Source organism: Oncorhynchus tshawytscha, linkage group LG25 (genome assembly GCF_018296145.1).
Source record: "Oncorhynchus tshawytscha isolate Ot180627B linkage group LG25, Otsh_v2.0, whole genome shotgun sequence".
NCBI classification, from domain to species: domain Eukaryota; kingdom Metazoa; phylum Chordata; class Actinopteri; order Salmoniformes; family Salmonidae; genus Oncorhynchus; species Oncorhynchus tshawytscha.
The window spans coordinates 17,797,106-17,941,284 of record NC_056453.1 but is presented as its reverse complement, the minus strand read 5'-3'; the positions used below and the strand labels follow the sequence as shown (position 1 = coordinate 17,941,284).

The following is a 144,179-nucleotide window of genomic DNA, read 5'->3' as shown; positions in this document are numbered from 1 at the left end:
TGGTAGAGTGGCCAGACTGAAGCCACTCCTCAGTAAAAGGCACATGACAGCCCGCTTGGAGTTTGTCAAAAGTCACCTAAAGGACGCTCAGACCATGAGGAACAAGGTTCTCTGGTCTGATTAAACCAAGATTGAAGTCTTTAGGCCTGCATGCCAAGCGACACGTCTGGAGGAAACCTGGCACCATCTCTATGGTGAAGCATGGTGGTGGCAGCATCATGCTGTGGGGATGTTTTTCAGCAGCAGGAACTTGGAGTCAGGAACGAGGGAAAGGTGAACGGAGCAAACTACAGAGAGATCCAAGATGAAAACCTGCTCCAGAGCGCTCAGGACTTCAGACTGGGGAAAAGTTTCACCTTCCAAAAGGTCAACGACACTAAGCACACAGCCAAGACAACGCAGGAGTGGCTTCAGGACATATCTCTGAATGTCCTTGAGTGGCCCAATGGCCATAAACAAAGACCTTTCTGCTGAAACTCGTCAGTCTATTCTTGTTCTGAGAAATGAAGGCTACTCCATGCGAGAAATTGCCAAGAAACTGAAGATCTCGTACTCCCTTCACAGAACAGCGCATACTGGCTCTAACCAGAATAGAAAGAGTGGGAGGCCCCGGTGCACAACTGAGTGAGAGGACAAGTACATTTGAGTGTCTCGTTTGAAAAACAGATGCGTCACAAGTCCTCAACAGGCAGCTTCATTAAATAGTACCCGCATACACCAGTCTCAACGTCAACATTGAAGAGGAGACTCGGGATGTTGGCCTTCTGAAGAAAGTCTTTGTTTCTGGCCATTTTGAGCCTGTAATCGAACCCACAAATCCTGATTCTCCAGATACTCAACTAGTCTAAAGAAGGACAGTTTTATTGCTTCTTTTTTAAGTACAACAGTTTTCACCTGTGCTAACATAATTCATTTAAATGGGTTTTCTAATGATCAATTAGCCTTTTAAAATGATAAACTTGGATTAGCTAACACAACGTGCCATTGGAACACAGGAGTGATGGTTGCTGATAATGGGCCTCTGTACGCATATGTAGATATTCCATAAAAAATCAGCCGTTGCCATCTACATCTACAGCATCTACAGCAAGTAGCCTAGTGGTTAGAGCATTGGACTAGTAACCGGAAGGTTGCAAGATCGAATACCCGAACTGACAAGGTAAAAATATGTCGTTCTGCCCCTTAACAAGGCAGTTAACCCACTGTTCCTAGGCTGTAATTTAAAATAAGAATTTATTCTTAACTGACTTGCCTAGTTAAATACAGGTAAAATATATGATTTGACCTGGCTAGCCAGCTAACTTAACGCTAACAAGCTAGAAACTAACCAAAACATTGTTTAGAAAGGTTATTTTAGTTGCGTGGTTTGCTAGATTGACATATACTAAATTCATCTTTAAACGGATGGGTTTATTGGTGTTAAAATACACCAGTTATGCTATTTTGGACCACCGGGCTGCTAATGTCATGCAGCCTGTCGTTTTTGTGATTATTCTGTACAGCACTTTGAGATATCAGCTGATGTACGAATTGTATATAAATACATTTGATTTGATTTGATTATTATTTTTCATAACAACAACGACAAGTTTGATGTCAGACGACAATAGAATGTTCATGATGTCACCGTGACAACTGTCTACAGACATGTCGATAGACGTAGTATAAACCAGCCTTTAGTCTTGAAATCGTTGGTTGTTTAGTACACTATCATACTCACTCTGTTTAGCAGATGGCCTCACATGTGAATCCTTAAAGGGATGGTTGGGGCTAAGGCTTAAGAAGGTGCTATCGATGCTGAATGTGTGTAGACAAAGTTTTACCAAAGCATTCAAGGGCCATTTTCTCAAAAGTTGTATTAAAAGTTTTTCAACTTCCAAAGCAGAATTACAATCCCATTGTTCCTCAACTGTAGTGTATGAAATATAATTTTCTAGCTCTGAGTCGCTACTTTTATCCAATGCAAAAAATACAATTTCAAATGTTGCTAAGACCGAATCGAGCCATTTCGGTCACATACGGAGACTGTTTAGTGCCAGAAATAAAGGGTTAAATACATGTGTAAAAAAATTACAAATGCTTCCTGATCTTTCTTATATCTCTCAGATATAGGACAGACACATCAGAATAAACTTCCTTTCAATTTTTTTTTTGTGGGGGGACTATCTGTTGTTTCATGTAATGAATCTGTTATTCAATGTGTTTGTATGGGCTTATAGCAGTAAGGCCAAAAATAATTAGCCTTTTTTGTTAAAACGAAAAACCACTAAAACACAGAATTTCAAGTGTAAAATATATTTTATTTGTACAGTGTCTTTGTTACAACTATTAAACAAAAATGTTTGATGAAACACAGTAAAAGCTTACTTGTATAATGACAAAATAAATAAAAACTTCCAAACTGCAAGACATGCATGCATGCGGTCAATGAAGAAAATATCAGAAAATATCAGTAGTCTAAACATCAGTACAGCCGCCAACCCAACCGTGCTTGTGAATAGTGCAAATCAGCCAAAAGCATTTTAATGAATGTAAGTGTCGATATGACAGTGGTCTACTATTGTCAGTTATTGGACACATTATTTGCAGTGGTGTGTATTCATGGATGCCAAGGGAAGTCAGGCTTCCCCCAAAAAATGACCAATAAAAAATAAAAAATAAAATAATAAAATAATTGATCATTTTGTCTCTCTGTTTCATAAAATGTCATCAATTCGCAGGAGGCTGGGGATGTATCTCACTGGAGAAGGCATCCAAGCGAACAAAACAGCGCCACTCTGTCTCTGTATGTGTAGCCCATCTATGCTGTCTGGTCAAAAATAGTATGACATTGTTGCCGCAAGTAGAATTGAATGCAAGGGAAGCCATCGAGCATTTAGCCTCCCTTAGTTTTTATATTTTTAAATAATATCCAATCAGCATTGAGCTAAACTGAGTGAGCTAAGCTATGAATGGTCCTGGCGCACCCAAAAAAAGCCTGGTTGGATTTGGCTTCAGACCATTCACATTGCATTAGAAGCCATACGTCATTGACAGACAACTGAAAGAGGAGGATGATATTGGCGTTATCTACAAGTAGGGTGAGTTAACTTTTTTTTCCCTCTTGCGCGCACACACACACACACACACACACACACACACACACACACACACACACACACACACACACACACACAGACCATATTTAACTTACATTGATTGGACTGAATCGTTTTTAGTATCTTTTAGTTGTCACTGTATATTAGACTAAGATACAATTTATGCTTGAGCTGAAAATGTGGTCGGAGGCTCCATATTGAGGGCAGTGACAACCAGTGTGTCTTGCGATGGGTATACAGAGATGAGGCTGCTATCCTCCTGGATATGTAATCCTGGGAGGAAACAAAATTGGTCACGTTACAAGCTACCACCGGCGACACTGTGATAGAGCTGCCAGAGGAAGTGCTTTGATACACCAACTGTGCACTGGTCATTCATACCGGCTTTAGCTGCTGAGGCTCACGAGTAGTTTAACTGCCCGTGGTTTATGTGTAAAATGCGCCCTGTCAATCCGGGGGAAAAAAATGGTGCACCAGTAATATGGGTCAAATCTTTTGAACTGCTAGAAATGCCATTTTCATGAATCTGCGCTCATTTTGTTCTCTGTGGCATTCAGAGACCGCAGCAAAGCCTATTATATCACAACAATTATTATCTGGGGGATTTTGTTCTAGGTCACAAAGCAAGATATTTGTGAGCAATTTAGAGCAGACTCAAATGGCTTGTGCTAGATAACTAGCTAGCTAGATAGCAAATGTTAGCCAGCTAGCTAGCTAGGATAGCTAAGAAAACATGCAGTAATTCAATGTTGGCTAGCAATAAAGTTACTTATAAATAAGTCAGGGTACCTTCCCAACAGCTGCTAAAAATCAGCATCAGCTTCAAGAAGATATTTACTAAAATAGTCTGAGTTAAAAAATACAGTTATTTTTTGTATATTTACTGTATTTTCACTGCAATCAGTAGCCGGGAAATGTTTAACAGTGTAACGAATAACCCTCAGTGTAATGAAGAATCCTCCGCAGATGGTTATTCAAAGAACCAATATAAAAAGCCCAATAAAGGGTTCCCCTACAGGGACAAAATTAAAAACAAAAAAGGGTTTGCTTACAGGGACAAAATTAAGAACACTTTTTGGTACTAACTAGCACTTTTTTTGAGATTGTAGAAGGTGGCGATGTAGGGATTCAATGTCTCTTTTTGACTTTCTCTCTGTCATGGTTTTTGTCCTCACTCACTGTCACTGTTTCCCCCCCCCTCTCTCTCTCGCTCTCTCGCTCTCTCTCTCTCTCTCTCTCTCTCTCTCTCTCTGTCATTTTCAAATTGTATTTATTTCATATTTGCATTTGTTCACACGGTTTCTTCTTTGTCTCTACTCCTCTGTCCCTCTCATACCCCACCTCCTCCTCTCCCCTAACACTCTCCATCCTCATGCATCTCGTCTCCCCTTCTTCCTTCTCGCTTGAAGGATTTATCTAGCGATCCAGGAAATCTTTCCTGGATTGCACCCTACTTTGATTTCTTTATTTTTCATTCTGTAAAAATGTTACATTAATTTCCAGTCTCTCCTTTCTGCCCCTTAACCCTGACTTATAGAAAGACAATCATTTAGTTGCACTTTGCATTTGGTAGCGCTGCTGAGACAACATTAGGGTAACCACTTAATTGCTCCGACCCCTGTCTGTCTCCATTTAACTCTCTGCGTTCACCTTTCAACACTGCTTTAATTCCTTAGATGAGTATTGGAACTATTTTGCTGTCGATAAACAGTTAGTGCGACAGCCAGCGTGAGTGAATAGTATGACAACACAACCTTTCCTCTCACCCACTGTGGTCCTGTGTGGCTCAGTTGGTAAATGGGGCCAGCCATTTGAATGTAGTACAGATGTAGGCTTTTCATCACATCACACATTTTACACTTTGAAATGTCAGACTTGATTTCGCGAAACAAAAAAGGCATCAACCCCTACAAAAATGTCCATTAATTATAATCAATATAATATAATCCTGTTGCTGCAGGATTACATTCCTGCTGTAGCAAACTGGCTCAAATGGAGGTCTTATATCTGTATGTGCACTCACTGATGTAATTTAGGATAACAGTGTATGCTAATTGGCATGCATTATTATTATTATTATATTACCCTCTCTTTCCTTGCTTTAGCCCAGCTGGCTTGGGTTATAATATATATATATTTTTTAAATGATACATTTATCTGGATGGCTGTTGCCTTTCTCCATGTACTACGAGCTGTTCACACGACCAGTCCATGTATTAAGACAAAATATATTCTTAAACCAGACTTGGTACGTTGTCAAAGATAATAAAAGTCATTTTGTAAAATAACGGCTTATTCTTTCCAAAATAAATGCTACATGTCAATGCTGTCTACATTAAATAAATCTAATAGAGATCATGAAGGATTTTGGCTTTTACTAAGCTACTTAAGGCCTGGGGCTATGACAATGAATCAATAAAACAAATCAATCCATGCTTATGTACCCAACACATTATTTGGAGAAAAAAGGAACATGTCTAAAAGACAACATTTGAGAGTAAATTACGGAGCCAACGACAACTTTGTCGAAAGGAAATCCTTTAGAAGCACAGTATGTTAATTCATCAACTCATAAAATAACAAAATTCTTCTCTTTCTGCAGCTTGTCAGTTCAATTTGAGTTCCTCCCAACAGGACATTTAAAGGACATCTCAAAGCTGTGAATGATACAATAATTAAGGGTACAGAGAAAGATGCAAAATGGAACTGTTATTTCTGTGACCCTCTTGTCGTTCCCCTGGATGGAGTCTGTTTGTTTGTGTTGGACATACTTTGCATTCGGAAAGTATTCAGACCCTTTGACTTTTTCCACATTTTGCTACGTTACAACCTTTATTCTAATTATTATTATTATTTTTTATCTCCCCCATCAATCTACACACAATACCCCATAATGACAAAGCAAAAACAAAAAATACATTTTTGCAAATGTATGAAAAAACCCCAACTGAAATATAACATTTACTCATATATTCAGACCCTTTACTTAGTACTTTGTTGAAGCACCTTTGGCAGCAATTACAGGCTTGAGTCATCTTGGGTAAAAGCTTGGCATACCTGTATTTGGGGAGTTTCTCCAATTCTTCTCTGCAGATCCTCTCAAGCTCTGTCAGGTTGAATGGGGAGTTTTACTGCACAGTTATTTTCAGGTCTCTCCAGAGATGTTAGGTTCAAGTCCAGGTTCTGGCTGGGCCACTCAGGGACATTGAGACTTGTCCTGAAGCCACTCCTGCGTTGTCATGGCAGTATGCTGAAGGTCATTGTCCTGTTGGAGGGTAAACCTTTGCCCCAGTCTGAGGTCCTGAGTGCTCTGGAGCAGGTTTTCATCTATGTATTTTACTCCATTTATCTTTCCCTCGTTCCTGACTTGTCTCCCAGTCCCTGCAGCTGAATTTTTTTTCCCACAGCATGAAGTTGCCACCACCATGCTTCACTGTAGGGATGGTGCCAGGTTACCTCCAGATGTGAAGCTTGGCGTTCAGGCCAAAGAGTTCAATATTGGTTTCATCAGACTAGAGAATCGTATTTCTCATGCTCTGAGAGTCCTTTAGGTGCATTTGGCAAACTCCAAGCGGGCTATCATGTGCCTTTTACTAAGGAGTTGCTTCTGTCTGGCCATTCTACCATAAAGGCCTGCTTGGTGGAGTACTGCAGAGATGGTTCTCTTTCTGGATGGTTTTCCCATGTTCACAGAGGAACTCTGTCAGAGAGATCGGGTTCTTGATCACCTCCCCGACCAAGGCCCTTCTCCCGCGATTGCTCAGTTATATACTTGTCAATAAGGTATTTCTGTTTACATTTTTAATAATTGCGCAAAAATGTATACAAACCTGTTTTCACTTTCTTATGATTGGGTACTGTATGTAGATTCATGAGGGGACATTTTTATGTTATCCAGTTTCGAATAAAACTGTAACATAACCAAATGTGGAAAAGGGGTCTTAAAGGGACAATGGTTTTAATACTTTCCAAATGCACTGTAAAAAGATCAGAGTGGAGTAAAAGACATACAGAGGGCGAAGAGGGGTAAGGAAGGGTAAGGACAAGAGGAGAGGGAGTGAAGAAAGGTGGAAAGGCAGACAAATGGGACAAGGTTAGAAGGTGGGAAGCTAATCCAAACTCCACACTAAACCAGACCAGAACTCAGGCCTTCTCTGTCCTAGCAGCACTGCGTATCTGGGAAAAGGTCTACATTAAGCAGAAAGGGTTATGATCTAGTGTCCATGTGTCTATGTCCAGCTGTGAAAGTCACCAGGAGGTCATCGACGGGTCAACCAATGTCTTTTTGCACCTCCTGGAGCTTCCTTAGATTCCGGATTCCCGGGAGAGAGAGTGACAAAGAGAGAGAAATTGGGATAGAAAGAGCGAGAGAGACCACTTAAAGGCAGACTCAGCATTATGGGACGGCAGGTAGCCTAGTGGTCAGAGCTTTGGGACAGTAACCAAAATGTTTCTGGATCGAATCCCCGAGCTGACAAGGTAAACATCTGTTGTTTTGTTCCTGAACAAGGCAGTTAGCCCACTGTTCCCTGGTAGACTGTCATTGTAAATAAGAATTTATTCTTAACTGACTTGCCTAGTTACATATAAATACATTATGTCATAGATGCAGAAAGTAAACTGCATTTTGGGTTAGAGGCTCAACTTGAGGCTCAACTTCTCTTCTGTTTTGGTACCGTGGCTAAAATGCTGTAACAGCATGAAGCGAACTAGTGCAGATACTGTGTGCGCCTGTGTGAGAGCAAAGTCTAGCATATATGTAGTGCCACTCAGAGTAGTACAGGTCACTTTGTCTGTACACCCCAGTCTGGTCCAACCTGGAATCAGAGGTAGACCTAACATAGTAAATGTAAATCTGTCTCCCTCTATTTACATTTTAGTCATTTAGCAGACACTTTTATCCAGAGCGACTTACAGGAGCAGATAGGTTTATGTGCCTTGCTCAAGGGTACATCGGCAGATGTTGCGCCTAGTTGGCTCGGGGATTTGAACCAGCAACTTTCCAGTTACTGGCCCAACACTCTTAACCACTAGGCTACCGGACAAATATTTAATATGATATCTTACGTTTTGTATGATATGTGGCTAACGTAAGCTGGGTAACTAGGTGGCTAACGCTAACAATAGCTAGGTGGCTAACGTTAGTTAGGCTAGGGGTTAGTGGTTAAGGTTAGGAGTTAGGTTAAAGGAAAAGGTTAGAGTTGGCTAAAATGATAAGTAGTTGCAAAGTAGCTAAAAAGTATTAAGTTGTTGCAAAGTAGCTAATTAGCTAAAATGCTAAAGTTGTCCATGATGAGATTCGAGATACGTTAACTACCGTATGTTACCTCTAGTCTATGGCTGTCTTATTAGGCTGTCTGGTCAGGGATAATCCACTGAGACCAACTCACTCCAAGAGTGGGAACCAGGGGGTGGACACACAGGCAGTTTCAGCAGGCAAACTTGAGGAGGAAGTGAGCTTTTAGAGTAATTTCCTGTGGATTGATGTAGGTTATTGTAGCTTAATATGGGTTATTGTAGCTTAATATGGGTTATTTTAACTGGTCTACCTCGATTGTGAGTACACAGATGACAGAGTGCACAGGTAACAGAGTACCAAGTAGGCTACTTTATGATTGCACTGCAACTTTATCGTGTTATGTCTGCAGAAGAAGGAAAATAGCTGGACTGTGAGTTATTCTCAGGTACTGGACTGGACTCCGGCTCTATGTCTCCCTGTTCTCTGTTATTCTATAATAGGGGTTGTGATGTACGCTACTTTCTTTGTATGGTAATTAATTGCCATTCATTTTCCCTACTTTTCTCTCAGAACATATCACACACCTTTTTGTTCTGATATTACTGTATTATTTCAATCCTCTCCATTGATGTATGGGATTAGAGAAACCTTTTTTTCACCACAGACCAGAGCAAACGCATAAATATTTTCATGGTCCGTGGTGGGGTGAGTTGGGGGGAGGGGGGTACTGTTTGAATTCGGGAACAGCACGTGACAAGGCGTGCATGACCCAAACGAGTGATCATATATTGCACAGCTCTACATACACTGTCACTTCTTTTCATCTGGCATGCACACTTAATTGCTATCTAGCAAGAACACTTCACTCTGAAGAATACCGAAACCATTTCAACTCACCATTCTTGAATTGCTAGGATGTGTTCCTGATGCAAGGGCTTTTGTTATTACATCCACAACACATGCTGATTGGCTGGACTGGACCCGCATCCTGACAGTAGCCACCTAAACTTTTAAATTACAGTGCAAGAGTGCCATTGTAGTTACAGAAACAAGCTTACATGGACATGATATGCAATAATAACAGTAATTCTAGCACATTGACTAATAACTATTTACATGATAAGTTTGAACAGAAGTGAAGTGAGTAAATAACCTATGATCAAATAAGTAGGCTATGTGAACAACAACAGTGCCCCTCTCCTGCTGTCTGAGAACACCCCCCTCCCCCCCAAAGGGAACTTGGAGAAATGAAAAGATTATCTTTATTTGTGCTTCATTTCTGGTTTAGAGAGCCAATAGCCCCAAACCCCTGCAAACAAACACTGTCTGCTACGATGAAGATGGTAAAGGATCCTAAATGGGACCTCTCCTAAATATATGTTTTGAATGGTGTCCCATTCATTATTCTTTATCTGTGTGGACCAGCACCTGTATGGACCTGTTATAATTGATTTATTATGCAGTGAGTATGGACTTCCTATCTACACATCCAGAGTGAATGTTTCAAATGTGGCAGTGGGGATATCAGATAAACTCATTAAAAGTTTTATGAGGCGTTTTGTGCAAACATGTGAGATCTTCTAAACTCACTTATTTTTGCTCCTTTTTGTGAAACTGTGACTATAAGGGCACAAGGCAAGACCCAAATGCAGACACAGGAGGCAGATGTTTATTATAACAAAGGGAGTAGGCAAAGGCAGGTCGGGGACAGGTGAGAGTTCATAAACAAGGTCAGAGTCCAAACAGTGCCAGACGATAGGTTGTCTTGAGGTCAGGCCAGGCAGGGGTCAGAGACCAGATCCGAGCCCAAAAACGGGGATAGGCAGGCTGGTAGTCAGAACAGGCAGAGTGGTCAGGCAGGCGGGTTCGGAGTCAGGACAGGCAGAGTGGTCAGGCAGGCGGATTCGGAGTCAGGACAGGCAGAGTGGTCAGGCAGGCGGGTTCGGAGTCAGGACAGGCAGAGTGGTCAGGCAGGCGGGTTCGGAGTCAGGACAGGCAGAGTGGTCAGGCAGGCGGGTTCGGAGTCAGGACAGGCAGAGTGGTCAGGCAGGCGGGTTCGGAGTCAGGACAGGCAGAGTGGTCAGGCAGGCGGGTTCGGAGTCAGGACAGGCAGAGTGGTCAGGCAGGCAGGTTCGGAGTCAGGACAGGCAAGGGTCGAAACCAGGAGGACTAGAAACAAACAGAGACTTGGAAAAATAGGAGCAAGGAAAAACGCTGGTTGACTTGACAAACAAGACAAACTGACACAGAGAGACAGGAAACACAGGGATATATACACTGGGGATAATAAGCGACACCTAGAGGAGGTGGAGACAACCACAAGGGCAGGTGAATCAGATCAGGGTGTGACAGTGACAGTGAAAAATACAATTAAAATCTATCTGTATTTCATCAACAACATAATTTGCATGACATGTTCTATAATTGGCAGGCAGAAACATACCTGACCTTTTACACAATCGTAGCTTAATTTTCCATGAATTATTCAGTTATAGTACCTAATGACCACATACGTTATTCAGCCCTAATCAATGGTAGATGTTAAAACAATGTATCTGTGAAGTGAGTGTATTTGGGTCTCATTGAGTAAGACGTGTTCTGCCCTGGCATGTGCTTGAGTAGAAAGATTGTTTCTCGCTCTATAAATCTCCCAACCAGTTGACATTTAAGAAAGACCAAAGACTTCTCGGGAGATTCGTAACAGCTTATCTTTGAAATAAATCTGCTACAAGACATAAGGCACCAAGAGTCAGTTGGGGAAAAAATTATGCCCATTTCTCAAAGTAATGGATCAGGATCCTAATGTTGGTGGTCATTAAGTACACTGTCAGTGACATTTTGCCAGTAAACTACATATGAAAGTTCACCAATCTAGCTTGTGATGTTGTTGGTCTATGTTTCCGTCCAAAAACATTTGTTGGCATGATGACATAAGTGTAATGGTATTCAGCACATGACCCGGACCTCTAAGCATTTGATTAGCAGGTTAGAATCAAAAGTCACGATAGTGTGTGTGTATTATCCAGACAACAATGTGATAATAGATTCAACATTTAGAGTGTGCTCATGGATAATGCAAAGCTGTAATCGGTGCTTAGACCCAACCTGCTTTTCCTCACAAGCACCTAATCACTCACAGGGCGGTATACATCCTGCCCCATGTCACCTTCAATAGGAATCTAACACAGATGAGAGTTTAAGCAAATTAATGTAACTGAGCCAATTGGCTTTTACCATTGCTGCTCTCTGTCAGATGGCTACTCTCATTCTGCAGTTTGGACATTTCAGATTATAAAACAAGAGGATAGAGTTGGTTCAGGGTTTGAGCTAGTCCATTAGAGTAAGCAATTCAGCAAAAGCAATTCAGAGTGTACCGGTTGCCAAGCTTTGTAAAACAAGGGAATTAAGCAAAGAAATCAACCATAACTTTTCAAACACACCTGCTACCTAGCTCGTGTTCTAACACAGAATAAGAATGTGTAACATTGGTTTTCAAATGATGTTGTAAAGAGTTTGGATAGAAGGAAGCACAGTCCGCCCTCTTTACTGACCTATCAAATGCTTTTGTCACTGTTGACCACTCGTTACTAAGTTTGTCAAAAATAGGCATGGATCAGGCATCATGTGAGTGTTTTAAAGATTACCTGACAGACAGGACACGGTGTGTATTTTCTGATGGTGTTAAGTCGGGTTTCCAAAGATATTGCGAAGGGTGTCTAGCAAGGGTTAATTTGTGACGCAAGGGTCGATGTCGCTTGTCACTACTTCACAGAAGATGCATTTGAATGTTTAAAAAAAGTCAATCAAAATGTGAAATTTCATGTGCCTTAATATAAAGCGTGTATGCCACCTGTAAATACAAATTAAATTGTTAAATTACGAGCATTGTTGGTTTAGCCATGGAAAAAGGAATTTTCCCGCTAGCCATGATTGGCTGAGATAATGGATGGGCTGGATATGCCGAGAGACGAGTTTGGAATCGTCTGCCACGTAGCAGCTTCTGTCTATAACATGAGCTGCTCAGTATGTGTAGGTAATCCTTTCTAATACAGCTTTTCAAAAATATATCACAAAGAACTGCAAAAGTGTTGCTAATGCTCTTCACCTTCTGGGCAACTGAGTTTTGAAATCAGTAGAATGTCCAGTGGAAGTAGGGTATGATAGCTAAGGAGATTCTGGCGTTTGATTGCAAATATGCTGAGGTAATCGAAAAGAGAACACAAAGAAGGCTGTTGTATAAAATACCTATCTCTGGATTACATCTTCAAAAAAGTACAACCATGGCATCCGTGACAGACAGGGAGAAGTTTTCATCCATGTATACTGGTAATAGAGTCTAGCTAGCGACATTTTCAAATATTTTGTCAGAAAGTTATTTTCATTGCAAGTTATGTGTACTGTTAGCTAGCTAACTAACATTACATGTATGATCTGTGTAGTAATATTATTCATATCTCATTGAAAGTCATAGCCTCATGTTAGCTAGCTAGCTAATGATAACCTAGATGGCTAGATTTAACTATCTGTAGATTCATGCAGGGAAGTAACGTTATGAGTTGGGATTGTGGTTCATTGTTAAGCTAGATAGCTAGCTACATGTCTAAACAAAAGTCTCCACTATGCAAGTAACCATTTCACTGTACCGTTCACACCGTCTGTAGCTTCTGCAAGCAACAAATACACTTTGATTTGATTTGATATAGTGTGTGTTTACTAGAGACGATAATGTGAAGAATAACATGACCTGTACCAGAGTCAAAATTAGGATATAATGTTAGGCCAATGAAACAGTGTCCAAGTAAAAAAATGATCCGGTAGAATGCCCTGCTTTTATTCGTCACACTCACAACCATAAGCTATTTTCTGTGATTGAATAGATTTTCCCCTCATCAATCTACACAAAATACACTATAACGACGAAGCAAAAACTGCAAAGCTATTTTCAGGTCTCTCCAGAGGTGTTTGATCAGGTTCAAAACTGGTTTCTGGCTGAGCCACTCAAGGACATTCAGAGACTTGTCTCGAAGCCAGTCCTGCATTGTCTTGGCTGTGTGCTTAGGGTCATTGCCCTGTGGAAGGTGAACCATTGCCTCAGTCTAAGGTCCTGATCACTCTGGAGCAGGTTTTTATTAACCATCTCTCTGTACTTTGCTACGTTCAGCTTTGCCTCAATCCTGACTAGTCTCCCAGTCCCTGCAGCTGAAAAATATCCCCACTGCATGATTCTGCCACCACCATGCTTCACCATAGGGATGTTGCCAGGTTTCCTCCAGACGTGACGCTTGGCACTCAGGCCAACGAGTTCAATCTTGGTTTCATCAGACCATAGCAATCTTGTTTCTCATGGTCATAGAGTCCTCTGGGTGCCTTTTGGCAAAATCCAAGCAGGCTTTTATGTGCCTTTTACTGAGGAGTGGCTTCTGTCTGGCCACTCTACCACAAATGCCTGATTGGTGGTGCTACAGAGATGGTTGTCCTTCTGGAATGTTATCCCATCCCCACAGAGGAACTCTGGAGCTCTGTCAGAGTGACCATCGGGTTCTTGGTCATCTCCCTGACCAAGGCCTTTCTCCCGTGAATGCTCCGTTTGGCCAGGCGGCGAGCTCTAGTAAGAGTCTTGGTGGTTTCAAACTTCTTCCATTAAGAATGATGGAGGCCACTGTGGTCTTGGGGATATTCAATGCTTCAGAAATTTTTTGGTTCCCTTCCCCAGATCTGTGCCTCGACACAATCCTGTCTCGGAGCTCTACCACTAATTCCTACAATCTCATAGCTTGGATGGCTGTTACGGCTTTCTTCCGTCGAAGGAGAAGCGGACCAAAATGCAGCGTGGTGGTTACTCATGTTCTTTAATGTAAAAATGAACGATACATGAAATAACTTAAATCTACAAAACAACAAACGGAACGTGAAAACCTATACAGCCTATTTTTTAAATATTTTTTATAAAAAATAATTTACTATCTTCAATACCATTCATTCTTTACAATTCACAATTTTCATACACACTCAAATAATGGTATTTTAATATAACTAATTTCACTAAACAAAAACCCCAAACAAAACCTCAGGGGAGCATCTTCCCTCCCCGTCACCCTACAAACTACCTTTCCCTATCTCCCCGTTCCTAATCTATCCCCTTGCAAGTCTAAATGACACCCAGCCCTAAACCCCCCTTCCACCTCTCCCGAGCAGCATGCTGCCCCCACTTCCTCTCCTCCCTCTTCATCCTCCCCCTCAAATCTCCTTCCACCCTCCTCACTATCCCTTCCACCCCCCAATCTCTCCCTGTCTTCACCATGTTCTGCCTGGCTTCCCACAGCCCCCGTTTAAAGAGACTCATGAGAAGCCAGAGCAGAAACCTGTCCCTATCCGTCCCTCTCCCTACACCTCTCTCTAACCTGGCCCACGTCAATACAAAATCCCCCCTTACCAAACCTAACAACACCCATGCCCTAGCCCATACTACTCCGGCAAAGGCACAGTCCCAAAAGACATGTCGCACAGTCTCCTCCCTGCCACAACAGGATCTTGGACAGGTGGGGGATTGCACCAAACTATACCGGTACATGATAGAACGTACCGGCAAGCACTTATGGAGGCTCAACCAATTCAGGTCCTTGAGCCTGTTGCCCAGACCCCGCGCCTGCACTCCCTCCCAGACCACTTCTGAGATGCCCACTACAGGCGCCGGACTCCCTGCCTTTCTGACCTCCTCGTACAGGTGCCTGTGATCTAAACCTACTCGGGCAACTTCAACCTCAGGGTGCGCACGCAGCCACTTGGCCGCATGAACAAAGTGCCACGGCAGCTGTTCCACCCGAGGACCCGTGTTAGACCACACCATTACGCTTCTCGCCTGATACGAGAAGAACACCCGCAGGAGGTAACCGGACGGGTGTATCACTGGATGAGCAAGCTCTGTTAACAAGAAAGAAACAAAAATTGCGTCCAGCTCGAGGGGGAAATGTGATACCCCCTACCTCCCTCCCCAATGGGACAGATCATGCGTGCCCTGGCGACCCACTCGCACCTGCCACTCCACATGAACTGAAACACAAGCCTCACTAGAGGCCTCCTCAGACAAGCCGGCAATGGGTAGATGTACGCCAAATACAAAAGAGACGGCAACACATCCACCTTTAGGACCAGGACATTGCCCATAAAAGACAAATACCTAGCCTTCCACATTGCTAGCTTCCTCTGTACCACTGCGATACGCATGTTCCAGTTTAGCGTCGCTGAGCCGGAGGTCTCAAAATGGACCCCGAGAATCCTCAGGGCCCCCTCACAGATAGATAACCCCCCAGGCACATCCGTTCTACCGCGCCATCTTCCGAAAAACTTGACGGAAGACTTTGCATGTTCAGAACTGCTCCCGACGCTCGGGTGAAATCCCCAAAGATGGCAAGGGACCTTGTCAGGCACGAGTCCTTGCACAGCAGCAAGGAAGTGTCATCGGCGTACTGCGTCATCTTAACACGCAGCCCACCACTTCCAGGGATCAACAAGCCTTCCACCCCTGTGTCTGCCCTAATGGCAGCCCCCAGAGGCTCCATGTACAGAACGAAGAGGAGAGCCGAGAGTGGGCACCCCTGCCTGACCCCAGACGAGAGGTCAAAAACGTCACCCAAGTGACTATTTACACTAACTCGGCACCCCGCTCCGACATATAATGTACGAATCCATCCTATGAACTTCTCCCCAAATCCTAATCGACCTAACACTCTGAATAAAAAGGATCTATTCACGCGATCAAAGGCTTTCGCCTGATCTAGCGCTGCTACCATAAAAGGCAGTCCTCTATCTTCAACCCAAGCGATGGAGTCCCTGATTAACTGTAGGTTCCATCTAATAGAGCGGCCCTCTACCCCGCACGTCTGATCCTCATGGATGACGTAGGGAAGGGCTGTGCGCAACCGGTCTGCTAAAACCTTTGCAAGTAGCTTGTAATCTACACACAGCATGGTCAATGGCCGCCAGTTGCCAAGGTCTGTTACTTCCCCCTTCTTATATAAAAGTGACAGCACACCAACAGCCACTGAGAGGAAGCTCAGGCAGGTAGTTGGCTCTGGCAGATCCTGGCTAGCTGGTGGTTCTGGCAGATCCTGGCTGACTGGCGGTTCCGGCAGATCCTGGTTGACTGGCGGATCCTGACTGAATGGTGGATCCTGGCTGAATGGCGGATCTGGAAGATCCTGGCTGACTGGCGGCTCCTGGCTGACTGGCGGATCTGGAATATCCTGGCTGACTGGCGGCTCTAGCTGCTCTGGCTGCTCCATGCAGACTGGCAGCTCTGGCTGCTCCATGTAGACTGGCAGCTCTGGCTGCTCCATGCAGACTGGCAGCTCTGGCTGCTCCATGCAGACTGGCAGCTCTGGCTGCTCCATGCAGACTGGCAGCTCTGGCTGCTCCATGCAGACTGGCAGCTCTGGCTGCTCCATGCAGACTGGCAGCTCTGGCTGCGCTGAACAGGCAGGAGACTCCGGCAGTGCTGGAGAGGAAGGCTCTGGCAGCGCTAAACAGGCGGGAGACTCCAGCAGTGCTGGAGAGGAGGAAGGCTCTGATAGCGCTAGACAGGCGGGAGACTCCGGCAGCGCTGGAGAGGAGGAAGGCTCTGGCAGCGCTAAACAGGCGGGAGACTCCGACAGTGCTGGAGAGGAGGAAGGCTCTGGCAGCGCTAAACAGGCGGGAGACTCCGACAGCGCTAAACAGGCGGGAGACTCCGACAGCTCCGAGGCGCACTGAACCGAGGCGCACTGAAGGCCTGGTGCGTGGTGCTGGCACTGGTGGTACTGGGCCGAGGACATGCACAGGAAGCCTGGTGCGGGGAGCTGCCACCGGAGGACTGGTGTGTGGAGGTGGCACTGGATAGACCGGGCCGTGCAGGCGCACTGGAGCTCTTAAGCACTGAGCCTGCCCAACCTTATCTGGCTCGATGCCCACTCTAGCCCGGCCAATACGAAGAGCTGGTATGTACCGCACCGGGCTATGCACCCGCACTGGAGACACCGTGCGCTCCATAGCATAACACGGTGCCTGCCCGGTCTCTTTAGCCCCCCGGTAAGCACAGGAAGTTAGCGCAGGTCTCCTACCTGGCGTAGCCATACTCCCTGTGAGCCCCCCCCCAATACATTTTTGGGGCTGACTCTCGGGCTTCCATCCGCGTCGCCGTGCTGCCTCTTCATACCAGCGCCTCTCCGCTTTCGCCGCCTCCAGTTCTTCTTTGAGGCGCCGATATTCTCCAGGCTGTGCCCAGGGTCCTTTTCCGTCCAATATCTCCTCCCAAGTCCAGAAGTCCTGTGATCGCTGCTCCTCACGATAAACAGGGGAGTTGGCTCAGGTCTGAACCCTGACTCTGCCACACTCTCCCTGAGCCCCCCCCCAAGACATTTTTGGGGCTGACTCTCGGGCTTTCTTGCCAACCGTGTTCCCTCGTATCGCCGGCACCTATCTCCGGCTGCCTCTGCTCTCCTAAGTGACTCCACCTGTTCCCATGGGAGGCGATCTCTTCCAGCCAGTATCTCCTCCCAAGTGTAACAACCCTTGCCATCCAAAACGTCTTCCCATGTCCATTCCTCTTTTCGCTGCTGTTGCTGTCGCTGCCTGTCACCACGCCGCTTGGTCCTGTGGTGGGTGATTCTGTTACGGCTTTCTTCCGTCGAAGGAGAAGCGGACCAAAATGCAGCGTGGTGGTTACTCATGTTCTTTAATGTAAAAATGAACGATACATGAAATAACTTAAATCTACAAAACAACAAACGGAACGTGAAAACCTATACAGCCTATCTGGTGACAACTAACACAAAGACAGGAACAATCACCCACAAACACACAGTGAAACCCGGGCTACCTAAATATGGTTCCCAATCAGAGACAACGATAATCACCTGACTCTGATTGAGAACCGCCTCAGGCAGCCATAGACTTTCCTAGACAACCCTACTCAGCCACAATCCCAATACCTACTAAAACCACAATACAAAAACACACCACAAAATAAACCCATGTCACACCCTGGCCTGACCAAATAAATAAAGAAAACACAAAATACTAAGACCAAGGCGTCCGACAACAACGTCTGCTGCTGGAACTAGATCAGAGGCATTGCTATGAGTGCGGCAACCCGGGAGGAGTCCATACCCTCCGCATCCCCCAGCTCTGGGGTAACCCGGATGGTGAGTTATGTCACCTCCTGTTGGGCACACACCGAGATGGCACCTCCAGTGGTTCCTGTACGAATCAATGGCATCGACACCAGCGCTCTGCTGGTCTCCGGCAGCATGGTGACCCTGGCCCAACCGCAGTGGCTCACACGAGAGGGGAAAGACCAACTGGGGACAAGGAGGTGGCATGTGTACACGGGTACACGAAGAGGTACACAACCGTGCCGGTGCGGATAACCACACCAAGGGTGGAGTGCCAGATGCACGTGGGGGCTGTTCCTAACCTGCCCATGCCCTTTCTCCTTGGTAGAGATTGCTCCATCTTCGAGGAACTGTGAAGGAGGGACCTGGGGAGGCGTGCACACGAGGTAGGAAGGAGAGGAAAATAAAGGCTCCCCTTTATGGAGATGGAGGCACCAGACGGATTGCCCAACACGGGAATCCTCACAGGCTAGTTCCATCCGACCCAGTTAGAAGACCCCAACCTCCAGAACGCTAGGGGCCAGGTGATCGTGTTGGATGGCGTGCTGTTACCTGGGGTAAGTGAGTGACACTACCCCCACTTCGCCATCAAGCATAATTTATTGTATCAGGTAGCAAAGCACAATGGGGAGACGAAAGACTTGTTCCTCATACCCACCCAGTATGTTAGGACTGTCTTGCAGCTCGCCCACACCCAACTGCTTGGGGCAAACCTGGGGATGGAGAAACCAGGGTGCGGATCAGGAATCGGTTCTACCCGGCCCAGAGTCAAGAGTGCCGTGGAGGACTACTGTCGTACCTGCCCGGAGTGCCAGATCACCGTGCTGAGGGCACACTATAGAAACCCTTTGGTTCCCTTGCCCATTACAGTGGTGCCGTTTTGAGCGGGTGGTGATTGGTCTGGTGGGTCCATTGGTGAAGACCACGAGGGGACACCAATACAGTTGAAGTCAGAAGTTTACATACACTTAGGTTGGAGTCATTAAAACTTGTTTTTCAACCACTCCACACATTTCTTGTTAAACTATAGTTTGGGAAGTCGGTTACGACATCTACTTTGTGCATGACACAAGTCATTTTTCAACAATTGTTTTACAAACAGATTATTTCACTTAGAATTCACTGTATAACAATTCCAGTGGGTCAGAAGGTTACATACACTAAGTTTACTGTGCCTTTAAACATCTTGGAAAATTCCAGAAAATGATGTCATGCCTTTAGAAGCTTCTGATAGGCGGTGGTGGAGGTGTATATATTTCAAGGCCTACCTTAAAACTCAGGGCCTTTTTGCTTGACATCATGGGAAAGTCAAAAGAAATCAGCCAAGACCTCAGAAAAAATATTGTAGCCTCCACAAGTCCAGTTCATCCTTGGGAGCAATTTCCAAACACCTGAAGGTATCGCATTCATCTGTACAAACAATAGTACGCAAGTATAAACACCATGGGACCACGCAGCCGTCATACTGCTCAGGAAGGAGACGCGTTCTGTCTCCTAGAGATAAATGTACTTTGGTGCGAAAAGTGCAAATTAATCCCAGAACAACAGCTAGAGACCTTGTGTAGATTCTGGAGGAAACAGGTACAACAGTATCTATATCCACAGTAAAACGAGTCCTATATCGACATAACCTGAAAGGCCACTCAGCAAGGAAAAAGCCACTGCTCCAAAACCGCCATAAAAAAGCCAGACTACGGTTTGCAACTGCACATGGGGACAAAGATCGTACTTTTTGGAAAAATGTCCTCTGGTCTGATGAAAAAAAATAGAACTGTTTGGCCATTGTTATGTTTGGAGGAAAAAGAGGGAGGCTAGCAAGCCGAAGAACACCATCCCAACTGTGAAGCACGGGGGTGGCAGCATCATGTTGTGGAGGTGCTTTGCTGCAGGAGGGACTGGTGCACTTCACAAAATAGATGGCATCTTGAGGGAGGAGAATTATGTGGATATATTGAAGCAACATCTCAAGATGTCAGGAAGTTAAAGCTTGGTCGCAAATGGGTCTTCCAAATGGACAATGATCCCAAGCATACTTCCAAAGTTGTGGCAAAATGGCTTAAGGACATCAAAGTCAAGGTATTGGAGTGGCCATCACAAAGCCCTGACCTCAATCCCATAGAAAATGTGTGGGCAAAACTGAAAAAGCGTGTTCGAGCAAGGAGGCCTACAAACCTGACTCAGTTACACCAGCTCTGTCAGGAGGAATGGGCCAGAAATCACTCAACTTATTGTGGGAAGCTTGTGGAAGGCTACCCAAAACGTTTGACCCAAGTTAAACAATTTAAAGGCAGTGCTACCAAATACTAATTGAGTGTATGTAAACTTCTGACCCACTGGGAATGTGATGAAAGAAATAAAAGCTGAAAGAAATCATTCTCTCTACTATTATTCTGAGATTCCAAATTCTTAAAATACAGTGGTGATCCTATCTGACCTAAGACAGGGAATGTTTACTAGTATTAAACGTCAGGAATTGTGAAAAACTGAGTTTAAATGTATTTGGTTAAGGTGTATTCTCTCTCTCTCACACACACACACACACACACACACACACACACACACACACACACACACACACACACACACACACACACACACACATACAGAGCTAATGCTAGCCAGAGCGAGATAAGCTAAAATCTAATGAGGGAATATAAGATAAACCCTCTTAACTTGTCAAGCTAATTGTGTCCCGATTCAGGAAACTAGGTGTATGTCGCAAGTCCCGATTTCACAGGAGAGCCATTTGAATGTAAAAAAAATTGAATGAATTATAGGTGAAATAATCTGTCTGTAAACAAGTGTTGGAAAAATGACTTGTGTCATGCACAAAGTAGATGTCGTAACCAACTTCCCAAAACTTGAAAAACGAGTTTTAATGACTCCAACCTAAGTGTGTGTAAACTTTCAACTTCAACTGTACATATTTGCAGAAATCCATTCAGATGTATTTTGTGGCTTTTGGCGAATGTGTTCAAATGATCAAAGGTCGCGCTGTTGCTACTGTGTGAAAAAATAACTCTGCACAAGGTCTGTGCAGACTTCGGTCCAGGACAAGACAGATATTTTTAAGAGGTTTTATTTTCTGCAGTGTCTATTAATTGTCAGAACGTCATTTTCCCACTCTATATTTCTATAGAATTTTCTCAAATGCCTTAGTATACGTCATTCCCAAACATTCTATGAATTTATGAAAATGTGAAAATGACCATATCTAAGTACTCGCAAAACTTTTTTGTCATATTCTTCCTGGGAGTGTATATGAACAGGTTTTCATGTTGCTAAAACGCTGCCAGTTACTGTTTAAATTAAACACATGAAACGTTAAAAGACAGAGAGAGCAAGTGAGAGAGAGAGAGAGAGAGAGAGAGAGAGAGGAAAATGGAGGTAAAGAAAGTTAGAAAGAGTAATTGTTTCTTACCTTGAAATTCTATTCCAGTTAAGAGCTGTTACTTCTCCACATTCTATATTCCACATTCTTCATTTCACAGTGCGTTTTCTGTCTATGAAAAGGACACAAATTGCTCCAGCAGGAGTTATCTAACGCCTCTATAATTTATTCAGGTTCGAACGGCGATAACAGCATAATCAGCTAATTCAATAGTACCTGACTCTTCATTCACCATCACTTTCTTAGAATTTTAGCTGATAAATCTCCCTCAACGCTGTATGATAACGAGGTAAATATACCAGGAAACCAGTAAGCTACAAACAATGACCTTGACTGTTTTTCCTCCTATAAATTCTCCCAATTTTTGCTATATTTTTTAAAACCCCAACTCTGCGCGCTGAAATGTTTTTAGAGTGGCAGGGGAATTGGCACTCTTCTGCCGCAGCAAATGACCTCTGATGGCTGCTCTGCCGCGACTGGTGGGATTGAAAAACCAGGACCTTTTTAAATTTAACGCTGGCATTGGGTATGGAAAGGTAAATAGAGAATGAAGAGTCAGAAAGTACAGTTCGGGTAAAGTAGCAAAACCTCAAGCCCTCCTTCACACCCATCCCGAATCCCAACAGAACAGACCAGGCAGGAGATGGTGAGTTCATAATTGGGGGACACATTCAGCAGACATCCCTGACACATTAGGATAAAGGAATAGTTGTTTAGGAATGATCATTGTTTTTGGAACGGGGCTGTGTGAGTGTGTGTGTGCGTGTGGACTGACTGTGAGTCGACACACACCTGGAGAATCACTCAGCGTCCATCAGTGTCTCTGACCCAGAGCCAGGAAGCACCTACACTTGAGAGTGTGTGTGTGTGTGTGTGTGTGTGTGTGTGTGTGTGTGTGTGTGTGTGTGTGTGTGTGTGTGTGTGTGTGCGTGCGTGTGCGCACGTGTGCGCACGTGGACCTAGAAGCACACCTACAGGACTGGAGCACAGCGCAGGAATAAAGATACACGGTCTGTTGGTCTTTTATGACTTTATTACGGTAAGATGATGTCCAGTTTATGAACTCCGATCATATAAAAGAGCTTAGTCAGGATGGAGAGGAGTTTAGAGGGTCTGTGCTCTTGGGAATACACAGTGGCATCATTTCTGTTTTAGTGGCAGATGTTAAGTGTATGCCAGGGTGGTCATATGTCTCTTCTAAAAGTTTTGGCAAAAAAAGGAAACTTGAAACTTTAATTTCACTTTATGATTTTGATTCCAGTTTATGAATGAGGTTAGAGAAGTCTATAAGGGCTATTAGCATTGGACTCCTCTTCTTACTACATTGGACCTGTGAGTCACTCGACAGTCACAGATAGCACCATACCAGCTCTTCTAAATGCCACAGTAAGTACTTTAGAACGAGGCCACTGCCAAGAGGCCCTACTTATGGTGTTAAATGTCCCCAAACCTCTGCCAAAAGAGAAGAACAATTTCTTCTGCTTTTTTCCTGACCAATTTAAGACTGTTGGAGCATGAGTCTGCTGATTTAAAGCCGACAGACAAACATTCACTGTTTGTCTTTGTACCTCGCTGCAAATTTATTCTGATACACCTCTCATCCATCTTGTGAGTCTGTCCGACGTTGTTTTATTTGTTGTCATTGGACTACTTGTGTTAAAAAGGCCATGAAGAGGAACGACAATTCCCTCTGTTTTCGTTGTTGCACACATCCGTAGCCAAGGTAACAGAATACCCCTCGGAACCCCTGGAATGAGAATTAGAGGGTTCATTCATAGAACCTTCTAGAATGACTGAACGGTCTACGCTCAGTTCCTGGAGAAGTACAGACATTATGAATAAGGACAGTTATCCAGACTATATTATGTTTGGGCAGTCTTTCGTGTGAGTTTGTGTGTATGTGTGTGGCTGTGTGTCTGTGTCTGTGTGTGTGTGTCTATCTTCTCTTCTGGTTAAGTCATCTCTGTCCCGGCTCTAGGCCAAATTATCAGGCTGTGTGAGCTGCATGTTGTTATGTGTATTCAGACTACTGTTCAGCCAAATGGACACATATCCTCTCCAACAGACAAAACAATGATAATTTAGGGGTCGATTCAGACTTAGGACATTTACGCCTTTTCCGACGCACTTCACAGTATTTGGTATTCAGACTTACCTTATTCAGTTGTCTAATTCAGTCTGCAGGTGTGGCAACCTTGGAATTTTAATTTAATGGGGTTTTCAGTACATTTATCTTAAGTCATCCCTTTTAAAAGGGTGTACCTTTTAGTTAGAATTTTGTCAACACTCAGTAGAATATATCGACAGAACGGGTTCAGAATGTTAGGGATCAATGAAAGAAAGCGAACTAAATGTATGCATATTCGTCTCCGTTTCAGCATCAATTGGTAGATTTAAAAATACTCAGATCTTATAGATTATTTAGGTTGAGGAAAGTATTTCTGAATCATAAAATGCAGGTTTGGAGAACCTTTACGTACGAAAGGAAGAGAACTGCGGTTTGATTAATTCTGAAAATTGCCACATTCAGTTCTTCGACAAATGGTAATGTTGGAAGATTAGTGTGCATAGAATTATAGTAGGGAGAATAGTGTACAATAGTAGGCCATACCCTCATCTTTTGCCTGCAATAACAATGGAACTGTAAAATGACAAGGCCAAATATTGTGCCATGCATTCAAACTGTTAAGACTTGGTCTGAGCTCCGCTCCATAATGTTTTAATTAGGTTACATGTCTTATTTTTTTAAAACATTATCAACAGCTACTAATGATCCTCAGTAACAACCACACGGCTGTGACAGGATTTACAGAGGAAGCAAACTAAACAAAGTAATTAAATGGAATGATAATGTAGGATATACCAACCGAAGGGAACTAACAGTAAATTGGTAGTTGAATATGTGTGTTTTTTAAACCTACTGTTGGCCGATACTGATAGTGGCTAATAATTAACATGATAGAAATAGGAAACAGAGAAGGTTGTGGTAGCCTGTAATTAAGACATCTGAGAATTGAATAGAAATGCTGCATATTTGCACTGCATTTCATAAAATGTGTGAAAGTGTGATATGTTCATATGCTTCCTTTTATTGCCATATGACATACTGTATGTGCTCATGTTTTACTAGGCAGTTAGTCTGTTTTGTCTGTCAGCGAGATAAATAAATAATTAAACAAACATCAGCCTCTAAAGAATAATTCTGGAAAACAAAGTTATCCTCTGTCAAGTTAAATATTGGAGCAAGGATCTAAGATATAACATAACACAGTAAAATTAAATTTGGCCACTGTGTGGATGTTGCTCTTCAGTCCCCATAATAAGAGTCCCCTTGATTCCTCCTGGCTACCCCAACCCCGGCCAACAGCTCCGCACCACCCGCAGCTATTTGCCCAAGCCTCCCCAGCTTCTCCTTCAGTCAAATCCAGATAGCAGATGTTCTAAAAGAGCTGCAAAACCTGGACTCATACAAATCAGCTGGGCTGGACAATCTAGACCCTCTCTAAAATTATCCTCCACCATTGTTGCAACCCCTATAATCAGTCTGCTCAACCTCTCTTCCGTATCGTCCGAGATCCCTAAAGATTGAAAAGCTGCCACGGTCATCTCCCTCTTCAAAGGGGGTGACACTCTAGACCCAAACTGTTACAGAGCTATATCCATCCTGCCCTGCCTTTCTAAAGTCTTCGGAAGAAAAGTTAATAAACAGATCACTGACCATTTCGAATCCCACCGTACCATCTCCGCTGTGCATTCCGGTTTCTGAGCTGGTCATGGACACACCTCAGCCACGCTCAAGGTACTACACGATATCATAACCGCCATCGATAAAAAACAGTACTGTGCAGCCGTCTTCATCGACCTGGCGAAGGCTTTCGACTCTGTCAATCACCACATTCTTTTCGGCAGACTCAACAGCCTTGGTTTCTCAAATGACTGCCTAGCCTGGTTCACCAACTACTTCTCAGATAGAGTTCAGTGTGTCAAATCGGAGGGTGTGTTGTCCGGACCTCTGGCAGTTGCTATGGGGGTGCCACAGGGTTCAATTCTCGGGCCGACTCCTTTCTCTGTATATGTCAACGATGTCGCTCTTGTTGCGGGTGATTCTCTGATCCACCTCTACGCAGACGACACCATTCTGTATACATCTGGCTGTTCTTTGGACACTGTTAACAACCTCCAAAAGAGCTTCAATGCCATACAACACTCCTTCCTTGACGTCCAACTGCTAGTAAAACTAAATGCATGCTTTTCAAACGATCGCTGCCCGCCCGACTAGCATCTCTACTCTGGACGGTCATGACTTAGAATATGTGGACAACTACACATACCTAGGTGTCTGGCTAGACTGTAAACTCTCCTTCCAGACTCATATTAAACATATCTAATCCAAAATTAAATCTAGAATCAGCTTCCTATTTTGCAACAAAGCATCCTTCACTCACGCCGCCAAACATACCCTCGTAAAACTGACTATCCTACCGATCCTCGACTTCGGCGATGTCATTTACAAAATAGCCTCCAACATTCTACTCAGCAAAACATATACAGTCTATCACAGTGCCATCCGTTTTGTTACCAAAGCCCTATATACCACCCACTGCTGCGACCTGTATGCTCTCGTCAGCTGGCCCTCGCTACATATTCGGAGCCAGGCCCACTGGCTCCAGGTCATCTATAAGTCTTTGCTATGTAAAGCTCCGCCTTATCTCAGCTCACTGGTCATGATAACAACACCCACCCGTAGCAAGCGCTACAGCAGGTATATCTTACTGGTCATCCCCAAGGCCAACACCTCCTTTGGCTGCCTTTCCTTACAGTTCTCTGCTGCCAATGCCTGGAATGAATTGCAAAAATCACTGAAGTTGGAGACTTATATCTCCCTCACTAACTTTAAACATAAGCTATATGAGCAGCTAACCGATTGCTGCAGCTGTACACAGCCCATCTGTAAATAGCCCATCCAATCTACAGTACCTACCTTATCCCCATATTGTTTTATTTACTTTTTTGCTCTTTTGCACACCAGTATTTCTACTTGTACATCATCATCTGCACATCTATCACTTGTGTTAATTTTCTAAATTGTCATTTCTTTGCTACTATGGCCTATTTATTGCCTTACCTCCTCATGCCATTTGCTCACACTGTATATAGACTTTTTTAATGTGTTATTGACTGTATGTTTGTTTATTCCATGTGTAACTCTGTGTTGTTGTTTGTGTCGCACTGCTTTGCTTTATCTTGGCTAGGTTGCAGTTGTAAATGAGAACTTGTTCTCAACTGGCCTACCTGGTTAAATAAAGGTGAAAGACCCCTAACAAAGCCCTGGGCTTCTATTGGTCTCTTAACTGGTCTTAAAGTGCTGAAGTTACTAATGTCCTGTGGAGACAGAGATAGACAGCCAGAGAGAGTGTGAGTACTGCTACTGAAGTGGAACCATTATCTCTGATAGGAAGACGAGTACTACTGCTTAGGTTTAAGAGCTGTCACTAGTGCTACTGACAAAAGCTTGAAACGAACAGCTCTTATCCAGAGCGACTTACGTAAGTGCATACATTGTGACTCGTTTCAGGAAACTAAGTGTATGCCGCGGGTCACTACTTCACAGGAGCGCCATTTGAACATAAACTTGTTTTTTTTAACAAAATGCGTTTTTTGACATAAATGCCTTTGTGGAACATATGAACTTTCATGTGCCTTTAACCAGTGAAAGTGCAGGGCGCCAAATTCAAAACAACAAAAATCTCATTATTAAAATTCCTCAAGCATACAATTATTTTACACCATTTTAAAGATAAACATCTCTTTAATCCAGCCACAGTGTCTGATTTCAAAAAGGCTTTACAGCGAAAGCACCATAAACGATTATGTTAGATCACCACCAAGTCACAGAAAAACACAGCCATTTTTCCAGCCAAAGAGAGGAGTCACAAAAAGCACAAATAGAGATAAAATGAATCACTAACCTTTGATGATCTTCATCAGATGACACTCATAGGACTTCATGTTACACAATACATGTATGATTTGTTCGATAAAGTGCATATTTATATAAAAAAATCTCATTTTACATTGGCGCATTATGTTCAGTAGTTCTAAAACATGCAGTGATTTTGCAGAGAGCCAGATCAATTTACAGAAATACTCATCATAAATGTTGATGAAAATACAAGTGTTATACATATAATTAGACATATACTTCTCCTAAATGCAACCGCTGTGTCAGATTTTTTTAAAACTTTACGGGAAAAAGCAAACCATGCAATAATCTGAGTACAGCGTTCAGACAACAAAGCAGCCAAAAAGATATCTGCCATATTGTGTAGTCAACATTAGTCAGAAATAGCATTGTAAATAGTCCCTTACCTTTGATGATCTTCATCAGAATGCACTCCCAGGAATCCCAGTTCCACACTAAATGTTTGATTTGTTCGATAAAGTTCATCATTTATGTCCAAATAGCTTCTTTTGTTAGGGCGTTTGGTAAACAAATCCAAACACGCTTGCAGGTCCAGCCGAACATCGGACGAAAAGTTCAAAACGTTATATTACAGGTCGAGGAAACTTGTCAAACTAAGTATAGAATCAATCTTTAGGATGTTTTTATCATAAATCTTCAATAATGTTCCAACCGGAGAATTCCTATGTCTGTAGAAAAGCAATGGAACGAGAGTTAACTCTCTCGTGACCACATGTCACGAGCCTGTGAGACTCTGCCAGACACCTGGCTCAATCCCCTCTCATTCAGCCCCCTTTCATAGTAGAAGCCTCAAACAAAGTTCTAAAGACTGTTGACATCTAGTGGAAGCCTCAGGATGTGCAATATGACCCCATTTACACTGTATATTGGAATGGCAAAGAGTTGAAAAACTACAAACCTCAGATTTCCCACTTCCTGGTTGGAGTTTTCTCAGGTTTTCACCTGCCATATGAGTTCTGTTATACTCACAGACATCATTCAAACAGTTTTAGAAACTTCAGAGTGTTTTCTATCCAATACTACTATTAATATGCATATATTAGCATCTGGGACAGAGTAGCAGGCAGTTTACTTTGGGAACCTTATTCCTCCAAGCTACTCAATACTGCCCCCTGTCACCAAGAAGTTAATAACAAACTTGTATGCCATCTGTAAATATGAATAAAATGGTTAAATTATGAGCCTAGTTGGTTTAGCCAAAGAAAAGGTCAGCAACCTTTTCCTCTAGCCATGATTGGCTGAGATAAAGAGTGGGCTGGACATGCCGAAAGATGAGTTCAGATTGGTCTGCCATGTAGCATGCTTCTGTCTATTTGAGCTGGTCAGTATGTCTAGGTAATCCAGTCTAACGTGTATTTTTTTTAAATATATCGCGTAGTACAACTGCATAAGTGTTGTTCTCCACTTTCTGGAGGACCGAGTTTTGAAATCAGTGGAATTAGAGTATGATAGCTAAGGACACCGGTCTCCAGATTACATCTTCAAACTAAAGGGCAGCCATGGCATCCAACAGGAGACGCATCCATCCATGAATGATTTATCTGGGAAAGATAGTCTAGCTAGCTCCATTTTCCGAATTTACACGTTTCTAATTTTGACAGAAAGTCATTTTCATTTCAAGTTAAAGTGTACTGTTAGCTAGCTAGCTAGCTGGCTCGCTAGCTAACATGACATGTATTATCTTATTCTTATCTCAGAGCCATTTGCTTTGCTAGTTATAGCCTAATGATAGCTAGCTAACATTGAACCTGGTTGGTTAGCTACCTGCAGATTATTGCAGGGTAGTAACATTATGAGTTGGGATTATGGTTCTTTCTTTTACCTAGCTAGCTAGCTACAAGTCTAATCAAAATACTCCACTATGCAAGTAACCATTTCAATAGAATGTCACTGCGACAACTGTTGATAGACGTTGCTGGTATATTCGCTCTGGCTATCTACTCCAATTTTAGACCACCCTCGTCTGAGTGTGCCATTTACGAATGCTCAACACCTGTTGAATATGGCCGGTGTCAGTAAACGTTGGCAAAAAAGTGTAAATTGTTGCCAGCAGCACAGTTGCAGTCACCAATGCTTTGGATAACATAAAAACAGCCTAACCAGCTCTGCTAGGGGGAGTAAAATGGTCAGTGAGCTGATCTCTCATTTACCACCTTTTCTGTTTAGTCATCAAAATCTTTCAACTTTGAAAATGTATATTTGTTATATAATTATGATTATATAACTCCAGGTTAATTAATCTGACTAACGACCCTTTAAATCTCTGCTTGGCCCATTTGAACCCGAAATACAAAAGGAGGAAAACTCGGAGGAGTTAAACAGAGTTCTTTTTAATAAGTGCTCATATTGTAGATGGACACAGCGCAGCGCTGGCGGTTGTCTTAAATAAAGTATGGCAGGAACTGAGGCAACACGTTTACACCAGCAAAGCAAACTGACTAAACCCAACAATAGGAACAAGAAAACAATCCGCATTTGATCAGGGTGTGTGTGTGTTTGTGGCCCTGGTCCTGTCCCGGACCCAAAACTAAGCTGTTTACATTTCCAATCTTCAAAATGGGGAGCGACTCAAAAGTGAATATCCCATCTTCGAGTATTTGCCACCACAAAAGAGGTGTGTGTGTACATTTGTGTGTGTGTGTACGTTTGTGTGTGTGTACGTGTGTGCGTGTGCGTGTGTGTGTACGTTTGTGTGTGTGTGTGTGTGTGTGTGTGTGTGTATGTTTGTGTGTGTGTTTGGGTGTGATCAAGGGAGCAAATCGGAGCCAAAGAGCGCAATATAGCTACGTTGTTTGTGTTAGCCAGAAGGAAATATAGAAACATCTTGGTTCCCGATATGACAAAAACATTAAAAGAAAAGCTTTCTTTTTTACAACCAAATCAAGATTTTTGATGTGAATGGCATGTTATAGAAGGGTGCAGTCACATTGTTTTTGTGATTTCACTAGTTTAAAAAAAAAATCAAATCAAATCAAATAGTACATGGACACACCTGGCCTGCACACCTGCGTACTGGAAATGTCTCGAGTCACACAAACTGTAACTTTTTTTGTGAATTCACTTTCAGTTTTTGAGAAACTTACCCAAAACCGGGAATCAAAAAACATTAACAAAGGCAATTTATTTTTATTTTTATATCCTTTTAGAAACAGCAAAACTCTCAGTATAGTGATGCAGGTCTTTAAATGTGGCATACATAAAAGTGTGTCATTCTGAAATGTATCCGCAAAAGTTCGGAATAACATAATTTCATGTGTACAACATTAAAAACAAGTGAAATCATAAAAAAAGGTGTCTGGAACATATAACCTGCCATTTCCATCAGAAATAGAGATTTGGTTGTAAAAAAAAAAAAAAAAAGGAAACTTCTCCTTTTAACATGTTAAGCAGTAGACTGGAGCAGGGTCTGCTAGAGTCGTTATCAGTCTCCAGGCACAGATGTCTGCCCTGTGAAAAGCCAAGTGCATCTCCCTGGAGGTGTGTGTTAGAGCTCTGCTACCCCACCTGAGCCCGATGGGTCCTGACATTCCACATCATGTTAGGGATGGGTAGGGCCTGTTTTGTCGCCAATAACTAAGGTACAGGTGGGGCACGGGTATCACTACATTGATCACCTGCTCTGCTGCGCGGTGTGGTCATATCTTACTGAGATCATAACATGATGTCAGAAGTGCTTTCACAGAAAATTTAGATTGACAAAAAGTAGCTAGCTGACAGCTAACTGCTCTCTAATGTCTGGTAATTGAGCAGAGCAGGCCAAACAAAAGGTTTCTCTTAGATAATACAGCCAAAAAAGAAAAATGGTCTATATCGTAAGAATTCATGAAAACAAAAATGTGTTTTTTGGTCTTAATTTAAGGTTAGTAGTGTGGTTAACGTTAGAGTTAAGTTTTTGGGTTAGGTTTAAAATAAGATTTAAGAAAATAAATGCTAAAAAATAGGCTGGTTTATGACTTTGTGACTGTGGAGACGTTGCTATGGAAATATATGCACGCAGAGTGAGCTGTGCGCAGGGAGTGGGTGACACATAGAGAGGAGTAGCTAATGGATTTACGTAATAATGGAGGAAGTTATTTCTGCCTTACATTTGGCAGAAGCGATTGGGCCCGTGCAGGGCTCGTGTGTGTGTGTGTGTGTGTGTGTGTGTGTGTGTGTGTGTGTGTGTGTGTACGTACAAGTGCCATGGGTAAATGTGATTTTGTCTGCCTGACATGCAAAGGAGTTTGGATAGTTGCGTAAACAATAGCATTTTTGCAAAGACATTACAATTACAACATCAACAACAATCGCGACGACTGAGAAATGTACAGCGTCCATATATTTCATTTGCCAACAAATGTATCTTGTTCGGGTAAATGTCTTTTAAAAGCAGAATTCTACCCTTGTCTTGATTTGAAACAAATGACTTCTGTAACACTTGGCCTGATAGCTTTTGTAATCAGATACGGTATATTCATAAAGCATATGTCAGCCCTTTCACAGTCCTTAGGCTCGGACACATCTTGTTGAATTGTTCATTCACTGACATTATATTAGAATGGTCCGTTTCAGTCTCCTGGTGTGATTGGGTCTTTGAAGAAGAGAGTATTGTGTTAACCAAACGGTTGAAGGCTTATAGTAAAGAGTCTCTTTTCTTTGTTTGTTCATTAATAACTTGTTTGCTCCCTCTGTATTTAGTAATTGACAACATTGTTGATTGATGAAAACTTGCATACATGAGCCCGACCACAGTCACAAACACACACACACACACACACACACACACACACACACACACACACACACACACACACACACACACACACACACACACACACACACACACACACACACACACACACACACACACACACACACACACACACACACACACACACAACATTGTTAAAACTTTTCTGGTTGAACAGAACAAAAGCAGAAAATATGAATTTCATTGTCTCCCTCAACATGAAACATGTACAACCGTGCACAGAAGAAAAACAGGATGTCATTGAAACTGAATCAACTTCGATATAGAATATTGTCCTCGTTTTGTTCTATGAATGACTGAATTTAAAAAAAATTATGTGAACTCAAAAGAGCAGGAAATCCCAACACTACATAGAAATGGACTTAAACACTTGTGGCCTAAAGTTTTCAAATTATGTGACAGATTGAACAGGGTTTCTGATGAAGCGCCGCAAGGGATCAATGGAAAGTGAGAATGTCTGACACTTCCCAAAATGTCTGTCTGAAACAGTCATCCACAGGAAGTCGGTGCGTGACACACACAACCTAAACAGGATACTGAGAACTTAGTGTGTTTTATAAACAAGAGTAAAGAAACAAGGGACAATATTCAAATCAGATCAGCAGTAACCCGTGGTGAACCACAAACACATAACTTATCATTGCTTTTTGTTTAAGCGGTGTAACTGGTTTGGAGCTGTCAAATCCACAAGCGGCTCCCAGCGATATAATTATCACAGGGAGTAGAAATCCTGTGCAGCTGTTTTACAAGTTCAAACACCGGAATGTGTGATGTAATCTACACCTTGATTAGGCTGATTAAAACGTATTATTTTGTTTAATGATTTTCAATTAGTGTCATTATTTCTATATGGCCTACACTTTTTTTGTTCTGAATTGAATCTTGGCCAAGAGCTGCCAGCTCTATGGTTCCTGTGTGTGTTGAAGTCACTGCCGTCGCTCAGGGGAGGCTGGTTTGGAGGGTAAATTAAGATTGTTATCGCTTTACATTAGTCCAAGAAGCATCCAGATTCATCTTGCCTCTTCCGATAAAAGAACGAGTGAGGTCTGCTGAGTGCACTGCACTTTCTTCCTTCCCTCCTTATCCCCCTCCTTCACCGCATCGTCTTCCTCTTTCTAGTTCCATGATGACGAGTTTAAGCAGTAGGATCTGCTATGTCCACTCCTTTCTCGTTCTCCTTTTCCCTCCTGTCCCCTCTGAACCTGGGAGTGAAACAGAGGACAAAGGACCATTAATACAGTGGCTGTAAATCTGAGTGGCAAGACAGGTCTCTCCAGAGCTTCTAGAGAAATGCCAAAGCATAGAGGTGGCACAGCAAACCTTGTTCATCTCCCTGTACACAAACTCAACCCCCCCCCCACATACACACACACTCAAGCAAATAGCACCGGCTTCATCTGTACATCAACGCCTCTATCTCTGCTATTGTTTGCACCTACACATCTGCCATATGTATTCTCTAGTTGTTCCTAACAGCTTTGTTAACACACAGAACTGGATAGTGGTTATCTGGCACAGTGTGTGTTTGGAGGTGATGGACACAGCCTATGTGTGGAGGATCAGACCTTCTGTTAGCCTGCCCAGATGGAGGTGCACACACAAACACACACACAGAGGGTTTGATCTCAGTGTAATAATGTTAACATGGGCAGGAGGGCAAAGCTGACACACTAACAATGCCCAGATGACCTAAGGGTAGATGGATGGTGATTGATTATAGTTACTATGCCCTTGCAGAGTTTTAGTACCGTAGTGCACTTGACTTTTAAATACTTTAAAAGGTTCCCATTACCATTAAGAACTTACAGATTGTTCTTCAAACAGTCACTATTTACAGCCAGCATTTTTTTTATTTTTACTTCTGAGTCAATGGAATATCATGAGCACTGCTGCATGGAGGAGAAGACGAGGTCATTATGGCAAGAGAAATATACACGTTTACAGTGTGTGTGTGTGTGTGTGTGTGTGTGTGTGTGTGTGTGTGTGTGTGTGTGTGTGTGTGTGTGTGTGTGTGTGTGTGTGTGTGTGTGTGTGTGTGTGTGTGTGTGTGTGTGTGCATGTTTGTGTACATGTGCAGTACTCCTGTTTAACAAGTGTCCGGACAAAACTGTTTCCACATGCAGATGAGTTTACAGGAGTTCCTAACTGGAACAACTAACACCACCCAGTCCCCTAAATGAGAGACTTTCCCCTATCGTTACAGAAGAGACACACAAACACATAGAGAAAGCGAGAGCTTAGCATGGGTTTTACAGAGGGCCTTGTAAAGAGTCTTATTTTCCACACGGTTTGTGCCGTCGCTGTTGGCATGAGAAGTGCTGAGAGGAGCTCTCTATAAAATGTATGCTCTCACTGTGGCTGTATCTCACTAATACACATCAGCCCAGCAGGCTGCGTTTACACAGGCATTCCAAATCTGATCTTTTGACAAATTTTTGGCTGATGGTCAAAAGACACATTTGTGGAAAATGATCAGAATTAGGCTGCCTGTGTAAACGCAGCCTCTGACACACCTTACTTTACTAATCAATGGCTTGATGATCAGTTGATTCGTTGAATCAGGTGTGATTGTGCTGGGATGGAACTCATTCTACACACCCGTGAGACAAAGAGAGGACATCACTTTTGACTCTTCAGAGAAAGATTGGAAATGGAAGCTAGAATAGATTGAGCTGTCAATTGCTATATTATTGGTGGAGAGTTCCACTTTCTTTTCCCATCTGTCCCTCTCGCTACCATGGTATAATCAGAGCAAATGAGGATCAGAGAGGTGGCATTCACACCCCCAACTTTCCCTGCCATACGGCGGCACTACCCATCCCTGCTGCTCACAGATTACCTGCACCGTCTTCATTGTCATTCTAATAATCACTGTCTCTATTCTGATACAATGCTGTCTCTCTCTTATGACAGCATTCTCTGTTTATTCTAATCCGAGCTACCCATTCCGTTAGAGTCTAGAGCAGTTTTTGTGTTGCGATCCACCAAGAGCTTTCAGAGTTTCCCTTTGACCTGAAAAAACATAAACAGTGTTTGTGGTTATAATTTCTTTCCATGACCCATGAAAGAATCCCTCACAACTCACACTGTACCAGGGAGTCCCGATCATCCCACACACAGTAGCTTCATATCAGCTGTAAGAAGGGCTAGTCTTTCACTGGACCTCAACAGCTGGGCAGAAACACCAAGGGGTCGCTAAATGTCATTTCTGCAAGCCATGACACCCACCACCTCAGATTGTTCTGAAATCTTTTTGGTATTTATAAACATATAAGATTAGCACATTATTTTGTGTAAAATATCATTTTATTTCTGAGAAATTAAGCTAATTGATTGCACCCAAATTGGCCATTTCAATGTATGGCATTCATAGTATTCAACAAATATAGTACCTAACATCCGATTTGGACCTAACTTTTTTCTAACAATGAGTAAGACATGAGGAATCCAAAGAAATTGTTAAAAGACACCCACGGACCCCCCACACCCCACGCCAAACCCAACTCACACTGTACCAGGGAGTCCCAATCTCACACACACACAGTAGCTTCATATCAGCTGTAAGGGCTAGTCTTTCTCTAGATCGCAACAGCTGGGCATAAGCACCAATGGAAATGAGAAATGCTTTGTCCTATAAGTATATTCAGGAAATGTATCCAGGAAATGTTGGTCTTTGCATTAGCATTATACATACTCCTGTTGTCTTTTAAAGGTTATGGATGTGGTTATAATTGCCAAGCTGTATTCATTTCCTGAGTTGGAGAAAGACCTTTAACCATTAGGCTCATGCACACAAGTAAACAGACAAAATAAGCACAGAGAGAGAGTCTGACAAATTTGTTCCAGCCACCAAGCAGAAGCACCCAGCCAGTGTATCCAATGTCTAATGCTTCTGAGTTAGGAGTTAGGCCTCAGCACTGAGAAGTGCTTGGTCATGCACAGACATTCCGACATGACGTAATGGTGGAACACTGACTTGAAATTAGAATGTCTGATGTCTCATTTGTGATTCATTCCAGTCTAATTCTATGGTTAGACCCAAGGACTGTATGGTTGGAGAAAAATGAGGAAATATAGAGTGTTGAGACATGGTCATCCATGGTGTTCAGCTCTCTCAGCAGCTCTGGGGAGGTGTGATTTCGGAGTTCTTCTGTGCTTATCCCTGCTTAGGACTAAATACCCTCTAGCGGGAAGTTAAAAACCCTCTCTAGGGGGATATTAAAAACCCTCTCTAGGGGGAAATATTTATTTGCAGAGGGACACGTGTGTGTGTGTGTGTGTGCGTGCGTGCGTGTGTGTGTGTGCACTGTAAATGCATTTTTTCTCAAATACTAATAGCAAGTTGAACTCTAAGTCAATAAAAAGTTGTTATTACTTAAAATGTTTGTGGTACTGACTCAAAACTAAATGAGAAGTCACACCAACAGTTTTTTAAAGATATAACAACACATTTTTAAAAAATCCCAGCATGCTCTGCTGCAGGTCTAATTTTTTTAATTGTTTTTAATATACGTTTTTTTTTTGCATGCATAGTACATTGAGTGATTAATATTATGCTACACAAAGATAAATAACATACACTTTTTCTGAACTAATCCAATCATTTAGTTATAATATTTGCACCCATTACTGAAATGCTTATTCCAGTTTAGATGAATCAGGTAGTCTCCTCCAGCTGTTCCTAACCCTGGCAATCATTATAAAATGCAGGTTGCGGGTGAATACAAATTTAAACTGTTGGATATCCTGATGACTCACTGCTTCCAGAAAATTTCCATCAGGGAGGCTGGGACTATGGATGTACAGTGTGGTCTGAAATGATTGACACTGTTGATAAAGATGAGCAAGAAAATACTGTGCTTTTTCGAGGCTCAAAAAACGGGGAAATTATATTATTTAATACTTATACAATTGCTCAGAGAAAGACGTTTTACATAACAAGCAAACATTTGTTTTCAATAAAACATAGGGCTAAACTATTTTGATACCCCTGTTTTTAATTCATTACCTCACCTTGCAAGGATAACGACACTTTACCTTTTTCTAAATGGTTTATGAGTTTGAGAACACATTGGGAGGGATCTTAAATCATTCCTCCATGCAGAATCCTAAAGATCCTTCATCTGCGCTTATGGACAAACCACAGGATTTCAAAGGGTGTCAAGTCCAGAGACTGAAATGGCCACATTGCAAGATGTTGATTTGGTGGCCAAATAACATCTTATTTGTCGATTTTGATGTGTGGTTATTGTCTTGCTGGAAGACCCACTTGGGGACAAGTTTCAGCCTTCTGGCAAAGGCAACAAGGTTTTTGGTAAAAATATCCTGGTACTGGGTAATGTTCATGATGCCATTGACCTTAAGGACCCCAGGACCAGTGGAAGCAATATAGCCCATAACATCAAAGACCCACCACCATATTATACGGTAGATATGGGGTTCTATTCTGCTCATGCATTCTCAATTTGACTCCAAACCCACCACTGGTGTGCATGTCCAAAGAGGTTTATTTTTCTTGTCATCTGGCCTAAGCACTAGTTCCAATCCAAGTACCAATGCCTTTTAGCAAACTCCAGGCGTTTACATTTCTTGGATGACATGGAAATATAGTTCGTTGGCCATGCACACCAATGGTGGGTTTGGCGTCGAAATGAGAACGCAGAATGCAATGCATTAGAATAAAATAATATAATGTCCCTATTGTTTTGCATACAATATAGCTTTGTATTTGTATTTTTATTATGTATTTTTTTATAAATTTTTTTACATTTTTGCTCATCTTCATTAAGGGTGTCAATAATATCATAACCCACTATATCTCAATAGTCTCACCCACCTAGTAGGTGTCCACCACACTCTGTCATTTTTCAGATCAGTAAAGATGGAGATGAGAAGTGGGAAGGAATGCACTTGACTACTTAGATGCCTCCTTTTAGACATATTTCATCTGGAGTTCTTCTGACGGTCCCCAGTATAAGAAGTCATACACCTGAGTATTAGACAGAGCACGTTAGCAGAGCTGTACAAATCAGATGGATTATACTATTGAGGTTTACATTTACTGGAGGAATTACAATGTTTGTTACTCTTCTTATTGTTCTGTATCTCACACTGTCTGCATAACTGCTCTTCAATGGTTTGTATCACAATCCGGCCATGATTGGGAGTCCCATAGGGCAGCGCACAATTGGCCCAGCGTCATCCAGGTGTGGACGGGGTCGGCCGTCATTGTAAATAAGAATTTGTTCTTAACCGACTTGCCTAGATAAATAAAAGTTAAATAAAAATACAAAATTCAACTAGAGGTGTGCCGAGTAGTCAGACAAAATGAGTATCATAACAGATATGGGCAATTTTCTGGATACAATTATGATCTGAGTATTTTTGTAATCATCCGTGATGTGAAAACTAAACATCTTTCTCATGTCAGTCAGTCAAGTAAGGTGCTACAGTGCTACACTGTCTAAGTAACTCAACTGGCTAGTTTGCTTGTCTGTAAAGGAAAGGGTGGGCTGCAGGTTGATCCGGCTGCTCTAATTGGGTAGAATGAAGCTGTAATTCTCTGTCCACTCACTTCATAAATTCACCTGATCACTTTCACTTTTCTGCTTCAATTAAGAAGGAAAGAAATTCCTCATATGTGCTTTTAACAAGGCACACATGTTAATTGAAATGCATTCCAGGTGACTACCTCATGAAGCTGGTTGAGAGAATGCCAAGCGTGTGCAAAGCTGTTATCAAGGCAAAGGGTGTCTACTTTGAAGAATCTCAAATATAAAATATATTTTGATTTGTTTAACACTTTTTTGGTTACTACAAGACTCCATATGTGTTATTTCAGAGTTTTGATGTCTAAACTATTATTCTACAATGTAGAAAATAGTAAAAATAAAGAAATACCCTTGAATGAGTAGGCGTGTCCAAACTTTTGACTGGTATATATGGGGAATTGGAAAGATTGGAAGTGATTGGGGGATTGGAAGTGATGCAGACAATTACATCGATGGACGCTGCAATATATTTTCAATATTAAAGCTGATCTAACCCTTAAAAAAAATTACTTGTGATGATGTGAACAAATAGCTCTGTTTGCTGGAAGAGGAAACCTCACCCTGTGTGTGTGTGTGTGTGTGTGTGTGTGTGTGTGTGTGTGTGTGTGTGTGTGTGTGTGTGTGTGTGTGTGTGTGTGTGTGTGTGTGTGTGTGTGTGACCTAGGCCTGCTGAGAGAAAGTGGCAGATCATGAAAGGGAAGGAAGCAGTGTTTATGTATTTTTGTCTCTCTCCTTCTCTTTAGGAATTATTCTGTGTTTCATCTTGTTCAGAGCTAGGTCACAGTCTGGGTAACGATGTGAGCAGGATCATAGAAGTACGGATAGAGAGGAACAACTAAGGTGTGTGTGTGCTAGCGTTCCTGTGGGAGTGTGTGTGTGGCTCTTGTATCGGCCTCCACAGCCAAATGAAGTGGCACGGGCACCATAAGGGCAAAACTTTGGTACAGAGAAACATATGCTGAACAAAAATATAAATGCAACATGCAACAATTTCCACGATTTTACTGAGTTACAGTTCATATAAGGAAAAAAGTCAATTGAAATGAATATATCAGGCCCTAGTTATGGATTTCACATGACTGGTCAAGGTCTCAGCCATGGGGAGCAAGGCTGAGGCAATCAGATTCGTTTTTCCCCACAAAAGGGCTTTATTACAGACAGAAATACTCCTCAGTTTCATCAGCTGTCTGGTGTCTTTCGATCCTGCAGGTGAAGAAACCAGTTGTGCAGGTCTTGAGGTAGCATGGTTACACGTGGTCTGCCGTTGTGATGTTATGTTTGCAGTGTTCTGTTTTGTGCAAATCCAATGAAACACATAATTAGGTACAGCTCTCCAAATTTTCAAGCATAGCCGTGGCTGCATCATGTTATGGGTATGATTGTTAAGGACTGGGGAGTCCTTAATGATTTGCACAGGCAAAATCCTAGAGGAAAACCTGGTTCAGTCTGTTTTCCACCAGACACTGGGAAATAAATTCAGGACAATAAGCTAAAACATAAGGCCCAATCTACATCGGAGTTGCTTACCAAGAAGACAGTGAATGTTCCTGAGTGGCCGAGTTACAGTTTTGACTTACATCTGCTAGAAGAGCTACAGTATGGCAAGACTTAAAAATGGTTGTCTAGCAATGATCAAAAATCAATTTGACAGAGCTTAAAGAATTGTGAAGAGAATAATGGGCAAATTTTGCACAATCCAGGTGTGGAAAGCACCAGAAATAATCACAAATGTAATTGCTGCCAATGGTGATTCTAACATGTATTGACTCAGGGCTTTAAGTACTTATCTAATCAATATATATTAGTGTTTTATTTGTCATTTGTTGCTTTACAAATGTTATAATTTTTCTTCCTCTTTGACATTACAGAGTATTCTGTGTAGATCGTTTACAAAAACAAGAACATTTAACCAATTTTAATCTCACTTTGTAACACAACAAAATGTGGAAAAAGTCAAGGGATGTGAATAGTTTCTGATTGCACTGTATGTGTTCTCCTAGTAAGAAACTGTCTGGAAAAAGCTGACTTTCATGTTCAATCTTGCATTCTGAATTCCTGTGTTTAAGATGCAAACACTTATTAGCACATCTAAATGCATCATGTTTCAGTTTTAAACACTGACGTGTAGGTTATAAATGTATCACATGGTTTCATGTTTCATGGTTTGACAGTGTAGCATTTTAGAGACACCCTGTACCTCTGAACACAGATGGTACGAAGGATTCGCATCCCAGCACAGGCAGATGTGAGACACACACACACACACACACACACACACACACACACACACACACACACACACACACACACACACACACACACACACACACACACACACACACACACACACACACACACACACACACAAAGAATATAGCACGGACGGCAGTCTATGACCAGCTGAGGCCTGTGCTAACTACCCCAAGATAAATTCACTAACGCCACGTTTCCCTGGTTGGTGCTAAACACATAGCAGCATGACATAGCAATCCATCACAAACTGCTCTGTGTATGTGGGTGTGTGTGCATGTGTGCATGTCTGAGTTTGTGTGTCTGCTTTAGCAGGTCCAATAGAGTCCATAACTGCAGAACACACAGGTCGTAAAGGGATCCCCGAGCGCAAGAAATAAGGCTTTACGAATACACACACACACTCACAGACACTCACAGAGGAAATAAGGCCTTCTGTGCCTCATGGCTTCTTTGGCAGCATAGTCTGGAGAGCTTACTGTCTGTCTGTCTTAGCTGTGTCCTACTACTACTTAGTCACATGTGGTCAGTGGGCTGTAGCATGTGCTGGCATGAGATTCACTGAAGCTGTTTTCACTCCGATTGTCTTTTTTTAAAACATATTTTTAACAGCCAGTCTCCCTCCTCTTCTTTAATTCAGTTTAATGGTTGTTCTCTCTCTCCTCTCTTCTCTACATCCATTTAACAGCCTCTCTCTCTCTCTCTCTCTCTCTCTCTCTCTCTCTGATTCCTGTCTGGTTAGGTCAGGTTATCTGTTCTCATTTTATAAGCCTGCTCTCCATTACCCTGCTGAGCCTGTAAGTATGCATGTATATATAAGTGCGTGTATGTGCATACTCATACTAGCACTCCACACACCTGCAGACCACAGATTTATCACTCTTCTCTCCCTGTGGCCTCCTTTCTCTAAGGTGGAAACATTTTTCAGTTCAGTTCATTACAAGGACTAAACCCCTGAACAGTGTGATTTTATGACCCAGATTAATCACACCCAGACTAAAACAGTCTACATTGCAACACGCTTTGGATTCCTAACGGAGACATCAGCAGACTATATAACGAGCAGATTATAAAAACAAAATACTGTATAGTGATTACATCTGCCATTGATCATCATTTACAGCCCAAAGTGTTGCTAATACATCTCTGCCTACATCTATCTGGACACCATGCTGACATGTGGAAGAGTTTTTCATACCACGAAGATTATATCCTCCAGGATTTGTCCTCAGACTATGTGTATTTTAATGATCGCTCTTGCCTTTTCCCCCTAATATTACTACTTTCTCGCCCAGCACACGCGAGCTGTGGGTTTTAACGTAGTCTCTAACTCTCCATAGCGTGCAAGTCACAACAGAATCGCACCATGCAACATAACAACTGGCAATGGGAAATGGAAATATGGGTCTGGGTTTGTGTGATAAACATGAAGCAACATGCACGCAACAGTGATCAAGAGCTATTGGATCTATTGGTTTGCTTTATCTCTCTCGGCTGTCTAATACAATTACTGCTAAGTTGTTCATTCAATTTACAACAACCTCCATCAATAACAACTTACAGGCTGTTAGCTCTGGCTTTTGTGAGTGCCATTCATACAACATAAATTCTTCTGAGCAGCAGTCCATGCTTCCACTGTGATCTGTCAAACACGTCCTTCCCCATTCATTAAATTCTAAATCAATTTGACTAAACACATTTCTGCTTGACTGAATTAAAGTCTATTTGACTCAATTCATTTCAGTAGGGCTTCAATCTCGTTTCAGAGCTGGTCATGGATTCACCTCAGCCACGCTCAAAGTCCTAAATGATATCATAACCGCCATCGATAAGAGACAATACTGAGCAGCCGTATTCATTGACCTGGCCAAGGCTTTCGACACTGTCAATCACCACATTCTTATCGGCAGACTCAACAGCCTTAGTTTCTCAAATGACTGCCTCGCCTGGTTCACCAACTACTTCTCTGATAGAGTTCAGTGTGTCAAATCGGAGGGCCTGTTGTCCGGACCTCTGGCAGTCTCTATGGAGGTGCCACAGGGTTTAATTCTCGGGCCGACTCTCTTCTCTGTATACATCAATAATGTCACTCTTGCTGCGGGTGATTCTCTGATCCACCTCTACACAGACGACACCATTTTGTATACTTCTGGCCCTTCTTTGGACACTGTGTTAACTAACCTCCAGACGAGCTTCAATGCCATACAACTCTCCTTCCGTGGCCTCCAACTGCTCTTAAATGCAAGTAAAACTAAATGCATGCTCTTCAACTGATCGCTGCCCGCATCTGCCCACCCGTCCAGCATCACTACTCTGGACGGTTCTGACTTAGAATATGTGGACAACTAGGTGTCTGGTTAGACTGTAAACTCTCCAGACTCACATTAAGCATCTCCAATCCAAAATGTAATCTTGAATCGGTTTCCTATTTCACAACAAAGCACCCTTCACTCATGCTGCCAAACATACCCTCGTAAAACTGACTATCCTACCGATCCTCGATTTCGGCAATGTCATTTCCAAAATAGCCCCAACACTCAACAAACTGGTGCCATCACAGTGCCATAGGTTTTGTAACCAAAGCCCCATATACCACCCACCACTGCGACCTGTGCGCTCTCGTTGGCTGGCCTTCGCTTCATACTCGTCGCCAAACCCACTGGCTCCAGGTCATTTTTTTATTCTTTTATTTCACCTTTATTTAACCAGGTAGGCTAGTTGAGAACAAGTTCTCATTTGCAACTGCGACCTGGCCAAGATAAAGCACAGCAGTGTGAACAGACAACACAGAGTTACACATGGAGTAAACAATTAACAAGTCAATAACACAGTAGAAAACAAGTCTTTGCTGTGTAAAGCCCCACCTTATCTCAGCTCACTGGTCACCATAGCAGCACCCACCCGTAGCACACGTTCCAGTAGGTATATTTCCCTGGTCACCCCCAAAGCCAATTCCTCCTCTGGCCGCCTTTCCTTCCAGTTCTCTGCGGCCAGTTCTCCTTCCAGTTCTCTACTTTTTCTACTGTTTTATTGACTGTATGTTTGTTTATTCCATGTGTAATTCTGTGTTGTTGTATGTGTTGAACTGCTTTGCTTTATCTTGGCCAGGTCGCAATTGTAAATGAGAACTTGTTCTCAACTGGCCTACCTGGTTAAATAAAGGTGAAATAATATATTTTTTAAAGGAATCAATAGCTGCATTGTGTACCAGTGGAATTGTGCAGCACATGTAGGCAGGGTAGGCAGTGAATACTCTGTGATATTCTAATAAAAATATATATTATGTTAAGCCAAATAAAAAAAATATTATTTGACACATTTTCATATTGTCTGTTTTTTTCTGAAAGATTCAGGTGAATAAAACTGCACACAAAAAAAGGCGCCAGGGCATTCATGCCTTTCTTTCCATCCATACGAAGCCATACGAATCCATTAAAATCTTTAAAATGCACAACCTTTCCTGTCTCCAGGCATGGTCAGCATAGCAAAAATACTGTTTTTCCTACAGTAACTTGAAGTAGTTTGAGCCGATTTCATATTTTGCACATGCGTATTGCCTAAACATTTTCTGTGGGTAATTGCCTGGGATAAGCTGTGCACATTTGGGCATGTAGGCATCCCTTGAACTAAACAATGCTAGCTTGCTAGCAAAAACAACCTGATAAATGGACACCACTGTACTGCACCTCAAACAATTTTCCCAAGTTAAAATAATCATGTAATAAGCTGTTTGGGGGATTCGAAGAGTGAAACGTGAACTTTATTTTTTTTAAAATCTTCCCATGTACATTTCTTAACTTTCTCCATCCCACCCTCCCATGTACATACAACTATTCCACCTCTGGAATGTCAACTATAATGACAGACAGAGGCAGGATACAGCGTAGAAGATGGGATTTTATTCATGACAGGCAAGTCAACCACCATCTCCCTCACTGCTAGCTGTCGGGCAGGTGAACATTGAGTGATGGACTGTCCACTTGTCTGAAAAGTCATTACCAATTAATACTTTTTTACCCAGACTTTTCGCATCTCGGGCATTTCATTTTGCTTCGTGGACGCAGTTGGATTGGGGCTTCTCCCGCCACTCAATGTGGGCCCAAGCCTTATGTTCCATGGTGTTTACATGCACCGCGCATTGGAAGAATTACAAATCCATTGTGAATGTCTATGGAGTTTTCATTGTGAATTATTCAGATGAAATGTGTCCATATTTTGGTATTTTAGTGCCACCTTTCAGTTATAACTGTAAATGCAAAATAGGTCTATGGCTGAGCTGAGTTGATCAGTGTTTCAATTTGTAGAATTATTTGAAATATGCAGTTATCCGAGGCTATTGCTTGTCTATCTTGGCTACGTTGGTATTTACATTTGGTGAAAACATTTTTGGTCAATTTCGGTTTATAGCCTATGTCACTTTGGTTGTTGGAGCTATCTATTGTATGGTGCGGCAGGGTAGCCTAGTGGTTAGAGTGTTGGACTAGTAACCGGAAGGTTGCAAGTTCAAATCCCTGAGCTGACAAGGTACAAATCTGTCATTCTGCCCCTGAACAGGCAGTTAACCCACTGTTCCTAGGCTGTCATTGAAAATAAGAATTTGTTCTTAACTGACTTGCCTAGTTAAATAAAGGTAAAATTAAATGGTGAACTTGGGCTTCATCAAGGTTTATTTGTGAGTAAATCTGGCTTTGATAATGGCCAGTATTTACCTAACCACCGACCTCACCGTGCAGTGTCATCGCTCTCCCTGATCTATTGTGTCACTCTGTCCACACTGTAATGACACTGAGTGAACGGCTTTAACCCTGTGAGATCCCTGGTTGCAAAAATGCAACAGGTCCTAAACTCACATCCAACACTACACAGTTCATCTCCTTAGACCCAGATGTATTTATTAGTAGCATTTGTTGTGTGTCCTGTCTTCTCTATAATTTAGTGACATGAAGAAAAAATTAACCGAGAAACAAACATTCTGAGCCAGAAATAGAGGTATTTTTGTCAGTGAAGGCAAAAACGCATTTGCAAAAATGCTCTATGCCTCTCATCCCTCTGTAAGGTGTGTGTGTGTGTGTGTGTGTGTGTGAGAGAGAGAGAGAGAGAGAGAGAGAGAGAAAGAGCAGCAAAGTGCTTTCACTACATGCAGTACAATCATCAACACTCCCTTCATATCTCTCTCTCTCTTTTAGTGACGTTGGTTGAGAAGTGGCTTTTCCTAATGGGCCAAAGCTGCCAGACAAGCCCTTGAACACACACACACACACACTCTTCTCTACATCAGATATCCCTCTCACTGGGGTTTCAATGGCTCTACTCTAACCAGTTTTTTGCCCTTTTGGCTGAAAAGAATACAGACTTACTAGGGGTTTACATTTTTTTAAACATTTTTTTTATGACACTGTTATTGTTTTCATTATTTTACTTCATTAATGACCTTCAGGTCAAACGTGTTATTCATTTATTTCTGAAGTTATGGGAAAAACAAGAAAGTGGCTTAGTCTAACTGGATTAACTACCAAGGTGGGACCGTGAGTCGAACTGGCTTAACTACTGAGGTGGGACTGTGAGTCTGGGCCTGTTTCAGACTGCGAGGTCAGTCTGAAAAAGTCAGTCTGATGCTTGACTTGTTTATTTGTACCGACGACTAAAGTGACTTTCACAGGAATGGCTTGGCTGTGACTCCTTAGTGTCAAACTTCAGGTAGGCTTGGCTGTGACTCCTTCAGGTGGGACATCAAACGTTTGGGCCAGACTTTTTGACATGAAATGGACGGAGAGGGAGATGGTTTTGGAGTTTAATTATGAGATCCAATAATTCTTCTGGGTTTTCATTAAGCCTGAACAATTGTGCCTCATCAAAAGCACTCGATCAAAATCAACCCCAGCCAGAGAGAGTTGTTATTTATTGAGATTAGTCTATTTATTGAGTAATTTCATTTGTGTATCCCCAGAACGAGCCTTCGCTCCACTCAACTTAAGTTCCCAAATAAACTAATTACCTTGCCTAAAACAACACCAACAGATGGAGGGCAACAGTAAAACTTTAGCGGTGGAAAAGTTTGCGAAATGCTCGTAAGATGTGGAGCCAGCAACAGCCAGGTTTGGTTTCCAGACCATCCGAGGCAAATACCAGAGATGGTTCGGCAACACTTTATTAGGAGATGCTGCGAAGAGACAGTGTCATATCATTAAACACTGTTTGACTGTCGTCCAAGGCAAGAGAAGAAAGCAGAACACAATTGGAAGTAGTAAGTTAGGAGTAAGTGCGGCTAGCGGCTACTCAACAGATGTCCATGTAATCGTTTCCAGCTTAAGGCCTAGATTCAATCAGCAGACATCCGCATAGTAGATGTTTTGGGGGTACCGGGGGTGGGACGGCATTGAAGCCATCAAATCGGTGAGCAACTGCTCTTGTGATCATTGTCACAAAGCCACATCCGCCCCACTCCCGTTAGATGATCAGAACGAGAAAGTGTAGGCTATTTCGAAATAATTACTCTCAAATTGAAAAATTGGTCAACTTAATAATGAGGATTTCTATCATCCTAATGCAGGTGTAGATTACATCTCACGTTCCACTGTTTGAACTTGTAAACAAGGCTGCATGGGATTTACTCCGTGCAGCCAATGGAAATATCCGCTTTAGGTATAATGCCAGGAGCCACTTGTGGATTTGGCACCTCTTAATACAGTTCAACCTCAGACACAGTCAAAACACTCTCTATGAGGATGTTGGCTAAGCGGATCGGTTTGAATCGAAACTTAAATGTGTTTTGTAGTTGTGGAGAATAGGCCCTTTTATCTGCCCTAATTGTAATGATCTAATGACCAGTCACTGGATCACAGAACAGTAATATGACATCACCTGCTGGCAGAGGTTTAAAGTCATTCATTACAGTTACTCTCATTACATTACTGTAATTGAGTAGCTTTTCCAAGTACTTTTTTTGGTATTCTTCAAAGTCAGTAATTTTACTTCTACTTGATAAAATGTAATTAACATAACAGTACTTCTACTTGAGTAGGATATTCCAGTAGTCTTTCCACCAGTGCTGAGTGAGTGAAAGGTATTTTTTGTGTGAGGGAGAGAGGGCGGAAGGGAGGGGGGTGGAGGGAGGGAGGGTGTAAGGACTGATGCTGGAGAAGAGAAGCAGGTACAGGGAGTTGACATTTAATTAGGAACGGACATGCAACAGGACAGGAACAGCGTCAGAAATGGTAACACAAAGACAGACGACAATCTATGCTGAAGCGGGGAATGGAGCTGGGGAACAGACAGATGTCGGTGAAGTAATAAACCCGGTGATACAGTCCAGGTGAGTCCAGTGAATCGCTGACCTGCGTGACAAGGGAAGGCAGGTGTGCGCAATGATGGTGGCAGGAGGGCGTAACGCAGAGCAGCCTGGCGCCCTCTCGCTCCAGGGGGGAAGAGTGGGAGCAGATGTGACAGAGGGAGTATAAATGGGTGAATGTCAGCCGGTCCCGTGGACAAGTAACAGACTTTATTGTTATGCACTTCTTTGTGTAGCTTTTTTATTTATCAATTCATTTTGATTCCTTTGAATGTTTAATAAAAAAAAAACATGTTATTAGTATATTTCACAAATCATATACAGATGTGCCTTGTTGCAACTTATAAAATAAAGGAACTTAGTTCCTACTGTACATTCATTTCCTCTCTTCCTTTCAATGTAATGCTATTTAATGCAATATTTTCATTTCAAAAGCAACTCAGAGTAAAAGTAATTAAGTACTTTTTAAATGAGCTACTTTTACTTGAGTCGTTTTTTCAGTACTCTTTCCACCGCTGCCCGCTGGCCAAGAGCTTGGTGAGAACATGTTCATAGATACAACACTGCTGAGTGAAGGGGGGGTAGGATGAGATTGACCCTATTCCGCTCAGGCATTTCCAAACCATGCATCAACTCTGTTTTCTGAACTTCTGTACTATTAGCTATTTTCCCAAATGTATTGCTTATCTGTCCTTGCAAATGAAAGCTACAAGTAATTGTCTGAAATACCACCACTCTCACATCACGAAGGTTATGCTTGGCCTTCAAATATGCCTTACTAAGTATTCAGTGTAATTTTGTAATAACTGCGCTGCAATATACAGGTGACAACCATGTGTGCATCTGTGTGATGTGTTATTGCGGTGTATTCCGCCTCCTCATTAATTCACATAGAATTAGCCCATTTCAGTGTTGCGGACAATTTACGTAGGAGGCATTACTGAGCAGGACAAACTTCTCTCTTCAACCAGAGCAGAACAAACTTCTCTCTTCAACCAGAGCCCAAGCACAAACGTTTTCCTCCCTGGCACATTTTCCAGCTGCCCTCACTTCGCCTTCACTACTAATAATAACTTTGGACATGTGTGCATTTCTATCAAAGTAAGTGCCTTGTCATTGTCATTATAGTTTCTGTATATTGTGTTGTCATTTCTACTGTAGGACACCGTATGTATGTATGTATGTATGTATGTATGTATGTATGTATGTATGTATGTATGTATGTATGTATGTATGTATGTATGTATGGATGGATGGATGGATGGATGGATGGATGTATGGATGGATGGATGGATGTATGTATGTATGTATGTATGTATGTATGTATGTATGTATGTATGTATGTATGTATGTATGTATGTATGTATGTATGTATGTATGTATGTATGTATGTATGGATTGCTGGATGGATGGATGGATGGATGGATGTATGTATGTATGTATGTATGTATGGATGGATGGATGGATGTATGGATGGATGGATGTATGTATGTATGTATGTATGTATGTATGTATGTATGTATGTATGTATGTATGTATGTATGTATGTATGTATGTATGTATGTATGTATGTATGGATGTATGTATGTATGTATGTATGTATGTATGTATGTATGTATGTATGGATGGATGGATGGATGGATGTATGGATGGATGTATGGATGGATGTATGGATGTATGTAATGTACAGTTTACATACACTTAGGTTGAAGTCATTAACTTATTTTTCAACGTCTCCACAAATTTCTTGTTAACAAACTATAGTTTTGGCAAGTCGGTAAGGACATCTACTTTATGCGTGACACAAGTCATTTTTCCAACAATTGTTTACAGACAGATTATTTCACTTAAAATGCACTGTATGACAATTCCAGTGGGTCAGAAGTTTACATACACTAAGGCTAACTGACATAATTTGAGTCAATTGGAGGTCTACCTGTGGATGTATTTCAAGGCCTACTATTATCTACTATTATTCTGATAATTCACATTCTTAAAATAAAGTGGTGATCCTAACTGACCTAAGACAGTGAATTTTTACAAGGATTAAATGTCAGGAGTTTTGAAAAACTGCGTTAAATGTATTTGGCTAAGGTATATGTAAACTTCCGACTTCATGTATGGAGCATAATGGACTTACTGTTTTATTCACGTTTACAAGCACTGGTGACAAGTCTTGTATTCTGATTCTTGCATTGTAATGGACATACAGTGGGGCAAAAAAGTATTTAGTCAGCCACCAATTGTGCAAGTTCTCCAACTTAAAAAGATGAGAGGCCTGTAATTTTCATCATAGGTACACTTCAACTATGACAGACAAAATGAGAAAAAAACTATTGAAAATCACATTGTAGGATTTTTTTAATGAATTTATTTGCAAATTATGGTGGAAAATAAGTATTTGGTCAATAACAAAAGTTTATCTCAATACTTTGTTAAATACCCTTTGTTGGCAATGACAGAAGTCAAACGTTTTCTGTAAGTCTTCACAAGGTTTTCACACACTGTTGCTGGTATTTTGGCCCATTCCTCCATGCATATCTCCTCTAGAGCAGTGATGTTTTGGGGCTGTTGCTGGGCAACACGGACTTTCAACTTCCTCCAAAGATTTTCTATGGGGTTGAGATCTGGAGACTGGCTAGGCCACTCCAGGATCTTGAAATGCTTCTTACGAAGCCACTCCTTTTTTTTAATCGGGTGGTGTGTTTTGGATCATTATCATGCTGAAAGACCCAGCCACGTTTCATCTTCAATGCCCTTGCTGATGGAAGGAGGTTTTCACTCAAAATCTCACGATACATGGCCCCATTCATTCTTTCCTTTACACGGATCAGTCGTCCTGGTCCCTTTGCAGAAAAACAGCCCCAAAGCTTGATGTTTCCACCCCCATGCTTCACAGTAGGTATGGTGTTCTTTGGATGCAACTCAGCATTCTTTGTCCTCCAAACACGACGAGTTGAGTTTTTACCAAAAAGTTATATTTTGGTTTCATCTGACTATATGACATTCTCCCAATCTTCTTCTGGATCATCCAAATGCTCTCTAGCAAACTTCAGACGGGCCTGGACGTACTGACTTAAGCAGGGGGACTCGTTTGGCACTGCAGGATTTGAGTCCCTGGCGGCGTAGTGTGTTACTGATGGTAGGCTTTGTTACTTTGGTCCCAGCTCTCTGCAGGTCATTCACTAGGTCCCCCTGTGTGGTTCTGGGATTTTTGCTCACCATTCTTGTGATCATTTTGACCCCATGGGGTGAGATCTTGCGTGGAGCCCCAGATCGAGGGAGATTATCAGTGGTCTTGTATGTCTTCCATTTCCTAATAATTGCTCCCACAGTTGATTTCTTCAAACCAAGCTGCTTACCTATTGCAGATTCAGTCTTCCCAGCCTGGTGCAGGTCAACAATTTTGTTTCTGGTGTCCTTTGACAGCTCTCTGGTCTTGGCCATAGTGGAGTTTGGAGTGTGACTGTTTGACGTTGTGGACAGGTGTCTTTTATACTGATAACAAGTTCAACAGGTGCCATTAATACAGGTAACGAGTGGAGGACAGAGGAGCCTCTTAAAGAAGAAGTTACGGGTCTGTGAGAGCCAGAAATCTTGCTTGTTTGTAGGTGACCAAATACTTATTTTCTACCATAATTTGCAAATAAATTCATAAAAATCCTACAATGTGATTTTCTGGATTTGTTTTTCTCATTTTGTCTGTCATAGTTGAAGTGTACCTATGATGAAAATTACAGGCCTCTCTCATCTTTTTAAGTGGGAGAACTTGCACAATTGGTGGCTGACTAAATTATTTTTTGCCCCACTGTATATGATGTGTGTAAAAATACTTTTTGAAAGTTGTATTGGTTATGATGAGCTAATGCTGAGCAAATTACCAGCTATGTGTGGCGTCATGTTTGTTGACATCATACAATGCATTCCGGTTGTCACGTAAGCGTCTGTCAGAACAAAGATGTTATAACAAAACGAGGTGAAGGGATGGCTCACTCGTCTTTCCAGTAAACTTCTGGAAGTGAATGATGGTAGATGACACACCCCCTTCAACATGCATACTGCAAACAGGCCCAACTCATCTTGTAACCTCTTATTTTTGGTTGCCGGGGAAAAAACAAACATGTCGGTGCTCACAAGCTACCCAATGTCGGATTACTTTATATTTTAGAAAGTGTTCTACTCAATTATTTCGATCACTAGTGAGGTCACCCATGATGTGATGAATTATAAATCATAATTGCTATTAGCTCATTCATACAATGGTTTCTGTCATTCAAGAGTTAGCTAAATATGATCCCTTGTGTTAAGTCACTCTTTCCTCAGTTAGCGCTATAACTAATGTAGCCTACATTTTCTGGTTTGGATGATAATTGTGTTATGCTGTCACTACTTCTGTGAATGTCTGAACATTAAATCCAAAAATAAACTGCTCACATTGAGGACATAACATTGTAAAGACTGTGTTCGTGCAAAATGTTTCTGTGAATAAAAACAGTGTGGCTATCTCAAATGCTGACTGTTGCGTCAATCGTAACTGGACATTCTAAATAAGTATTCTAATCACACCGGTTTGAGAGTACAATGCAGGAACCACTGTAGAATGATCACACCTGTGCATTTGTGTGTGTCAAAGTGTTAATGAACTTATTACCTTTGTTAATGTGTGTGTGTGTGTGTTTACGTGCTATGTGTGTGCTAAATAACTTTATCTTCACAATTTAAGCCTATCTAATGAAGAGCCTGCTTGGGTGATGAATGTGACATTACCATGAGTACCCAGCTAATTGGGTTCTACTGTATGGTTCGTGTATTATGTAATTCCTTTCCTTTCCAGAACTTATTATAATATCACTGATATACAGGAAATGAATACGACTTGAGCAGCAGAACTGTAATTGATACAGGGAATTAGACTAGGCCTATAGGCACTGTAGGGTACTCTATGCCTGCAGTGAGTAATATTGGACTTGGAATAAAAGGTTATCTATAACATATGAAAGTAATTTGAAAGATCAAAGAATGTTGACATTTTAAAATATAGCTCTTGGATCCATCCCCACGATATCATAGTCAAATCAACTCTCTCGTTTAATGGCGAAAGTACCCTCGCCCGCAAAGCACTGGAGCCAATATCTGACCTGTTTCAGGAAACTAGAAATCGGTCACGGGTCAATACTTCACAGGAACTTCAGAGTTAACTTTTTTTAATCAAAATGCATTTTTGGCAGAAATGCATCTCGAACATGTGAACGTTCATGTACCTTAATAACAAACTTGTATTTTTTTTAAATTACGAGCCTAGTTGGTTTAACCCAGGGCCTGATTGGTGTCACACTTTTTCTCCATCCCGAGCAAACACAGCTGATTAATCAAATTGCATTCTAAACTGAAGATCATGATTAGGTGATTATTGGAGTCAGGTGTGTTAGCTGGAGCTCGGACAAAACTGTGACACCAATCAGGCCCTCGAGGAATGGAATTGCCCACCCCTGGTTTAGCCAAAGAAAAAGTCAGCAACCTTTCTGCTAGCCATGATTGGCTGAGATAATGAGTGGGCTGGACATGCCAAGAGATGAGTTTGAATTGGTCCGCCATTTAGCACGCTTCTATCTATTTGAGCTGGTCAGTATGTCTAGTCCTGTGTAACGCACATTTTTTTATGAATCAGTGTTTATGAAGCAGCATAAGTGTTGCTTTCCACTTTTTGGAGGACTGTGTTTTGAAATCAGTGGAATTTGAGAATTACAGCTAAGGAGACTGAGAAAACACCTGTCTTTAAATTTCATCTTCAAACTAATGGCAACCACGGCATCCGACTGAAGATTTGTCCAACAATGAATGATGTATATGGGTAAGATAGTCTAGCAAGCTACATTTTCAGATATTGCAAGTTTATAATTTTGACAGAAAGAGCCATTTACGTGGCTAGCTATAGCCTAATTTTAGCTAGCTATTGTGGAACCTTTTTGGTTAGCTACCTGCAGATTCATGCAGGGTAGTAACGTTATAAATTGTGATGATGGTTCATTGTTTATCTAGCTAGCTAATGTTAGCTGGCTGGCTCGCTAGCTAAAGTTACATGTATGACCTTATTATTTGTATCTCAGAGCCATTTGCTTAAATGGCTATAGCCTAATGTTAGCTAGCTAACATTGAACTTGGTTGGTTAGCTACCTGCAGATTAATGCAGGATAATGATGTAATGAGTTGGGATTATGATTAATTGCTAGATGTCTTGCTAGATTAATTGCTACATGTTTTAACAAAAGACTCCACTATGCGTTTAACCATTTCGGGTGCGTTCGTAAATTCAGTCTGGCCATCTACTCCGATTTCAGAGCACACTCATCTAACTGATTAATTTACGAACGCTCAACACCCATTGAATATAGCTTGTGTCAGTAAACATCAGTAAACTAATCGTCCAGAGTATCCTGTGTGCTCTCTTAACGTGAAACACTCTGAATTTACTCATGGACAATCTGACAGCACAGCTGCAGTCACCAACGCTCTGGATAATGGCGAGTAATGTTTAGTGAGCTGTTCTCTCTCACGTAGATGTCTGGTAGTAGCTAGCAAGTTAGCTTGGGTGCTTGACTGCTGTTGTTAGTACATTCAGATCAACCCTTAAGGAGTTGGGGCTAAAGCATAAGAGGGTGTGAACAATGCTGAATGGGTGTAGACAAAGAAGGGCTCTCCAATAGTAGTACGAAAACATTCAAAGGCCACTTTCTCAAAAGTGAGTTTACAAGTTTATCAACTTTCAAAGCAAAATTACTTTCCCATTTTTCCTCAATTGTAGTGTATGATATACCATTTTGTAGATCTGAGTCTCTACTTTTATCCAATGTAAAAAACACAATTTCAAATGTTGCTACCTATGACCGATTTGAGCAGGTCGGTCTCATATAGCCTCACCAATGTGACATGAACGTAGTGTCATTTAAGGTGAAGTCTGAATACTACAAGCATACTTTTATGAAAGCATTGGCAGGCAACATACCCCTAAGACTTGTTGAGATGTTATCTCACCAGTCCATCAATGATCCTGCATAAAACCCCCTGTTATTTCGGATGACTGTGCTCTTTGTGGCCAATTTTAGAAAAACTTTTAAACAGGTTAACACTCACAAGGCCGCCGGGCCAGACGGAATACCAGGGTGCGTTCTCAGAGCATGCACTGACCAGATGGCAAATGTCTTCTAAGACATTTTCAATCTCTCCTTGTCACAGTCGGAAATCCCAACATGTTTGAAGCTGACTACCATTGTCCCTGTTCCCAAGAAATCCAAGGTAACCTTCCTAAATGACTTCCGCACTGTAGCACTCACATCTATAATTATGAAGTGCTTTGATCATGACACCATCCCAGACACCCTGGACTCCAATTCACGTAAACAGATCCACAGATGATACAATCTTAACTGTACTTCACACTCCTCTCTCCCATCCTGGACAGGAGGGGAAATAACTATGTGAGAATGTTGTTCATAGACTACAGCTCATCATTCAATACAATAGACCCCTCCTAGCTCAGGACCCTGGGAATAAACACTTCCCTCTGCAACTGGATCCTGGACTGCTTGATGGGCTGGCCCCAGGTGATGAGGGGTAAGCAATAACACCTCTGCCATGCTGACCCTCAACATTGTGGTAGCAGGTAGCCTAGTGGTTAGAGAGTTGGGCCAGTAACCAAAAGGTTGCTGGATCGATTCCCCTACCTAACAAGGTACAAATCTGTTGTTCTGCCCCTGAGCAAGGCAATTAACCCACTGTTCCCCGGGCGCCAAAGACGTGGATGTTGATTAAGGCAGCCCCCTGCACCTCTCAGATTCAGAGGGGTTTGGTTAAATGCAGAAGACACATTTCAGTTGTACAACTGACTAGGTATCCCCGTTTCCCCTCAGGGCTATGTGCTTAGTCCCCTCCTGTACTCTGTTCACTCATGACTGCGTGGCCACACATAACTCCAACACCATGCCTGTATGTAAATGGATTTCAGATAGTTGTTTTGGCCACCCGTGAGAGTACTCAGTCACCATGTCATTCCTGTTCATGTTAATCTCACTTTTCTTTCAATATTTTTGGACATGACATATTCTAATATCAAATTAATAACAGTATTATTGAAATATTATAACATAGTGGTAACTCTCCCAACACTGGGGCATGCATAGGCACTTGAGGACCTCTTGAGTAAGTCTCACAAAAGATACAGAAGTGTCTTTGCTCAACCATAACATGTGATGGCAATACAACAGAACAGATGAACCAGAAAGACATTTACTCTCACTCCCATACTAAGCCACACCTCCAGTCTTCTGATCTGATCCAGCATCAATAACCCAACAACCAAACTGAGTGGCCCAACTGGCTCGGTCAAAATAACCCAACATGTGTTTTGTCCAATGCTTATCCAAATTGGGTTGTTTTTATCCCAGCATTTTAAAGTGCGTAGGAGACTCTCAAACAAAATTATCCATCCTTTTCTCAAGTCACTGGACATTTGCCAATAAAATGCAGGGTAGTGCCTGTCCCAAAAAAATAAAAATAAATGTTCTCTACATCTCAGTCTCACCAGGACACCAGCCCATCTACACCTGCAGCATTGTGGTAGCCCATGAAACAAAGGAATAGCATCCGGTGTGAACAAGGGAACAGCTCAGTCGGACTTGAAGTTGGATTTGAAGTCGAAATCGAGGTTAGTAACTGTTGATCTGATGTCCAAAAGTGCTCGGTCGGTCATATGTGATAATAGTATGAACTTTCCGTACAAAAACACTAAAAAACTCACTAAATAGCAAAGTCGGGTTGGAACTCATAAAATGACGTCTCCGTCGGCATCATCTTTCAATGGAACCATAAGTGGTCAGTGTTCATGGCCATCATTGCTGTATATGAGGCATTAGCAATCACAACAGACACAGATTCAAGTTGTTTGAAGCCAAATCCGTCTCACCTCACGGTTGTAACCAAATCAAAGCGCCGACAAGGACCACTTTTCATATCACTCCGCTCTTCTCTTCTGAAGATCTTTTCATCAACAGAGCGGGAAAAAATTTAAACTGCCTGCTGCTGACTTGAAATAAATGTTTTTAAAAAATCCAGAGATTAATGTTTCACCAGTTCTCAGTAGTCAGTTATCTGAGTTTTCAAGGGTAATTTGAAGTGTGTTAGTTGAAGTAGTCCGAAGTAATCAAGGGGACAGCGGGACACCAACAGGTAAGGATGCAACGTGAATACAAGTCTGAAGAAAAACATGGCAGATGGGGGTGTAATGTTCAGTGTGAAGTTTTTAAAAAATCTGTTTTGCTCACAGTTTTGAAAGCCACAGTTTGTAAAGGTTAAAAAGTTTAGATTATTTTAGGTGTCCAGAAGTTCTAAAGTACATATAAGCTACTAATTAGGTTATTGTGTGTGCATGTCACTGCATCTGGTCTGGCATCATGTTGAAGTTCTCTCCTCAGAACTTAGAAGAACATATGTGATTAAGCAAATGTACTGTATGTGTCCTCTCTACCTTCACCCTGAGAGAGCAGACATCTAATGAACCCCACAGCTCTCTAGCGTTACCTCTCTCTCTCTCTATATATATATATATATATATTTATATATATATATATATATATATATATGTCACGTGTGCTCCCTCTCCGGCTTCTAGGTCACCAGGCTGCTCGTTATGGCGCACACCTGTCACCATCGTTAAGCACATCAATGCATTATGACACTGCCAAATACATGTCGCTATGGTTCCTTCCCCAGGCCTTATTGTTTCTGTTTCATGTCTGTGCGTTGTTCGTGTTCCTTGTTTTGTATTATGTTGTATTTATTTATAAAAACACTGACTCCCTGAACTTGCTTCCTGACTCCCAGCGCACATCGTTACATATAGTAGGGTCCATCTTTCCTGGCTGATTCATTTATACCATTGATTTACCTAGCTGAGATATAGACTGACAGACTCTTTAAAAATTTGTATCTTGCTTGATTTTATGGCAAGAATGTTTAAATGTGGAATTAATTATGGCTCGCACACTGCCACATAACACACACACAAGCATTACACCTAATTCACAGACACTAAGTAGATGTTGCTTAACCACACACACAAAACCATTATCACGCTAAGCCTCAGGAGCTCTCAGACTAGCCAGATATTTATGTTTGAAGGTACTGCATGTGAAAGCCCTATGGCTGGTATGAAAATTGGGAAAGAGTTCAAGTTACCTTAGCCAAACAAGCCACCATCACTAGTGAGACTGCTTCGTGACTACTTCAACAGGTGGTTTGTGTGTGTGTGCGTGTGTGCGTATGGGCATGTGTGTGTTTACATGTGAACGTGTGTGCGTGTGTGTGTGCTTGTGATGTATTGAGTCTTAGGGAGGTTGGTTTGTAAAAGCTTTGTAAATACAGAATGGCCCAGTGGTGTTTTTCCTTACAGTGTAAGCTGTGGGGGGCAATGAGTTACTGCAATGTGTGTGTGTGTGTGTTGATATACTGCAGTGTGGCAGATCCAGCAAGGAACCTGGACTGAAGAGAAACGGGTTCACTGAAACTTTAGCTCAGCAGCTCTGTAGGGAGACAATGGGTTTCTAGAATGGAACTCCAAAATTGAACTCACAAAACAGCAAACACATTGTATTCTACAACATTGTTCCAGCATGGAACTCACAAAACTGCATTCTACAACATAGTAAAAAATGAAAGTCACAAAATTATGAATTAACCCAACATTCTAACATAACTGAAATCTTGTTGACAGTTACTTTATGATGTAGGATCTTAAATTAATAGTGTTTAATTCTTCATTTAAACAGTGAATTTCAAACACAAAGACCAGGGAGGTTTTCAATGATTCGCAAAGAAGGGCACCAATTGGTAGATGGGTAAAATAAGTGTCACGACTCCTACTGAAGGTGGCTCCCCTTCCTGTTCGGGTGGCGCTCGTCGTCACCGGCCTACTAGCTGCCACTGATCCCTTTTCCCCCTTTCTGTTTATTGGTTTCACCTGTGTTCATTTTAGCCTGATTGGTCGGGCTTTATTTACCAGCAGGCCCGTCTGGGATTGTCCGATGTACGTGTGTTCACGTCTGTGTGTCACGGTTTTCCCATGTGCTTGGGTTTTTTGCTGGACTGTTTAAGTCCCCCGTGTTTGGGGCATTTGTTTTGGTTGGCGTATGTTCACCGTTGTTGTGCATTAAAAGTTAGCACTACCCTGAACTCTCTGCTTCCTGTGCCTGACTTCTCACCCACTACACCCCGGGTGTTACAATAAGCAGATATTGAATATCCCTTTGAGCATGGGTGAAGTTATTAATTATACTTTGGATGGTGTATCAATACAGGCTACTTTCCTAACTCAGTTGCCGGAGAGGAAGGAAAGTGCTTAGGGATATAACCAGGAGGCCAATGGTGACTTTAAAACAGTTTAAAACAGAGTTCAATGGCTGTGATAGCAGAACTGAGGATGGATCAACAACATTGTAGTGAATTCAAAATACTAACCTAATTGATGGAGTGAAAAGACGGAAGCTTGTACAGAATAAAAAATATTCCAAGACTTGCATCCCGTTTGCAACAAAAGTCACAAAAATACTGCATAAAATCACTTTCTGTCCTGAATACAAAATGATTATGTTTGGGACAAATGCAATACAACATATTACTGAGTATCACACCATATTTTCAAGCGTAGTGGTGGCTGTATCATGTTATGGGTATGCTTGTAATCGTTAAAGACTGGGGAGTTCAGGATTTTAAAAACAGAATGGAGCTAAGCACAGGCAAAATCCTAGAGGAAAACCTGGTTAAGTCTGCTCCCAGACACTGGGAGATTAATTCTTCTTTCAGGACCACAACCTACAAGACAAGGCCAAATCTACACTGGAGTTGCTTACCAAGAAAACAGTGAATGTTACTGAGTGGCCGAGTTCAAAAGAAATCAGCCAAGACCTCAGAATTTTTTTTAGACCTCCACAAGTCAGGTTCATCCTTGGGAGCAATTTCCAAACGCCTGAAGGTTATACCCTGACTACACCGCTCGCGTCGCAAAATACATTTAGGAATCTATGTTATTCAATTATTGCACGCACACTGCTCGCACGAGCCAACGAGTGTCTGCGTTTAGCCAAGGGCTAAAATAGAAGTCATTCCTATTTCTGACGCAGATCGCGCTGCAAGTCCTGCCTCTCCCATCTCCTCATTGGTTTATAGAAGAAGGTACCCACGTGCCATCTTCTCATTGGTGATTGAAAGATGAACTGTTTTGCCGGTTGTCATGGTAATACTATGAAAGTGTAGATGTCAATCACCATATAAGTTCAAAGATTTCAAAGATGAAAAACCTGTAAGGATGACTAGAAACGTTTCGGTTGACCATTTTATGTGTGGATTAATTGTCGGAGTAGAGGACCTTGTGCATTTCAGGTAAAATAACAACTCAATGTTTATTTCAGAGGACAAATTAGCTAGCAACAGCAAGCTAGCTAAATAGGACAAATTAGCTAGAGAGTGCAAGCTAACTAGCTAAATTGGCATACATGTTTAATGCTTTTCGACCTGTCCCCAAATTAATGTAATTGGTTCAGAGTTTGTGTTGATATTTTAACCTGCGTGTCGTGATCGTGTTTGGTATAGGGGGACAAAAAACATGTATGCACAATAGCACGCGATGGTGCATGCACGCAGCCGGTTTGGGTTCCATGTGAAGGTACCACGTTCATCTGTACAAGCAATAGTACACAAGTATAAACACCATGGGACCACATAGCCGTCATACCGCTCAGGAAGGAGACGCGTTCTGTCTTCTAGAGATGAACGTGCTTTGGTGCGAAAAGTGCAAATCAATCCCAGAACAAAAGCAAAGGATCCTGTGAAGATGCTGGAGGAAACAGGTACAAAAGTATCTATATCCACAGTAAAATAGGTTCTATATCGACATAACCTGAAAGGCCGCTCAACAAGGAAGAAGCCCCTGCTCCAAAACCGTCATAAAAAAGCCAGACTATGGTTTGCAACTGCACATGGTGACAAAGATCGTACTTTTTGGAAAAATGTCCTCTGGTCTGATGAAACAAAAATATAACTTTTTGGCCATAATGACCATCGTTATGTTTGGAGGATAAAGGGGGAGGCTTGCAAACCAAAGAACACCATCCCAACCGTGAAGCACAGGGGTGGGAGCATCATGTTCTTGGGGTGCTTTGCTGCAGGAGGGACTGGTGCATTTCACAAAATAGATGGCTTCATGAGGGGGGGAAATTATGTGAACATATTGAAGCAACATCGCAAGACATCAGTCAGGAAGTTAAAGCTTTGGTCGTAAATGGGACTTCCAAATGGACAATGACCTCAAGCATACTTCCAAAGTTGTGGCAAAATGGCTTATGGACAACAAAGTCAAGGTATTGGAGTGGCCATCACAAAGCCCCGACCTCAATCTTATAGAAAATGTATGGGCAAAACTGAAAATGCATGTGCGAGCAAGGAGGCCTACAAACCTGAATCAGTTACACCAGCGCTGTCTGGAAGAATGGGACAGAAATTCACCCAACTTATTGTGGGACGCTTATGAAAGGCTACCCGAAACATTTCACCAAAGTTAAACAATTTAAAGGCAATGCTACCAAATACTAATTGAGTGTATGTAAACTTCTGAAAGAAACAAAAGCTGAAATAAATCATTTTCTCTACTATTGTTCTGACATTCCACATTCTTAAAATAAAGTGTGATCCTAACTGACCTAAGACAGGGAATTTTTACTAGGAATAAATGTCAGGAATGATGAAAAACTGAGTTTAAATGTGTTTGGCTAAGGTGTATGTAACTTCAACTGTATGTAGGCAGCAGCCTCACTGTGCTAGTGATGGCTGTTTAACAGTCTGATGGCCTTGAGATAGAAGTTTTTCAGTGTCTCGGTCCCAGCTTTGATGCACCTGTATGGACCTCTTCTTCTGGATGATAGGAGGGTGAACAGGGAGTGGCTTGGGTAGTTGTGTTCCTTGATGATCTGTTTGGCCATCCTGTGACATTGGGTACTGTAGGTGTCCTGGAGGGCGGGTAGTTTGCCCCTGGTGATGCGTTTGTTAGACTACACCACCCTCTGGAGAGCCCTGCGGTTGCGGGTGGTGCAGCTGCCGTACCAGTGGTGACACAGTCTGATAGGATGTTCTCAACTGTGCATCTGTAAATGTTTGTGAGGGTTTTAGGTGCCAAGGCAAGTTTCCTTAGCCTCCTGAGGTTGAAGAGGCACTGTTGTGCCTCTTCAACACACTGTCTGTGTGGCTGGATCATTTCAGCTTGCCAGTGACGTGTATGCCGAGAAACTTGAGGCTTTCCACTTTCTCCACTGCGGTCCTGTCTATGTGGATAGGGAGGGGGGGTGCTCCCTCTGCTGTTTCCTGAAGTCTACGATCATCTCCTTTGTTTTGTTGATGTTGAGTGAGAGGTTATTTTCCTGGCACCACACTCCCAGAGGCCTCACTTCCTCCCTGTAGGCTGTCTCATCATTGTTCTTAATCAAGCCTACTACTGCTGTGTCGTCTGCATACTTGATGATTGAGTTGGCCATGCAGTCATGGTTGCACAGGGAGTACAGGAGAGGGCTGAGCACACACCCTTGTGGGGCCCCAGTGTTGAGGATCAGGAAAGTGGAGGAGTTGTTTCCTACCTTCAACACCTGGGGGTTGCCCATCAGGAATCCAGTTGTACGGGGCGGGGTTCAGACCCAGGGACTCGAGCTTGATGATAAGCATGGAGGCTACTATGGTGTTGAATGCTGACCTATATTCAATAAACAGCATTCTTACATAGGTATTACTCTTATCCAGATGGGATAGGGCAGTGTGCAGTGTGGTGGCAATTGCATTGTCTGTGGATCTATTGGGGCGGTAAGCAAATTGATGTGGGTCTAGGGTGACGGGTAAGGTAGAGGGGATATGATCCTTGACTATTCTCTCAAAGCTCTTCATGATGACAGAAGTGAGTGCTACGGGGCGATAGTCATTTAGTTCAATTACCTTTGCTTTCTTGGGTACAGGAACAATGGTGGCCATCTTGAAACATGTGGGGACAACAGACTAGAATAGGGAGAGATTGAATATATTCTGCGCATGCTCTGAGGACGCGGCTAGGGATAATGTCTGGGCCAGCAGCCTTGCGAGGGTTATCACGCTTAAATGTCTTACTCACATCGGCCACGGAGAAGTTGAGCCCAGAGTCCATGGTAGCAGGCTGCGAAGGAGGCACTGTGTTATCTTCAAAGTGGGCGAAGAAGGTGTTTAGCTTATCCAGAAGCATGACGTCGGTGTCCACAAAGTGGCTGGTTTTCCCTTTGTAGTCCGTGATTGTCTGTACACCCTGTCATTTATTTCTCGTGTCTGAGCCGTTGAATTGTGACTCCACTTTGTCTCTATACTGATGTTTTGCCTGTTTGATTGCCTTGCGGAGGGAATAACTACATTGTTTGTATTCTGCCATATTCCCAGTCACCTTGCCATGGTCATATGTGGTGGTTCGCCCTTTCAGTTTTGTGCGAATGCTGCCATCTATCCACGGTTTCTGGTTAGGGTAGATTTTAATAGTCACAGTGGGTACAACATCTCCTATACACTTCCTGATGAACTCAGTCACCATGTCAGTATATACATCAATCTTATTCTCTGAAGCTACCCAGAACATATCCCAGTCCGCGTGATCAAAACAATCTTGAGGCGTGGATTTGATTGTTCAGACCAGCGTTGGATATTCCTTAGCATGGGTACTTCCTGTTTGAGTTTCTGCCTATAGGAAGGGAGGAGCAAAATAGAGTCATGGTCAGATTTGCCAAAAGGAGGGCGGGGGAGGGCCTTGTATATATCCCGGAAGTTGGAGTTACAATGGTCAAGTGTTTTTGCAGCTTGAGTACTACAGCCGATGTGTTGATAGAACTTTGGCAGCCTTTTCCTCCAATTAGCTTAGTTAAAAATCGCCAGCTACAATAAATGAAGTCTCAGGATATGTGGTTTCCAGTTTGTATAAAGTCCAGTAAAGTTCTTTGAGGGCTGTCGTGGTATCGGCTTGAGGGGGGATATACACGGCCGTGACTTTAACCAAAGAAAATTATATTGGGAGATTACACGGTCGGCATTTGATTTGTGAGGTATTCTAGGTCGTGTGAACTCAAGGACTTGAGTTCCTTTATGTTATCACAATTACACCATGAGTCATTAATCATGAAACATACACCCCCGCCCTTCTTCTTCCCAGAGAGACATTTATTCTTGTCTGCGCGATGAACTGACAACCCAATTGGCTGGACCGACTCAGACAGTATATCCCAAGAGAGCCATGTTTTCCGTGAAACAGAGTATGTTACAATCCCTGATTTCTCGCTGGAAAGAAGCCCTCACCCTGACCTCGTCTACTTTATTATCCAGAGACTGAACATTTGCGAGTAATATACTCCGAAGCGGTGGGTGGTGTGAGGGTCTCCTAAGTCGGACTAGAAGACAGCTCCGAAGACCTCTCCTTCGCCGGCGTTGTTTTGGCTTCTGGAATCAGTTCAATCGCCCTCGGGGGGTGCGAACTAAGGATCTGCTTCGGGAAAGTCGTATTCCTTGTCGTAATGCTGTTAGTGCTGGTGAGTTACCACCACTCTGATATCCAATAGTTCTTCCCGGCTGTATGAAATAACATAAATCATTTTCTGGGCTATCAATGTAATAAATACATAAATCAACAAAATACTGCAAAATTTCCTAAGGGCGAGAAGCGAGGCATCCTTCTCTGTCGGCTCCATTATCTTCTGTTAGCGCCATTATCTGATGTGAATGGCGTCCCTTAGAGGAAAACCACTTTAATTTCACGTGATCACGTGTGAATTGATCCACAAACACGTTTTCATGTGATTACGTGATCTTATGTGAAGTTACTGTGATAAAATGTTACAATATGTAAAGCAACTTGTGATAACATCAAACTACAGATGTGAAAATGTGATCACATGTGGTGTTCCATAAACACATTTTCACATGATTTCACATACGAAATTTCATGTGAATTCATACGATTATCCACGTGAAATCATGTTTTTTTTCTGTAAGGAGTGGGCACCATTATCCCCTTGACTCTCACCATAGGTTGCTGGACCATAAAACAGTTTTTTTTTGTCCATGAGGTAGAGCATCAAACAGAAAGGATGTGTGCAGTTTAGTGGCATCTTGTTATGAAGCACTAATAGAAAGTTCTGAGAGCCTCTATAAAGGCTGCCAAAGGGAAATTTCTCGAGTTGCAGCCGAGACAAGACACAAACAAGCGCGCACACACACACACACACACACACACACACACACACACACACACACACACACTCAAGCAATGTCGAGATATATTTTTTTATGTTGAGATACATTTATTTATGTGGACTGGAGGTCGCCGACAAGTGCAACACTATATTTGTATTCCCTCTCTGTGAAACAAACATGTCACAATAGTCAGGTTTGAAATGGACACAAGTTTTGTGACACTGTGGGGAAGTAGGATAGATTAGAAAGAGCAGAGAGCACCATTGTATAACAATGTTGCATATTTCAGCAGAAAGGAATTTGGAATATAAAAGAGGAGAGAGGAGGTGAAGAATCTTACAATCAACAGAATATATTGAACCACCCTTTACCATCAGGGTCAACGTCTCTCACCTTTCTTTGCGTCTGAGACCAGAGGTCTTGGGGTGAGTGGATGCATAACTTCATATTCAGACCAAACTTGAGACAATCCCTGCTGTACAGTGTTTCCTGATTGCTTCATGCAAGTGCTCTTACACAACTATACTGCACAAACAGCAATCTTACCAATACAATTTTGTAAATAAGTTACATTTCACAAGATCGAGTCTTCAGCTTAAATATTACAACGTGAAAAATGTATATTTCTGTAACACAGCCTATAATATAACCTACTGGAACAGCTAGGGTCTATGGACAGCTCAGAGTTGTTCTAAAACAGATTTTGGGTGCAGTTAACACTTGCCAGCTGTCTCACATCTTTGTCTCTTTGTACACTGCTCTAGGAGTGTTAGAGCTGTGTCTACTCACAGATGAATGGCTTCCCAATCTGTTTTTGTGCTTTAATCAATACTTGACAACAGGTGGAAACAGTGCAGTCAAGATGAACATAACTCAGGGGCCACAGTCTGCCTTGTGCGCATCCATATTAAGGAACATCTTGTGGATGTAAAACAAGCTGAACGTAACTCAAAGATGCAGATTGTGCATATCCCTGTTTATACACCCTGTGTAACTGAGAAAGGACTAGAGAGTTGGGAGAGTTGCCCCACAATTTTGCAACTCTCATGGGCGAATTCTGCTGAGAGTAAGTGAGTGAAACAGTATCAGTGGAATATATATAACAGAGTTAGATTTCTTGCATGAACAAAAAACTGGACTCTGAGAACACAGACGTCCAGACATCCTATTGATCACATCCTAGCATTATGTCTCTGCTGTATTTCTAGTGATGGATTATACACACCTCCCAGACAATCTGTTTAACACATACACACACACACACACACACACACACACACACACACACACACACACACACACACACACACACACACACACACACACACACACACACACACACACACACACACACACACACACACACACACAGTCATTGGTCATCCTGTTATATTTAGCTAACAATAGGTGTCCTTCTTTTCGAGGCATTGGAAAACCTCCCTGGTCTTTGAGTTTAAATCTGTGTTTGAAATTCCCTACTCGACTGCGGGACCTTACAGATAATTGTATGTGTGGGGTACAGAGATGAGCTATTCACTCAAAAATCATGTTAAACACTATTATTGCACACAGAGTCCATGCAACCTATTATGTGACTTGTTAAGCACATTTTTACTCCTAAACTTATTTAGGCTTTCCATAACAAAGGGCTTGAATACTTATTGCCTCAAGACATTTTAGCTTTTCATTTAAATTTATTTGTAAAAACACAATACCACTTTCACATAATTGAATGCATAAATTCAGGCTGTAACACAACAAAATGTGGAAAAGTCAAGGGGTGTGAATACTTTCTTTAGGCAAAAAAAAAATCAGATTTAAATCTACGGCAACCATTTCAAAATGTAACAGGCTGTTACTACAGTCAGTGTCCAGATTTCAGTTAGGCTACTATTCCATTTAACCCACCTGAACAGTACAGTTCCCTTGGCATGCTATTTTGAAGTCCCCGTCATGTGACTGTCAAATTTGTATGGCGCCTCACAAACATCACACATAACATAGCCGGTGCTGCTAGCATGTTCTTTTACCACTTCACTAAATATTTCCCAAACATCAGACTATTGCTCTGGCCCTCCCTTCTGTTTATTTTCAACTCACCATTTCGCAGATTTTCTCTGAATTCAACACCAACATTGTCCCTTTTGCCTCAGTGGATCAATGTTAACTTTTCTGCCCATGTTCGTAAAAGCTTTTGGCAATTGGCGTGTATTTGACGTACTACAATTACGCCATAAAGCTTAGGCTTTTGCTATGGCAGATACAAATAAGAAAGAAAAATAATAAATAAATAAAAAAAGAAAAACCTCAATGTAGCCTATTGATATAAGTTGCACAATGATGATACATTCATGGATTTTTTTTAATACATTGGTTTCCCTTTGTTCAACCCGCCTGCCAACCACTCGCCCTTCATCCACACAATATGTCTTGACCCTTAACTCACCCGCCGCGATGATATAACCACAGGGTCTGTGAGTTATGAGTCAACCCTTGCATCACTAACAAACACACACTCACCGCCATTGATCATTCCATTAGATTTCGGAAAAATGTTTACCCGAGATCTCTTTGTACCCTGACACACACACACACACACACACACACTGTCTGACACTATCTGATTGCCACACATTCAAGCCTCACTGAGTGATTAACATCACGAGGCTATATTCAAGAAAAGGTGAGGTTTGGAAAAGGAAAGTGTAATTTCCTCTCCAGTGTGGCCTTGAAGTGGCCATTACGGCTGAAAACACACATTTCACTTCAATTCTGTCTCATTATAATGAATGCAGCCATTATAATTAGATTGATGTTAGATTGAGCCAGCCCTATTCATTTCTCATTACAACCAATAGATAGAATTATCTAACGGCTTTCAAGGACAGAACGGGTTGTGTGATTGAGGCATGAGGTTGAAGTAACTCAATCAATCTAATTCAATTGTTGAAAGGTGTATTGCTTAGTAAAAAGGTAATTCAGACAGACACAGAATGCTAAACACAGAAACACAGGCCTGGCCGTAACATAAGAACCAGCCTAAGGTGACAGGGACAGAATTGGATTCCTATCGAGGGAAGTCACAGCTGTATTCCATTCCAACATATTCCAGTCTGTGCTAGCGAAACAGTCAGGTAGTGTAGCATCCGCGTTATCTGACCACTTCCGTATTGAGCGAGTCACTGGTACTTCCTGCTTTAGTTTTTGCTTGAAAACAGGAATTAGGAGGATAGAATTTGCCAAATGGAGGGCAGGGGAGAGCTTTGTATGCATCTCTGTATGTGGAGTAAAGGTGGTCTAGAGTTTTGTTTCCCTCTGGTTGCACATGTGACATGCTGGTAAAAATGTGTTAAAACTGATTTAAGTTTGCCTGCATTAAAGTCCCCGGCCACTAGGAGCGCCGCTTCTGGGTGAGCATTTACTTGTTTGCTTATGGCCTTATAGAGTTGGTTGAGTGCGATCTTAGTGCCAACATCGGTCTGTGGTGGTAAATAGACGGCTACGAATAATATAGATGAGAACTCTCTTGGTAGATAGTGTGGTCTACAGCTTATCTTAAGGTACTCTACCTCAGGGGAGCAATACCTCAAGACTTCTTTAATATTAGACATCACGCTCCAGCTGTTATTGACAAAAAGACACACACCCCCACCCCTCGTCTTACCAGACGTAGTTTCTCTGTTCAGCCGGTGCATGGAAAATCCCACCAGCTCTATATTATCTCTATGTCGTCATTCAGTCACGACTCTGTTCTTAATGTTCCGTTGGTAGGATAATCGTAATCGTAGGTAATCAATTTTATTTTCGAATGATTTGCATGTCAGCAGGTAGAATGGATGGCAGTGGGAGTTTACTCTCTCGCCTGCTGAGTCCCAGAAGGCAGTCCGATCTGTGTCTTTTCTTCAAGCAAATGACGGGGATTTGGGCCTGTTCCTGGGAGAGCAGTATATCCTTCTCATCGGACTCGTTAAAGAAAAAATCTTCTTCCAGTTCGTGTTGAGTAATCGTTGTTCTGATGTCCAGAAGTTATTTTTGGTATAAGAGATGGTAGCATCAACATTATGTACAAAATAAGTTTCAAAATAAGTTACAAACAATGCAAAAAAACTAACAAAATAACACAATTGGTTAGGAGCATGTAAAATGTCAGCCATCCTCTTTGGCGCCGTCCTTGCCCCAACAACAGTGAAGTTCCTGAGGGAGCAGGGTGCACAGAATCAACAATGCGTTGTGCAGGACTGTAATAACATCACATAACGAGGTAGTTAAAGGACTTACGGTAACACACCTTTCGGTAAGAGGGCACTCCATCACGACACCAAATCTACTATCTACCATTTAGACCTCTGTCTACATCTCATCTTATCTGTGAAAGCTATGGTAAGGTATGGTATTAGCCAATTCTATTTGATACATCTTGGGTATAGCTGTACAGAAGAGTTTAGATATGGAACAAAGATATACTGCCCTGTTTTTGGCCTTTTCTGAGAGCGGGTCAGTCTACCGTACACGGTTAGGTGAAATTGAAACCAGGGCAAAGTTGGACTCTTGGGGATATTCAAAATATTGTGCCTGCTATTCGTAATCTGTTTGTAATCTGTTTGTTTGTTTGTTTATTTGTTAGTAGTGCTCTTTGTGGAAACTGTGTTTCTATGCAATAGGCAGCTGCACTTTATTAGAAGTCACAGGAATGTCCCATGGATATCTGTTTCTGTTTTGTGTGCCTCTAGACAGTCCTAACCACTACAGTGTGTGTACCTGTTTTCCTCGACACACAGGAATGGATGATATTAAAAGTAAATGAAAAGAAGAAGACATAACTCCTTCCCACCGATAACTAATCTGATTTCATTCCATTGCAGACCGCAGAGCAATCTCCACTTCTATTACCAAACCTTCATGCTTTTAGATGTTTTTAGAATTGTACTTGAGATAAATGCTGAATCCACAATCAGTGTCTCATTTGAGTGTGATAGTTGGTTGAATTCATTATAACAATAACACTACAGCAATTTGAGTGCAGAGTATACAGTTGCCTAGTAGGCCATATTGTATGTGTGCTAGTTTCTAAACAAACTGCTCCTATTTCCTGCTCAGGAGATTGTCCTATGGCTACTTCCTGCACTAGGAAGTGTTGTGTCTAATGTGATGGTATCTGTGTGCATTAAGTATGGAATCTTCTGCAGCTGAGATGAGGCAGCTGATAATCTATTAACAGATGTCACTGGGTTCAGAGGCTATTCTTTGATGTGCAATATATACAGTACCAGTCAAATGTTTGGACACACCTACTCATTCAAGGGTTTTTCTTTATTTGTACTATTTTCTACATTGTAGAATAATAATGAAAACAACTATGAAATAACACATATGGAATCATGTAGTAACCAAAAAAAGTGTTAAACAAATCTAAATATATTTTATATTTTAGTTTCTTCAAAGTAGCCACCCTTTGCCTTGATGACAACTTTGCACACTTTGCAGAAATGTTTTGGTACGCTTCCCCAGGTCTGTGCCTCGACACACTCTACGGACAATTCCTTCGACCTCATTGCTTGGTTTTTGTTCTGACATGCACTGTCAACTGTGGGACCTTATGCAGACAGGTGTGTGCCTTTCCAAATCATGTCCAATCAATTGAATTGACCACAAATAGACTCCAATCAAGTTGTGGAAACATCTCAAGGATGATCAATGGAAACAGGATGCACCTGAGCTCATTTTTGAGTCTCATAGCAAAGGGTCTGAATACTTATGTAAATAAGGTATTTCTGTATTCATTTTTTTTTAAATTATCAAACATTTTGAAGAACCTGTTTTCGCTTTGTCACTATGGGGTATTGTGAGTAGATTGCTGAGGATTTTCTATTTTATTTAATCCATTTTAGAAAAAGTCTGTAACCTAAAAAGTCAAGGGGTCTGAATACTTTCCGAAGGCACTGTATAATTTGGGAAGACAGTTTATTTCTTTGGTCTGAAAGAACAGTGTTAATTAACTTGTAAATTATTATTGTTGATAAATGAACATCATCAATATCGTTTTTACTTGTCCCTCTATGCAGACACAACTCAACTGGCTACTCTACAGTGAGTTCAGTTCACAGTACAATGCTATGTCCTTCAGAGGGACTCTCGCTCTAAAAATAGCTATGTGTGTGTTGGTCTTCATGGGACAGGCACGGACTCCTCACGGTGCAGTTAGGTGTTTATATGACTAACATACATCTGGGAAAGTGGAGTGTGTCAGATAGATAGCTAGGTCTCTCCACCGCAGTAGGGTGCCCAGGCTTGTGGGACTGTATTGTGTGTGTGTGTGTGTTATACGCAGCAGGGTTTATTCTAGGGCAAGGAGCTATAGCTCAACACTGACTGACACACACACATATATACACGCACACACACACAGTCTTGTCTTAGTAATGACCACGTTTGTTAAGATAACAAAGATTGAAAATGCATATCCTTTCAGTATGTCTCCATAGGTAAGCAAGACATAAATGTTACTGATGGCTTTATAGAAAACATGTAATAGAAGAGCATATTAGATTTCCCCTCCGTTCTGCCTTGTAGTGATTGTCTTTGTTAGCACCCACAGTTTTCACCTAGCACCTATATTTTCCACAGCTTGTTAATTAACACCTATATTTTCCACTAAGTGTATTGCAATGGTGGAGAGGAGAGAGAGAGAGAGGAAGTGAGAAATAAAGAGCGATTGAGGCAGGAGGCAGAGGGAGAGGAAGAGCATGTGTGTGTGTGTGGTGTGGTGTGGTGTGTGTGTGTGTGTGTGTGATGTGTGTGTGGTGTGTGTGTGTGTGTGTGTGTGTGGAACACGATAGTAGCACAGAGCTCTCCGTGGTGGTGTCGTTGTGTCCACCATGTCTCCTATCTTTCCCTTCACCCCCTCCCCCGTTCCTCTTCCCCTATCCTTCCTCCCCTGTTCCTCTCCCCCTGCATTCCTCTTCACTGCAATCAGCTCCTCTGAATCCCCCTGCTTCCTTGCCAAGGCACATATAAGTCACAGGGTTGCCACACATACAGCCACACACACACACACACACACAGATATGCAGAGACACACACTTACACCCACACACACACACACCACACAGAGCATCTCCCCACACACTCCATGTGCACATTTGTTCAGCTGCGAGCTGCTTATGAAGCTCTCCTATCTGAAATTAAGCTCACACCTTCAAAACGACAACATTTCCTCACCACAAAGCTGAGCCAGCTTCGACTCCATAGAGTCTTACCAGAAAAAGCACCCAGAAAGGGAAAACAGAGATGAAGAAAAAGTAGAAGTTGAAGCAAGAAAAGCTAAACTAGTAACAGAACCCTGTTAAGATGGGCGGAGAGTGGAATATTCCCCCAGGGTGGACATGTGTGCATTTAAAGTCTAGGGAAAGGGATGAATAGGTAAATATGACGGGAGTTAAGAGTTGGGAGAGCTTTGTGCTGAGGTGTGGCCTTGTGGTTACAGTGTCCGCCCTGAGAGTGGAAGGTTGGGACTTTTATCTAGAGGGCTGAGAGATCATTGTGGCGTGGTCAGCATTTTTCATGCTGCGGGTAGGAGCGTTAGCCTACCTATTGTATTAAAAAAACCTCTGTCGCATTATACACACACTCTCAGATTCACTGCAAGTTCAGTAGCCTACCTCTCCTCTCCAAGTTGGGCGTGAGTGATCAAGTGCGCTTACAGTATGTGTGGTCTCAATGAAATAGAGCAGACTGCATAAGCGGAGTTGGGCATACAAGATCAGGTGAACGTTGTGTCTCAATTAGGCCTAAATAGAGTAGCCTAGGCTATAGCATATGCATGGGCGGAGAAGCACAGGACAGTTATCTTTCCAAGGAAATGAACTTCCTAAATATGATTAGGTTATAGTTTACTACATTGCCTAGAAATAAATATTGGTCACCTATATTTGTCTCTGTCTGAAAATCGCCCTGCTTCTGAAAGGTAAGCTATAGGCAAAACGTAGCTTAAAATAAAGTGCAAGTATTTCCTCTCTTTCCAACTCTGCTCTCTTCAAACTACATCTAGCCTTTTGGCTGATCTAGCCTTTTGGCTGATATAGCCCCGTAATATGATAGCCTAATATAATGGGCCATGTGAGAATCTCTGGTAATTTAACCTATTTCTTAGGTTATATTTGTACATTTTGATATTACCTATAGAGCGCAAAATAGCTGGCACAGTGGCTGGCAAGCGAGGCTCGTCATATACGCCTAAGGTAACATTAGGGGACTGTAGGTGTGTTCCGGACCAGGTGTTGCGGGATCCCTGTGACTGTAAAGTATGGACCCAATGCATCTCTGCTTCAGAGTTAAGGAGATACAGTATATTGGGTTAATGCCCTGTGATAGACTAGTGTCCTGTCAAGGTGGTGTATTTGTACATCAAGCTGCCTCACACTACAGAAACAAGAAATAAACTCCAGCTCCTATGAGCCGTCCCGGCTCTCACAAGCCAAGGCTCGTTCAAAGGCTTGGTCTGTTGTTTTTATGAAAAAGTTTTCATTAAATCATTTTTAATCATTTTTAACCATTGGAAGTTCTGATAGCTAAGGATTCCGCGACGAGGTTAGTTTTTTCGGCTGGTAACGCAAGTTTGTGTCTTGGATTCCCGAAGAAGAGAAAAAAATTGGTAGCGGTTAGCCATCACGCTAACAGAGCAAGATAACGCTAGCAGTGCTAGAGTCAAAACACCAGTGGTATGAGTCTACGTCTGCGCTCAAATGCGCTAGATGTGAGATTATATCCACGCAAAGAGGAGGAAAATAAGGTAGAACTGATGACTGAACATAAATTCTTTGTCTGTTCTAAATGTATCATCATCAAGCAGCATAGGGAAGAGATCATCTGGCTGCTAGCTCAGCTGTAGGATAAACAAGATGTGCTTTTAAGTACTTTGATGCAGCCCAGACACACAGAATTTCAGTTCTGAATGCCTCATACAGCCAAGGGGTTGATAAGTCGGGCAATACTGACCTGATCCAATCCACTGGACCGATGGTAAGCTCAACTCAGTGGCCAGTGGGAGACTGGACACTGGCAAGGCGAAGGAGGTCGGGTGGGAGGCAGTCTGGTCAGCCTCCATATATCATAGAAGATCAGATCCAGCTATTGAACAGCTTTGCCCCGCTGGAGATGGACATGCCGGCCCCGGGAGTTAGCTCTCATCCTGGGAGTACACCAACAGCCAGTAGCCATCCAGGGGCACCCGCCACAGCTCAACCGGTCGCTGACCAAAAGAAACAAGGTCTTGGGGCCTCCTCCATTTCTCTGAGGTTTCCGACACCATCCGCTGCTACTGGTACATGTGCGGCGAGTCAGGCTGGTTCAAAGCACACCCCTCCCCCCAAGGCAGGCCGTTTCTGTTCCGCCTCTTCCTTCCCCATCGGATTCCATCACAACCACCATCGTCGTGGGCAGCTTGATGGTGAGAGATTTTGTCACCCAGGCGCCAGTGTCCAAGACATCAACTCCCTTCACCCCACAGATCTAGCCAACTACTCTAACATAGGCACCATTGTCACTCATTTCAGATTTATTGACATTCGCTTTTGACAATCTGAGTAACTGAAGAAGGGCTACAACATTCTCTTGAACACCCTTGTTTTTACAGGGAAGAAACAGAGGACATGGAAATCATATTATATCGCAGAGAATTAGAAGTGCAGGAAACGTAAGTAACCTAATCTATGTTCCTTTAATGCTACGAGGGTACTGTCTGCAATACTCATACGCACTGTCAAGAGTAGTAGGCTAAGGCCCAGTTCTCTGTGACATTTTAGAGACACATTTGCATACACCCACGCACTCACTCATGACGAAGTTTTACTTTCACACACAAACGGAGCACAAAGAAGAATGAACATTAAGAGAGAGTGGACATTGAAGAAGGAAAATAAGAAAAATACGTTAAATAAATAAATTGGGACTGGAATTTACCAAAATAATGTTTTAAAAGGTTAAATATGTTAAATGTTAAAGTTTGAAAGCATGGGGAAATGTACAGTGGAACATGTTATTGGAGTAATGCAGTAAAGGGGATGACAATGTTATAATGTTGTTTGCATTGAAATAGGATGAATGTTGACTATGTGTTTTAAGCCTATAAGAACAAGGCCGAAGGGCCTGTAGGAGGTTGATAATGAAAGGTTATAATGCTGAAATGTTGTAATGATGGGATGTTTAACTTGTTGGATATCTAAGAGCTAAGGGGAGTAGTAAGTTAGGTTAGAGTAGGATTGTAATGGAGCCAAGTGGGGAATGGTAATATTAAAAAATGTATGTTTCAAAAGATAAGGTTTTATTAACATTAAGAGTGCTGGCCTGAATTGGAAGTTGCCTGGTCAGAGCGGCTAGGAGGAGACATCCTGTCAAGGTGGGCATCCTGGGAGGAAAGGAGCGTTGTCCGCATTAGGTGTTAACCACTGTATGCGTCATCGGAGCAGGTGTCAGTCATGATGAGTTAGCAGAAAGAAGAATGGAGGGTATAAAAGAGCTATGCTTTTTGGGAGATGGGCACTCTCTTTGAGCTTGCTAGAAAATCCTGTCGACTGCTGAAAGAAGATTTTTGGTGTAGCTTTTTAGCCTAAAATATATTTTGGGTGGTTAGAGTGTTGGACTAGTAACCGGAAGGTTGCAAGTTCAAACCCCCGAGCTGACAAGGTACAAATCTGTCGTTCTGCCCCTGAACAGGCAGTTAACCCACTGTTCCTAGGCCGTCATTGAAAATAAGAAGTTGTTCTTAACTGACTTGCCTAGTTAAATAAAGGTAATTATTATTATTCTTTTTTTTTAATATACTCTGTTAAAGTAAAATTCTAGGTCTCCCGAGTGGTGCAGTGGTCTAAGGCACACCCCATCATAGCACTGAGACTGCACTTGTGAAGGTGGTAAATTACCTTTTAATGGAGTCAGACCGAGGCTCTGCATCTGTCCTCGTGCTCCTAGACCTTAGTGCCGCGTTTGATACCATCAATCACCACATTCTTTTGGAGAGATTGGAAACCCAAATTGGTCTACACGGACAAGTTCTGGCCTGGTTTAGATCTTATCTGTCGGAAAGATATCAGTTTGTCTCTGTGAATGGTTTGTCCTCTGACAAATAAACTGTAAATTTCAGTGTTCCTCAAGGTTACGTTTTAGAACCACTATTGTTTTCACTATATATTTTACCTCTTGGGGATGTCATTCGAAAACATAATGTTATCTTTCACTGCTATGCGGATGACACACAGCTGTACATTTCAATGAAACATGGTGAAGCCCCAAAATTGCCCTCGCTAGAAGCCTGTGTTTCAGACATAAAGAAGTGGATGCCTGCAAACTTTCTACTTTTAAACTCAGACAAAACAGAGATGCTTGTTCTAGGTCCCAAGAAACGAAGAGATCTTCTGTTGAATCTGACAATTAATCTGATGGTTGTACATTCGTCTCAAATGAAACTGTGAAGGACCTCGGCATTAGTCTGGACCCTGATCTCTCTTTTGACGAACATATCAAGACTGTTTCAAGGACAGCTTTTTTCCCATCTACGTAACATTGCAAAAATCAGAAACTTTCTGTCCAAAAATGATGCAGAAAAATTAATCCATGCTTTTGTTACTTCTAGGTTAGACTACTGCAATGCTCTACTTTCCGGCTACACAGATAAAGCACTAAATAAACTTCCGTTAGTGCTAAATACGGCTGCTAGAGTCCTGACTAGAACCAAAAAATGTGATCTTATTACTCCAGTGCTAGCCTCCCTACACTGGCTTCCTGTTAAGGCAAGGGCTGATTTAAAGGTTTTACTGCTAACCTACAAAGCATTACATGGGCTTGCTCCTACCTATCTCTCCAATTTGGTCCTGCCGTACATACCTACATGTACGCTACGGTCACAAGATGCAGGCCTCCTAATTGTCCCTAGAATTCCTAAGCAAACAGCTGGAGGCAGGGTTTTCTCCTATAGAGCTTCATTTTTATGGAATGGTCTGCCTACCCATGTGAGAGACGCAGACTCGGTCTCAATCTTTAAGTCTTTACTGAAGACTCATCTCTTCAGTAGGTCATATGATTGAGTGTAGTCTGGCCCAGGAGTGTGAAGGTGAACGGAAAGGCTCTGGAGCAACGAACCGCCCTTGCTGTCTCTGCCGGCCGGTTCCCCTCTCTCCACTGGAATTCTCTGCCTCTAACCCTATTACAGGGGCTGAGGGGTGCGTCACTTGAGTGGGTTGAGTCACTGACGTGGTCTTCCTGTCTGGGTTGGCGTCCCCCCCCTTGGGTTGTGCCGTGGCGGAGATCTTTGTGGGCTATACTCGGCCTTGTCTCAGGATGGTAAGTTAGTGGTTGAAGATATCCCTCTAGTGGTGTGGGGGATGTGCTTTGGAAAAGTGGGTGGGGTTATATCCGGCCTGTTTGGCCCTGTCTGGGGGTATCATCAGATGGGGCCAACGGATGGGGTCTCCTGACCCCTCCTGTCTCAGCCTCCAGTATTTATGCTGCAGTAGTTTGTGTCGGTGGGCTAGGGTCAGTCTGTTATATCTGGAGTATTTCTCCTGTCTTATCCAGTGTCATGTGTGAATTTAAGTATGCTCGCTCTAATTTTGTCTTTCTCTCTCTCTTTCTTTCTCTCTCTCGGAGGACCTGAGCCCTAGGACCATGCCTTAGGGCTACCTGGCATGATGACATTCTACACCTGCATTGCTTGCTGTTTGGGGTTTTAGGCTGGGTTTCTGTACAGCACTTTGAGATATCAGCTGATAAATGTTATTTGAAAAAAATAAATACATTTAATAATAGACAAAAAACGTTTTATTGGCACTCCCCAACAGGGTATAGCTGAAGGTGGTCTATCAATTTATTTTACTGTACATTTTTGCTCATCATTCATTTGTGATATTGATTTGTGATTGATTGACTTATTTGTGATGTTTTATGCCTGTTTCTGGAATTTTGAATAAACGTGCTATATTGTTCTGAAACCCTGTGTCATCAAAAAGTCATACAAGTGCATGTCGTTTTACTCTAGGTTTCTGAAGAAGGCTTGATTATTTGAGGAACTCTAGCTAATTTTCTTGGTTAATTATTCCATCGGGAACCCGAGTAGCTGGTATAAAGGAACGTAATCTGATACCCAACAATAGTTACTGAGTGCATTGGTAGGACTCTTAGTGAGGAGTGTCTCTAGGCTAAAGCCAGAGCAGGACGACCCTCTCATGGTGTGCCAAGGTTGAAACTCTGTCCCGGGCGATCCTGTGAAGGTGTCGAGTTTATACGATTCAGGGAGCATAGGCACTCAACTTCGGGGATAGCCTAAGGACAGTCCCTAGCTGTAGACCAGCTCAGTGATAAGGCAGAGCAGCATCTATCAGATCTGTAGGGATTAATGAGGATTGGGTAGGCAGGGGCAAGTTGAATTGTTAATCCTGCAGAAGTGGTATTTTAGCTTTGACAACACACAATTGAAATCATGAAATTGACAACTTATTAACATCAGAAAACATTAATTTTCTTGCCATCTCTGAAACACACTTAGATACTTGATTTCATGATGAAGAAGTAGCTTCTGCTTACATGTTTATAGAATATATAGGAAAGACATAAATGCAAATGGAGCAGGTGTTGCTAGGTCTGTTCAGAGTAATATTCCCGGCTGAGAGAGGATTTAATGTCAGATGACATGGAAGTAATATGGCCACATGTTCATCTACCTCACCTAAAGCATATTCTCATAGGAAGTTGCTATATACAATCAAGTCCTAAAAGGCAATATTTGTAACCAGTGCCTGCAGTCTGGTTCAAGTCATCAGTTAACCTACCAGGGAATTTTTTTAAAGAACAAGAACTAAATCATCCACATGTATTGATCACATTTTTACTAATATTGCAGAAATCTGCTCTAAAGCAGTAGCCACACCCATTGGATGTAGTGATCATAACTTAATTGCTATATCTAGGAAAAACGAGTTAGCCTAGACAATCTGATGAGTGACAATATTAGGCCTATCAGTTGTCAAATTGTCCATGAAGAGATGGGCGCATCTGGTAATTGACAGATGCAGGGAAAGGAGCATCGCTTTATTAAATCTTCCTTCAGTTACATGCAGGTAAAACATTGTGATTTCTATATAGTATTTGATTGAGCATATTCTGCCAAATATCTCTCAGATTTCAAGAGGTGCAGCTCTTTTTCCAAATTGCACTTTTTCCAAGAATATCTGTGCTGTCCATGCATTTTCAACACATGAACACTCGCCCGGCAGCATTGCTCTGCCTACTATAAGCAAAAACGAGTAACATAATAAACTTTAACATTTTAAATATGTTAATCTGTCGTCAATGGCTGAATGGGAGCTAGAAACCAGATAGAAACAGATAATGGTGCATGTGATATCGAAACCAAGTACCTACTCAATGGCTTTCCATATCTGGGAAAAGATTAAACCAGGCCAGTGGGTGAGCGACTGTCTGAGACTGTGGTTTTTGAGAATCTGGGAGCCTTACATGGGCAAAGGCAGAGATGTGAATAAGTTGCCCATGGTCACATCAATTTCCCTGGTAGACAAGTTGTTTGCAAAGAAGACTAGCCTGCTCCGAACAGTGAACAAACAAAGGCGGGAGCTCCTCTCCTCCGCGCTGTATCGGCTGTCGTGGGTGAAGAGGACCAAAGTGCAGCGTGGTACATGTTCATGATGTATATTTATTTTAACTCAGAACACTACGATCAAAATAACAAAACTAGACCAACACGAAACAGTTCTGTCTGGTACAGAGACAGAAAACAACTACCCACAAACACAGGTGGGAACAGGCTACCTAAGTATGGTTCTCAATCAGAGACAACGATTGCCAGCTGCCTCTGATTGGGAACCATACCAGGCCAAACACATAGAAATACAAAACCTAGACGAACAAAACATAGAATGCCCACCCCAACTCACGCCCTGACCAAACTAAAACAGAGACATAAAAAAGGAACTAAGGTCAAGACATGACACGCGCAAAACATACCAGAAACTCCACATCAGTGATGGAGAGCGGTAAACACTCACGGTGACAAGATGTAAAAGACATAAGAGGGTTTGCATCCTCAGCTCCATGCATCCCATGGGTCTAGCATGTGAGCTTCGTGAGAACCACATGAACGCCAAGAAAGAAGCTACAGCCACAAAGCAGGCCGCAGGTCCTGCTATCCCTCTTTCCCAAGCACCACAGCTCCCACTCGGGGAAAAATAAGACACAAGACTGTCAAGACTGCAGGTGCACACAAAACAATGCCCATGAAAACTGTGTGCAGTGCAACTGATCTGTTTGTAGGGCTTGCTCACACAAAGCCCCGAAGATCAGTGCTCACTCTGGACCCGAAGCATATTGATTAAAGACTAAAAGCACAGGTACATGAGCATTTCAATCAACAAATGACTGTTTTTATTTGTCATTAATATTTTTCTACTAATATTTCTTTATGCAATTAATTCTTTACAATTGTTCATGCACTGGTGCTTTTGTTTAGGAATACAGCAAATCATTTCACCTGAGCACCTAGCTGGTTATATTAATATTTTTTTATATAATTGATTTTTTACCCCCTTTTCTCCCCAATTTTGTGATATCCAACTGGTAGTTACGATCTTGTCTCATCATTGCAACTCCACAATGGGCTCGTGAGAGGCAAAGGTTGAGTCATGCGTCCTCTGAAACATGACGCGCCAAGCTGAGCTGCTTCTTAATACCTGCTCGCTTAACTCGGAAGCCAGCCACACCAATGTGTCAGAGGAAACATTGTTCAACTGACGACTAACGTCAGCTTGCAGGCAGCCGACCTGCTGCAAGGAGTCGCTAGAGCACAATGAGCCAAGGAAAGCCCCCCGGCCAAACCCTCCCCTAACCCGGACGACACTGGGACAATTGTGCAACTCCCCATAGGACTCCCGATCACAGCAGGCTGTATCACACCCTGGGATCAAACCCCAGGAATAATTGATCCCTCAGCACTGCGATGCAGTGTGCGACTCGAGAGGCACCATATTATTATTTGTATCATTTTTTGAATTTCTAATTTCCGGCGCCGACAGAGATGGCCGCCTCGCTTCGCGTTCCTAGGAAACTATGCAGTTTTTTGTTTTTTTACGTGTTATTTCTTACACTAGTACCCCAGGTCATCTTAGGTTTCTTTACATACAGCCGAGAAGAACTACTGAATATAAGATCAGCGTCAACTCACCATCAGTACGACCAAGAATATGTTTTTCGCGATGCGGATCCTGTGTTCTGCCTTACAACCAGTGTAACCGAGTGGATCACATGCAGCGACCCAAAAAAAAAACGACTCAGAAAAAGAGGGAAACGAAGCGGTCTTCTGGTCAGACTCCTGAGACGGGCACATCGTGCACCACTCCCTAGCATTCTTCTTGCCAATGTCCAGTCTCTTGACAACAAGGTTGATGAAATCCGAGCAAGGGTAGCATTCCAGAGGGACATCAGAGACTGTAACGTTCTTTGCTTCACGGAAACATGGCTAACTGGAGAGACGCAATCCGAAGCGGTGCAGCCAACGGGTTTCTCCACGCATCGCGCCGTCAGAAACAAACATCTTTCTGGTAAGAAGAGGGGCGGGGGCGTATGCCTTATGACTAACGTGACATGGTGTGATGAAAGAAACATACAGGAACTCAAATCCTTCTGTTCACCTGATTTAGAATTCCTCACAATCAAATGTAGACCGCATTATCTACCAAGAGAATTCTCTTCGATTATAATCACAGCCGTATATATCCCCCCCAAGCAGACACATCGATGGCTCTGAACGAACTTTATTTAACTCTCTGCAAACTGGAAACGATTTATCCGGAGGCTGCATTCATTGTAGCTGGGGATTTTAACAAGGCTAATCTGAAAACAAGACTCCCTAAATTTTATCAGCATATCGATTGCGCAACCAGGGGTGGAAAGACCCTGGATCATTGTTACTCTAACTTCCGCGACGCATATAAGGCCCTGCCCCGCCCCCTTTCGGAAAAGCTGACCACGACTCCATTTTGTTGATCCCTGCCTACAGACAGAAACTAAAACAAGAAGCTCCCACGCTGAGGTCTGTCCAACGCTGGTCCGACCAAGCTGACTCCACACTCCAAGACTGCTTCCATCACGTGGACTGGGAGATGTTTCGTATTGCGTCAGACAACAACATTGACGAATACGCTGATACGGTGTGCGAGTTCATTAGAACGTGCGTTGAAGATGTCGTTCCCATAGCAACGATTAAAACATTCCCTAACCAGAAACCGTGGATTGATGGCAGCATTCGTGTGAAACTGAAGGCACGAACCACTGCTTTTAATCAGGGCAAGGTGTCTGGTAACATGACTGAATACAAACAGTGCAGCTATTCCCTCCGCAAGGCTATCAAACAAGCTAAGCGCCAGTACAGAGACAAAGTAGAATCTCAATTCAACGGCTCAGACACAAGAGGTATGTGGCAGGGTCTACAGTCAATCACGGACTACAGGAAGAAACCCAGCCCAGTCACGGACCAGGATGTCTTGCTCCCAGGCAGACTAAATAACTTTTTGCCCGCTTTGAGGACAATACAGTGCCACTGACACGGCCTGCAACGGAAACACGCGGTCTCTCCTTCACTGCAGCCGAAGTGAGTAAGACATTTAAACGTGTTAACCCTCGCAAGGCTGCAGGCCCAGACGGCATCCCCAGCCGCGCCCTCAGAGCATGCGCAGACCAGCTGGCCGGTGTGTTTACGGACATATTCAATCAATCCCTATACCAGTCTGCTGTTCCCACATGCTTCAAGAGGGCCACCATTGTTCCTGTTCCCAAGAAAGCTAAGGTAACTGAGCTAAACGACTACCGCCCTGTAGCACTCACATCCGTCATCATGAAGTGCTTTGAGAGACTAGTCAAGGACCATATCACCTCCACCCTACCTGACACCCTTGACCCACTCCAATTTGCTTACCGCCCAAATAGGTCCACAGACGATGCAATCTCAACCACACTGCACACTGCCCTAACCCATCTGGACAAGAGGAATACCTATGTGAGAATGCTGTTCATCGACTACAGCTCGGCATTCAACACCATAGTACCCTCCAAGCTCGTCATCAAGCTCGAGACCCTGGGTCTCGACCCCGCCCTGTGCAACTGGGTACTGGACTTCCTGACGGGCCGCCCCCAGGTGGTGAGGGTAGGCAACAACATCTCCTCCCTGCTGATCCTCAACACTGGGGCCCCACAAGGGTGCGTTCTGAGCCCTCTCCTGTACTCCCTGTTCACCCACGACTGCGTGGCCATGCACGCCTCCAACTCAATCATCAAGTTTGCGGACTACACAACAGTGGTAGGCTTGATTACCAACAACGACGAGACGGCCTACAGGGAGGAGGTGAGGGCCCTCGGAGTGTGGTGTCAGGAAAATAACCTCACACTCAACGTCAACAAAACTAAGGAGATGATTGTGGACTTCAGGAAACAGCAGAGGGAACACCCCCATCCACATCGATGGAACAGTAGTGGAGAGGGTAGCAAGTTTTAAGTTCCTCGGCATACACATCACAGACAAACTGAATTGGTCCACTCACACAGACAGCATCGTGAGGAAGGCGCAGCAGCGCCTCTTCAACCTCAGGAGGCTGAAGAAATTCGGCTTGTCACCAAAAGCACTCACAAACTTCTACAGATGCACAATCGAGAGCATCCTGGCGGGCTGTATCACCGCCTGGTATGGCAACTGCACCGCCCTCAACCGTAAGGCTCTCCAGAGGGTAGTGAGGTCTGCACAACTCATCACCGGGGGCAAACTACCTGCCCTCCAGGACACCTACACCACCCGATGCTACAGGAAGGCCATAAAGATCATCAAGGACATCAACCACCCGAGCCACTGCCTGTTCACCCCGCTGCCATCCAGAAGGCGAGGTCAGTACAGGTGCATCAAAGCTGGGACCGAGAGACTGAAAAACAGCTTCTATCTCAAGGCCATCAGACTGTTAAACAGCCACCACTAACATTGAGTGGCTACTGCCAACACACTGTCAATGACACTGACTCTACTCCAGCCACTTTAATCATGGGAATTGATGGGAAATGATGTAAATATATCACTAGCCACTTTAAACAATGCTACCTTATATAATGTTACTTACCCTACATTGTTCATCTCATATGCATACGTTGATACTGTACTCTATATCATCGACTGCATCCTTATGTAATACATGTATCACTAGCCACTTTAACTATGCCACTTGGTTTACATACTTATCTCATATGTATATACTGCACTCAATACCATCTACTGTATCTTGCCTATGCTGCTCTGTACCATCACTCATTCATATATCCTTATGTACATATTCTTTATCCCCTTACACTGTGTATGACAGTAGTTTTTTTTTTTTTTGGAATTGTTAGTTACATTACTTGCTCGTTATTACTGCATTGTCGGAACTAGAAGCACAAGCATTTCGCTACACTCGCATTAACATCTGCTAACCATGTGTATGTGACAAATAAAATTTGATTTGATTTGATTTGATTTGATTTGATTTGAGCTGGACTATATTAATTACTATAACTCTATTACTAATCAAATGGATTACACTGTAATTATCATGACACAAGGCGAGACCCAGATGCCGACACAGAAGGCAGATGGTTGGAGTCTTACAATGTTTATTAATCCAAAAGGAGTAGGCAAGAAAATGGTTGTGGACAGGCAAAAGGTCAAAACTAGTTCAGAGTCCAGGGGGTATATAGTGGCAGACAGTGTCACGACTTCCACCGAAGTCAGTCCCTCCCCTTGTTCGGGCAGCGTTTCGGGAATTGTAAATAGGAGTTGGGTCTCAGTTCAACAGCTGTTTAGAATCTGTGGAATGTCACAGCTGAACTCAGAGCTACCTGTGCTACGTTCTGTAGTAGGGAGCAGGATACTTGTTATTTGGCCATTGGCCAAATTGTACTGCAAGGACTTCTGTTTGGTCAACATCAGGCTAGATTGGGGGGGTTATAAATGACATTGTAACGGTTCTCTTTAGTTGAAGGAGAGGCGGACCAAAATGCGGCGTGATGATGATTCATGTTTGTTTAATAAAGGAAAACTATGCATGAATAAACTACAAAAACAATGAAATGTGAAAACTCAAAACAGCCCTATCTGGTGCAAAACACAGAGACAGGAACAATCACCCACAAACACACAGTGAAACCCAGGCTACCTAAATATGGTTCCCAATCAGAGACAATGACTAACACATGCCTCTGATTGAGAACCATATCAGGCCAGACATAGAAATAGACAAACAAGACAACCAACATAGAATGCCCACTCAGATCACACCCTGACCAACCAAAACATAGAAACATACAAAGCAAACTATGGTCAGGGTGTGACAGACATCCTGTTCCTTTGTTCGGTGGAGAAAAGCTGAGGACAGGGGAGACTAAACATCTACCTCCCAGCATAACATCTTGATTTGTCCTTTTCAAATAAACCTATTTTTCTGCCCCTGATTTGCTTTGGAGTTCGTGTTATTGAAGGATAACATCAATTGCTAACAACTTTAATGAGCAAGCTTTCATTCATGACCTGGCCTCTGTGATTTGGTATAGAATCAGCTTGATACATTCTGTTGAAGATGCTAGGAAACTCTTTTTTACATTTTCAGTGGTATTTTTAACAAGCACACCTCCATAAAGAAAATGTGAATTATAAACAGGTTCAGTGCCTGGTTTTACCGTGATCTGGCAGTTAATCAACCTCAATAATACCATTTGGCGAAAGGCTTGCCACACAAACACTCTGACTGACTGGCTGAAGTTCAGGCAAATGAAAATAAGTGCACTCAGGGTATCCGGAAGGCCAAAGTTAGTTCATTTAAGGAGCCGTTCTCACTCTGTGGGTCTAAACCCAAGAAGTTCTCGAAAACGGTGAAAGACCTGGAGAATAAACCCTCCTCCTCACAGCTGCCTATGTCCCTTAATGTTGATGATGTGGTTGTTGCTGACAAGAACCACATGGCTGAGGTCTTTAATCCCCACTTCATTAAGTCTGTATTCCTATTTGACTTAGTCATGCCTCCTTGCCCGTTCAACACTTCCTCATCTCCCAACCCTTCTAATGCGATTATCCCTGATGCTCTTCCCTCTTTTCCCCCCCTGCCCCGTTACACAGCTTCTCCCTGCAGGCTGTTGCTGAGTCTAAGGTACTAGAGGAGCTCCTTAAACTTGACCCCAAAAAACATCTGCGTCGGATGGTTTAGAGCCTTCCTTCTTTAAGGTTTCTGCTACTACAGTGGTTCATCTCAAGTTTAGAGCTTATACCGCAACAGTTTGTGGTATATGGTGGTAAACTGCGTAAGTCTGTCCCCGCACCACACTATCACAAGGGGGAGTTAGAACACTGATCTGTCAGTAGTCTAAACGGTGGTAAAATGTTGGGATTTTTCACACCTAGGTGAGCTATTAGACTATCCTTTGGTAAATGAATGGAGGTGTGCATGTTTCAGTCTGAGAGTCTCTCTTCTCTGGCACTAGTGTCCTGCATCAGGCAACAACAACATAAATAGCTGGTGGGTGTTGAGATAGAGCTTGGGTAAATACAATGACGGAATTATACATAACATGTGGACTGACGTTTTTGAAAAATAGGCACGGTGGGCTTTTGGTTTCTCTCCCTCTAAAAATATAAATAAATAATCATAAATAACAACCTGGCTTTATTTAACACAGTGTGAAAGAGTGATACCCCCTTTAAATAAAGTGAGTTTCTGAAACATTCTTTGCTGTTGTGAAGAAGACACTGAATGAAAGAGAGTCCAGCGAGGATAGGGAGGGGAAAAAAGTTGCCCATAATTTGAAGACCTGAGTTACTTAATTTCTTTATTTTATTTATGAAATGTACTAGTTAATTTAGGCAATTTAATACATTTGTTTTGACTTGGCCTATTTAATAGGTTATTTTGCAGCATAAAGCTATATTTGTCAGCATAAAGCTGAGTGACTCAGTCATTCGTGGCTTTGGATCAATATAAATCATTACATTAAAGAAATGCTTTGACCAGGTTAATCTGCTCATGTTGTGTGTGTGTGTGTGTCTGTGTATATGTTCAATTATCTGTGACATTGTGGTTACAATGAAGAATGGAAACAAAATAAATCAAATACATCTTCTTCATAATGAATAATCAGATGTGTGTTGCAAGCTTGTCATATGTCCTTTTTTTTTGTAAAATTGTAACACAAAACATGCACATACAAATGACAACTACATCACACCTTCCCAGACCCACACCTCACTCTCTGCCACATTACATATACATTTCAGTCATTTAGCAGATACTCTTATCCAGAGCTACTTACTACTTAAAATGCATTCATTTTCATACTCTTTTCATACCCTTTTCATACTGCTACCCTGTGCGAATTGAACCCACAACCCTGGCCTTGTAAGCACCATGCTCTACATACTGAGCTACACAGGGCACAAGGCCTCAAACTGCATAATTTTGTTTCTCTACAGCACTTTCAACATTTGGATGATAAAGCTGAACTTGGATTTATTTTCAGTTTTTAAGTATACGCTTTTTTTGAGATGACTGATGAGAAAAGTATCATCCAACCAATCGGGTATCTCATTGCATCCTTATATGTCATGTCTTGAAATATGCAGACAGACGGATTCAAAGTTAATTGCCATTGTAATACTTCTGACAGCCACATTTTTAACACCGTCCATAACTTTTGGACCTTATACAATTCCCAGAAGGCATGGATTATTATAACCTGAACCTGGTAATCAAATGTAATTTGCTGCAGGGCTAAGACCTATGGGTTTAATCTTCTGAATGAAGGATTATATTGAAGATAAATATTTAAAACATAATAAATGTTTTAGTTGTGAGAGCTCCGAGACCCTTTACCCAACAAAATAATACATTCATTTCAACATTCACACCTCCATTAATTTACAATAGGATAGTCTAACAGCGTGGCTAGGTGTGATAAAAATCCCCCAATTTGTGCCACAAGTTTAGACAACCGATAGATGCTGCGGTCAGAGTTGAGTCCTATTGTAAAGTGGCAAACTTGCAATAAATTCGAGGCTTAAGTCCTCTAAACTTGTACATTTGTAAATCAATATCACAGACCTGATTTGCCCTAACAAAAGAAATGCATCGACCCTTACAAATATATATTGTAGCAAGAGGAGAAACTGTATATGGTGAAGACAATCAGAAAGAATGTGTCTGTAACCCTGCATTATAATATAACTTGTTTTGAATGAAAGCCAGGAATTAGTGAGTCACTCAGCCCTACGCTTGGGGTCCTGCTTCTGTTGTCTATTTGAGTGTTTGTTTAACATCCTACTGATTCTGTGATCACCAAGCCGCGAAATGTTGGATAATTTTGTTTCATTAGACCAGACTCGCTGGTATTACTTCTATTTTATTTAGTGTTGGTTACACTCTTCCAAACGGGCAGAAAAATGATATTGTAATCTAACAGCACCTGTTTGTCATGCAACATTTCACCTATTTCACATGATATGCCAAAAATACTTATATCCACTAGACTAAATAGTCCAATTTTACCTTTCAATTATTTAATGAACCATTATCATGTTGTTTCAAGTTATCCCTTTGGAGCACATGCAAAAGTGATTTGGAGTTGTTGCGCTGGAGACTAAATGTATTACAATTTCATTTGAATGAACGGAATGAGGAGAATGAAGAAGAAAAAGGTGATTGAATTTAGAACAATAGTGTAAGAATTGCACTTCGTCTGTACCGCATGCACACAAAAAAAAGTATATATATTTTGTTTCACATCAATGACGTCGCTCTTTCTGCTGGTGATTCTCTGATCCACCTCTACACAGATGACACCATTCTATATACTGTAGTTCTGGCCCTTCTTTGGACACTGTGTCAACTAACCCCCAGACGAGCTTCAATGCCATACAAGTCTCCTTCCATGGCCTCCAACTGCTCTTAAATGCAAGTAAAACTAAATGCATGCTCTTCAACCGTTCGCTGCCCTCACCTCCCCACCCATCCAGCACCACTACTCTGGACGGTTCTGACTTAGAATATGTGGACAACTACAAATACCTAGGTGTCTGGTTAGACTGTAAACTCTCCTTCCAGACTCACATTAAGCATCTCCAATCCAAAATGAAATCTGCTTCCTATTTTACAACAAAGCATCCTTCACTCATGCTGCCAAACATACCCTCGTAAAACTGACTATCCTACCAATCCTTGACTTCTGCGATGTCATTTACCATCCGTTTTGTCACCAAAGCCCCATATACTACCCACCACTGCAACCTGTACGCTCTCGTTGGCTAGCCCTCACTTCATATTTGTTGCCAAACCCACTGGCTCCAGGGTATCTATAAGTCTTTGCTAGGTAAAGCCCCGCCTTATCTCAGCTCACTGATCACCATAGCAGCACCCACCTGTAGCACGCGGTCCAGCAGGTATATTTCACTGGTTACCCCCAAAGTCAATTCCTAATTTGGCCGCTTTTCCTTCCAGTTCTCTGCTGCCAATGACTGGAACGAATTGCAAAAATCACTGGAGCTGGAGACTCATATCTCCCTCACTAACTTTAAGCATCAGCTGTCAGAGCAGCTCACAGATCATTGCACCTGTACATAGCCCATCTGTAAACAGCCCATGCAACTACCTCATCCCCATATTGTTTTTTGTTTTTTTTGCTTCTTTGCACCCCAGTATCTCGACTTGCACATTCATCTTCTGTATATCTATCACTCCAGTGTTAATGCTAAATTCTAATTACTTCGCCACTACGGCCTATTTATTGCCTTACCTCCCTAATCTTACTTCATTTACACACACTCTATATAGACTTTTTCTATTGTGCTATTGACTGTACGTTTGTTTCTTCCATTTGTAACTCTGTGTTGTTGTTTGTGTCGCACTGCTTTGCTTTATCTTGGCCAGGTCGCAGCTGTAAATGAGAACTTGTTCTCAACTGGCCTACCTGGTTAAATAAAGGTGAAATAAAAAATATTAAAAAGAAGTAACATATTTTCCAGACCTAAGTTAATTAATGTATGTGTTTTATTTATGAAATGTACTTGTGGAATGTTACCGAGTAGATAACAACAATAGAAAGAAGCATCTGGTGGCAGAGAGTCAGGCTGAGAATGGAGTGAATATGCACTGTTCTGTAAGTACGCAACAATATTGTGGGCCAGGTGTAAATGTTTTAGAAACCTTTCCAATAAATTGGAACACAAAAGAAGCCATCCAGCCTTGATGGGCTATCAGCAATACAATAGACACTTGCAGAGTTCAGGGACTTTACATTTATTAATGGATGTTTGTGAGGCATGTGTCACGACTTCCGCCGAGGTCGGTCCCTTTCCTTGCTCGGGCGGTGTTCGGCGGTCGACGTCACCGGTCTTCTAGCCATCGCCAATCCACCTTTCATTTTCCATTTGTTTTTTCTTGTTTTCCGGCACACCTGGTTTGCATTCCCTCATTACTCGTCTTGCATATAACCCTCTGTTTCCCACCATGTCTGTGTGTGGAATTGTTATATGTAAATGTGTGTGTACTCCAGGCTGGTTTACGCCGGGTTATTGTAACCCGTGTGTGTTTAGTTTTCTGAGTGCCGTGTTTTGTTCGCCTCAATAAAGGGCTCCGTTTGCTAACCATGTCGGCTCTCCTGCGCCTGACTTCCCTGCAGACAGTTACGTACTCCTTTACAGCCTGTCACTTCACCCATCACTTTGCATATCCCACCACATACACTGTTTTCTAACTACATCTGGATTTTCAATTTATTTAACCTTTATTTAACTAGGCAAGTCCGTTAACCTCACTAGGGTACGTGGGACGTCCCACCTGGCCAACATCCATGCAGAGCGCCAAGTTCAAAAACAAAAAATACTCATTCTAAAAATTCATAAAACATACAAGTGTTGTACATAGGTTTAAAGATTAACGTCTTGTTAATCCAACCACGGTGTCAGATTTCAAAAAGTCTTTACATCGAAAGCATACCATGCGATGATCTGAGAACATCGCTCAGCAGACAAATCATTACAAACAGTAACCAGCCAAGTAGAAGAGTTAAACAAGTCAGAAATAGAGATACAATTAATCACTTACCTTTGATGATCTTCATATGGTTGCACTCAGAAGACATTAATTTACTCAATAAATGTTTGTTTTGTTCGATAAAGTCTCTCTTTATATAAAAAAAAACATTTTGTTTGCGTGTTTTCTTCAGTAATCCACAGGCTCAAACGCAGTCCCAACAGGCAGACAAAAAATCCAAATAGTATCAGTAAAGTTTGTAGAAACATGTCAAAATATGTTTATAGTCATACCTAAGGTTGTTTTTAGCCTAAATAATCGATAATATTTCAACCGGACAATGTAAAAGGTAAACAAGAAAGACTCGCTCTCGGGTCGGGCGCATGAACAAGCTCTATGACACTGTAGGGTCCAGTCATTCAGACTGGTCTTACTCTCTCATTTTTCAGAAAACAATCCTGAAACAATTTCTAAAGACTGTTGACATCTAGTAGAAGGCATGGGAAGTGCAATTTGAGTCCTAAGTCAATGGATACTGTAAAGGCATTCAATAGAAAACTACTAAAATAAAAAAAATCCTACTTCCTGGATGGATTTTTCTCATGTTTTCGCCTGCCAAATCAGTTCTGTTATACTCACAGACATTATTTTAACAGTTTTGGAAAATTGAGTGTTTTCTATCCAAATTATATATATGCATATTCTAGCTTCTGGGCCTGAGTAGCAGGCAGTTTACTTTGGGCACGCTTTTCATCCAAACTTCCAAATGCTGCCCCCTACCCTAGTGAAGTTAAGAACAAATTCTTATTTACAATGATGGCCCACCCCAGCCAAACCCAGACGATGGTGGGACAATTGCTCACCGCCCAATCACAGCCAGTGGTGATACAGCCTGAAATCGAACCAGGGTCTGTAGTGATGCCTCTAGCACTGAGACTCAGTGCCTTAGACCGCTGCGCCACTCGGGAGCCCCATGATAAATTTCTAAGGGAATGAATATCACTGAATGACAAAAATATTGGAATAAAGTAGGCTAATTCAATTGAACGCATCAAATTGTTGCTTTCTGAAACACCCAAAGTCATCCAATTGTTATAATAGGATTTGAAGCAATATCCCGCATGTGGTCAAGTATTTCAGCACCGTTTGCGCTGAAAGAGAGGCCATCAGTAAAACATTGTGTTGTTTGGTAAAAACCAGGTTAATTAAAAACCTTGGAATATGCTCTTTCAGATAGGGTATAGCAATCAAAACGTATGGCCTGCATGGACCTCTGTAGGATTATTTGGAAAAGTAAGCAAGCACCAACAAGCTTCATAAAGGCGCCCTCAAAGATGCCCTCTGATGGTCAAATTAGCATCAATAGCAACAATGGCTGACAGTATGTAGCAAAATTTGAAATGGTGTTTTTTACACTCAGAGCTACAAAATGGTATATCATACACTGTATTTGAGGAACAATGGGAAAGTAATTGAAAGTTGATCAACTTGTAAACTCACTTTTGAGAAAATCTCTTTTGAATGTTTTGGTATTTAGTGAAGAGCTCTGCTTTGTCTACACCCATTCAGCATGGTTCACGCCCTCTTAAGCTTAAGCCTCACCCATCTCGTTTCGCTCTCTGGGCGTTCAGAACGCACACTTGACGCTCTGGCCGATGATTTGTTTACGTATGGATAACATGAAAACAGCCAAACCAGCTCTGCTGGTTTTTTTGCAGACATTTACTGACACCGGCCATATTCAACGGGTGTTGTACACTTTAGCTTAAGACATGTAGCTAGCTAGCTAGGTAAACAATGAACCTAGCTAAGTAAACAAAATGTACGATAACACATATCACGTAATGTTAGCTAACAAGCCAGCCAGCTAACTTTAGCTAGTTAAACAACAATGAACACAGTGCCAAATCATGTCGTTACTACCCTGCATGAATATGCTGGGAATTAGGTTCAATGTTAGATAGCTAACATTAGGCTCTAACTAGAAAAGCAAATGGCTCTGGGATACGAATAATAACGTCAGCTATGGAGCCAGCCAGCTAATGTTAGCTAGCTAGCTAACAGTACACTTTAGCTAAAGACATGTAGCTATCTAGCTAGGTAAACAATGAACCTAGCTAGGCAAACAACGTTTAAGATCACACACGTCATGTAACGTTAGCTAACGAGCCAGCCAGCTAACATTAGCTAGTTAAACAACAATGAACACAGTGCCAAATCATGTCATATCCCAGAGCAAACGGCTAGCTAGCTAACAGTACACTTGAGCTTGAAATGAAACCACTTTATGTAAAAATTTGAAACGTGTAATATCTGAAAATGTAGCTAGCTAACTTTAGATTATCTTTCCTATATACATCAATATGCATGATGGACGCATCTCCCTGTCACGAATGCCATGCCCCGGTTGCCCTTACTTAGAAGATATAATCCGGAGACAGGTGTTTTCTCCTTCTCTTTAGCAATCATACTCTAATTCCATTGATTTCAAAACTTGATCCTCCAGAAAGCGGAGAGCAACACTTATGCAGCTCCACGACACAATGCATTTTAAAAAGCCGCGGTCGACAGGATTACCAACACAGACTGACCAGCTCAAATAGACAGAAGCCATCTATATGGCAGACCAATCCGAACTCCTCTCTCAGCATGTCCAGCCCACTCATTATCTCAGCCAATCATGGCTAGTGGGAAGGTTGCTGGATTTTTCTGTGGATTAACCAACACGGCTCGTAATTTTTACAGTTTTATTCGTATTTGCAGATGGCATACAAGTTTGTTATTAAGGCATATGAAAGTTCACATGTTTGAGAAGGCATTTCTGCCAAAAAAAGGCATTTTGATAATACATTTTTTTAAATGTTCAAATGGCTCTCCTGTGAAGTCATGACTTGCGACATACACCCAGCTTCCTGAATTGGGGATCCACTGATCCACTGTATCATTGCCAAGGCGATCTCTCACCCTTTTAACCCATATTTTCTCTCTGGGGAGGTTCCCAGTGCTTGGAAGGCATCCACGGTGCATCCTTTATTTAAAAGGGGAGATCAAGCGGATCTTAACTGTTATAGGCCAATATATATCTTTCTCTGTTTATCAAAAGTGTTGGAAAAACTTGTCAATAAGCAACTGACTGGCTTTATTGATGTCTAAAGTAATCTCTCTGATATGCAATCTGGTTTCCGCTCAGGTTATGGATGTGTCACTGCAACCTTAAAGGTCCTAAATGACATCACCACTGCCCTTTATTCTAAGCAATGTTGTGCTGTTATTGACTTGGCCAAAGCTTTTGATGTGGTAGACCATTTCATTCTGGTGGGTGGGCTAAGGAGTATTGGTGTCTCTGATGGGTTTTTGGCCTGGTTTGCTAACATACTCTCTCATAGAGTGCAGTATGTAAAGCCAGAACATCCGATGTCTCATCCACTTCCTGTCAACCAAGTGAGTACCCCAAGGCTCGATCCTAGGCCTTACACTCTTCTCAATTTACATCAGCAACATAGCTCAGGCAGTAGGAAGCGCTCTCATCCATTCATATGCAGATGGTACAGTCTTATACTAAAAAAACACTCAAACTACATTAAAATAACCTGGAGTCCAATCAATGAGACAAGATCAGAAATGTTGGTTAGAGATGCCTAGCCCTATAAAAAAACACTCACAAAATGTAAGTTGACTATTCACAAGAAGCATTGCCTGATGTGAACCATGCCTCGAACAATCTCAGAAGACCTAAGATTAAGAATGGTTGACTTTCATGAAGCTGGAAAAGGTTACAAAAGTATCTCTCAAAGTTTTGATTTTCATCAGTCCACGGTAAGGCAAATTGTCTATAAATGGAGAAAGTTCAGCACTGTTGCTACTCTCCCTAGGTGTGGCCATAAGGGAAAGATGACTGCAAGAGCACAGCACAGAATGCTCAATGAGGTTAAGAAGAATCCTAGAGTGTCAGCTAAAGACTTGTAGAAATCTCTGGAACATGCTAACATCTCTGTTGATGAGTTTATGATATGTAAAACACTAAACAAGAATGGTGTTCATGGGAGTACACCACGGAAGAAGCCACTGCTGTCCAAAACATCTGAGGTTCGCAAAAGGGCACCTGGATGTTCCACAGCGCTACTGGCAAAATATTCTGTGGACAGATGAATCTACAGTTGAGTTGTTTGCAAGGAACACACAACACTATGTGTGGAGAAAAAAAGGTACAGCACACCAACATCAAAAACTTATCCCAACTGTAATGTATGGAGCATCATTGTTTGGGGATGCTTTGCTGCCTCTGGACCTGGACAGCTTTCTATCATCAATGAAAAAACAAATTCCCAAGTTTATCAAGACATTTTGCAGGAGAATGCAAAATGTCTGCCAATTGAAGCACAACGGAAGTTGAGTGATGCAACAGGACAACGACCCAAAACACAGAAGTAAATCAACAACAGAATGGCTTCAACAGAAGAAAATACGCCTTCTGGAGTGACCCAATCAGAGTCCTGACCTCATCCTAATTGAGATGCTGTGGCAGGACCTCAAGAGAGCGGTTCACACCAGACATCCCAAGAATATTGCTGAACTGAAACAGTTTTGTTAAGTGGAATGGTCCAAAATCCTTCTTGACAGTTGTGCAGGTCTGATCTGCAACTACAGAAAACGTTTGGTTGAGGTTATTGCTGCCATAGGAGGGACAACCAGTTATTAAGTCCACATACTTTCCCCACCCTGCATTGTGAATGTTTACACTGTGTGTTCAATAAAGACACGAAAACGTAGAATTGTTTGTGTGCTACGAGTTTAAACAGACTGTGTTTGTCTATTGTTGTGACTTAGATGAAGATCAGATCAAATTGAATTCCAAAGGGTTCACATACCACTGTATTGTTGTCTCTACCTTTTTTGCCCTTCGTGCTGTTGTCTGTGCCTAACAATGTTTGTAAAAAATGTTGTGCTGCTGCCATGTTGTGTTGCTGCCATGTTGTGTTGCTAACATATTGTTGTTGCTTTGCTACCATGCTGTGTTGTCATGTGTCGCTGTCAAGCTGTGTTGTTGTCTTAGTTCTCTCTTTATGTCGTGTTGTGGTGTTTCTCCTGTCATTTTTTATTTTTTATCCCAGCCCCTTTCCCCACAGGAGACCTTTTGCCTCTTGGTAGGCCGTCATTGTAAATAAGAATTTGTTCTTAATTGACTTGCCTAGTTGAATAGATTAAAAAAAGATAGAGGAAAGCTACAAGCAATACATATCATGAAACTCCTGGGGATAATAAAAACAAACAATTATACAAGGATTCATGTTTTTCTGTTGGGTATCTTTAATACATGCAATAGGACAGTGATCACTGATGACATTAGCAAAGACAACCCTCAATAAGTACTTGTAGGGGCTATTTTTCAAAGTGTTGTCAATCAGCGAGGAGTTTGCTGGGTTTCTTACATGAATGCATGTAGTTTTGGAGATTAGTTGAGTCAGGTTAAAGTCAAGACAAATATTCTTCAAATCATCAGAGGCCGGGGTAAGCAAATCCAGGTTAAATTCTCCTGAAATAAGTCCTTCAGAAGACAGAAAACGTTTGAAATATTCAGAAATAGCATCAAATGCATCCATCAGTGCAGCAGGCTGCCAGTAAATCCCCGCTACAAACAAAAGTGTATTTTGGCACAAGGCCACATCTACAGTGCCTTCAGAGAGTATTCAAACCCCTTGAATTTTTCCACATTTTGTTGTGTTATAACCTGAATTGAAATGGATTCAATTTATATGTTTTTTGTCACTGGCCTACACACAATACCCCATAATATCAAAGTGGAATTATGTTTTTCTACATTTTTACAAATTAATAAAAAATTAAAAGCTGAACTGGCTTGCGTCAATAAGTATTCAACTTCTTTGTTATGGCAAGCCTAAATAAGTGTTGGATATAATAAGGAAGACCAGGAAGATTGTCCAATGTCTCGAAAAGAACCTAATGGTATATGGGTAGAAAAAAATGAATATCTCTTTGAGCATGGTGAAGTTAATAATTACCATTTGGTGTATCAATACACCCAGTTACTACAAAGATACAGACATCCTTTCTAACTCAGTTGCCAGAGAAGAAGGAAACCACTCAGGGATTTCAACACGAGGCCAATGATGGTGACTTTAAAACAGTTACAGAGCTTAATGGGTGTGATAGGAGAAAACTGAGGATGGATCAACAACATTGTACTTAATCCACAATACTAACCTAATTGAGTAAAAGGAAGGAAACCTGTACAGAATACAAATATTCCAAAACATGCATCCTGTTTGCTACAAGGCACTCCTGAACACAAAGTGTTATGTTTGGGGCAAATCCAATACAACACATTACTGAGTGCCACTCTCCATATTTTCAAGCATAGTGTGTATATGTATGCTTGTAATCATTAAGGAATCAGAAGTTTTTCAGGATAAAAAAGTAACCTGGATCTAAGCACAGGCAAACTCCTAGAGGAAAGCCTGGTTCAGTCACTGGGAGATTAATTCAACATCTACCCTGGAGTTGCTTATCAAGGAGACTGAATGATCCTGAGTGGCAGAGTTACAGTTTTGACTTAAATCTGCTTGAAAATATATTGCAAGACTGGAAAACGGTTGTCTAGCAATGATTGACAACCAATCTGACAGAGTTTAAACAATTTTCAAAATAATTTTGGGCAATTATTATACAATCTAGGTGTGCAAAGCTCTTAGAGACCAGAAAGACTCCCAGCTGTAATCGCTGCTAAAGGAGATTCCAATCTGTATTGAATCAAGGGATTGAATACATATGTAAATTGGATATTTCTAAATTTCATTTTCAATAAGTGTGTAAACATTTCTAAAAACATGTTTTCACTTTGTCATTTAAGGATATTGTGTGTATATGGGTGAGTTTTTGTTATTTTTGATGAATTCATTTTGAATTCAGGCTGTAACACAACCAAATCTGGAATATGTGTGACGATGGTGCTAATATTAGAGTTATTGACCAGAACTGACTCAAACTAAGCTAGTCTAACTCCTCCAGCAGCATTGGATGGCGTCAGGAGGTGTGGTAGGCTGGTGGTATGGACAGGAGTTGTAGCTACTAGCCGTTAGTCAATTCCCAGGAACAGAGCCAACTCCCAGAGCTGGTAGGTCTGCCTCCATTGGGGCAAAACTGTTTGATAGCCCAATCTGATCTTCCAGGATAGATGTAGACCAGCCAGACATCCACCCTCCAGGACCTCCTATGCCTGGCTAGTGATCGGCGCTCGACTCATCGGCACCCTGACTGTAGGAGGCACTCAAGACCGAGATGCAATTCTCCCGGAATGCAGCTTTGTCGGTGAAGTTTGATAGCAGGTCCTGCTTCTACCGCAGCTGAGCTAACAGGATAATCTCTTCCTGAAGCTGCATGATGGTGATGCATATAGGGCAGATGAACCCCCGTCCATCGATCAGTTCCCCCCTTTTCTTTCCTCTTGCATGGGAATCATTTCGCACCTGTCACATTTGGGCCCAGCCATGTATAAACACCCAGGTAGGCTAGCACTGCTAGTCTGCTAGCCAATAGGATCCAAGCTCGGGTCAGTTTCGAGCAGTCCCAGCCACAAGGGCTAACCGTGATGTGGATAAAAACTTGAATCCAAACGCTAAATCAAACAATACGAAGACATAGATTAGACTAAAAACAGACTAAAACAAACTATGCATTCACATGCCAAACCAATCAAAAAACACCAGCCTTCCCTCCAACCGGACGTGATGTAGTCTACATTACAGTAAAGCACAAGGAGTTCCCATGGGAACGAATATATTTGGAGAGATGTGCGATAACATCAGGGGAATTGCCCAAACTATGCATGGACCTCCTATATCATAGTCTGTTTACTAGACCTATCTCACAGGCTGACCTCGCCGTAGTTACACACAACAACACACCTCTTTCACCCCATCAGGCATACATCACTATAAATGGGTTCACTGTTTTTAATTTCTATAAATGAGCAGACATGTGGAGATAATGCCCCAATAAGACCAAGACCAGAACCTCTTCTCCTACCTCACAGGCTGTTGTTGTGCATGGTGCGTTGTGACGGCGTGTGTGTGAGCACGAAACTCTCCGTGCACTGCTGGCTGCTAGACGACAGCGACCTCCTGGGCGAGCGCTGGAACCGGTTCCTCCGGTTGAAGTAGCTGCCCGCGGTGCAGGTACGTTGGCGCTTCCGCAGGTACTCCTTGTAGTTCTTGGTGAGCAGCGTGTAGAGGAAAGGGTTGATGCAGCTGTTGGAGTAGGTGAGGCAGGTGGTCAGATAGTTGATGTTGCGCTTGGCCTTGGTGGAGAGGTCGATGGAGGGGTGGAACTGACCCAGGAGCTGCCAGATCCAGAAGGGCAGGAAACAGGCCCAGAACAGCAGGACGATGGTAAAGATCAGGTAGAGGACCTGGAGAATAGAAAAATACAAGATGGAGTTAGAACTAGCTCAGATAGAGGAGCTGTTGGACAGGGATTTACAAGATTACAGCAATCAATCACATTCACTTGTTTTACCAAAGGATATTCCTTTGACATATCTAAATGATGGATAGGCAGAGAGATAATTAGTTTGATTGACTGACCTTCTGGTTTGGTAGTTTCTTGGTTTGTTTGAAGGTTTCTGTCTGAGAGATCCAGTAGGTGCGAGCCAGACCGATGTATAGAAAGCCGATGATCATTCCCGGAGCCACGATGCTGGTACAGAACAGGAAAGTGATATACACCTTATAGGACAGCGGAGAGATGGTCGGCTGGCACATGGCCTTGCTACCTACCATCATCATCTGAATCCTGAGGATCATGGGTAAAGTAAGAACCAGGGAAGCCACCCATACAAGCACCGCAATGGCTTTGCGGTAGCTCTTGGACCGTTTGACTGTGTCCAGCGGTTTCAGCACGGCAAAGTACCTCTCCGTGCTCATGATGGTCAGCGTAAAAATGCTGGCATGCATCGTCAGGAAATCCATACTGATCAGAATCCTGCACCCAGCATCGCCAAAATACCAACCTTTCAGGAAGTACGTGCAGACAACGAACGGGATGGTCAACAGATAGAGCAAATCCGCCAAGGCTAGGTTGATGATGTAAATATACATGGACGCTGCGGAACGCATGGAGTGACACATGACCACGAGGGTGTAGATGTTTCCGGAAACGCCAACCAGACACATGAGGGAGAGTATGCAGCCTATGGTGAAGGTGGCGGCTGTGTTTTCGGGAGAGGAAGGGGCAGAGTCAAAAGGCGGGTCGGTGGCGTTGGGGATCCGCTCCACCAGGACCAGCAGGGGTTTCATGGATACAGTGGTCATCGCTATGGAGGGGGAGCGGGGCATGGGAGAGCAGAGAGAGATAAGCAAGGGAAGTGTTATCAATCATTATTATTCAATTATATCTATAATTTGCATTTCTGCAGCAACAACAGATGTTCCATGTATATTATGGTGATTTTAGGTCATGGGAAAAAAGTAATGGGAACTACAGTACCTTCAGAAAGCATTCATAACCCTTGGCTTATTCAACATTTTGTTGTTTTACAGCCTAAATTCAAAATGGATTAAATAAATAATAATCTCACCCATCGACACACAATACGCCATAGTAAAAAAGTGAAAACATGTTTTTAGAAATGTTTGCACATTTATTGAACATGAAATAAATAAATATTTAATTTACGTAAGTATTCACATTTATTCACAATACATGTTAGAATCGCCTTTTTGGCAGCAATTACAGCTGTGATTATTTCTGGGTAAGTCTCTAAGAGCTTTGCACACCTGGATTGTACAATATCTGCACATTATTTATGTTTTATTCTTCAACCTCGGCCAAATTGGTTGTTGTTCAACTTTAACTAGGCCATTCAGAAACATTCAATGTTTTCTTGGTAAGCAACTCCAGTGTATAGCATGGGCTTGTTGTACCTCTTCTACTGCTTCTACTGCCACTATACTCCTTCTACTGCTGGTACGGGGCATGGAACCCCGCCGATCCTTCACGACTGGAATACCGACATAATCTGCCCGAGGATTCCAACAGGCTCCTCAGGCGCGACGTCCTCTGAAGGCCCATTCTGCTAATCGTGGTCTGCTAGCTTTCTAGAGCATATTGGACTGTTAGCTGATCCATCAACCAGTTTCTTGGACCACTATACCCATTTTGCCAATTGGACTTGGACCTCTCTGCTACTTGGAACCTTACTAATTCCACCTCTGGTCTATCGACGTCACCTCACGAGGAGACAAGAACAGACTTTCCCCCATCGCGATGTCCCTCTAAGGCCCTTCTGCTAACTTGCTAGGCCCGGCCTGCTAACTGATAGCCCCGGCCTGCTGTCTGAATCGCCATGTCCCCAGCCAACCCAACCACTCACTGGACCCATAAGATTAACTTGGCTGCGCATGCCTCTCCCTAATATTAATATGCCTTGTCCGTTACTGGGAATGAAAACGTACAACGGAAAAATGCACGACCAGGCACTAACACGTACCTCTACAACAGAGCCGAAGGTTACACTGAATAATCCCACACAACAACCAGGCGGGACGGCTGTCTAATAAAGACAAACTAATCACTCATAAACAGGTGCTACCAATAAACATATAATGAGGGGGAGGAAAGACAATCAGTGGCAGCTAATAGGCCGGTGACGACGACCGCCGAGCGCCACCCTCCCGGGAAGGGAAAACACCCTCGGTCGGACTCGTGACAATACCCTTATCCTACTTCTCCTCTGATCCTCTGGTGATGTAGAGGTTAATCCAGGACCTGCAGTGCCTAGCTTCACTCCTACTCCCCAGGTGCTCTCATCTGTTGACTTCTGTAACCGTAAAAGCCATGGTTTCATGCATGTTAAAAAAATGCACCTTTCCAGAAACAAGTCTCTCACCGTTGCCGCTTGCTATAGACTACCCTCTGCCCCCAGCTGTGCCCTGGACACCATATGTGAATTGATTGCTCCCCATCTATCTTCTGAGCTCATGCTGCTAGGTGACCTAAACTGGGACATGCTTAACACCCCGGGCATCCTACATTCTAAGCTTGATGCCCTCAATCTCACACAAATGATCAATGAACCTACCAGGTACAACCCCAAATCCGTTAACATGTGTACCCTCACAGATATCATCCTAACTAACTCTTCAAATACACCTCTGCTGTTTTCAACCAAGATCTCAGCAATCAATGCCTCATTGCCTGCTTCCGTAATGGGTCTGCGGTCAAACGACCACCCCTCATCACTATAAAAACGCTCCCTAAAACACTTCAGCGAACAGGCCTTTCTAATCGACCTGGCCGGGGTATCCTGGAATGACATTGACCTCATCCCATCAGTAGAGAATGCCTGGTTATTCTGTGCATTCCTCACCATCTTAAATAAGCATGCCCCATTCAAAAAAAAATAGAACGAGGAATATATATAGGCCTTGGTTCACTCTAGACCTGTCTGCCCTTGACCAGCACAAAAACATCCTGGGGCGTTCTGCATTAGCATCGAATAGCCCCCGGGATTTGCAACTTTTCAAGGAAGTTAGGAACCAATATACACAGGCAGTTAGGAAAGCTAAGGCTAGATTTTCAAACAGAAATTTGCATCCTGTAGTACAAACTCAAAAAGGTTCTGGGACACTGTAAAGTCCATGGAGAATAAGAGCACCTCCTCCCAGCTGCCCACTGCACTCAGGCTAGGAAACACTGTCACTACCGATAAATCCACAAAAATTGAGAATTTCAATTTCAAAGCATTTTTCTACGGCTGTCCATCCTCTCCACCTGGCTACCCCTACCCCGGTCAACAGCTCTGCGCTCCGCATGGCCACTCGCCCAAACCTCCCCCACCCAAATCCAGATAGCTGATGTTTTGAAAGAACAGCAAAATCTGGACCCCTACAAATCATCAGGGCTAGACAATCTGGACCCTCTCTTTCTAAAATGATCTGCCGAAATTGTTGCAACCCCTATTACTAGCCTGTTCAACCTCTCTTTTGTGTCGTCTGAGATTCCCATAGATTGGAAAGCTGCCGCGGTCATCCACCTCTTCAAAGGGGGAAACACTCTAGACCCAAACTGCTACAGATCTATATCTATTCTACCCTGCTTTCTAAGGTCTTTGAAAGCCAAGTTAACAAACAGATTACCAACCATTTCGAATCTCACTGTACCTTCTCCGCTATGGAATCTGGTTTCAGAGCTGGTCATGGGTGTACCTTAGCCACGCTCAAGGTCCTAAATGATATCATAACAACTGCCATCGATAAGAGACATTACTGTGCAGCCATATTCATCGACCTGGCTAAGGCTTTCGACTCTGTCAATCACAACATTCTTATTGGCAGACTCAACAGCCTTGGTTTCTCAAGTGATTGCCTCGCTTGGTTGACCAAATACTTCTCCGATAGAGTTCAGTATGTCAAATTGGAGGGCGTGTTGTCCAGACCTCTGGAAGTCTCTAAGGGGGTGCCACAGGGTTCAATTCTCGGGCCGACTCTCTTCTCTATATACATCAATGATGTCGCTCTCGCTGCTGGTGATTCTCTGATCCACCTCTACGCAGATGACACCATTCTGTATACCTCTGTCCCTTCTTTGGACACTGTTAACTAACCTCCAGATGAGCTTCAATGCCATACAATTCTCCTTTCGTGGCCTCCAACTGCTCTTAAATGCAAGTAAAACTAAATGCATGCTCTTCAACCGTTCGCTGCCTGCACCTGCCCGCCTGTCAAGCAGATGGTTCTGACTTAGAATATGTGGACAGCTACAAATACCTAGGTGTCTGGTTAGACAGTAAACCAGACTCACATCAAACATCTCCAATCCAAAATTAAATCTAGAATCGTCTTCCTATTTCACAACAAAGCATCCTTCACTCATGCTGCCAAACATACCCTCGTAAAACTGACCATCCTTCCGATCCTCGACTTCGGTGATATCATTTACAAAATAGCATCCAACACTCTACTCAAAAAATTCTAGCAGAGTGCCATCTGTTTTGTCACCAAAGCCCCATACACTATCCACCACTGCGACCTGTATGCTCTCGTAGGCTGGCCCTCACTTCATACTCATCACCAAACCCACTGGCTCCTGGTCATTTATAAGTCTCTGCTAGGTAAAGCCTCACCTCATCTCAGCTTACTGGTCACCATAGCAGCACTCACCTGTAGCACATGCTCCACTAGGTATATCCCACTGGTCACACCCAAAGCACATTCTTCTTTTGCACACCCTACCATTCCAGTGTTTAATTACTATATTGTAATTACTTCGCCACCATGGCCTATTTATTGCCTTTACCCCTCTTACCCTACCTCATTTGTAAATGCTGGTTATAGATTGTTCTACTGTATTATTGATGTTACTCCATGTGTAACTCTGTGTTGTTGTATGTGTCGAACTGCTTTGCTTTATCTTGGCCAGGTCGCAGTTGCAAATCAAATCAAATCAAATCAAATCAAATTTTATTTGTCACATACACATGGTTAGCAGATGTTAATGCGAGTGTAGCGAAATGCTTGTGCTTCTAGTTCCGACAATGCAGTAATAACGAACAAGTAATCTAACTAACAATTCCAAAAAAAACTACTGTCTCATACACAGTTTAAGGGGATAAAGAATATGTACATAAGGATATATGAATGAGTGATGGTACAGAGCAGCATAGGCAAGATACAGTAGATGATATCGAGTACAGTATATACATATGAGATGAGTATGTAAACCAAGTGGCATAGTTAAAGTGGCTAGTGATACATGTATTACATAAGGATGCAGTCGATGATATAGAGTACAGTATCTACGTATGCATATGAGATGAATAATGTAGGGTAAGTAACATTATATAAGGTAGCATTGTTTAAAGTGGCTAGTGATATATTTACATCATTTCCCATCAATTCCCATGATTAAAGTGGCTGGAGTAGAGTCAGTGTCATTGACAGTGTGTTGGCAGTAGCCACTCAATGTTAGTGGTGGCTGTTTAACAGTCTGATGGCCTTGAGATAGAAGCTGTTTTTCAGTCTCTCGGTCCCAGCTTTGATGCACCTGTACTGACCTCGCCTTCTGGATGACAGCGGGGTGAACAGGCAGTGGCTCGGGTGGTTGATGTCCTTGATGATCTTTATGGCCTTCCTGTAGCATCGGGTGGTGTAGGTGTCCTGGAGGGCAGGTAGTTTGCCCCCGGTGATGCGTTGTGCAGACCTCACTACCCTCTGGAGAGCCTTACGGTTGAGGGCGGTGCAGTTGCCATACCAGGCGGTGATACAGCCCGCCAGGATGCTCTCGATTGTGCATCTGTAGAAGTTTGTGAGTGCTTTTGGTGACAGGCCGAATTTCTTCAGCCTCCTGAGGTTGAAGAGGCGCTGCTGAGCCTTCCTCACGATGCTGTCTGTGTGAGTGGACCAATTCAGTTTGTCTGTGATGTGTATGCCGAGGAACTTAAAACTTGCTACCCTCTCCACTACTGTTCCATCGATGTGGATGGGGGTGTTCCCTCTGCTGTTTCCTGAAGTCCACAATCATCTCCTTAGTTTTGTTGACGTTGAGTGTGAGGTTATTTTCCTGACACCACACTCCGAGGGCCCTCACCTCCTCCCTGTAGGCCGTCTCGTCGTTGTTGGTAATCAAGCCTACCACTGTTGTGTCGTCCGCAAACTTGATGATTGAGTTGGAGGCGTGCGTGGCCACGCAGTCGTGGGTGAACAGGGAGTACAGGAGAGGGCTCAGAACGCACCCTTGTGGGGCCCCAGTGTTGAGGATCAGCGGGGAGGAGATGTTGTTGCCTACCCTCACCACCTGGGGGCGGCCCGTCAGGAAGTCCAGTACCCAGTTGCACAGGGCGGGGTCGAGACCCAGGGTCTCGAGCTTGATGACGAGCTTGGAGGGTACTATGGTGTTGAATGCCGAGCTGTAGTCGATGAACAGCATTCTCACATAGGTATTCCTCTTGTCCAGATGGGTTAGGGCAGTGTGCAGTGTGGTTGAGATTGCATCGTCTGTGGACCTATTTGGGCGGTAAGCAAATTGGAGTGGGTCAAGGGTGTCAGGTAGGGTGGAGGTGATATGGTCCTTGACTAGTCTCTCAAAGCACTTCATGATGACGGATGTGAGTGCTACGGGGCGGTAGTCGTTTAGCTCAGTTACCTTAGCTTTCTTGGGAACAGGAGCAATGGTGGCCCTCTTGAAGCATGTGGGAACAGCAGACTGGTATAGGGATTGGTTGAATATGTCCGTAAACACACCGGCCAGCTGGTCTGCGCATGCTCTGAGGGCGCGGCTGGGGATGCCGTCTGGGCCTGCAGCCTTGCGAGGGTTAACACGTTTAAATGTCTTACTCACTTCGGCTGCAGTGAAGGAGAGACCGCATGTTTTCGTTGCAGGCCGTGTCAGTGGCACTGTATTGTCCTCAAAGCGGGCAAAAAAGTTATTTAGTCTGCCTGGGAGCAAGACAAATGAGAACTTGTTCTCAACTTGCCTACCTGATTAAATAAAGGTGAAATAAATAAATAAATAAAAATATATTTGGCCTTGTGTTTTAGGTTGTTGTCCCGTTGTAAGGTGAATTTGTCTCCCAGTGTATTGGACAGCAGACTGAATACGGTTTTCCTCTAGGATTTTGCCTGTTCTTAGCTTCATTTAATTTCCTTTTATCCTACAATACTCACTAGTTCTTGCCGATGACAAGCATACAAATAATATGATGCAGCTACCACCATGCTTGAAAATATGAAGAGTGGTACTCAGTGATGTGTTGTGTTGGATTTTCCCTAAACATAACACTTCGTATTCAAGACAAAGTAAATTTCTTTGCCACATGTTTTGCAATTTTACTTTAGTGCCTTAATTCAAACAGGATGCATGTTTTGGAATATATTTTATTCTGTACAGGCTTCCTTCAGTTCACTCTGTCATGTAGGTTAGTATTTTGGAGGAACTACAATGTTGTTGGAGTAACTACAATGGTTTTGATCCATCCTCAGTTTTCTCCCATCTCAGCCATTAAAGTCTGTAACTGTTTTAAAGTCCCCATTGGCCTCATGGTGAAATCCCTGAGCGGTTTCCTTCCTGTCTGGCAACTGAATTAAGAAGGACGCCTGTATCTTTGTAGTGGCTGGATGTATTGATACACCATACAAAGTGTAATACAGTGTCTACTAATAGTTGCCCTTCTTTGCGAGGCGTTGGAAAACCTACCTGGTCTTTGTGGTTGACTCTGTGTTTGAAATTCACTGCGCGACTGAGGGACCTTACAGATAATTGTATGTGTGGGGTACAGAGATGAGGTAGTCATTCAAAATCATGTTAAACACTATTTCCATGCAACCTAAGTGCATTTTTACCCCTGAACGTATTTAGGCTTGCCATAAAGGGGTTGAATACGTATTGCCTCAAGACATATCAGCTTTTCATTTTTAATTAATTTGTAAAAACTTAGAAAAACAACATTTCTACAATGACATTTTGGGGTATTGTGTGTAGGCCAGTGACACAATCTCAATTTAATCCATTTAAAATTTAGGCTGTAACACAACAAAATGTGGAAAAAGGGGGGTGTGAATCATTTCTGAAGGCACTGTAAATAAATAGATATTTTCTTTAACGATCACTCCACCAAGATCACCATTGGTTCAGTGGCCATCGCTGGAAAGAGGAGTGGAAGACAGGGAACAAAATGGAGAGCTTGAGAAGAGAGGAAGAGATAAAGAGAAAGATTAGAGCGAGAGAGAATGACAGAGATAGAAAGGGAGAGAGAGAGAGAGAGAGACAGAGCGAGAGAGAGAGAGAGAGAGAACATACGGAGTAGTAGTGGTGAAAGTGTTGCTAGATGCAACCAATTTGATTAACAGTGAAGTCTCATCTTGAATTAGACCTTCTGCTGGTCTCGCTAATCAAGATCTGGAAATGTGAGTATAATTAGATACTTCTGGGTATAACAGGGATGAACCGGACAGCAAATCCCCAGGAAAGAGAAACAAAGTAAAACTTTTTCAAAAGAAGCGTATCTTAGGGAGCATGAAACTTCTTTCTACGGACTTAAGGTCAAATCCACTTCCATTCAGGAATTGGGAAATGCAATCATGTTCCAATAAATATGGTATGGTGGGTCGATATACTTAACTGCATTGACTGACTGGAATACAAATGTCTGTGACCTTAGCTGCCCTTTGGCAGTACTGTGGTTCAATACTGAGTGCACTTTTAGAAAATAGGGTTCCAAAAGGGTTCTTCGGCTTTCCACATTGGAAAATCCTTTTTGGTTCCAGGTAGAACCCTCTGTGGAAAGGGTTGTTATTCGAACCCAAAAGGGTTCTACCTGGAACCAGACGAAGAACCCTTTTATGTTTTTTTTTTCAGACTCAGAAAGTCAGATGGAAGAATTTGGTTTTAGATCCATGCTCTTATAGCCCTTTAAATCCACTATCAATGTCAGGATCCTCAGGGAAAGGTTGTTGTTCCCTTAGGATCCTAAATCCAGCTGTTCAAACAGAGGTCATTTACATATCATCTGATAACTTCTGATAGTCAAATCAGGCCACATACTCCATCTCTGATGACCTCCCCAGAGGACGACGCAAACATTTTCCACAAAATGTATTCTAATTAGCTAGCAGATCAAATATTAATTGACTATAAAAACAAAACAGCAGACTGTTTTCCAGACTGGATGTAATTGTAATTGTACTTTACCTCAGTCAGATTCTCTCTCTCTCTCTCTCTCTCTTTGTCTCTCTCTGTGTCTCTCGCTCTCTCAAAACTCTGACATAAATCAATACAAATGTAATCCGCTCTAAGTCTCCCTGTGCGACACCAGCCAGACACATCACTAGCAGACGTGACATTAAAGGACAGAATTAATGTCTGGGAGTTACACTCTGATGCCTATTTAATTAACTACTCTTTATCTGCTCTGACAGAGCCCGGCAGCCTGTTGGAGTGCCAGGTGTGTGCGGTGTGTGCGTGCTTGCGTGCCTTACCTTGATTGTAAGCCGCAAACAGACTGGCAGCCTGAACAGAAAAATTTAGCATCTAGCTCCGTTTTCCCGTTGAACCATCACCTAGCTCACTCTGGTTCCCCAAATTTCACACATACTGCAGGTATGTCTAGAGCCATTAAAGTCCACACAGAATCTTCAGGAAATCTGGTGATTCTCTGCATTTGAATTGAGATAAATAAAAAAATCCTGTATCTTGAGTTTAGGTTTAAAAAAATCATGTGCTATAATACCACTGTCTTTAGTTTACCATAGTAAAAAGTCTGTCAATCAAAAGGTGAACGAGATCTGAAAAAAAAGAAAGGTGTCTTTTGAGCTGGAGTAAAACTTATCCTACGCTCTCTGTTTCTCGGTGCCTCTTGAGAGTACCTTCCACAGGTCTGGTTGACAGCTTTAAAATGCCACCGGAGAAATTGAATTTAGAGGAAGAGAAAAAAAAACATCAATGAAATGATGAGGAGAAAAATGAACGTTTCCTTACGGGGAGCAGAGAGTGACGGAGGTGAGAATCACAACAAGCCACAGCTGGTTACGGTGAATCTCCTTCACTGAGACACAGTGTGCCTGAGAGACTGAGAGAAAGAGGGGAGAGAGGAGGGAGGGAGGGAGAAGAGGGAGGGAGAGAGAGACTCATAGAGAAGCACTCTCGCGAGAAGTGGGAGGGGAGACGACTGAAAGAGGGACAGAATGGGGAGAGAGAGAGAAATGGATTGAGAGAGAGGGAGGGGGAGAAAGATAAAGGAAGTTGCATGGATTATACGGAAATATGCAGGAAATATGTCCTGCTCACTCTCCTCTACCCTTTAACCTGCTATTTTTGTGCAACAGTAGTGTGTGTGTGTGTGTTAAGCTGGAAAAACATCTTTCAGACTCCCTATCTCTCAGCACAGGGGTGCCGCAGGGTTGCGTGCTCTCCCCCTTCTTCTATACCAATGACTGCACCTCCAATGACACATCTGTCAAACTACTCAACTTTGCTGATGACCATACCCTGGTCGGTATCAACTCAGACGGTGACGAGTCCAAGTAACATGGAGAGATTGACTGCCTGGTGGCCTGGTGCAGTAGCAACAACCTGGAACTCAACACAGTCAAAACTGTGCAGTTGGTGGTTGACTTCAGAAAATGTCCCCCACCGTCTCTCCCCCTCGATATTGATGCTTCAGGCGTCAGCAAGGCCAAGTCATTCAAATACCTGGGAACCATCAGCTCCCACAACCACAAATGGGAGGACAACATCACTGGGGTGACAAAGAAGGCTCGACGTAGGACGTACTATCTGCGCTAGCTGATGAAACTCAATCTCTCTCTGACAATTCTGATTCGGTTCTATACGGCCATCATTGAGTCCATCCTCACCTCTTCTATCACCGTCTGGTTTGGGTCTGCCCGCCGCAAGGGCAAACTGCAGCTCATTGTCCGGTCTGCAGAGAAGGTTATCGGCTGTCACCTGCCTTCCAGGACAAGGAAGCGTGCAGGAAAGATCTTCACCGACCCTACCCACCCCTGACACCCCATCTTTCAAAGACTCCCATCTAGCAGACAGTTTATGTCCATCATTACCAAAGCCGACCACCACCTGAACATTTCCTCCTATTCCCCCTGTAATCAGTTAGTTTTATGTTTACTGTTCTGATTTTGTATTTTATTCTGTATGATGTATATGTGGACTTGTATTTTGTTTGTATATTGTCTTTTGCTGGCAGCACCTCACTAAGTCAAATTATGGGTATGTGTAAACGTACTTGGTGAATAAAGGCCATTCTAATTCTGTAATCTTCCAAGGTGTTTGTGTGTACAGTATATTTTATGGTACTATGTATACATGACTATGCTTCTTTAAACTTTTTCTTGTAAACATCAGATATAACCGGAGATGTTTTGTGTGTGTGTGATTTCGAGAAAGAGCGATTCAGTACTTGGCCCTGCACAGTTTTAATCAATAAACTCTCTCTAACCAGAGACAGAGGGGACAAGACTCATATCTCTCCCACATACAGAGGTCCATCCAAGGTCCTCCTGAAATTACAGGAGACAATTTGTGTTGATTAGAGAGAACTATCATCCCATTCCTGACCCCGGTCCATACACACACCCATTGACAACCCACCCTCAGAGATCAGACTCATTATCTGCATTAGCCTGGACTGCCCATAATCTACTGCTGTGGGACTACAATTCAAGGATATTATATCAAACACACTTTAAAAAAATAATTACACAGTTTACCATATTACCCCTGAATGTACTGTAAACAGGTTGAAAAGGGCTGGAAAAAGAGATCATAAGATGGTATGCTATGCAGAGAAGCATCAGAGGAAGGAATGAGGCATGGGTGTGGAATGCAGCAGGCTAATATGTTTTAGAGCAGAGTCTATTTTTACTTTTGTGTGAATGTGTATTTATTTGGATCTATCTCTGTATGTAAGAGATCCTTAACTCACAACCTCTAGAATATGTGGGTTTTTCCCCCTACTGAAAAAAACAGGCTTTTGGCAAATCTTTGGTCAATTTGCTGCAAATGTGCTGTAATGTCATTTTCACATGCAAATTAGTTTTGTGGCAAACCATTGTGGCAATTTAGCAGCGACTTGTGAACCTCTGGCAAAAATTCTGGGAAACTTGTGGCAAACATTCTACTGTTTGGTGCAAATTTGCTGCAAACTCATTATGAATATGCTAATTAGATCCGGTTTTTGGTTACTTTGGGCATTAACACAATGTTGTATCTCCATAAACCAAATCACATATAACTTTAAATGAACTTGCTTCTCACAGATAAAACTCAACTCAACAATACTAAACATGTATTCAATATCTTAACAGATAAAAAATATATCCAGTACAACTTCAAATCACCAGCATGCTAATAAAGAAAAGCGCAAAGACGTTTTTTATTTAACCTTTATTTAACTTTATTTAAAGACTGAACATTTCCCAAATAAACTGTTCATTTAATGTAGCTACAACATTTACAAGAGAGAAATGTGAACACTATGGGGATGTGGACCTTAGGATGTTTAAAGGGGGGACTACATTACAATGAGCTTTCAACCAATGGATGTTTAGAAGAGAATGAACAAAATTGAAATAACTAAAACAACAGAAACAAAATCAAGCCCAGTTCAGAACCATTGCGTGTTTGGGTGAACTTTGGAGATGGCGGCCCAGTGGAAGTCCTTTGTCCCAAGCTTGTTGAATGCATACACTGAAACCATCAGAAAACACGAAACAAAAACATTAGGATACTGAAAACAATTACTGAAAATTATTTTATATTTTGGCATTTAAAAAAAGTAGACTCAGCGGCTAATGGGCAGGTCTGGTTTTGGAAAAATGGGGTCAGCCATTACAATGTTGCCTTGATGTTGATATGCTTCTTACTGAAACTACCATTCTATGTATTTTTCAGCAAGAAAATAATGTAGCAACATAAACGGGGACTGGGCCTATTAAATCTACCTTTAAATGTGTTGCCAACTATTCTTAGAGAGCTACAGTAAACCCGATTTTTCTCCAGCCAAGCCTCAACACAATTGATTCAAACAAATCAACTAATTACTTATTTCAATTTAGACTGGAGACTTCCTCGTTAAAAGAGACAGTTGTCTACTAGTTGTCTCCTCTTCATGACTCTGTTGTATAAGGCTTGGGTGGAAGAAAAGCTCAATCAAATTGAGTTATACCTAATATGGTAATTCATATTATTTTTCCAAAATGAATTATTGTTAATTATTGTTAACTTACATCTCAGAGACATGCATGCAAGAAGCTGTGTGTGCAGACACATTTATCTGTCCTCAGTTTGATTGAAATCCTCAATCTGTCTTTTTGCCTTGTAACTGATTGATTCTAGAAAGAGAGAAGGAAGATCAAGATGAGCTAGCTACTAGTTTAAAGCAATGACATATCTAATTGTTACAAAGAAAGAATGTATAGGCTAAATGTACGAGAATAAAGCATGAACCTTATCAAGCTTGAAGACAATACACTCATTTATCACTGAAACAAGCGTTATGAATGAGTGCACCACAAACATTTTTCCAGGGTGTTGATGCATTCTGAATGCAGCTTCTTCCAACACCAAGTCATCTCATATTGTTGTTATCTTGGCTCTTCTGCTAGCTAACATGCTACTGAACAGGGACACTAGGATATTGACATCCATAGTATTGGTATTAGCTAAAAGATAGCAACATATCGACCTAAAAATATAAGTGTTTAGGCAAATCATTAGCTAAATATGCAAAATATGATAGCTAAAGTTAGCTAGCTAGCTAAGTGCTAGCGAAGTAGCTAAGTGCTAGCCAGCTAGTCAGTGGTGTTGACAGACTGTAACTGTTACAGCAACAAAATGTGTTTCATTCTCTCCCATAAAGCATGACATTGCTAACCAGGCATCAATTAGCTAACACATTTTTAAAAGTTTATTAGGAAGTTGAATTAATGAATTAAACACTCACTGGACCACTTTGATAGTTAGCTAGATAGCTTGGTTTCCATTTTCCAAGAGACTAATCACATGAAAAGAACCTGAGAACATACGCATGTGAGTGTGTGATTACTTGCAAGAATACCCCTGATCCCCTGGCAGTCCATTTGTTTTGCTGTCATATAATCAGCAGGGTGCGTGAAAGATTCCGACGTGTGTGTGTATGTGTGCTGAAGGGAGATTGGAGTCAAATGCAGCAAATTGTTTTGTTCTCCTGTGGCTTTGAAAGGCACATCTGGACCCCATCAGACTGTCATTCATTACCTCTGCCTAGGAACTGAGATGGTGAGAGAGAGTGAGTGAGCGAGAGAGCGAGAGAGAGAAAAATAAAAAGAGAGAAAAATAGAAAGAGAGAGAGAGAGAAAGAGAAAGAGAAAGAGAGAGAGAGAGGCGGAGATAGGGGAGAGGGGTGGAGAAGTAGAAAGAGAGAAAGAAAGAGAAGATGTAGACAGAGTATTTCTAAGCATGCAAGTGCCTGTATCTGCATCTGAGCGCCAGGGAGTTTTTGGCCCGTGGCAGACTGGTAGCACATTGCTCTCCAGCCGATGCTGCTATTCTCTGTCCTGTACTATGCCGTGTTAAGCCCCACTGTGAGGCGAGAGAGAGGTCTGGAGGATGTGATGACTTTATAGGGGGAGAGGACAGAGCAGCAGAGGGGCACAGCAGACAGAGACTGTTACATGGCAGGGTAAGCCTGGCTTGGCACTTCTAACTGCACATCTAACTGACAGGCTTTGTGGGTTCCACTAGGACATAGGCCAGGGGTTGTGGTTATGACGACAGACAGTTAGAACTACACTATATGTAAACGGTGGTGTAATCTGAGCCGCTATGTGTGTGAGAATGTGGGGTCTCTGTGCGTGTGTGTGTGTGTTGCATGGAAAGCCTGAGGGGAGCAAGAGAGAGAGAACGAGAGATATGTAATGAGAGAGAGAGGGAAAGGGGGAGAGAGAAGGGGAAAGTGTGTTTAAGCCGAAAAATATTTGCAAGCCATTTAACTCTCTCTCTCCTGACTACGGATTGTCCCAGATAACCCTGGAGATGCTCACACACACACACCACGCTCATTCAAGACTGACTGACCGGACCCTGGGTCTGGTACAGATACACAGATAATGTGATTTAACCAACATGTCTACAAAACGTCACCAGAGATCTTTCAACCTGTTATTGGCGATACTTTATCGTCGATTCGTGGAAACGGGAGTCTCATAAATGTCCAGGGGGTCCGTCTGAATTTAGAAAACGCTCCATTAATTAAAATAAGAAAATGTTTTGCTCCAGGACGTAATTCAACATTGTGTTGCCGCCATCTTGTCTATTTCCAGTCTTCTCTCATTGATCGAGACAGGTGTCTGCCATCATGCGGCACTTTGGAGTGGACCCACTTATCTCAATCAACGAGAAAAGATTTGATAAAGACACAGTGGCGGTGTACACATTGTTGGATTACTCCGTGGAGCAGAAACATATTCTAAATTCAAATGGAACCTGCAATTGGATATGTTTTGCGACTCCTGTTTCGTGGACGAAGATAGTATGTCCAATACCAGGTTAGTTGAAAAATCTCCGCCGATGTTTTGTAACTACCAGTATAATGATACCAAACATTTTTCGTTAAATCATACTATCTGGTGTTGAAAGAAGAAAAGAAAACACGTATATTTTTAAAACACTAAAACACCAAATTAGGCCTACATTATTATTCAATTAGACCGCCATCACTGTCAATCGTGACTGATGATTCTTCACGTTTTACAGGTGAAACGTCAATGCTGCATCTGCATGACAACCATATGATCCCAATCACTTTCATGGGAATGTGCATTTTGATCTTCTTGAATGATGTAAGCAAGCCCTTAATACTGTTCCATTTAGAGCAGATAGAGTTAAGAAGCCAGCTGTATTTTGTTTCAATCAAAGCATATTTAGCATGGTGGGTTTGGCCACATGATAAAACATTGACTTACAATTCAACACAATCCTCCTAAATTGTCATAAGAAATGACGTGGTGTTTTTAGGTCTCACAGTAACCTAACATGATCTAAGCTATTCGGTTTGTTATGTAAATACTAATGAATCATTAAGTGATCTTGCGAGACATATTCATTCAACTTCAATCTAAACTTTATTAAACTAACCTCATTCTTTGAAGTGACAGAGCGTCGCACCGGCAGCACTACACCGCCTGCTCAAGATGCTGAAAGAAAGAAATCATAGCCTATTTCTCAACTCCTGTTCCCGAGTCAAAATGTACATTTGGTGTATCATTTTACTGCAATAAATGCTTAATTCTGCAGAAGGTAATATTATATTAGGCTACATGTGAGAGGTTAAAGACACTACAGTCAGTGTCCACATTTCAGTTACTATTCCATTTAACCCATCTGTGCCTACAGCTAGTTCCCTTGACGTGCCATATTTTACGTCTCCGTCTTGTAACTGTCCAATTTGTATAGCACTTCACAATCATCACACATAATCATCACACTGTTCTCATCCTCTTTTAACCAAGTTTTTCCCAAACATTACTGTTCAGGACCTCCCTTTATTTTCAACTCTCCATTTCACATTTCCCTTATTAAATTAAAACATTGTCCTTTTGGCCTCAGTGGATCGACGGTAACGTTTGGCGATTGGAGTATACTTGGTACAGAAAGCATATGCTTACGCACTAATGCCAGATACAACAAAAATGAAAGAAAAACCTCAACATAGCCTGTAGATATGAATTGCACAATAATTACACATTTATGGATTGTTTAATTCATTGTTTTCTCTTTATTCAACCCACCCGCCACTCACCTGCCCTTCATTCACACAATATTTCATGACCCTAAACCCACCCGCCTTGCGGATATAACCACAGGTTATGAGTCAACCCGCGCATCACTAGTGTGTTTGTGTGTGTGCATGGTGTGTTTGTTTAAGTGATTTACAGACACACATAGTTACTCTCCGCTACAGTTTCTCCCGATACAGCTCAGATAAGCCACCGCTCACAACCTAACCCCATGCTGCCCTCTAGCACCGGCTACAGCACACTCCTACTAGGATGCTATTTCTCCCTCCATAGCGCACAGGTCACTGCCATCATGTAGTTTGCTCAGCTTGGGGAAGTGTTGCCCTTTCTCTACTATGTGTGTTTAGAGTTGACTGGGACAACATTTTTCATCTCGTGCACACACTTTGATGTACTCTACGTGTGAGTCCCTCTCTCCCTTCCTTCCTTCCTTCCTTCCTTCCTTCCTTCCTTCCTTCCTTCCTTCCTTCCTTCCTTCCTTCCTTCCTTCCTTCCTTCCTTCCTTCCTTCCTTCCTTCCTTCCTTCCTTCCTTCCTTCCTTCCTTCCTCTCTCCCTCCATCCCTTCCCTCTATTTCTCTATCTTCCAGGTAACACTACAACAGTATATATATATCTCATGTATACTATGAATTCCTAGCCCAGATGTGTTATAGTGATGACAGGAGAGTGAAAGTGACAGAGAGTACTTTACCTCTCTAGCATCAATAAGATGCTGCTAAGAAAAGCTGACCTGTTTCAGATAGTCAGTATGATTCAAACCCGAATTATACATTCTGCTGATACATATTGTGATTAATAGAGTTTCTGGTATGGCCTGTATAGTGTTGCGTTGTCAAAGTGTCATCCAGACTCTCTGCTGCAGAGGTTTCTGTTCTTCCATTTGATGTTGTCAACACTCTGTCACAAGAGCAACAGTGCCAAGGGATTACATTTGCTGTTGACTCCTGGAAGTCCCGGCCCCACCCTGTTTCCGTATCACCTGCTTCCTCACACAGTCTGTTTGTGTGTGTTTCTATTTTTATGTTCTGACTCAATACCTTATGTTCCCACGTGGACTCAGAAGAGCAACAGCCAAAATTCAAGAATGCTGATACTATTGGCATAAGGTCAGAAAGTCGTTTGCACTCAAACTTTCACACAGTGGGATTTGAGCACCTATGTAACTTTATCTTGGGGAAAGGAGTGTGTGTGTGTACACATTTTTACTACACTTGTGAGTACCAGAAGTGCTCACAGAAACCAAGTCAAATACAGAAAAGTGAGTATTTTGTCGGTCCTCACTTTAAAAAAAGCCATTTTAGGCTTAGGGGTTAGGTTTAAGGTTAGAAATAGGGTTAGAATTAAGGTTAGGGGTTAGGTTTAGGGTTTGGAGTTAGGGAAAGTAGGAATTTGAATGGTAATCAATTGTTGGTCCCCAAAAGGTCCTCACAAGTATAGTTAGACATAGCAGTGTGTGTGTGTGTGTGTGTGTGTGTGTGTGTGTGCGCACTGGTCGTCCTAGGAACAACGTTCCTATCATGCCTGGTCGTATGTTCCTTATTATCACTTATCCTGTTTGGGAACATCTCAGTCTCCATCCCATTAATATAGACGTGTGCGCGCACACACACAAACACACACACACACACACACACACACACACACACACACACACACACACACACACACACACACACACACACACACACACACACACACACACACACACACACACACACACACAGACAGACACATAGATCCCTCATATCCCCCACATATCCCGTGTTGTGTCCCCTGTATCCCAATTCTGCTGCCTGATTATTTAGAATCTAAATTTGAACAGTTTGTCACAGCAGGAAAACAACCCTGCAGCAACAAAACATTTGAATTATTATGTGTATTATAATAAATTGACATTGTTGCAGGAGTTGATTTTTTTTTCTTTAGGGCAAATCAAGTCTGAATTTTAAGGTGGAAATTACAAACTTTAGAAACAAGAAACACACTACAGGTTTGCATTTCCTGCCACGCAGGAACATTCTCTGCAACAGCAGAGTGATCAAATGAAGATAATGCACCTGTATGTCTGCCTGGTGGACTGAGCATAAAGAAAAGGGAATAGATATATAGACAGGATAGAGGATGCATCTCACAATTAGATCCAAGACAACAGAGACTTATAATGCATGGAATGTAAATATGCACACCAGGAGGCAGGAAGTATACAAGGATGTAACCTGGTATGACCAAGACGTTGACATTGGAAGGTCTATGGGTCTCGTATGAGCCCAACAAGTTTGTAGAGAGCGTATATGGAGTACGCAGCTTTCTTTACTCTATACTGGTCTATGGGTCTCTACACATGCATGTAAACATAAACAGTAGTGATTCGTCATGCCACACTGTAGAAAAGTTTTGTGATCTGGTCTGGTGGGGCATGAAGTTGCTAGACAACAAAACAGTTTAATTCCACCACTGTTTGGGAAGAGACTGACCTAAATTGCACTGCACATGATACGCTGATATGATAAATATATCATAGCGTTTATCACATCAATAACTGACGCCATAGAAACGACCAAGTAAATATATGGCAACATAGATATGTGGAAACATCTCACTAAATGTTTGGTTGGCCTCTTTTTCAGAGTCCACACACAATAACATATCCACAAAGAAACAAACACACACACAACAATCTATCACAATATATTTGCTCCCTCTGCAACATTTCAATTATCCCAGTATGAGTCAACCCACATTTTTTCTCCCTACTGTCCCTTGTTTTTCACATTTCACATTTCATAATTCCCTCCCTTCCTCTCTCTCCTAATTCAATTTAACGTTGTGTTCCTGTTTGTGTATCTTGGAAGGGATGTTATGTGTTCTTGGAATGTGCTGTAATGCTGTATTGTGCTGATGTATTGTAATGTAATGATTTATTGTATATTTGGGTTCGGCAGGTTAGAGCACTGGGTGAGTAACCGAAAGGTTGCTGGATCGAATCCCAGAGCTGACAAGGTAAAAATATGTCGTTCTGCCCCTGAAAAAGGCTGTTAACCCACTGTTCCCCGGTAGGCCGTCTTTCTAAATAAGAATTTGTTCTCCTGGTTAAATAAAATAATACAATAATTACCCAGTTGTGGTTTGAATTCTCTTCCTCTGTCTAGCTCACTCCCTTTCTCTCTGCTTACCGTGTGGTTGAGTTGACGACAATGGGCCTGCCAAGTATTAGGGCTGGAACACTTTTCAGAATTGTTACAAAACAATCTCTCTGTGTACACAGTGTGTGGGGGTGTGTGTGTGTGTGTGTTTGTGGTGTCCAAAATAAACTCTGATCTCTTCCCTAGCAGTGAGCATCCTCTCATTGTATCATAACAAGCTGCCTTGGGGGACCAGTGTTCCTCTGACTGGCTTCTGTTGGCATTCTGATCCATCATCAACAACTCTGGTTGCTCTTCTGGGCAACACATTTCTTTGCCTCTCTCCCTCGTCTCTCTCTCTCTTTATCCTTGTGTGTCTTTCTTTCTCTCTCTCTCCTTCTCTCTGTCTCTTTCTCTCTTTGCACCCTCTTCCCTCTTCTCTCTCTCCACTTTGTCCCACTTTCACCTCCCTATCACTCTAAAAGCTATGTGTACTGTACACTTTTGGTTTCCTAGGTTCCGTTAATTTAACCTCCTCAGTGGCAGGATTTGAGGTTAAACACATTTACCACTGTAGCGGAGTTTTGTCGCCTTCCTGCAGTATCATAAAACCCACAGCTTCCATTACTGCCATATTAATGACACCCTTGCATCTCTCAGGCGTTCTCTGACAGTTTTCTAAGTGTGTGGAAAAATGTCTAGTTGTCAGCATTAACTCATGTAGAGCCGTTTGATGTAATCATTTGGTAGTTGTCAACACCGAATAAGAGGTGCCCTCGTTGCCAATATCTGTGTGTGTGCACACGCGTGCATGGCATGTCTGTCAGAGTTCGGCTGGAAAGACAACCTGTACATTCTAGAGACAGAGTGCCAGGAATGAAAGAGCAGCCAGGAGAGAGAGAGTATACATTGAGTAAGACTGACAGGACATCTCCCAGTTGGTTAGACAGTTGAAACCCTGTCAGGTCCAATGAAGCAAAGAGAGTAGATTGACTAGGGCTGTCTCTGGAGAGAGCTGACTCTGGTTTGGACTGGTGTGTGTGTGTGTGTGTGTATGTGTGTGTGTGTGTGTGTGTGTGTGTGTGTGTGTGTGTGTGTGTGTGTGTGTGTGTGTGTGTGTGTGTGTGTGTGTGTGTGTGTGTGTGTGTGTGTGTGTGTGTGTGTGCATGTGTGTGTGTGTGTGTGTGTGTGTGTGTGTGTGTGTGTGTGTGATGTGCTGTGCGGCGTGTGTGGATGAGACATAACTTAACATTAAACTCGGGTAAAGCTCTAGTGTAACTAGATCATTATTTAGTTTATCCTTCACTTAGACAGGTATGTCCTTGTGAACATTGCGATCGATGGCAACGCCAGTGAAGTCAAAACTATTTTTATAAACACGTCATTGTGATTAAGTTATGTTAAAGTGGAGGTGTGTGTGTGCAAGTGTGTATTCGTGTGTCACATTTTCTGATTTTAACAGGAGTATGCTGCATCAGCACTGTAATCCGCCTCTAAGGACCACAGAAGCACATCTTTGTGTTTGTTTTTTAAATATTTTTTTTTACCTGGCTTCCATAGACTATCTTAAAATAGTCAGATAAAGGTGTTTCGGGGCAATCAACACCAATCCTCCTTCGAGGGCTACCGAGTAGGACCTTCAAGTGTGCGGATACTCGCAGATCGCATCCCCGGCCGCGTCCTCAATGCATACATAGACCAACTGGTCAGCGTCTTAACAAACATACCTGAACATTCCCTGTCATAGTCTTTGTTCCTCATATGCTTCAAGATGTCCACCATTGTCCCTGTACCCAAGCAAACTAACGTAACCTGCCTAAATGTCTATTGCCCTGTAGCACTCAATTCTGAAATCATGGAGTGCTTTGAGAGGTGGTCAAGGACCACATCAGCTCCACCTTACCTGTCACCTTGGACCCACTCCAATTTGCATACCGCCTCAACAGATCCATTCCCACCTGGAAAAGAGGAACACCTATGTGAGAATTCTGTTCTTCGACTACAGCTCAACTCCAAACTTGACATTAAGCTCAAGGCACTGGGTATGAGCACCTCCCTCTGCAACTGGAACCTGAACTTCCTGACAGGTAGACCTCAGGTGGTGAGGGTGAGGGTAGGCAAAAACACCTCCGCCATGCTGGCCCTCAACATGGGGCTCCCTGTACACCTGTGATGCCATGAATGACTCCAACACCATCATTAGGCTTGCAGATGACACAATGGTGGTGGGCCTGATCATCGACAACAACGACAGCCTACAGGGAAGAGATAGAGCCCTTGTACAGTGTTGCCAGGGAAACAGCCTCTGCCTCAAAGTCAGCAAAAACAAGAAGCTGAAGGAATTTGGCATGGGCACTCGGATCCTAAAGAAGTTCTACAGCTGTACAATCACAGCATCTTAACCAGCTGCATCACTGCCTGGTACAACAACTGCAAGTTGGCCCTACAGAGGGTGGTACGGACAGCCCAATACATCACTGGGGGCAAGCTCCCTACCCTCCAGGACATCTACACCAGGCGATGTCTGAAGAAGGCCCGAAAGGTCGTCTAGAACTCCAGCCACTGGAGCCACGAACTGTTCACTCTGTTACCGTCTGGCAAGCGATATCAGAGTATTAGGTCTCGGGCCAACAGGCTCTGAGACGGCTTCTACCACCAGGCCATAACACTGCTCGAAAGCTAAACATAGCTTTCTCCCTGCACATTAAATACTATTTGCACCGGAAAGATTATGTCAAATTTTGGAAAACTCAGGTTGTTGTGTTCCACAGTGCAATTTCAGAATGGATGAACAACAATCAGGCAAGTTTCACAATGAACAATACTTAATTTGAAAAGGTAGGAAATGTCTCTTACAAATTGTCGTTTTTGCAACGTCTGTTAAAAGTCTCTCCTCAAAAATACCAACAACTCTTAAAAAAAGACATCTTTCTTAAAATCCATCAATCAACATGTATCTTAATTAACAGTCAATACTCATCCACATGTAGCCTCTGTAGTATAGTCCTTCCGTGGTGCCAGTTCCTCCACTTTTAGTCAGGCCTTTTCTCCTTAGCGCGCCATTGAATCTCTTTCTCTCCACAGGTTCCAGTCTCCATGAAGGGGGGTTCAGGTCCGTCCTCGTGAAGAAAAAGGTAGTGTAAGTATCCGAGTCAGGTAGGTATCATAGTTTCCCAGGATTAATTCCCTTTTACTTCTATATATTCAGCACAATGTTCGCTCATATCCTGCATAGTCATAACTTATTTAAAGTGCACAGAAGTGACTTTGAGCCGCAGATGATAACCTCAAGGGCAAGAGGGAAAGTACTTAATTTTAGTGCGCTGTTTGTGTTGGGAGCGACGAATGTTCAGAGACAGGCGTGGATTTGAGCTCTGTGCGTCCTGTCTGCACTGTCGGGATGTGGGGTCCCGTTCATTTCCTTCACCTGTGCACAATCAAGAGTGGAAAGAGAGGCACGCAGGAATGTCGCCTCTCAATTTGGGTTTATCATATATATCATTGGCGTACAAGCTTAATAGAGAGCACGCGTGAGAATTTAGGACATGCATATGGATAGCACTCAGAAGAATTCAGGACATGCATATGGATAGCACTCAGAAGAATTCAGGACATGCATATGGATAGCACTCAGAAGAATTCAGGACATGCATATGGATAGCACTCAGAAGAATTCAGGACATGCATATGGATAGCACTCAGAAGAATTTAGGACATGCATATGGATAGCACTCAGAAGAATTTAGGACATGCATATGGATAGCACTCAGAAGAATTCAGGACATGCATATGGATAGCACTCAGAAGAATTTAGGACATGCATATGGATAGCACTCAGAAAAATTTAGGACATGCATATGGATAGCACTCAGAAGAATTTAGGACATGCATATGGATAGCACTCAGAAGAATTTAGGACATGCATATGGATAGCACTCAGAAGAATTTAGGACATGCATATGGATAGCACTCAGAAGAATTCAGGACATGCATATGGATAGCACTCAGAAGAATTCAGGACATGCATATGGATAGCACTCAGAAGAATTTAGGACATGCATATGGATAGCACTCAGAAGAATTTAGGACAGGCACTATTGGTAGCACGCGTGAGATTGCACGCTTCAATTACTGAACAGAGAGCACTCGTGAATAGGTTGGCGCAGCAAAACATATTCCCAAACAGCAAAGGTGAGAGGGAAAAAGGAAGCTCTTCATCACAACAACTATATGCACCTTAGAAAGGATTTGCACTGACTACCCACATATCCAACCCTTACACACAAACATACATACACAAAACAAACACCCATAAACACACGCAAACACACACACGCTCAGAGCTCTCTGTGTGTGTATACTATTGATTCCGCTACCCACTTTAGTGTCTTCAGACAGTATTCATACCCCTTGACTTATTCCATATTTTGTTGTGTTACAGCCTGAATTCTAAAATGGATCAAATATTTTTGTTCTTCTCACACATCTCAACACAACAAAAGGAAAACAGGTTTTTCAAAATGTATGCCCATTTATGGAAAATGGAATACAGAATGATCTAATTTACGTAAATATTTACAGTCAATACTTTGCAGAAGCACCTTTGGCAACAATTACATCTGAGTATTTCTGGGTAAGTCTCTAAGAGCTTTCCACACCTGGACTGTGCAACATTTGCCCATTATTATTTTCAAGCTCTGTAAAATTGGTTGTTGATCATTGCTAGACAACCATTTTCAGTTATTGCCGTAGATTTAAGTCAAAACTGTAACTCGGACACTCAGGAACATTTGGTCTTCTTGGGAAGCAACTCCAGTCTAGATTTGGCCTTGTGTTTTAGGTTTTCGTCCTGCTGAAAGATCAATTCATCCCCCAGTGTCTGGAGGAAAGCAGACTGAATAAGGTTTTCCTCTAGGATTTTGCTTAGCTCTATTTCGTTTGTTTTTTTGATCCTGAAAAACATCCCAGTCCTTAATGATTACAACCACAACATGATGCACGTGCTGACGGGATGACCTCACGCAGTTGCTGCATATTATAATGTTGGTATATTCATGCTGCGAACAGCCCGTTCCATCTCATCCCAATAATGTTCTATTGGGTTGAGGTCCGTGGACTGCGCAGGCCACTCAAGTAAACTGAACTTGCTGTCATGTTCCTAGAACCATTCTGAGAGAATATGGGCTTTGTGACATGACACATTATCCTGCTGGAAGTAATCATGTGCCGAAGGGTGAACCGTCTCCTTGAAGGGATGCACCTGGTCAGCAACAATGTTCAGATACACTGTGGTGTTCAAACATTGCCAAGTGGTATCAAGAGACCTAAGGTGTGCCAGGAAAACATTCCCCATACCAGTACACCACTGCCACCAGCCTGTACCATTGACACCAGGCAGGATGGGGCCATGGACTCATGCTGCTTACGCCAAATTCTGACTCTGCCAACACCACTGTTATACTGCGCAATGAATTGCCTGTTTGTGGGCTGCCAGTTAGCTTGCCCAATTCTTGCCATTCTCCTTCGACTTCTCTCATCAACAAGCTGTTTTCACTCACAGGCCCACACTGCCTGGATGGTTTTTGTTTATTTCACCATTCTCCGTAAACTCTAAACACTGTCGTGCGTGAAAAGCCCAGGAGGCCGGCCGTTTCTGAGATACTGGAACCGTCGCCCCTGGCAACAACGATCATACCACACTCAAAGTCGCTTAGGTCACTCGTTTTGCCCATTCTTACCTTCAATTGAATAGTAACTGAATGCCTCGATGCCCGTCTGCCTGCTTTATATAGCACGCACGGCCAAGTGACAGAATGTCTACAGATTTATAGTATATTCCCATTCCAATGCAGGAAGACCTTCTGTAGAATGTATGACATCACTAGTGTGGTTGAATGATAATTATGTTGCATATAATAAACTACATTCATCAATCTGACTTCATTATTATGTGAATAAATGCAACAGGCCCTGTACATCTCTGGAGGATGTAGTCAGCAAGCCAATTAAGAGGCTAAATGCAAATAGCTAATCCATGCGACCAATGTGATTGTTATTGTAATCCAAACATACTGTATACTATATGTAGTGTAAATGATATTTACCAATAGACCTACTAAATTCTGAATGTACAGTCAATCAAATAATGCATTTTCTCAATTCAACTAATAGGATGTATTAGTCATGAAATAATTAACACTCATACCATTACAGTGTACATGAAATGCAGTGCTGTGAAAAAGTGTTTACCCCCTTTCAAATTGTTTCTACTTTTGCATGTATTTGATGCTGAATGTTATCAGATCTAAAACCATAACCTAATATTAGATAAAGGGAACCCGAGTGAACAAATAACACATTCATTATATACAAGGAATTTCTCAAAGCTGCTAATGAGAACCTTGAGGACCTTGTACCTAGCCGGTGGGAATTCCGGTGGGAGACCCCCACCCAGGTACAGTAGTGGCAGTGCTGGCAGCACTAGCTGCAGTAACCCATTGGGAGGGGGTCACACTCGGACAATCAGAGAGGGGGCAAATTATTGTGGCCCTGGCGGCACAAAATAATCAAAAGGTCTGACAGCTCAGAGATGCTTGGGAAAATGGTCACAACGGGGGACCAGTGTGTGTGTTTTAGGGGAAAGGGGTGTATCTGAGCTCCGTCTGCTAGGACTTGACATTAGTTAAGCAAATCTCCCCACTCTTGCTCAATTTTGCATGCCTTCGCTAACAGCTACAACTGTAAATGCATTTGCGCGTCAAGTCTTTACTTGGGCTCGGGGATGCATCAACTGTGGAACATCTGAGCGTGTGGTTGTTTGTGGGGGAAGGGTGGGGAGAGTGTGTGTATGTATCCTACATCTGTTGCTAATGGGTAGTGATATTAGGAACAGTATAGGATTAATCACAATAATTGTTTACCAAAATAATAATTGCTTACCAAAAATATAATTTTAGTAATGCCAGTCATGGTTATAGGTAATAATTTTTTATATGAAGTGCCTACATTATTATGCATATTATTCGTTAATTGTGGAAATAAATTAAGATATCCAATATTTTTTATATAGTGTATATATATATATATATATATATATATATATATATATATATTTAAATAACAGTATACAATACAATCGAGGTGAGGGCATTGGAAATGCTTTTGGCTGTTAATCTCCTTCTGTTCTTTAGGTGGTACTGTGTGCTCTTTTTAAAGGATGGGTCCCAATCTCTCAAAGGCCCTCGGATCCAGGTGGACAGGGGTGGTCTGCCAGTCACTGGGACAACAACCTAACTTGGGATGGGAGGAGGTTTTAGCGGGTTGGAATAGTGGAGAACAATTAGAGGTTTACTCAGTAGCAGTGCAAATATCATGGTGCGGTTATATGGACACTCAATCATCATGGTACTTTTTAAATGGTAAATTACAAACATATACTGGAACTAGTAGATATATGGAGGCCTGACCTAGTGAGATATACATGGCAGAGGCTAAATCAAGCTAGTTATCTTGAATACTTTCTTATGTCATTCTCGCCGGCACCAAAAGTTTGAAAAGTGTTGATAGGGGACAGAATGCGGTCGAACCATCAAATAATTGGCATATACATTACTCTTTCCACGTGGACGAGAATTTTGGAAATTTTATCAAAGCCTATTGGTTGACAACTTGTTTTGAACCAGAACAGAATCATTTATAACTGACATTTTCCAACATAGCATAGGTACAGCAGATCCCCTTATCGTATGGGACACTTTTAAATGTGCCTTTTAGAGGCCATGCAATTAAAACAAAAGCAATTTAAGTCAAAAGAGTTCATTTCAACAAAGGACATAGAGGGACTAACAGTACAGATAGATCACACTAAAACTGTACCATAGAGGCACAGAATAAGTTACACAAAATAAATAATAATGAACAAACTTATTCAAGAAATAATGGTACCATGTCGTCCAAACAAGTTATACTTTTGACTCAACTGTCAAATCCTGACTCTGCCAACACCACTGTTATACTGCGCAATGAATTGCCCGAACATTCTTCCAAGAGTCTTGATGATCATCCAGGTGTTTACAGGTGCTTTTTGGAAAACTTGAGTCAACTTCTTTGATGAGATGGGTCCCACTGCATAACACAGTAAGGACCTCATACCGACGGTCAAGCATGGCGGTGGTAGTGTGATGGTTTGGGGATGCTTTACTGCCTCAGGAGCTGGACGACTTGCTTTTATAGAAGGAACCAAAGAATTCTACAGGAGAATGTCAAGCCATCCGCCTGTGAGGCACAGCCAGAGGGAAGGTTCACTGTGTCATGTAATTATTTAATCAAATTAGATTGGAATGTAATTACTGCAGGGTGGAACGTGTGTCTGACTTAGGCAGGAGATGGAGCCTATTAGTGATTGTACGTATGTGTCACTTCCTGTGGGATTGTGATGGTGGGCATCATAGGGTGTGTACGATGGGATGACTGTGATGTAGATTACGTGTAGGGAAGTAGCCACAAGGATCCCGAGGTTTACACAAACATGTGCATGTACACACACTCATTCAAGTGCGAACATGTGGATGCACTGTAGACAAAAAACACACAGCACCCAAGCTCTTTTATACCAATTTAGATCATAGAGCCAAGACTAAATCGCACACTGCATAAACAAACAGTATTTGAAGAAAAGTATGTGCTCAAATTGTCACTTAAGTTGCTGAGCCCATGTGGTTTCAGATGAGCTGATTGGAAGCTATGCAAAGCAAGGTCTACATTTCACAGCACATGAGTTTCTGATTAAATCATTCACGTTCCGTGGTTAGGAGGGTAAAGATTGCACAATATATATTTTTTTTACATGCTGCTAAATGAATCATTTAGATGACTTTGGAAATACTCAATGAAACATTAAGCATTACAGATGTGTGTTGAATATAAATACAAATTAACTTTAACAACTCAAGAGTGACAGAGTGAGATACAGTAGACAGCGACAAAAAGAGACAAAAAAAGAGGTGTGTGTGTGCCGTGTGTGTGTGTGCCCGTGTCAGACAGCCGGTCTCCAGAGGAGTGTCTAATTTGAAGAGTGCATTTACTGCTGCCTGGTAGTCTGTCATTGTTTTCCGACCTCTGACCCATAATGGGAACATGTCCATCCGTGTTTAACTTCCTTGATCAAAACTTCTAATAAAGGACAGAAATCATCCCTGTTTCTCTCCAAGGACAGTTCGTGTCCTGTCACGTCTATTTTGCTGGCAGATGAAATTATATAAAAACCTATACGGAAAGTTTGATCTCTTTTTGTCATTGATGAGGACATGTCTTTGAGGTTGAGTCAGATCAGAGGATGGGCTTGTCAGTATATACTGTGGGGAACCAGAATGCACTATCATCCATTCGGCTGGCTGCCAAAATATAGATCGAGAAGGGGAACAAGTGAGTGTTCCCTTTGTACTCTTTCAGGTGACAGTCCTACACAGTGGGCAGGTTTCCACTGACCTAGGTTTATTTGACGAAAGCAATGTACTATAAAAAATAGTACGGATGAGAATGTCTGAATTGCGTTGACTTGCTTTTCTAGTTGGTTTAAGTGGCAAGTGTCACCGTCCAGTTATTTCAGATCTACCGGAGTGAACATTTCACCATGACAATACCTTGGCACAAGATAATTATTAGAATATGGCAAATATTAGTCAATTATTGCATTCTATCCATGCCAGTATTCACGGGCTACCTGAGACATCAAACAGATAGCTGGGAGGCAATTTATTAATGTGCAATATGCCTGAATGGGTTAGTGGAAACACTACATTTTTATTAGACACTAGGTTTTTGCAAAAAAAAAAAACGTTTTTCCTAGGTGTGACGTCATTATGTCCAGCTGTTTTTATCGACACAAGATAGTTCAATGGAAACGCACCCTAGCAGGAAATTGTTGCATCTATTTTATATGTGAACTTTGTAAATCACTGGACAAGTTAATGGAAACATAGCTAATGTCAATTTACAGGAACGCTCTCCAAGCGTATTAATATTTTGAGTGACAGATTGTCAAATAACCCATTGTCAGATGAGACAGATGCTCCCGGGAGTTTAAGATTGGGCTTTGTTTCTAAATATCTACAAGAGATTCCTACCAAAACAGACACTGACTCAGACATGATAAAGATGTTAAATCCAGATTATTCCATTATCCTATCTTTAATTAATCTATGACTCAGCTGTCTATTATCTGAAATATGAATGTTTTTCCCAGTGATTTTATTATGCTGCATCTGGATTTGATCATTAACTTTTTTAATTATTTCTGATTAGCCCAGACGGCTGAGGGTCTAACACCCTCCACCGCCCACCCCCTCAATCGATAGACACACTATTAACTCAATAATGATTGACATCTCTAATTTGACCCCATCTCTTTCTCTAAGGGCTCAGTAAGACTTCTCTCGTTCCGATAAAATGTCTCAGCTCTGGTCTAATTCCTGACATAGTGAATTCATTCAAAGTTTTAAACCTGATATTTCCTAGATATTCACTCCCTTAAGAATTGTAATGCCCAGACATCCACAAAAAGGTTTGAGTGATGCTCCTATTCAGTTTGATCTTTCTCTTAAGCCCCTCAGACATATCAGTCTGGAGTCTGGCTTGTGAGATGAGTAACCCTGCCTGATGCCTAGGATTTAGCTCAAAGGGCTAGCACAGAGTGATGGTGCACAGATGACCAGGGTTCACACCCAGTTGGTCACACCTGTACCATTTACAATGACCTAGAGTGTCCAAATATGTGCATTTACACCTATAGGATGACATATCAACACCCTTTTACAGGGCTCACTGCAAGTTAATCCGGGTGTACACCACAAGATTTTGGCCACGATTTAGCTGTCCCAGACTAGTTTTTGTGATCGGAGACAAAATCCCCATGTCATTGCCTGCTTGGGGCGCGCAGCTGTCACGCTTATTTAATGTGAGATGGTCAGATACGCAATCTAAGGGCTAGCGATCCCGTCTTTGAGCCGTCCCAGACATCCCGATATTTTCAAACATGTTTGATTTTAACGACACAAAATCTGCTCTGCTCTTGTAGTGTGATGTGCAATGACAGGTTTTGAGAATGTTGATCAGCAATCGCAAATGAGAGCTCGCCAGAGAAGAAGCCATTGAGATGATGACGTAAGAAAACCTGTTATGGCTGCAATCCCGATATCGGGATCGATATGACAACTACCAGTGAAAATAGAGGGAGCCAAATTCAAACCACAGAAATAATCTGAGACGGCACTCAGAACAGTAGCCAAATTAGCCTCCATGTTGGAGTCAACAGAAACCAGAAAATACATGATAAATGTTTCCTTACCTTTGATGAACTTCATCAGAATGCAGTCCTAGAAATCTCAGGTCCACAATAAATGCTTGATTTGTTCGAAAATGTCCCTTTTTTATATCCAATTAGCTACTTTGGTTAGCGCGTTTGGTAAACAATTCCAAAGTCACAAAGCGCATCCACTATAACGTGACGAAATGTCCAAAAGTTACGTAACGGTGAGTAGAAACATGTCAAATGATGTACTGAATCAATCTTTAGAATGTTGTTTACATATATCTTGAATAACATTCCAACCAGAGAATTAGAATGACTTCAGATGAGCGATGGAACGCAGGTCCTTCATCTGTGAACGCGCCTGGGGAAAGCATGGTCCACTCATGGCTGTGGTGACTATTTCCTGTGTCAATCAACCCCCCTTCACATTAAAGTCATCAGACAAAGTTCTACTGACTGCTGACATCTAGTGGAAGGCGTAGGAAGTGAAAACTCATCCATATCTCGCTGTAATTTCAATGAGACCTTGGTTGAAAATCTGCCACCTCTAGAAAAAATACAGGAAGTGGAATTTCTCAGGTTTTTGCCTGCTATATGAGTTCTGTTATACTCACAGACATAATTCAAACAGTTTTAGAAACGTCAGAGTGTTTTCTATCCAATACTAATAATAATATGCAAATATTAGCAACTATGACTGAGCAGCAGGCCGTTTGATATGGGCACCTTTCATCCAAGCTACTCAATACTGCCCCTGCAGCCATAAAAAGTTAAGTCACCCAGAATGTGTAGACTCTCAAGCAGAGCGATGACTACTACTAGTATGCGTTTGTAAGGCTACTTGCCTTTAACCAAAGCCAATGTGTCAAATCATTACCGCTCTGATGTTTGCAAGCAATGTTATTCAATTCAAAATGTAATGGCTAGATATTTCAACTCTCTATGGCAAGCGTGAATGTCTGACTGAAAAAGTTTATTAGGCTGCTTTGGTTCACAGCCCTATCTAGCTACGTTATTAACAATCTAATCACATCATCACATTGTATTTGCGAGACAGAGTGGTATCAAGAATCCACGCGACCAAGTGACCACACGCGACCACACTTGTAGTGTGTGACCCACTATGTTGGCAAGACCGAAAAATACAGGAAAGATGGTTGTTAATGTGAGAAGCTCAGCAGTAAAGATTTTGAAAGTCGTGTAGTGAATGGCCAGCAATACTGAAGTGGATCTGACGTGACCTGGTTGGCCCTTGCTAGTTTTCTCACCAAGACATTAACCACCCTCCTCACAGGGGGAGAACGGCTTTGAAGACTAATGTAAAGCATTACGTAATCCACCCTAGCCATTACTAGAGGTGTTTGAATTTGAGTTTGGGAGTTTCACTTCAGTGCCTGTGATTACTTCTTCTCAGCCAGGTCCAGTCTGTTCCTGATCTTCTGTGTCCTCTAATTCAGCTATTCCCAAAACTGGCGTACACGCAATGCCATCGGGGTTACGCCAAATAAAAATGTGATTCACATTTTTGAAAAAAATGTTAAATAAATAAATATTCACATTTTCAAATAGTCCATTTATATTTTCCAACTGGGCTATACATTTGGGTGAGGTTTTTTTCCTCGCCTGAGTAGCCTCATTTCACTGCCCATAGAGACACATACCAGCTCTACTGCTAGTACTGCTACTACCAGAAGTACAAAAGTGGTTCCTCCTTTAAAAGTTGTGTCATACTGCAGCACACCTTGTGGGATGCTGCAGCATTCTGTGGCACATTATTTAATTGTTAGACATTTTTTTCTGTTAATGCAAGTTAGTGCTAATTGGACCACCAGAGGGCATCTTTGAGAAGCATTTGATAGTCTTCCATATTGACATTACCAGAGAATTTCTAACGTTTTTTGTAATAACAGTATATATATGGGATTGATTTTAAGAAATTTGGCTTAATTAATTTGATTAATATTATGGTGTTTCTATTCTGAGAAAAACTCAAAACGAAACCCTCAGGGTTTCCGTTAGGATGGAATGGAGAATATGGCGCTGTGCAACGTGACGGAAAAGTAGCCTAAAGCAGATTCTAAATTGTTTGCTTTCATTAGACAACTTGGTTCCAATATTTTTGTTAATCAGTGATATTTATTCCCATAGCAATTCGTTATGGATCCATAACTAAATCAACATCTGCTTTTTGAAAGAGTATTTTTATCCTTATTTTATTAACGAAAGCATTAAGATGCTGATGAAGAAATACAGTATTGTTAAGTATATGCTTTTACATTTGGATAATAAAGCATTTAAAGCATTTTGAAGATATAAGCCACCTTCATTTTTTTTATTAGGCTACTGTGCAGTATGACAAGTAGACATAGCCTACGGTATATACTGTAGTAAACATGGGAAAGTGCCTAATTCCTTACATTAGGGAGAGCAGACCATGTCCAGACTTTCTCAGTGACCTCAAGTACTCAATCGTCTAACAAACAAAGACTTCGCATCCTGCAGGCCCAGGCATGGATCAAAGCTGGCAAGACATTCAATAACATCATCTTCACAGACAAATCAACTCTGGCCCTTGAGCAATTTGCTCAAAATTGCTACAGAAAAAAGGAAGAAGATCAAGCAAGCCGAGTCCCAAGCATCCACTGAAACTCCATGTGTGGGTGGCAATTTCTCACCAGGGACCAGGCCCATATTTGACTTTTGATGATAAGTTTGGCTATTTACAAAGCAAAAGGTACATAACATATTGTAGCCTACACCTCACGGACTGTTATGTGTTCCACAATAATTCACTCTTGCCTCCTTTTTCAGGTATCATAACACAATATTTTTTTTGAGGAAGAAATCATCAAGAGATATGCTGGACCCTCTGTCAGAGAGGTGTTTCTGGGTCCACATCATTTCTTTCAAGGTAGGATTATAGCAATATTTTGTTATGTTTAGGCCTATTTACATTTCTATTATTTTACGTCTCCATTAATTATTTCTTATCCAAATGCAGACAATGACCCACCCGGGTTTGCATTGCAAAGGAGGGCATATGTAGTAAAATAAAGGTTAAATCAAAATAAATTAAAGTCCTACAACACCTACGGTAGGCCAGCAGTATATCTAATAATATTTTTTAAATCTCTACATGTAGGTCTCCTGATTTAAACCCGATCGAACTTGTTTGGCATCAACTGAAAACATTCATCCGTAACTCTGCCAAGCCGACAAGCAAAGATGAACTGGTCAAGGCCATCAAGATGTTTTTGGCTACAGGAGAAATTGACGATACAACAATGCAACAAATACATTGATCATCTCAGCAAGGTTTTACCTGTGGTCGTGGAGCTGGGTGGAAGTGCGACTAAAATGTAGTTTAAATAAAAATCCGCATTTGAATGTCTTTTTTCTCGTAATTATATTAACTAAATCATAAAGATGTTGATGTAGAAATACTGTACTGCTGTTTTGAGTTAGCAATGTAACACTTTAGAGTACTTAATAAGCATCAAATACATTGCAAGTTGAGGGATTTTCACTACAGTAGCCGGGCTATAAAAAGTGTATTGTCCTGCTAATAAGATACATTTGCATGATGGGCTACAACTGTTACAGTACTGCAGTACACTTGTGATAAACATGTGTCTGAAAACCTGTTTTCAAAATGCCTCCAGTTGTCCATCATTACAGTAAATAAAAACACAGCATCTTGTTTATATTCTTTATTGTAATTACAATGTCACAAATAATTTGTATCTACCTTTCCAATTGCTTTTAGAGTTTGGGATTTACAAATGCTTTTCATTATTAGTTGCATTGTTTTAGTTCGAACGTGCAGACCTTTTTTGTTTAAATGAATGTTTTATGTAGGATCCTACATGTTACTCTCATCTCGTTCCTCGCCCTCTCCCACGCGTCATTCTCCGCCTGAGTGGCTCGCTTGTGGGCATGCTGGTACGAAATGGCAGCACCTTGGGTTGTGCGTCAAGAATTCAGCATAGCAAATTTGTATGAAGGTCTGGTTAGTCACAGGCAAATAGTAATATGCTCTAAACCGCTCTGGTGACAAACTTTGCTGCCCTGTTTCCAATCGTCCACATGGCTGGGAGAACATCCTCAAATGAATGCAGATGAAGGGAGGTTAGATATGCATAGGAAGTGTAGTGTACTGTTTTTTTCTGCATAAACTCAGCAAAAAAGAAATGTCCCTTTTTCAGGACACTGTGTTTCAAAGATAAATCCAAATAACTTCACAGATCTTAATTGTAAAGGGTTTGTTCAATGAAACATAAACAGTTAATGAACATGCACCTGTGGAACGGTCGTTAAGACACTAACAGCTTACAGGCGGTAGGCAATTAAGGTCACAGTTATGAAAAATTAGGACGCTAAAGAGAACTTTCTACTGACTCTGAAAAACACCAAAAGAAAGATGCCCAGGGTCCCTGCTTATCTGCGTGAACGTGCCTTAGGCATGCTGCAAGGAGGTATGAGGACTGCAGATGTGGCCTGGGCAATAAATTGCAATGTCCGTACTGTGAGATGCCTAAAACAGGAAGACAGGACAGACAGCTGTTAATTATATGCCATTATAAGTCGAGCATCTTTTCGTGACAAAATATCTTGTTTAAAACGGGAACGTTTTTTTATCCAAAAATTAAAAGAGCGCCCCCTATATCGAAGAAGTTAAGACGATTTTCGAGTAGTAAGTCATATATACAACTTATAAAACGTATAAAATCAACAGATACCATTGATAAGAAGGGGCTAGAAGCGTCTTATATGGCCAGCTACCGAGTAGCTAGGACAGGCAAGCCCCATACTATTGTGGAGGACTTAATTCTTCCTGCTGCCGCAGATATGCCCTGAACAATCCCAGGGGAAAATGTCCAAAAAACTATACAGACAATTACTTCAACAAACAATACTGTTTCATGATGCTTCCGTGACATGGCAGGAGACGTTTTGAAACAATTACTGCTTCGCATACAAGCCAGTGTATTCTATGTGTTACAGCTGGATGAGTCAACAGACGTGGCAGGGCCTGGCACAGCTCGTGGTATATGTCCGTTTCGTTTATGCGGGGTCAATTAAGGAAGACATCCTCTTCCGCAAACCACTGGAAACCAGGACAACAAGAGAGGATATTTTTTAAGTACTGGACAGCTTTGTGACATCAAATGGACTTTGGTGGTTAAGATGTGTTGGTATCTGTACTGATGGCACAAAAGCCATGACAGGGAGACATAGTGGAGGGGTAACGCGGCGTGCCGGCAGTTGCTCCCGACGCCACTTGGGTGCACTGCAGCACCCACCAATAGGCTCTTGCTGCCAAGGGAATGCCAGAGAGCTTGAAATACGTTTTGGGCACTACAGAGAAAATTGTTAACTTTGTTAAAGCAAGGCCCCTGAACTCTCATGTATTTTTTGCACTATGCAATGATATGGGCAGCGACCATGTAACACTTTTACAACATACAGAAGTTCGCTGGTTATCAAGGGGCAAAGTCTTGACACGTTTTTTTAAATTGAGAGACGAGCTTAAAGTTTTCTTAACTGACCATAATTTTAACTTGTCTGACCACTTGCATGATGATGAGTTTCTCACATGACTGACCTGTCTGGGTGATGTTTTTTCTCACCTGGATGCTCTGAATCTAGGATTACAGGGACTCTCCACCACTATATTCAATATGTGGGACAAACTTGAGGCTATGATTAAGAAGTTGGAGCTCTTTTCTGTCTGCATTAACAAGGGCAACACACAGGTCTTTCCATCATTGTATGATTTTTCAAGCATACAGACAATGCCAAATGTGATATAGCAAAGCACCTGAGTGAGCTGGGTGCGCAATTACGCAGGTACTTTCCCGAAACGGATGACACAAACAATTGGATTTGTTATCCCTTTCGTGCCCTGCTTCCAGTCCACTTACCGATATCTGAACAAGAGAACCTCATCGAAATTGCAACAAGTGGTTCTGTGAAAATTGAATTTAATCAGAAGCCACTGCCAGATTTTTGGATAGGGCTGCGCTAAGAGTTTCTTGCCTTGGTAAATTGCGCTGTTAAGACACTGATGTCCTTTGCAACCACGTACCTATGTGAGAGTTGATTCTCAGCCCTCACTAGAATGAAAACGAAATACAGGCACAGACTGTGTGTGGAAAATGATTTAAGACTGAGACTCTCTCCAATACAACCCAACATTGCAGAGTTATGTGCATCCTTTCAAGCACACCCTACTAATTTTTCAAATTTTTTAATGAACAAATAAGGTTTTATATGTAAGGTGGCTAAATAAAGAGCAAAATTATTGATTATTATTATATAATGATTTGTGCCATGGTCCTATAAGAGCTCTTTGTCACTTCCCACGAGCCGGGTTGTGACAAAAATTCACACTACTCTTATGTTTAATAAATGTATTGTATAGTGTGTGTGTGTGGCAGGCTTATGATGGCTTATGATGGCAAAAAACAACATTTGAGAGTGCGCTGACCCTGGTGCTAGAGGGGGTACAAGGCTGGAGGTTGAATGTTTGAAGGGGTACGGGACTATAAAAAGTTTGGGAACCACTGCTCTAATTCCATTGAGACCTTATTAGGTTATTTTTCTAAAACACTCCAGACAGTTTCATTTGTTATGTGGGCTTCCAGGCTCCTGTGGCCTGGAAGCCTCCAGAAGGTTTTGTTTTTGGCTGGCTTTCTTTCTCTTCCTCTAGGATTCCTTTCTGTGGAAGCCTGTGTGCGCTTAACTAACCTCACGCTAATTAGCGTTGTTACAGTGTGTAAGGATCAGACTCTGTAAATAATCCAGAATGGATTAGTTTTCTTTTGAAATACTTTAGGTGCTCTTGATTTAACTAAACGTAACACTATTTCATGGGTTGGAGAATATATAATATTTCAAACAATTGAAACAGGTTTTTCCTGCAATCTAGGGCCATTACTGTAAGTCAATGTAAAAACAAAAAGTCTATGTTTCTGCATTGGTTATCTAAGCATACCTGTTCAATTGTATGCCGAGGATATTACATCCAAATTACAATGCATTACATGGGATCATAACACACATCATCAATACAGGTGCATATCATGGCATTATAATTAATCCACAAATGATGTTATCATAAAGTGACAGATTACATTTATAAATGACAGATATTTGAATAAGTAATTATGATAAAACGTGGGCTTAAAAATGAAGTTAAGTCATTCATTTAACAATGAAAAATATATATTCTTTTAAACAGGACAAATCCGAGTGGGCACATGGCCTTGATGCCTCTGCTGCATGATGCCTCTGCTGCATGATGCCTCTGCTGCATGATGCCTCTGCTGCATGATGCCTCTGCTGCATGAAGCCTCCGCTGCATGATGCCTCTGCTGCATGATGCCTCTGCTGCATGAAGCCTCCGCTGCGTTTGGATAATAGCACTGTCGCCAGGCTGAAGTATCAAATCAAATCAAATCAAATCAAATTTTATTTGTCACATACACATGGTTAGCAGATGTTAATGCGAGTGTAGCGAAATGCTTGTGCTTCTAGTTCCGTCAATGCAGTAATAACGAGCAAGTAATCTAACTAACAATTCCAAAAAAAACTACTGTCATACACAGTGTAAGGGGATAAAGAATATGTACATAAGGATATATGAATGAGTGATGGTACAGAGCAGCATAGGCAAGATACAGTAGATGATATGTACAGTATATACATATGAGATAAATGTAAACCAAGTGGCATAGTTAAAGTGGCTAGTGATACATGTATTACATAAGGATGCAGTCGATGATATAGAGTACAGTATCAACGTATGCATATGAGATGAACAATGTAGGGTAAGTAACATTATATAAGGTAGCATTGTTTAAAGTGGCTAGTGATATATTTACATCATTTCCCATCGATTCCCATGATTAAAGTGGCTGGAGTAGAGTCAGTGTCATTGACAGTGTGTTGGCAGTAGCCACTCAATGTTAGTGGTGGCTGTTTAACAGTCTGATGGCCTTGAGATAGAAGCTGTTTTTCAGTCTCTCGGTCCCAGCTTTGATGCACCTGTACTGACCTCGCCTTCTGGATGGCAGCGGGGTGAACAGGCAGTGGCTCGGGTGGTTGATGTCCTTGATGATCTTTATGGCCTTCCTGTAGCATCGGGTGGTGTAGGTGTCCTGGAGGGCAGGTAGTTTGCCCCCGGTGATGCGTTGTGCAGACCTCACTACCCTCTGGAGAGCCTTACGGTTGAGGGCGGTGCAGTGCCATACCAGGCGGTGATACAGCCCGCCAGGATGCTCTCGATTGTGCATCTGTAGAAGTTTGTGAGTGCTTTTGGTGACAAGCCGAATTTCTTCAGCCTCCTGAGGTTTGCTGCTGCGCCTTCCTCACGATGCTGTCTGTGTGAGTGGACCAATTCAGTTTGTCTGTGATGTGTATGCCGAGGAACTTAAAACTTGCTACCCTCTCCACTACTGTTCCATCGATGTGGATGGGGGTGTCTCTGCTGTTTCCTGAAGTCCACAATCATCTCCTTAGTTTTGTTGACATTGAGTGTGAGGTTAGCTATGCTACTGTTTATGGCACTGGTTTGTCCAAATGCCACTTATTAAGAACCCTGGTATGATCCGTTTTAGATATTGTACTGGGAAGTTCTTCGATTGGTTTTCTCGGCGTTGTTTGGCGATCCTGTGCTTTGAAAAACTTTGGGCTCCCTCTATTCAATTTGTATCGCTGATGCGTTACAGGTTGTGTGATAGAAATGTAAAAGTAATTTGCTGTTGAGCCGACATCGGCAGCGTTTACCGTGAATGTCATCTCTAATGCGGGAACATTGCCCTTAAATTTCAATCACGCTGTAGCGCTGACCTTCCGAAGCACAGATTAGAATAGAGCCCTTTAACTCAGGTTTGGTCTCTCTGTAAGAAGCTCCACTAGGAAAGCATGCATGTGTTTTGCTAACCTCAAGCTAGCTTCTAGCTGTCAACATTGTAGCTAATAATCATTTTAAACATCATACTGGAACTTGTCCAAGTGTTTTGTATCATGCCTAATCTTTTTATTTTTATTTGGGCCTGGCAGGGAACATGACCTTTGACTCCTTTAATGAAACTTTTGTTTTCAGTCAATTTATAATGATTGTTCATTCGGGATGTCAAAACACTGTAATCATTTCAGATTTGTTTCTGTTTGCTCAATAATATTGGATATCTAAAAGCACATACTTGGGGTGATTGTGATTAAGTTTGCAAACCTCTCTCTGCAGACACACAAATGCAATAGCAAACTATCTCTCTCTCCTCTCAACGTAAATAAGTCAATTATAAAACCAAAGGTCAATCATATCAGGCATAACAAAGAAAGAAATGGCTTTTTTTCTCATCTGAAAACCCATTAAGTTAATGCATCATTGAAGCTCCTTTGCTAACCCCCAAAACAACTTGAAAAGAGTAATCTTTTTTAAGGCCATCCTTTTATGATGAAGTGGCTTATGAAATCAATGAAGATGTCTTACGGGAACTGTGCCCAGCATCTCCTCCTGAACTGTCCTTCAGTTTATTGTGAATATCATAAACAAATGAACAAACTGTTCAATAAATGTTTAGGAGCAGATATATATATATATATATATATATATTTTAATCACATCTGTTTATAAAATGGTTTGTAAACAAGTTATAAAACCTAATCAAATAACATATTACAAAAATATCCTGTGTATCCATCAGGTGAGGGTTGGTTTCCTTCTCCTCCAGCCCCATGTTGTTGTTATTCTGGTTGTATATTGTTAGGTGAGCGCTCAAGTCATGGATCCCTCTCCTGGTCAGTGATGGGAAAATCAGGATTTTTTTATTTATTATCTCTTCCCAGCACCGCGTCAATCTCGACCCCACGGAGAGCTAAGCTAGCCCCGGTCACACACTCTATCTAGCAGGCAACTGGCCAATCATAGCTGACCTCCCAGAAGGCCGCTGTGCCTCTCGGATACTGACCCAAATTGGTAAACAAGACTTTTAAATAACTGTCACCCTGTCAAGACACATCTCAACTGTGATGTTGTTGTTTTAACACACGTTGGTTCCTAATGTTACTTTCGGTCACCTAATCCTCTCCAGTTCCCCTCCAAGGGAGGCTCTATATTTTTGGGAAGACAGGGGCAGTGTTTTTGTGTTTTGTTTTCCTCATGCAGCGCAAATGCAAATGTCAAGTCCACTGTCATGGTTGTTTATCAATAAATAAATGGTTTATCTTTCTATCTGGGACCTCCTGCGGTTTTCCAGGATCTGCTCTGAGTGAAGGGAGGAGAGTAAAGAAAGAAAAGCGGTAAAGAGAGAGAGTGAGAGGAAGCGAGATCACTAACTGGGACACCTACCTCCACCATTCAATCAAATACCAGAACATTTGCCGTTCTCCCTGTGATTTAGGAGAATAAAGTACAATACTTAGCCAGAGGGGGTTATCACAAGTGAGTTGTCTCTCCTGGACTTCTCCCAGGGCTTTAAAGCAGCAGCAGCAGCAGGGCTGAAGGCAGACACCACAGGCCTGGGGCTGGATCACTAAGAGATGGGCAAGCCTGGGCGGATCACATAACGCCAAGGTTACCACACGACTATACAACTACATTGGCACGGAGCTAGAAAGTGATATGAGTGGTTCTTTCTCTCAGGGAGGCTACAGATGGGGACGTTTTGGTTTTTATTCTTGTTGAGTGCCTCCACTGTGTCCTGGCAAGCCTTTGGGTTGTAGCTATTACATGGACTCAATGCAGTTATTGAAGTCTAATCACCTCTATACACATATTTCTCTGGTTCCTCCGACTGTCTTCTACAATTCAGAGAATACACAGAGGGGGAAGTTCTAGTGGAAGAAATAGAGAAAGTGATACTTGTGACTGGTGACTTGCAGGAGCCGAGGCCCAGCGTGATGACTAAACCACGATTTATGACATTGTTTGAGTGGCTGAGCATCTATGGGGTCAAATACAACACAGGGGTCAAACACACCTTATTTGTGGCTTTCCCCAGGAAGGGACGTTCCCACAGAACCCTGGGAGCATGGACCCTGTTGGAGGTCTGAAGACGGATGAAAACATGAATGAGGAAATGAATGTTCCTGTGAATTAAATTGTCGTGCTTGGATTGTTTCAATAGTTCATAAAGAGCTACACATTTTTATATGTTGTATTGTACTTTAAGTGCTATGGATTTATTGTTACAGGGAAAGTGTGTTATTTTGTTAGTCTGACGATGGATAGTTCAGAGATGAGCAACACAGGGGTGTGCTCCTATCACTTACATTTTAGTTGATTAGATTCGAATCTGGGTGTGTTGTTCCTGTCTATTGTTTTTACTAGCAAAAGGCAAATAAATGTTCATTCAGGTTGGATGTGAGTTTCTGATTGAATTTGGTTAAGAGGACACTGAATTTGTTCATAGTTTAAAAACTTGTTAGCAAGCTCCTGTGTGTATTCACACACACAGTTTTTCTCTTACACACTGACTAGACCTCACGCGCATGTTGATTTTGTCCACCCACACCAGAGCGTGATCAGGACACGCTTGGTTGAAATATCAAAACGAACTCTGAACCAACTATTTGGGGACAGGTCAAAAATGTTTTTAACATTTATGGCAATTTAGCTAGTTAGCTTGCTGTTGCTCGCTAATTTGTCCTGGGATATAAACATTGGGTTATTATTTTACTTGAAATGCACAAGGTCCTCCCACAATTAAATCACAGATAAAAGGGTAAACAGAGTTTATATGGCGGTTGGCAACCAACTTTAAGGTGCATTATCACCAACAACTGGACTGGGGACCTCAGTTCATCTTTCAATCACCCACATGGGTATATGCTCCTAAAAACCAATGAGGAGATGGGAGAGGAGGGACTTGCAGTGCATAAAGCGTCACTAATAGAACCAAGTTCTATTTTAGAGCCTGGCTACGCAGACGCTCGTTGACGTGCACGAGCAGTGCGGGTGCAATGATTGAATAACATGTATGTGTACATTTATTTTGTGGTCAGCATGTTAAGAGATTATTCTGAACTGAAGACATGTGTTACCACGTTAAGTCTTAGCCTATTGGTCATTTACTCTGAATGCAATGTAATGTATCACTAATACATTTTAATGCGGAGCTGATTGGTAGTTGTTATACACACTATAAACATAGTACATGCTTGGGTACTACTAATCCCTGATCTGCTTGCCTCAGTAAATGAATGCTAGAACATTGGCTTTTCTTATCTAGTCTCTTAACAATTGCATAACAGTGCAAGTTAGACACATTCATTATAGTCATACTAAGTAGGGACGCAAGGCTCGCTATTTTGACTAGATCCTCTAGAAATGTACAGGGCCTGTTGCATTTATTCAAATAATGATGGAGTC

General features: G+C 42.2%; 1 protein-coding gene across 3 annotated transcripts; it reads right to left on the bottom strand.

The window, feature by feature from the left end:
* Positions 1–32,661: 32,661 nt before the first annotated feature.
* On the bottom strand, positions 32,662–110,651 carry LOC112224334 (urotensin-2 receptor). 3 transcript variants are annotated; one of them, XM_024387827.2, is made up of 4 exons: positions 110,056–110,651; positions 100,669–101,396; positions 100,112–100,493; positions 32,662–33,811 (listed from the first exon to the last, which is right to left on the bottom strand). In XM_024387827.2, the coding sequence occupies exons 1-3, from the start codon at positions 110,105–110,107 to the stop codon at positions 100,113–100,115; spliced, it is 1,161 nt and encodes a 386-aa protein (XP_024243595.1). In that variant the 5' UTR covers positions 110,108–110,651; the 3' UTR covers positions 32,662–33,811; position 100,112. The 3 variants fall into 3 exon arrangements, with proteins under 3 accessions (XP_024243595.1, XP_024243598.1, XP_024243597.1); XM_024387830.2 differs by lacking the exon at positions 32,662–33,811 and adding an exon at positions 97,369–97,613; XM_024387829.2 differs by lacking the exon at positions 32,662–33,811 and adding an exon at positions 98,625–99,701.
* Positions 110,652–144,179: the final 33,528 nt, after the last annotated feature.

Coding starts and splice junctions, on each gene's coding strand:
- LOC112224334 (XM_024387827.2), bottom strand. CDS start 110,107: ATGCTAAATTTTTCTGTTCAGGCTGCCAGTCTGTTTGCGGCTTACAAT. Junction 101,397..110,055: donor GTTTGCGGCTTACAATCAAG/GTAAGGCACGCA, acceptor CCCCCTCCATAG/CGATGACCACTGTATCCATG. Junction 100,494..100,668: donor AGAAACTACCAAACCAGAAG/GTCAGTCAATCA, acceptor TCTATTCTCCAG/GTCCTCTACCTGATCTTTAC.